We start from the raw sequence: 144,179 nt of genomic DNA, 5'->3' as shown, positions 1-144,179 counted from the left end.
CAGACACGATCTCCATCCAGGAGAGTGGGGACTTCATCAAGAAGTTTTTGCAGAGATAACAAGTCTTTGGGGACTTCCTCAAATAGACATCATGGCGTCACGCCTCAACAAGAAGCTTCAGAGGTATTGTGCCAGGTCAAGGGACCCTCAGGCAGTAGCAATAGATGCCCTAGTGACACCGTGGGTGTTTCAGTCGGTCTATGTGTTCCCTCCTCTTCCACTCATATCAAAGATATTGAGAATCACAAGACGAAAAAGCGTGCAGGCAATACTCATTGTTCCAGATTGGCCTCGAAGGGCCTGGTATTCAGATCTTCAGGAAATGCTCACAGAAGATCCTTGGCCTCTTCCTCTCAGAGAAGACCTGTTGCAACAGGGGCCCTGCGTGTTCCAGGACTTACCGCGGTTACGTTTGACGGCATGGCGGTTGAACACCGTATCCTAGCCGGGAAAGGTATTCCGGAAGAAGTCATTCCGACTCTGATAAAGGCTAGGAAGGAGGTGACGGCGAAACATTATCACCGTATCTGGAGAAAGTATGTATCTTGGTGTGAAGCCAAGAATGCTCCTACTGAGGAATTCCATCTGGGCCGTTTTCTCCACTTTCTACAGATAGGAGTGGATATGGGCCTAAAATTAGGCTCCATTAAGGTACAGATTTCGGCCCTATCAATTTTCTTTCAAAAAGAATTGGCTTCTCTCCCAGAAGTCCAGACTTTTATAAAGGGAGTGCTGCACAGCCAGCCTCCTTTTGTGCCTCCAGTGGCACCATGGGACCTTAACGTGGTGTTACAGTTCCTAAAATGTCACTGGTTTGAACCTCTTCAAACGGTTGAATTAAAATTTCTCACTTGTAAGGTGGTCATGTTGTTGGCCTTGGCATCTGCAAGGCGGGTGTCCAAGTTGGCGGCTTTGTCGCACAAAAGCCCCTATCTAATTTTCCATGTGTATAGAGCGGAGTTGAGGACTCGTCCTCAATTTTTGCCTAAGGTGGTTTCATCGTTTCATATGAACCAGCCTATTGTGGTGCCTGTGGCTACGGGAGACTTGGAGGGTTCCAAGTCCCTGGATGTAGTCAGGGCCTTAAAAATGTATGTAGCCAGAACGGCTAGAGTTAGGAAAACAGAGGCCCTGTTTGTCCTGTATGCGGCCAACAAGGTTGGCGCTCCTGCTTCTAAGCAGACTATTGCTCGCTGGATCTGTAACACGATTCAGCAGGCTCATTCTACGGCTGGTTTGCCGTTACCAAATTCGGTAAAGGCCCATTCCACTAGGAAGGTGGGCTCTTCTTGGGCGGCTGCCCGAGGCGTCTCGGCTTTACAGCTTTGCCGAGCAGCGACTTGGTCGGGTCCAAACACTTTTGCGAAGTTCTACAAGTTTGACACCCTGGCTGATGAGGACCTCATGTTTGCTCAATCGGTGCTGCAGAGTCATCCGCACTCTCCCGCCCGGTCTAGAGCTTTGATATAATCCCCATGGTCCTTACGGAGTCCCCAGCATCCTCTAGGACGTAAGAGAAAATAAGATTTTAAACCTACCGGTAAATATTTTTCTCCTAGTCCGTAGAGGATGCTGGGCGCCCGTCCCAGTGCGGACATATTTCTGCAAGACTTGTATATAGTTGTTGCTTACATAAGGGTTATGTTACAGTTAAGATCAGTCGTTGGCTGATGCTGTTTTGTTCATACTGTTAACTGGTTGCGTATATCCCAGGTTATACGGTGTGGATGGTGTCAAAGTCGAAAAATATCGTGATCCACAATGCCTTGCACTAACCCCATACACATGCCCGCTGCGCGTGCACACGCTCTCCCGTGCGTGCGCATATTCGCAGTTGCGTAATGGAGCTTCTACGGCCGTGCGCATTGGCGCGTGGTATGCGCATTTATGGTAGAGTTTGTGAGCGTCCGGCGGGCGACTCGATCGCCACATAGTTAACCCAAATAGCGTGTTTTATAGGTAATATTCCCTTTTATAATATCTGTAAGTATGTTTAGTGTAACTGGTTCATGGACAAGGGAATTCCTCTTTTCATGATACGAAGGGTCAGACAGGGTCTGAGCGGTGGTGTTTAGTACCTAACCGAAGAGTATTTTATTAGAAACATTCCGGTGTTGGTTAGGAAGAGATCGGTCGCTCCAGCGTATAGTTATATGTAAAAGTAGATTATGGACTTTAAAAGTATTTGCTGTTTTATTACACATGTGGTGGGAGTCCTGAGGATTCCTCCCACTTGAGCAGTTTGAAATAGTCACAGCCCACCTGTTCAAATCCACCTATGACCTTTTGTTACAGTGCAGAGAGGCATTCCTGTGTCCAATGAACAATAAGATTGTAGGGCCCTTTGTAGTGTACTGTATGTTGTGTATATAAGGCAGCCAGCCTGGGCCAGCTCTCTCACTTCTCTCCACAAGGTTTTCATCATTGATTAACTGAGAGCTGGATTTCCAGATAGCGCAGGCGATTCATTCCCACGTGTGTAAGTTTCTCTGTGACCAATTTATTCTCTGTCTGTATTTGCCATACTCTCTCTCTCTCACTGTTATTGTTTAGGATTAAGACGCTATTGTATATTTATGTCTAGTATTCTGGTTAGGTGTTTTATGTTAGTGCTGTAGTGTATAAGCTGTTAACTGTATTTTTCCTTTTTACATAGCTAAATCTCGTTAGTAAAGGTGTTGGAACCTCAGCAAGGTGTCTGTGTTTCTCTAGCTAGTACAAAGGGTTTCTGAGTATCTCAATCACTCAAACAGCTTGCTTAAATATCCAGGTTAACCAGTGGTATATCATTACAGTATCTCAATACTAAGAATTACAGTATAATCATACTCTGTGTTTAAGGTTTAAAAGGTTATTATCTGTGTGTACGCTCGCTGTGTGTATTCCGTATACTCAGCGCAGCGTGTGTACGTAACTTGCGTACCACGTGCAAGGTCTTTGTATGCAAATAGCGTACGGAGTGCGTAGCACGTGCACGTGGTTTAGCGGCCATTACGGCTTGAAGGTATTAGTAAATAGCTTGTGTTAAAAGGTAGAAAACTGACTCTACAATGGTGTGGGCTGGTATGAATCTTGCCCTTGGATTAACAAAATCCTTTCCTCGTACTGTCCATCTCCTCTGGGCACAGTTTCTCTAACTGAGGTCTGGAGGAGGGGCATAGAGGGAGGAGCCAGTGCACACCCATTCTAAAGTTCTTTATAGTGCCCATGTCTCCTGCGGAGGCCATCTATACCCCATGGTCCTTACGGAGTCCCCAGCATCCTCTACGGACTAGGAGAAAAAGATTAACCGGTAGGTTTAAAATCTTATTTTCTCTAACGTCCTAGTGGATACTGGGGAACTGTACTTTAGTACCGTGGGGAAGTCCCAGAGCTCCCAAAACGGGTGGAGAGTGCTGAGACCCCTGTAAAACCGCTTGACCAAACTGAAGGTCATCCTTGGCCAAGGTGTCAAACCTATAGAACTTCACAAAAGTGTTCGAACCAGACCAAGTAGCAACTCGGCACAGCTGCAAGGCCGAGACACCCCGGGCAGCCGCCGAGGAAGAACCCACCGATCTTGTCAAGTGGGCCTGAATAGATGTCGGCAAAGGCAGAGCCGCCGTAGTATAGGCCTGTTGAATAGTCAACCTGAGCCAGCGAGCAATAGACTGCTTAGAAGCCGGCCGACCAATCTTGGTGGCATCATAAAGGACAAACAGCGAGTCAGATTTCCGATGACGAGCCGTCCTCTTGACATAAATCCTCAGAGCCCTCACCACATCCAAGAACTCTGGGCCCACAGAAGCGTCAGCCAACACCGGAACCACAATAGACTGATTCACGTGAAAAGTCGACACCACCTTAGGCAAAAATTGAGGTCGGGTTCTGAGTTCAGCCCTATCCTCATGAAAAATCAAGTACGGGATAAGGCCCCCAATTCAGAGACACGCCTGGCAGATGCCAATGCCAGCAACATGACAGTCTTCCAAGTGAGAAACTTCAATTCCACCTTTTGTAAAGGTTCAAACCAGTCCGAAAGGACAAAACCACATTGAGATCCCACGGAGCTGTGGGAGGGACGAAAGGTGGTTGCATATGAAGAACCCCCTTCAGGAAAGTTTTCACCTCCGGCAACAACGCAAGTTGTGTCTGAAAGAAAATCAAGAGCGCCGAAATCTGCACTTTGATGGAGCCCAATCTTAGGCCCATATCCACACCTGCTTGCAGGAAAAGCAAAAAACAACCAATTCGAAATTCCATGGGAGAAACCTTTCTACTGTCACACCAAGAAACGTATTTCTTCTAGATACTGTGGTAATGTTTTGACGTAACCGCTTTCGGGCCTGGACCTAGTGGAAATGACCTTGGAGGGAAGGCCCTTTCTGGGTAGAATTTCACTCTCAACTTCCAAGCCGTCAAACGTAGCCGCTGTAAGTCTGGATAGACGAACGGCCCTTGCTGAAGAAGATCTTTTTGAAGCGGCAGAGGCCAGGGTTCCTCCAGAGACATGGTCAGGACGTCTGAGTACCAGGCCTATCGAGGCCAATCCGGGGCAATTAGAATTGCCTGAACGCTTTCCCTTTTGAGTCTTTTTAGAACCCTTGGAATGAGTGGGATTGGAGGAAACAGGTAAACCAACTGGTAATTCCAAGGAGACGTCAGTGTGTCCACTGCTACTGCCTGCGGATCCCTCGTTCTGGAACAGTAACGCCGTAGCTTTTTGTTTAGGTGAGAAGCCATCAAGTCTATCTGTGGACACCCCCACCGGTAAACCAAGTTTTGAAACACCTGAGGATGGATGCCCCATTCCCCCGGATGAAGGTCGTGCCTGCGGAGGAAGTCTGCCTCCCAGTTGTCCACTCCTGGAATGAATATGGCTGAGATGGTCCTTGCATTGGCCTCCATCCAGAGGAGTATCTTTGACACTTCTCGCATTGCTGCTCTGCTTCTTGTTCGTCCCTGCGGTTTATGTACGCCACCGCCGTGGCGTTGTCCGATTGAACTTAGATTGCTTGATCCTGCAGAAGGTAGGAAGCTTGAAGGGCATTGTATATCGCCCTGAGTTCCAGGACATTGATTGGTAGTGCCGATTCCTGACATGACCACCTGCCATGGAACTGGGCCCCTTGAGTCACAGCCCCCCAACCCCGGAGGCTTGCATCCGTCGTCAGTAAAGTCCACGAGTGGGTACTGAAACTCCACCCTTCCACCAGGTGGGGAACTTGTAGCCACCATAACAGAGAAATCCACGCCTTCTGAGATAAGGTCACAATCTGATGCATGTGCAGATGAGACCCTGACCATTTGTCCTGTAAATCCAGTTGAAAAGGCCGGGCATAATGGACTGCTTCGTATGAGGCCACCATCTTGCCCAGCAAGCGTATGCAAAGATGTAATGAGACCTTGCGGGGTTGGAGTACTGAGCGCACCATAGCTTGGAGAGCTAATGCCTTGTCCAAAGGAAGGAACACTTTCTGAGACACCGCATCCAGTATCATTCCAAGGAACTGCAGACGTTGGGATGGTTCCAAGTGAGATTTCCGAAAATTCAGAACCCATCCATGATTCGTCAGCAGGCGAGTTGTCAGGTTGATGCTTTGCAGTAGATGGTCTCTGGACTTTGCTTTTATCAGATCGTCCAAGTAAGGGACAATTTTGACACCCATTTTAAGCAATTGCAGCATCATCTCCGCCATGACCTTCGTGAAGACCCGTGGTGCTGTTCATTTGTAGAAGCTCAGGCTTCAGTGTTTTTTCGGCCTGCTAGGCCTCACTCCACATCAGAGCCTAACCTGGAGTACTGACGTGACAAAGTCTGATCACCTGACCTGGAGCTAGCCAATCCTGTGCCAGCCTGAGACTCTCTGAATCACCTGACTCTGTTCACCAAGGATCAGGAAGTAAAGAGACTTGTGTTACAGAAACTGGCAGTTCCTTGTGTCACACAGCTCTGTGTGAGCTTAGTAGCTGAGCTCCCTAAGAGGTAACACTTTTACATTGGTTCCAGTAAAATTCTGCTCTTTTGCTACCCAGTCTGAATTACAGTTGTGTTACCAGTTATATCCAGTATCGGTCTTGTCTTAAAGACACAGCCGCAGTATTCTTCAGCCTCGTCTTAAAGACAGAGCCACAGTATTCTTCAGTCTCATCTTAAAGACACAGCCGCAGTATTCTTCAGTCTCGTCTTGGAGACACAGCCGCAGTATTCTTCAGTCTCGTCTTAAAGACACAAAGCGCAGTATTCTTCAGTCTCGTCTTAAAGACACAGTTGCAGTATTCTTCAGTCTCGTCTTAAAGACAGCCTCAGTATTCTTCAGCCTCATCTTAAAGTCACAGTTACAGTCTTCAGTTCTTCTTCAGCCTTGTCTTCAAGTCACAGCCACAGTCATTGTTCTACATACAGTTGCGTTTCCAGCTATATCCGGTACCAGCCCGGATTACAGTCGCGTTCCAGTTATACCGGTACCCAGCCCGGTTCACAGCGTGGTTCTCAGTCTCACCAGTAACCAGCCCAGTTCTCAGTCTCACCGGTAACCAGTCCGGTTCAACGTCTTCAGCTCTCCTCCCAGTTCTGCACAACTCCAGAGAACCTATTTCATAGTAACCTTGAGTACACAAACACCTACTCTTGTGACAGTATATTCACTTCATTCTCACCAATACATTCACCACCCTGCTATCAACACCAAGTCCCTGGTGATCCAGTGGTCAGGATACGGCTCTATCTGCCAAGGCCCGGGTTCGACCCCCAGTCAGGGATTGTTCCTTACTACTTCATCTCACTGATTCCCACAGACCAGCCAAATATACACATAGTCCTCCAGTTACCAGCACGGACTTCACATGCACGCCGGGTTCACAAAAACCACAGTCCTGACAGTAGGAACTGGCCACATGGACTCAGCCGAAAGTGTTTGTCTGATGTGAGACCTCCTAAGCAATATTGCAGGACGCTTGGAGGGTTTGAAGTTGACTCACCATCAATTGGCACAGTGTCTGCAGCGCAACTCCTCCAGAGATTCTCGGACTCTCTGTACTCAGACTCCTAACCAACTGCGGATTCTCTACCAGATGTTAATACAGTTACAAGAACTTTTGACTAGTATTCTTTCTGTGATGCCTGAACTCCTCAGGAATACCACCAACACTGTTGATCCTGTTTTGTCCCATCCAGTTACTAAAGTTTCTTCCTCTGTGCAAGGAAAAGTTGTTCATCAGAGCTATCCACGGCCCAAGCTCTCTGAGTCTGAACGTCAGTGGCATAGGGAGCTACACCTTTGTCTTTACTGTGGAAATTCCGGTCATTTTGTTAAGGATTGCATTCTGCGCAAATCTGGAAATGGTGACAAATCTCAATATCATAGCGCTCATGTCTACAAGTCATCCACAGTAGCCGATCCTGCTACTGCTGACTTGGGTGTCATGAAGACTCCTCAAAAAGAGACTCAGATTTATGACTGGGGTCCTGTGATTAAAGGACCCTATCCCAAGTTGGGTGTCCAGGAAAGAATGTTCAAGCCATTTAAAGTCACAGAGGCGTCTGTCTCCGCAGCCCAAGGAGGGGTATCTGTCTCCGCAGTCCAAGGAGGGGTGCCTGTCTCAGCAGCCCAAGGAGGGGCACCTGTCTCCGCAGCCCAAGGAGGGGCGCCTGTCTCCGCAGCCCAAGGAGGGGCGCCTGTCTCCGCAGCCCAGTGAGGGGCGCCTGTCTCTGCAGCCCAAGGAGGGGCGCCTGTCTCTGCAGCCCAAGGAGGGGCACCTGTCTGCAGCCCAAGGAGGGGCGTCTGTCTCTGCAGCCCAAGGAGGGGTATCCAATGTTCAAGCTCTAGTAGGGGCATATGAGTCTTCTTCTCAAAAAGGAGTTTCTGATCTGACAACCACAGGAGGGGTGCTGGAAATAACCCTGAGAGAGGTGTCTGATTCGTCAACCCCAGGAGGGGTCACCACCGTTTCAGCCCCAAGGGAAGTATCCAGAGCAAAGTTCCCAAATGGAAATCTTTGTGCTACAGATGCAGTTATGAACTCCAGTTTGCCATCTTCAGAGAGCACCACCATGTTGGCATCCAGCATGGTTAAGGTCCAGGATGGGTCATCTGAACACTTGGATTCTACTCACTCCGGTTGCAGCTGGAATCTGTTTCCTCCAGTTCCAGCCAGTTCAAGTTCGTCCGGACTCAATCTGGTCTATATGTCCGGTTCAGTCTCTCCCGGTTCCAGCCTGTCCAGCAATACTCCAGGCCCAGCCTGGTCAGTCTATCCCGGTTCCATCCGGTCCAGCAATACTCCAGGTCCAGCCTGGTTCGTCCATCCCGGTTCCAGCCGGTCCAACTATACTCCAGGACCAGCCTGTTCAGTTTCCTTTGGTTGCAGTCAATTCAAGTATCCCCAGATCCAATCCAGTCCTACTCGTCCATCCAAAGACTTCTCCAGTTTCAGCCACTCCAAGTAAAATTATTCACTCAGTAACTGTTGAGGACTTTAGAGCTTCAGAGCTGGACACCAATTTGAGTACAGCTTTCTCGGCTTTGTCCCTAAGCTTTTCTGAGAAACCTATTGTTCCATCTGTTGATTTGGATAAAGGACTTCAGGCTAATGTTGCTGAGAGGGATACTAATGTTGCTTCCTCAATCCAGTCACCAGAGTCGTTTTCCTCAGTCGCAGACGTGAGTGTAGCAGCTTCAGGGAGAATTACTAGCGTCTCTATCCAGAAGGACATTTCAAGTGATTGCTCAGTTGAGGATTTCAGCCAACTTCAGAAAGGATATTTTTTCATCAGTCTGATGCTCAAACTAACTCCAATCCAGCTTCTGAGGGTGCGTCATCAGTTTCAGCCTCTAAGCTTTCGTCCGATGCTTTAGCACCAATTTACTTTGATGGAAATTTATTGCAGTATACCGCTCTAGTTGACGATTTCTCTCTCTGATGGAGTCAGATCCTTCGGGCGCAGTTACTCCTTCCAACGTTACTCGATCACTGTTCCTGGCATTCAGAGGAAGAGCTTTGAAGTGGGCTAACATGCTTTTTGAGAGTAATGATCCTGTGCTCCATGATTTACAGACTTTTAGTAATGCAGTGTTTAAAGAATTTAGTCCTAAACCCTCGGAATCTGACTCAGTTAAAAAAATCATGCTCCAAAAAGAATTCCAGTTCGTCTTCATTGAAACTACAACAATCTGATACAAAAGGAAGTTTGTGCTGTCCTTCCAAGGGTAATCCAAGTATCTCATCCCGTAAGAATCTGGTCATTAAAACTGGTCATCTAGCAGTCACTTCTAGCCCGATACTAAATTCTCAGACAAAGAATTTAAAACTCCAGTGCACTTCTCTGTCATCTCCAAACCGTGTATTTAAGGGAGATTCGTATCTTCCATTAGACTTGGACTCTGAATTTGACACAGTTTATGATGGTACTCCTTTCCTGGGAGGTCCTGTGTTTTCGGAGGAAATTTTTTCTTTACAGGAAATTCCACGTTCCCTGGTTAAATCCAGATGTTCCCGTAAGAAGAAGAGGCATCGACAAAGGTCCTAAGTTCTTCTGTATGATTTTTTTTTAAGTTTCTCTAAGATTCAAGATGGGTGTCCGGAGTCCACCCTTGAAGAGGGGGGTACTGTCACAATCCTGACTGTAGTTCTCATATTTGGTGACTTACCTCTGCCATCTGTCCTGGATCCTGCATCTTTTCTGCTCACTGGGATAAACAGCTTGCCAGTACCATGAGTTTCCTGAGTGCTGAATTCTCTGCCTGGAAGGTGAGAGTTAACAAGCTGTTGATTAACCTTCTGTGTGAATCTGAATTCAGCAGGTCTCTCTATGCTGTGCCTACACAGCAGTCATTGTTGTCATTATACTATATGCCTCTCTGACTCCAGTGGTCACCAGATACATTCTCCACTGTGCTCAGCAATCTGGAGTTTAGGCCTGAAAGTCAGCATCCTCTGTTCATTCGTAGAAGTTCAGGCTTCAGTGTTTTTTTCGGCCTGCTAGGCCTCACTCCACATGAGAGCCTACCCTGGAGTACTGACATGACAGGGTCTGATCACCTGACCTGGTGCTATCCAATCCTGTGCCAGCCTGAGACTCTCTGAATCACCTGACTCTGTTCAACAATCAAAGAAATTGAGACTGCACTTCTGACTTAAATAATATATTTTTATATTAACACATTTAAAACAAACTACAGTACATAGATACTGGCCAGTACCACACAATACATAAAACAAATACAATATATGTAGTATACCCTCGCTACAGCAATATAATACTTTATATGGGTATTCCACACTAAAAATCCTAATTAGGAAAATGAATTTAATATCAGTCCCAATGAAGTAGCAATTGAGAATAAAACTGAGATCCACGTTAGAAATCAAAGTGAGCACTGTTAGTAAACTACAAGGCTTTTTCCATAGTGTTGGCACTTCCACAATAATTAGTAATAGAAGCTTAGAGTTCATGCAATATGCAATGTTAGTACTTCCACAGTGGTTAGTAATAAAAGCTCAAAGTTCATGCAATATGCACATGCATAAATTCAGCAGTGAGATATATATAACCAGCAGATAGAGAGCACCATGCGATGCAATCAATATCGATACCTCTCCCAGTAATTGATTTAAACAGGCAGCTTTTCTCCTGATATTATGCGCTGGTGGGTAAACGCTGGTTCCTTCCTCTATGCACTAGGGTCTGCTGATAGTGCCGTGGCCAGCCGGCTCCAGGAACTTTTACACAGGCAGATAAATGCTGCAGTGTCTGTGATAGTGTCCTCTCCTCCCCAAACGCGTTTCTCTGCCTACAAATAGGTGTCGGCAGCTTCCTCAGTGGTTGAAGTGTGTCTGTAGGCATTCAGGCATTTAAATACCGTTTTACCCGGTCTGCACATGCGCACTTCCGTCTGCGGGTCAAGCCTCGTTTCTAATAACACTATATGTGCTCACACAGCCGGGAAATCAATGATCCAAGCCTCACTTTCAATCCCATTCATTAAAAACGGCTCCCTGGACTTCATATTCATATAAATCAGCCCACATTAACACTTATATGAATAAAATTAATATATAAATATATAAATAATTAATTATAACTACATAGACTTTTTAACATCCTCCTTATGCACACTGGTGTTAATAACCAACATCTCATTGCTATCCCGATGCCCTCTAGTGGCACTACATGTTTCATAACCATAAAGCATATTATATTTATCTATTATCTACTATTATTTTTATTATCATTATTATTATTACTACTTCATACTCCGTGATCATTACCTACCAGGTAACTAGAAACTATTATATGCATTTAAACCAATTTCTATTAAGTCCACATACATTATATACAATTATTATAATAAATATTCTCCATATTATATTATAATAGGGGGCAGACCCAATAAATACATACATAGCCCCTATATTCTATTATCCAACATTATTTCTCGTAACTCCTTTAGACACAGACAACATAATCATATTATTATATTATATTAGTCCGCATTTCTTATAATCAATTTCATATTATATAGAAGAATAATCAACGGTAAGGCCTCATAATTCATCTCCATAAGGAGTTTTAAATACCAACAATACCAATAACAATAAAAACAGAAACAAAAACAATTCCCACCATATACCCATTCATGATCCATATCAGAAACAAAAACACTTCCCACCATATACCCATTCATGGTCTATAACCCGCCTCATGGTATGGTATAATATACCATAGACAACCCAGTTATATTCTAAACTCCATTAAGTTCTACCATATCATTTAGGCCACCCGGCACTAACGTGTCCAGCCTATAAATCCAATATGCTTCTCGTCTACATAGTATGCTGAAACGATCTCCTCCACGTATTGTATTTTTAATATGTTCCACAGCAATCATCTTGCAATTCTCCATATTGGCTTTTTGGCACTGTATAATGTGGCTGGATAGTGGGTGTCTTGCACCCTTTAGTACATTCCTTCGATGTTCCATATATCTAATATGCATAGTGCGGGTGGTCCTACCTACGTATTGTTTCCCACACAAGCAGGTAATAACATAAATAACAAATGTTGAGCAACAATTCAGGAACTCTTTTATCTGTAATTCCTCTCCAGTATTTGATGATCTATACACCACGCTTTTTCTTGGCAGATTCTTACACGATAGACAATTTACCTTTCCACACCTATGGAAACCCAATGGTTTCTCGGGCAACCAAGTATGTATATTACTTATTTTATTTTCCCTTCGAAAGTGACTAGGTACTAATTTTGAGCGTAGATTTTCTGCTTTCCGGAATATTGTACAGCCTCTTGGGTCAAGTTGGGGCTTCAAAACCTCATCTAACATAAGGAGAGATGTATTTTTCTTAATCACCTTTTGTATTTGGTGAGCACAACTATTAAATTGTGTGATAAATGACATGTTTCTATTGTCTTCCCCATTTCCCTTCTTATATTTTTTATTTTTTGGCTCTAGTAGTAGTGCTCTATCTAATTGTTCTACTTCTACCAGTGCTGATGTAGAGTTCCTAATTAGGAAAATTAATTTAATATCAGTCCTAATGAAGTAGCAAATGAGAATAAAACTGAGATCCACGTTAGAAATCCAAGTGAGCACAGTTGGTAAACTACAATTTTGGACTTAAATTTACTTGTAAATATAGTACCACTAGCATTAGTTTCCTGAATATAGAGCTGTCAGTTGAAGATAATGAGTTGATAACAAAAACTTTTATAAAAACTGTAGATCAGAACAATTATCTGCAATATACCAGTTCACATAAGAAAAGTTGGAAAGAAAATATCTCTAGGGGTCAATTTGTTCGTATTCGAAGAAACTGTACATCAGTGTCCACTTATCAAATCCAGGCTAGGTCACTTATGCACTCATTCTTGGAACAAGGTTACCCACAATCATTATTGGAAAAAGCACTGGTAGAAGTAGAACAATTTAATAGTTGTGCTCACCAAATACAAAAGGTGATTAAGAAAAATACATCTCTCCTAATGTTAGATGAGGTTTTGAAGCCCCAACTTGACCCAAGAGGCTGTACAATATTCCGGAAAGCAGAAAATCTACGCTCAAAATTAGTACCTAGTCACTTTCGAAGGGAAAATAAAATAAGTAATATACATACTTGGTTGCCCGAGAAACCATTGGGCTTCCATAGGTGTGGAAAGGTAAATTGTCTATCGTGTAAGAATCTGCCAAGAAAAAGCGCGGTGTATAGATCATCAAATACTGGAGAGGAATTACAGATAAAAGAGTTCCTGAATTGTTGCTCAACATTTGTTATTTATGTTATTACCTGCTTATGTGGGAAACAATACGTAGGTAGGACCACCCCAGTGGTGTAACTACTGCCCCCGTAGCCCTCGCGGTGGCTTGGAGGCGGGGGGTGCCCGTCCGCATGTCAATCTGCTGTCTCCCTCCTTCCCTCCTCTGGCGCCCTAGCCGCTGCTGTGAAGGAGGGACACGGAGGGCACAGCGCGCGCCTCTCCTGTGTCCCTCCTGCGTCTCCGGCGTGTCTGTTAAATGAAGTGCCCGTTCGTGAGCTCTGATTGGCTCACAAACCGGCACTTCATTTAACAGACACGCCGGAGACGCAGGAGGAACACAGGAGAGGTGCCCTCCGTGTCCCTCCTTTACAAAACAGCGGGGGAGCGGGGGGGAGTTGTAACTGGCACTGGGTGAGGGGGACAATATTTGGCACTTGGGGGGGGGGGGCATATGTGGCACTGAGGGGGCATATGTGGCACTGGGGGATGTATGTGTACCTGGCACTTGGGGGGGGGGCATATTTGGCATTGGGGGCAGGTGTGTACCTGGCACTGTGGGGGAATATCTGGCACTGGGGGCATATGTGGCACTGGGAGCACAGCCCTAGCAACAAGCATTACCCCCTAGCAACGAGCATGACACCCAGTGCATGAAACCCCTGGCAACGAGCATGACACCCAGTGCATGAAACCCCTGGCAACGAGCATGACACCCTGAGCATGAAAACCCCTGGCACCGTGCATGGGACCAAGAGCATGAAACCCCTGGCAACGAGCAGGTAATTTAAAAGTAATTAGAAGCCTTACTGTAGGACTTAATGTGTAATGGGCATTGCTGTGTGTGGCATAATGTATCACGGACATTGCGGTGTGTGTCATAATGTGTCACAGGCATTACGGTGTGTGGCATACTATATCACGGGCATTGTGGTATGTGGTATAATGTCTCAGGGACATTGCAGTGTGGCATAATGTATAACGGGCATTGCGGTGTGTGGCATAGGGTATAACGGGCATTGCGGTATGTGTCACAGGCATTACGGTGTGTGGTATACTATATCACGGGCATTGTGGTATGTGGTATAATGTCTCAGGATCATTGCGGTGTGTGTCATAATGTGTCACAGGCATTGTATGTGCTATAATGTATCAGGGGCATTGCAGTGTGTAGCATAATGTATAACGGGCATTGCGATTCCTGTCATAATGTGTCACAGGCATTACAGTGTGTGGCATAATGTGTCGGGGGCATTATGGTGTGTGCATATTGTGTCATGTGCATTATTGTGTGTGGCATAATGTCTAAGGGCCATTGCAGTATGTGGCATAATGTATACTGGGCATTACTATAAGGAGGAAAAATGACAAATAATGTAAGGGGCATGAATCAGAATTATTTTTCTTTCCTGTAGTGGCTAACGTCTGGGCGTGCAGGTTGCAAAACTGGGGTATAAGGTAGTCTTTTCCTGCAATGCCACTTCCCCTTTATGCGAAGCCATGCCCATTTCAACAAAGCCACGCCCCTTTTTACGACAAGCGCGCAGATTCATCGCTTTGCTAGTGCCAATTATGGGGGGGCGCCAGAGAATTTTTTTGGGGAGAAACATTTCTAGTTACGCCACTGGACCACTCGCACTATGCATATTAGATATATGGAACATCGAAGGAATGTACTAAAGGGTGCAAGACACCCACTATCCAGCCACATTATACAGTGCCAAAAAGCCAGTATGGAGAATTGCAAGATGATTGCTGTGGAACATATTAAAAATACAATACGTGGAGGAGATCGTTTCAGCATACTATGTAGGCGAGAAGCATATTGGATTTATAGGCTGGACACGTTAGTGCCGGGTGGCCTAAATGATATGGTAGAACTTAATGGAGTTTAAGATGTGATATTTAGAATATAACTGGATTGCCTATAGTATATTATACCATGAGGCGGGTTTATGGACCATGAATGGGTATATGGTGGGAATTGTTTTTGTTTCTGATATGGATCATGAATGGGTATATGGTGGGAATTGTTTTTGTTTCTGTTTTTATTGTTATTGGTATTGTTGGTATTTAAAACTCCTTATGGAGATGAATTATGAGGCCTTACCGTTGATTCTTCTTCTTCTATATAATATGAAATTGATTATAAGAAATGCGGACTAATATAATATAATAATATGATTGTTGTCTGTGTCTAAAGGAGTTACGAGATATAATGTTGGATAATAGAATATAGGGGCTATGTATGTATTTATTGGGTCTGCCCCCTTTTATAATATAATATGGAGAATATGTATTACAATAATTGTATATATAATGTATGTGGACTTAATAGAAATTGGTTTAAATGCATATAAAAGTTTCTAGTTACCTGGTAGGTAATGATCACGGAGTATGAAGTAGTAATAATAATAATGATAATAAAAATAATAGTAGATAATAGATAATAAATATAATATGCTTTATGGTTACGAAACATGTAGTGCCACTAGAGGGCATCGGGATAGCAATGTTATGTTGGTTATTAACACCAGTGTGTATAAGGAAAATGTTAAATAGTCTATGTAATTATAATTAATTATTTATATATTTATATATTAATTTTTATCATATAAGTGTTAATGTGGGCTGATTTATATGAATATGAAGTCCAGGGAGCCGTTTTTAATGAATGGGATTGAAAGTGAGGCTTGGATCATTGATTTCCCGGCTGTGTGAGCACATATAGTGTTGTTAGAAATGAGGCTTGACCCGCAGACGGAGTGCGCATGCGCAGACCAGGTAAAACGGTATTTAAATGCCTGAATGCCTACAGACACACTTCAACCACTGAGGAAGCTGCCGACACCTATTTGTAGGCAGAGAAACGCGTTTGGGAGAGGAGAGGGCACTATCACAGACACTGCAGCATTGATCTGCCTGTGTAAAAGTTCCTGGAGCCGGCCCGGCTACAGCACTATCAGCAGACCCTAGTGCATAGGGGAAGGAACCAGCGTTTACCCACCAGCACATAACATCAGGAGAAAAGCTGCCTGTTTAAATCAATTACTGAGAGAGGTATCGTTATTGATTGCATTGCATGGTGCTCTCTATCTGCTGGTTTTATATATCTCACCGCTGAATTTATGCATGTGCATATTGCATGAACTTTGAGCTTTTATTACCAACCACTGTGGAAGTACTAACATTGCATATTGCATGAACTCTAAGCTTCTATTACTAATTATTGTGGAAGTGCCAACACTATGGAAAAAGCCTTGTAGTTTACTAACTGTGCTCACTTGGATTTCTAACGTGGATCTCAGTTTTATTCCCAATTGCTACTTCATTGGGACTGATATTAAATTCATTTTCCTAATTAGGATTTTTAGTGTGGAATACCCATAAAAAGAATTGGTATTATATTGCTATAGCGGGGGTATACTACATATATTGTATTTGTTTTTATGTATTGTGTGGTACTGGCCGGTATCTATGTACTGTAGTTTGTTTTAAATGTGTTAATATAAAAATATATTATTTAAGTCAGAAGCGCAGTCTCAATTTCTGTGTTTATTTCCTTTATTATTGGGGATATAGGGTTCATCTCCCCGAGATTAGCTGCTCTGACTTAATCAGTGATGGCGCCAGGTGTATATATCTATATATTTCTGTGTGTTCAACAATCACCAAGGACCAGGAAGTATAAGTAAAGAGACTTGTGTTACAGAAACTGGCAGTTCCTTGTGTCACACAGCTCTGTGTGAGCTTAGTAGCTGAGCTCCCTAAGAGGTAACAATTTTACTTTGGTTCCGGTAAAACTCTGCTCTTTTGCTACCCAGTCTGGATTACAGTTGTGTTACCAGTTATATCCAGTATCAGTCTTGTCTTAAAGACACAGCCGCAGTATTCTTCAGTCTCGTATTAAAGACACAAAGCGCAGTATTCTTCAGTCTCGTCTTAAAGACACGGCCGCAGTATTCTTCAGTCTTGTCTTAAAGACACAGCCACAGTATTCTTCAGCCTCGTCTTAAAGTCACAGCTACAGTCTTCAGTTCTTCTTCAGCCTTGTCTTAAAGTCACAGCCACAGTCATTGTTCTACATATAGTTGCGTTTCCAGTAATATCCGATACCAGCCCGGATTACAGTCATGTTCCAGTTATACCGGTACCCAGCCCGGTTCACAGTGTGATTCTCAGTCTCACCGGTAACCAGCCCGGTTCTCAGTCTCACCGGTAACCAGTCCGGTACAACGTCTTCAGCTCTCCTCCCAGTTCTGCGCAACTCCAGAGAACCTATTTCATAGTAACCTTGAGTACACAAACACCTACTCCTGTGACAGTATATCCAGTTCATTCTCACCAATACATTCACCATCCTGCTATCAACACCAAGTCCCTGGTGATCCAGTGGTCAGGATACGACTCCCTCTGCTGAGGCCCGGGTTTGACCCCCGGTCAGGGATTGCTCCTTACTACTTCATCTCACGGATTCCCACAGACCAGCCAAATATACACATAGTCCTCCAGTTACCCGCACGGACTTCACATACACATCGGGTTCACAAAAACCACAGTCATGACAAGCTTGACCTGAAAAATCTGTGAGGAGGAAGTGTTTGAAATTCCAGCTGGTATCTGCGAGAAATGAGGTCCCTCACCCAAGGATCCTGGCAGGATTTTGCCCACACGTGGGCGAAGTGTCGAAGGCGAGCACCTATTGGAAAGTCGCCCTGTTGTTGGGGCCAACCGTCGCGCGGAAGGCTTTGTGGTAGAGGTTCCGGGGCTTTGGTCCAAGGAAGCTGCACCCACGACATCCTCTAGCACTGGAGGCTCCTTGGCCTCTGCCTCTGAACCTTGCCACACGAAAGGACTGCAAGGATGGTCCTGAGTAAGAGTGTCTAGCAGGAGGTGGAGCTGACGGCAGATAGGTGGACTTACCCACCGTTGGCTGAAAAATCCATTTATTCAACTCATCTCCAAACAAAGCATCACCTGTAAAGGGAAGATTTTCTACCCCTTTTTTTAGACCACTGACGCAACCACAGAGCCCTGCGGGACGAAACTGCCATAGCAGTAGTACGGCCATTTATCTCTTTTACAGCTTCGCTCATAAAGTTTGCAGTGTCCTGTATATGTTGCAGCACCATAATCATATCATCCTGGGGCAGTGAGTCAAAACCATTAGTAATATTATCAGACCATTTGACCATTGCCCTTGAAATCCAACCACTATCGTGGGATGTTGTGCTACGCCCGCTGCCGTATATATTGCCTTGAGAGTGGTTTCAATTTTACGGTCAGCTGGGTCTTTCAGGGATATCGCCCCCGGCACCGGCAGTACCAGTTTACGTGACAGTCTGCACACAGAGGTATCTACTGACAAGGGTTTTTCCCATACCTTCCTGTCCTCAGCGGGGAGGGGAAAGGAAGATAATCTCTGAGGAGTTTTGAATTTCTTGTCAGGGTTCACCCATGCCTCCCTGGCCAGGGAGTTTAATTCCTTAGACACAGGAAATGTGGCTGGGGATTTTGGCTTTATATTAAAGTACAGTTCCTCATCAGGTTCTGCTTCCTGATTGGGTATGTTAAGAACTTCCCTCACAGCATAAATGAGGGCCTCCACCCCCGGGGACAGAGAGCTGTCCTCATCCATATCTGTTCCCTCATGCAAATCAGAATCAGACGGGAGCACCTGTGGAAGTGAACGTTTATGAGAGCCCAACAGAGGGGGCTGAGAAGCCTTTGTTACCTGCAGCTTTAGCAATACAATCCACAGATTGTCTCAACACCTGTCTTTCTCTCCTAGCTGCAGCCAGTTCTGAATTTACATTATGAATCAAGCTCTTAAAAGTATCCAACCAGTCAGGTGCTTGGGAGTTTCCCCTTGGGGATAATGAACACTGTTCACACATGAGGGACCCCTCAGAAGAAGGGGGAGAATTACAAGCAGTACACATCAGTTTGTCAGCAGACATTATGCACACAATAACAATGCAGTGAACACCCCCTGAAAACACCTCCCCACAGACCCCAGAGAGCCCCTGGAGTGATATAGAGAACAAGGAGACAGCACACAAACACAGCAGCGCAGTGTATAGCTGAGTATGTGGATCACACTATCTTATGCAGTGGCGCTACCGCTGACGTGCTCCCCCCTTGCTATGACCCCCTGGTACCAGTACAGTCAGTAACAGCCTGGCTCCTTGGAGGAGCAGCGGGCATGCAGCCTTGTGATCCGCAGCAGCAGGAAATGGCGCCTTTCCCGCCACTGGTCCTGCTCTCCGGGAAGCTCCGCCCCCGTAATGGTGCACTGCCCCTCTTAGATTATACTGGCTGAAACATGTATATACATCAAACATATTGTATACTGACAGATGCTGAGCACCCTGTAGAGCATAGCTTTCTCCTGAGCCAGTGTGATCCGCAGCGGGCACCGCAGATCGTGGCCTGTGACCAACGCGTGACATGCCGCCAAACTGCACCAAGAACCCGTTAACCGGGACCCCGGTATTAACACCGCACCTGCGACTTTTCGCCATCTGTTAGAGGGTGGCGGCTTGCTGCTGGTGTGGGCATACACAGTAATGGTGTGTGAAACAGCACCTCAGGAGCTCAGTGTCCTGTCAGCTGGGATTACGAACCATTAACCCTCAGGAGGTTGGCTCGGTCCCCCCTCTAAGTCCAACGAAGCAGGTAGACTGGTTGGCAACCAGGACTACCTGAAAATAACAAACTAAAATAAAAAAATAAGATTTTACTCACCGGTAAATCTATTTCTCGTAGTCCGTAGTGGATGCTGGGACTCCGTAAGGACCATGGGGAATAGCGGCTCCGCAGGAGACTGGGCACAACTAAAGAAAGCTTTAGGACTACCTGGTGTGCACTGGCTCCTCCCACTATGACCCTCCTCCAGACCTCAGTTAGGATACTGTGCCCGGAAGAGCTGACACAATAAGGAAGGATTTTGAATCCCGGGTAAGACTCATACCAGCCACACCAATCACACCGTATAACTCGTGATACTATACCCAGTTAACAGTATGAAATACAACTGAGCCTCTCAACAGATGGCTCAACAATAACCCTTTAGTTAGTCAATAACTATATACAAGTATTGCAGACAATCCGCACTTGGGATGGGCGCCCAGCATCCACTACGGACTACGAGAAATAGATTTACCGGTGAGTAAAATCTTATTTTCTCTGACGTCCTAAGTGGATGCTGGGACTCCGTAAGGACCATGGGGATTATACCAAAGCTCCCAAACGGGCGGGAGAGTGCGGATGACTCTGCAGCACCGAATGAGCAAACTCTAGGTCCTCCTCAGCCAGGGTATCAAACTTGTAGACTCTTGCAAAAGTGTTTGAACCCGACCAAGTAACAGCTCGGCAAATTTGTAAAGCCGAGACCCCTCGGGCAGCCGCCCAAGTAGAGCCCACTTTCCTCGTGGAATGGGCTTTTACAGATTTAGGGTGCGGCAGTCCAGCCGCAGAACGTGCAAGCTGAATCGTGCTACAGATCCAGCGAGCAATAGTCTGCTTAGAAGCAGGAGCACCCAGCTTGTTGGGTGCATACAGGATAAATAGCGAGTCAGTTTTCCTGACTCCAGCCGTCCTGGAAACATATATTTTTCAGGGCCCTGACTACGTCCAGTAACTTGGAATCCTCCAAGTCCCCAGTAGCCGCAGGCACCACAATAGGTTGGTTCACATGAAAAGCTGATACCACCTTAGGAAGGAATTGGGAACGAGTCCTCAATTCCACCCTATCCATATAAAAAAATCAGATAAGGGCTTTTGCATGATAAAGCCGCTAATTCTGATACACGCCTGGCCGACGCCAAGGCCAACAGCATGACCACTTTCCACATGAGGTATTTTAGCTCCACGGATTTAAGTGGCTCAACCCAATGCGAATTCAGGAAATCCAACACCACGTTGAGATCCCACGGTGCCACTGGAGGCACAAACAGGGGCTGACTATGCAGCACTCCCTTAACAAAAGTCTGAACTTCAGGCAGTGAAGTCAATTCTATTTTGGAAGAAAATCGATAGAGCTGAAATCTGGACCTTAATGGAACCCAATTTTAGGCCCATAGTCACCCCTGACTGTAGGAAGTGCAGAAATCGACCTAGCTGAAATTCCTCCGTTGGGGCCTTCCTGGCCTCACAGCACGCAACATATTTCCGCCATATGCGGTGATAATGGCTTGCGTTCACTTCTTTACTAGCTTTAATTAGCGTAGGAATAACTTCCTCCGGAATGCCCTTTTCCTTCAGGATCCGGCGTTCAACCGCCATGCCGCCAAACGCAGCCGCGGTACGTCTTGGAACAGACAGGCCCCCTGCTGCAGCAGGTCCTGTCTGAGCGGCAGAGGCCATGGGTCCTCTGAGATCATTTCTTGGAGTTCTGGGTACCAAGCTCTTCTTGGCCAATCCGGAACAAAGAGTATAGTTCTTACTCCTCTTCTTCTTATTATTCTCATTACCCTGGGTATGAGAGGCAGAGAAGGGAACACATACACCGACTGGTACACCCACGGTGTTACCAGAGCGTCCACAGCTATCGCCTGAGGGTCCCTTGACCTGGCGCAATATCTTTTTAGCTTTTTGTTGAGGCGGGACGCCATCATGTCCACCTGTGGCCTTTCCCAACGGTGTACCATCATTTGGAAGACTTCTGGATGAAGTCCCCACTCTCCCGGGTGGAGGTCGTGTCTGCTGAGAGTCTGCTTCCCAGTTATCCACTCCGGGAATGAACACTGCTGACAGTGCTAACACATGATTTTCCACCCATCGGAGAATCCTTGTGGCTTCTGCCATCGCCATCCTGCTTCTTGTGCCGCCCTGTCGTTTACATGAGCGACCGCCGTGATGTTGTCTGACTGGATCAGCACCGGCCGGTGTTGAAGCAGGGGTCTAGCCTGACTTAGGGCATTGTAAATGGCCCTTAGTTCCAGAATATTTTTGTGTAGGGAAGTCTCCTGACTTGTCCATAGTCCTTGGAAGTTTCTTCCCTGTGTGACTGCCCCCCAGCCTCCAAGGCCGGCATCCGTGGTCACCAGGACCCAGTCCTGTATGCCGAATCTGTGGCCCTCTAGAAGATGAGCACTCTGCAGCCACCACAACAGCGACACCCTGTCCCTTGTAGACAGGGTTATCCGCCGATGCATCTGAAGATGCGACCCGGACCACTTGTCCAACAGATCCCACTGGAAGATCCTTGCATGGGACCTGGCGAATGGAATTTCTTCGTAAGAAGCTACCATCTTTCCCAGGGCTCGCGTGCATTGATGCACCGACACCTATATTTGTATTAGGAGGTCTCTGTCTAGAGACGACAACTCCTTGGACTTCTCCTCCGGGAGAAACCCTTTTTTCTTGTTCTGTGTCCAGAACCATACCCAGGGACAGTAGACGCGTCGTAGGAACCAGCTGCGACTTTGGAATATTCAGAATCCAGCCGTGCTGTTGTAGCACAACCCGAGATAGTGCTACTCCGACGAACAACTGCTCCCTGGACCTCGCCTTTATAAGGAGATCGTCCAAGTACGGGATAATTATTTCGGCCATTACCATGGTAAATACCCTCGGTGCCGGGGATAGACCAACGGCAACGTCTGGAATTGGTAATGACAATCCTGGTGAGGAGGGTAAATAGGGACATGCAGGTAAGCATCCTTGATGTCCAGTGATACCATGAACTTCTCCAGGCTTGCACTAATCGCCCTGAGCGATTCCTTTTTGAACTTGAACCTTCGTATATAAGTGTTCAAGGATTTAAATTTTAGAATGGGTCTCACCGAACCGTCTGGTTTCGGTACCACAAACATTTTGGAATAGTAACCCCGGCCTTGTTGAAGGAGGGGTACCTTGATTTCACCTGCTGGAAGTACAGCTTGTGAATTGCCGCCAGTACTACCTCCCTTTCTCCGAGGGCAGCAGGCAAGGCTGATGTGATGTAACGGCGAGGGGGAGTCGCCTCGAACTCCAGCTTGTATCCCTGTGATACTACTTGCAGAACCTAGGGATCCACCTGTGGGCAAGCCCACTGGTCCCTGAAGTTCCCGAGACGCGCCCCCACCGCACCTGTCTCCACCTGTGGAGCCCCAGCGTCATGCGGTGGACTCAGAGGAAGCGGGGGAAGATTTTTGATCCTGGGAACTGGCTGTCTGGTGCAGCTTTTTCCTTCTTCCCTTGTCTCTGTGCAGAAAGGAAGCGCCTTTGACCCGCTTGCTTTTCTGAAGCCGAAAGGACTGTACCTGAAAATACGGTGCTTTCTTAGGCTGTGAGGAAACCTGAGGTAAATTTTTTATTTCTTCCCAGCTGTTGCTGTGGATACGAGGTCCCAGAGACCATCCCCAAACAATTCCTCACCCTTATAAGGCAGAATCTCCATGTGCCTTTTAAAGTCAGCATCACCTGTCCACTGCCGGGTCTCTAATACCCTCCTGGCAGAATGGACATTGCATTAATTCTGGATGCCAGCCGGCAAATATCCCTCTGTGCATCCCTTATATATAAGACGACGTCTTTAAAATGCTCTATGTTAGCAAAATATTATCCTTGTCTAGGGTATTAATATTATCTGACAGGGTATCAGACCACGCTGTAGCAGCACTATTCATGCTGAGGCAATTGCAGGTCTCAGTATAGTACCTGAGTGTGTATATACAGACTTCAGGATAGCCTCCTGCTTTTTATCAGCAGGCTCCTTCAAAGTGGCCGTATCCTAAGACGGCAGTGCCACCTTTTTTGATAAACGTGTGAGCGCCTTATCCACCCTAGGGGATTTCTCCCAACGTGACCTATCCTCTGGCGGGAAAGGGTACGCCAGCAGTAACTTTTTAGAAATTACCAGTTTCTTATCGGGGGAACCCACGGTTCTTTACACACTTCATTCACTCATCTGATGGGGGAACAAAACACTGGCTGCTTTTTCTCCCCAAACATAAAACCCCTTTTATGTGGTACTTGGGTTAATGTCATAAATGTGTAACACATTTTTCATTGCCGAGATCATGCAACGGATGTTCCTAGTGGATTGTGTATATGTCTCAACCTCGTCGACACTGGAGCCAGACTCCGTGTCGACATCTGTGTCTGCCATCTGAGGTAACGGGCGTTTTTTTGAGCCCCTGATGGCCTTTGAGACTCCTGGGCAGGCGCGGGCTGAGAAGCCGGCTGTCCCACAGCTGTTACGTCATCCAGCCTTTATGTAAGGAGTTGACATTGTCGGTTAATACCTTCCACCTATCCATCCACTCTGGTGTCGGCCCCACAGGGGGCGACATCCCATTTATCGGCCTCTGCTCCGCCTCCACGTAACCTTCCTCATCCAACATGTCGACACAGCCGTACCGACACACCGCACACACACAGGGAATGCTCTGACTGAGGACAGGACCCCACAAAGTCCTTTGGGGAGACAGAGAGAGAGTATGCCAGCACACACCAGAGCGCTATATAATGGAGGGATTAACACTATAACTGAGTGATTTTTCCCCCAATAGCTGCTTGTATACACATATTGCGCCTAAATTTGGTGCCCCCCCCTCTCTTTTTAACCCTTTGAGCCTGAAAACTACAGGGGAGAGCCTGGGGAGCTGTCTTCCAGCTGCACTGTGAAGAAAAAATGGCGCCAGTGTGCTGAGGGAGATAGCCCCGCCCCTTTTTCGGTTGACTTTTCTCCCGCTTTTTTCATGGATTCTGGCAGGGGTAATTTATCACATATATAGCCCTGGGACTATATATTGTGATGATTTGCCAGCCAAGGTGTTTATATTGCCCTCAGGGCGCCCCCCCCCCCCAGTGCCCTGCACCCATCAGTGACCGGAGTGTGAGGTGTGCATGAGGAGCAATGGCGCACAGCTGCAGTGCTGTGCGCTACCTTGTTGAAGACAGAAGTCTTCTGCCGCCGATTTTCCGGAACACTTCTTGCTTCTGGCTCTGTAAGGGGGCCGGCGGCGCGGCTCCGGGAACGAACACCAAGGTCGGGTCCTGCGGTCGATCCCTCTGGAGCTAATGGTGTCCAGTAGCCTAAGAAGCCCAAACTACCACCAGTTAGGTAGGTTCGCTACTTCTCCCCTTAGTCCCTCGCTGCAGTGAGTCTGTTGCCAGCAGATCTCACTGTAAAATAAAAAACCTAAAATATACGTTCTTTCTGGGAGCTCAGGAGAGCCCCTAGTGTGCATCCAGCTCAGCCGGGCACAAGATTCTAATTGAGGTCTGGAGGAGGGTCATAGTGGGAGGAGCCAGTGCACACCAGGTAGTCCTAAAGCTTTCTTTAGTTGTGCCCCGTCTCCTGCGGAGCCGCTATTCCCCATGGTCCTTACGGAGTCCCAGCATCCACTTAGGACGTCAGAGAAATCAAGGAAACTCTCTGGAGCTCCAGAGAAATGCACCCAGCTCCTTGGGCACATTTTTCTAAATGGAGTCTGATAGGAGGGGCATAGAGGGGAGGAGCCATCACACACACACACTAAAGGTTTTTAAAGTGCCAGGCTCCAGTGGACCCGATCTATACCCCAGGGTACTAAAGTACAAGACCCTAGTATCCACTAGGACGTTAGAGAAAAATCATTAGATGGAGAGTGAGTTGCGAACGGATTTGCAGCTTATCAGCGATCACCAAGATATTCGCAAGCCGTACGCAGACTTGCACTGGGCGGGTTTTCATTCTTTGTAGGCGGACTATGCGATCGCAGACCTCTGCAAATTTGCAGAGGAGCGATCAGGTCTGAATAACCCCCTAAGTTGGAAGAAAGGCAAAAACAGACCAGTAACTGTGCACCTGGACACACTACGCTGCCCTGCAAGGGGGGCAAATGCATTCACTTTTTTGCATGCAGGGTAAATACTGGCTGCATTCGCCTGTAGTCCACAGCTACAGGCAGCGTTATTGTTACACAGCAATATAGATCTGAGCTAGGACACGGGTGAGCTGAAAGTGGCAGATGTAACACTATGACTGTAGCACGTGCCAGTATGGGCTGTTATACTAGGAGAGAAAACGAGATTATCTCTTTCTGCGAGGTACACTGGGCTCCACAAGGATTAACATCGGGGATGTCCTAAAGCAGTTCCTTATGGGAGGGGACGCACTGTAGCGGGCACAAGAACTCTGTGTCCAAAGGAAGCATCCTGGGAGGCGGAAGTTTCGAAGGCATAGAACCTTATGAACGTGTTCACTGAGGACCACGTAGCTGCCTTGCACAATTGTTCAAGGGTCGCACCACAGCGGGCAGCCCAGGAAGGTCCGACAGACCGAGTAGAATGGGCTTTAATGGTAGCAGGAGCTGGAAGGCCAGCCTGTACATAAGCATGTGCAATCACCATTCTAATCCATCTGGCCAAGGTCTGATTGTTAGCAGGCCAGCCACGTTTGTGAAAACCCAACAGTACAAAAAGAGAATCAGATTTCCGAATGGAGGAGGTTCTCTTCACATAGATACTCTCCGTACCACATCCAAAGACCGCTCTTTAGATGACACCTCAGGAGAATTAAAGGCCGGAACAACAATCTCCTGATTAAGGTGTAAGGAAGACAACACCTTGGGTAAATAACCCGGACGCGTTCGAAGAACCGCCCGGTCATGGTGAAAAATCAGATAGGGGGACTTACAGGATAAGACACCCAAGTCGAGACCCTTCTAGCTGAAGCGATAGCCAGCAGAAACAATACCTTAAGAGACAGCCACTTAAGGTCTACAGACGCAAAAGGTTCAAACGGAGACTCTTGCAAGGCCTCCAGAACCACAGACAGATCCCAAGGGGCCACAGGTGGCACAAAAGGAGGCTGAATCCGCAACACGCCCTAAGTGAAGGTATGAGCATCAGGTAGGGCAGCAATCTTTCTCTGAAAGCAAACCGTCAAGGCAGAAATGTGAACCTTGAGGGAGGCCAGACGAAGGCCTAAGTCCAGGCCCTGTTGTAGGAAGGCCAACAGTTTGGCCGTACTAAACTTGAAAACGTCATGATTATGAGACGCGCACCAAGTAAAGTAAGCATATTCCAGACCCTATGGTAAATCCGAGCAGAAGCCGGCTTAAGGGCCTTCAACATAGTTTGAACATCCGCCTCAGAAAAACCCTTGGCCCTCAAGACGGAAGCTTCAAGAGCCACGCCGTCAAAGCCAGACGGGCCTGGTAAACACAAGGGCCCTGAACGAGGAAGTCTGGTCATTGTGGAAGTAGAAGGGGACGTCCTAGCGAGAGGCCCTGTAGATTGGAGAACCAGTGCCGTCTGGGCCACGCTGGAGCGATCAGAAGTAGGTTTCCTCCTTCTGGCTTGAACTTCCGTATTTCTCTGGGCAGGAGTGACACCGGAGGGAACACGTACGGCAGCCGAAAGTTCCATGGAATAGCCAGAGCGTCCACGAACGCTGCTTGAGGACCCCTTGTCCTTGCTCCGAAGACTGGAACCTTGTGATTGTGTCGAGGCGCCATCAGGTCCACATCTGGAAGGCCCCACTTGTCCACGAGAAGTTGAAACACCTCTGGATGGAGGCTCCATTCTTCACCGTGTACGTCCTGACGACTGAGAAAGTCCGCTTCCCAGTTTAGGACCCCCGGAATGAACACTGCGGATATGGCCGGCAGATGGCGTTCTGCCCACTGAAGAATCCGTGACATTTCCCTCATTGCCATGCGGCTCCGAGTGCCACCTTGATGATTGATGTATGCCACCGTGGTGGCGTTGTCCGATTGTACTTGACCAGGTCTGTTCTGTATCAAATGCTGGGCCAGGTTCAGTGCATAGAACACGGCCCGCAGTTCCAGAATGTTTATCGGGAGTAGAGACTCCTCGGTCCACCGACCCTGAAGGGAGTGTTGTTCCAACACCGTGCCCCAACCTCTCAGACTGGCATCCGTCGTCAGCAGGACCCAGTTGGATATCCAGAAGGGACGGCCCCTGCTCAATCGATGGTCCTGAAGCCACCAGCTCAGTGACAGGCGGACCTCCGGAGACAAGGAGATCATGCGAGATCTGATCCGGTGAGGCAGGCCGCCCCACTTGGTCAGAATGAACTTCTGCAGAGGGTGAGAATGGAATTGAGCATACTCCACCATGTCGAAAGCCGACACCATGAGACCTAGCACTTGCATTGCCGAATGTATCGACACTTGCGGACAAGATAGGAGGCATCGAATCCTGTCCTGAAGCTTCAGGACTTTCTCCTGAGACAGGAACAACCGCTGGTTGTGAGTTTCCAATATCGCTCCCAGGTGCATCATGCTCTGAGCAGGAACCAGGGAAGATTTCTTCCAGTTGAGTAGCCACCCGTGGGCTTTCATGAACTGGACAGTCAGATCTAGATGACACAGGAGAAGTTCTGGGGAATTTGCCAGCATCAACAAATTGTCCAGGTACGGTAGGATCCTGACCCCTTGAAGGCGGAGTACAGCCGTCATTACCGCCATTACTTTGGTGAAAACTCGCGGAGCCGTTGTCAAACCAAAAGGTAACGCCCGAAATTGGTAATGAAGGTTGCCCACCGCAAACCTCAGGTACTGCTGATGAGACACTGCAATAGGAATATGCAGGTAGGCATCCTGTATGTCCAGGGAGACCATATAGTCCCCAAGGCCAGAACAATAGAGCATAGCGTAGAGTTTCCATACAAAACTTGGAGACCCTCACATACTTATTCAAGGACTTGAGATTGAGAATGGGCCGCGAGGACCCGTTCGGTTTCGGGACTAGAAACAGCGGTGAATAGTACCCCTTGCCTTTCTGAGCCAAAGGCACCTGTACTACCACTCCTGTGGTCAGGAGGGAATGTACCACCGAATGAAGAGTGTTTGCCTTCACTGGGTCCAAAGGGATGTCTGTCAGGCAAAATCAATGAAGGGGACGGTTCTTGAAGGGTACGGCGTAACCTCGAGCGACGACTTCCCTTACCCAGGTATCGGAAGTAGTCTTCAGCCATTCCTGGGCAAAACCTAGAAGTTGGTCCCCCACCCTGGGATCCCCCAGGGTGGAGGCCCGCCCCGTCATGCGGTAGGCTTGTCAGTTTTGGAAGCAGGCTGATCCACCGACCAGGATCTCAACCAAAGGATACGTTAAGCCAAGATGGACGTAGTGGCCGCCAGCACCCTGGCATCGGAAGCCGCCTCCTTAAGGTACAGAGAAGCCGTGGCAATATATGAGAGACATTGTCTAGCATGATCAGAAGTGTTGGAAGGCAGCTACTCCTCCAGCTCTTGAGCCCTTGCCTCAACAGCTTCAGCAGCCCATGTTGCTGCAATGGTTGGTTTATGCACAGCCCCCGTTAGGGTGTAAACCGATTTCAAACAACCCTCCACACGTCTATCCATCGGTTCCTTCAGAGAGGTAACGGTAGTTACTGGCAGAGCTGAGGAAACTACCATGCGTGCCTACAGGCGGAGGAGTTTCCCAATTTTTACATAGCTCCGCAGAGAGAGGATAGCGAGCCAACAGTCTCTTATGCGGTGTGAATTTCGTTCCGGGATTTTCCCAGGATTCCTGACGTATGTCAGCTAGGTGTTGAGAATGAGGTAAAACTTGTTTAACCACCTTCTTTTAAATTTGTACGAATTTTTGGAGACAGCCGCAGGCTCAGGTTCATCAGAAACCTGAAGAATGAGCCTGATAGCCTCAATCAAATCAGGGACATCCATCAGTGACTAGCCTTCCCCATCAGAAGCATCAGAGTCAGTGTCTGTGGGGTCAGTATATGCACCACCCTCCTCAGAGGATGTGTCTGGGACAGCGGTGGATTGTGAGGATGTAGCGGCCCGTTTAGAAGACTCCTTAGTCTTAGGTGGGCGAGAGTGAGACTTATTTTTAGTCAGTGATCGGTTCAAGTGCTGTAACTGTGTTGAGATTTGATCCGCCCATGGCGGATTGACTGTAGGGACCATAAATTGCTGTACTGGCATAGGAGGTCCCACAGGTTTTTTTTTACCAGCGTATTTAACAACATGGAGAAGGTAGCCCAAGGTGGGTCATTAGTTGCCCCCGGTGCTACAGACCCACTGGGGGGGTAAGGGACCCCCTGAACCTGAACTCTCTGCTGCCATGTTTTCCTCAGAAGTGACTGCAGCATCACCATCACGCAATGTGTGAGAAGCCCCGGCTCCGTTGCCTCGTGTAGCTGACATAATGATAAGCACAATATCAGGCAACCTAGTACAATCTTAGCAGCGATATACCTAGCAAGAACTTCCAGTGTAGTGTGACCTTCCTGTCAGCACAAACCGGGAATCCAAGAGATATATGGTAACTATAAATCACAAAGAAAAATACACAGCAAGCATATCTTGTGAAATACCTATATCAGTTAATAAACTTGACACACTTAGCCCCCTTAGGTTACAGAATATAGGAGTAGCAAGCTGAGTGAAATACACGAGATGGCAGCCAGGCAGCAGCTACACGCACACACACACATATATATAGTCACAAGTGTACCATGCAGAAATTATACTAAACCATAAAACTGCACTGGACTAGCAATACAAAGTAATACTCAGTATAGCTATATATGTAAATAGCAGATATAACAAAACACAGTAGATACTGGATGTATATCACAGGGTGTTTGTACCACACAACCCTGAATGTATGCACTCTTTCTTAAATATTCTACCAGTCAAGGGACAGTGTTAGTTAAGTGTCCTGTAAAATGCACAGCGCTGGCGAGCAGGCGGCTTTACAGAGGAGGATTTGCCCCAGCAGTCCCAGGAACAGCGCAGCTCCATGTAATGGCGGCTGACAGGGAGTGAGGGAGAGATATACAGCTCCAGGGCGGGAACATTTACCCAAATGGAGCCCTGGGGCTGGGGCTACAGGTTAGGCCTTATCCCCCTGCTGGCATCCCCACCGGACACTGCGTCCCGATGGCTAGTGGAGCGGCTGCCCTCAGCACGCGGGGCCCGCCTCCCACGGCCGCACCGGATTGCTTTAACAGTGGGCCAAAGAGACCCCTTACCTCCCCTTGTCCCTGCGGCCACGCGATCCCGGAGGGCAGCGGCGAGTGTGTGTGACTGACCAAGAAAGACACCGGAGCCTCCGCTGTAGTTACCCGGCAACCAGGGCGCGAGAGTATACAGCGCCGCTGGGGGAGTGATGGAGCTGCAGCAGAGGATTTCTATCTGACATACATGAAAGCTGCAGCCCTTGAAGTCTTCAGATTTCTTCTTTCTTCTGAAATTAGCTTATACTATGGGCTGCAATAGCAGCCCACCTGTTGATTGCCTGCTTACTGAATGGCACCAACTTACAAACTGAGCTCCTGTGCACAGAGGCGGGGATATAGAGGAGGCGGCGCTGTGCATCTTGGGAACAGTCAAAGCTTTGAGCCTGTTGGTGCCTCGGATCAAGACCCTACTCTACACCCCGATGTTAATCCTTGTGGAGCCCAGTGTACCCCGCAGCAGAAAGGAACATTTTTATTTATTAACTCACTGTTACAATATTAGTGATTGCTGAAAGCTGTATACACAACGAGCGGACAGCACCCAGGTGAGGATGGAATCAATACATAAATTACATTTTCACTTTAATACGAGGACGTGCGGATTCTGCAAAAGGGCGTGTGGCCGCAGAGAGCAAATACAAGTTACTTATGTGCACATGGTCATTAGAGAACAGCATAAAGCCTTAATGGTTTCTCACACCAATAACTTTCTGTATAGAAGCTGGTTTATGTAATGATGCATGATCACCGTGGGGGAGGGGACGTAGTCAAATGATCGGCAACGGCCATGATAGTTTATGTCGATACTGTTAAAATGTCGACAGGCAATGAGTTGGCAGTCTCAGAATGTGCACATGTGAAGCGTTAACGATGTCAGAATGCCGACATTAAGTGCAACTAAACTATATCAACACAAACTAACGTGATTTAAAAAGTACAGAGGAAAAATAAAATATGTATGTGGCGCTGTAATCTGATTGACTATAGAAATGGGAAACGCTTTGTGCCATATAAAAAATAAGATTTTAAACCTACCGGTAAATCTTTTTCTCCTAGTCCGTAGAGGATGCTGGGGACTCCGTAAAGACCATGGGGTATAGACAGGCTCCGCAGGAGACATGGGCACTTATAAAGAACTTTCAGTATGGGTGTGCACTGGCTCCTCCCTCTATGCCCCTCCTCCAGACCTCAGTTAGAGAAACTGTGCCCAGAGGAGATGGACAATATGAGGAAAGGATTTTGTTAATCTAAGGGCAAGATTCATACCAGCCCACACCAATCATACCATATAACCTGGAATATACGCAACCAGTTAACAGTATGAACAAAAAACAGTATCATTCAAAGACCGATCTCAACTGTAACATAACCCTTATGTAAGCAACAACTATATACAAGTCTTGCAGAATGTTTCCGCACTGGGACGGGCGCCCAGCATCCACTACGGACTAGGAGAAAAAGATTTACCGGTAGGTTTAAAATCTTATTTTCTCTTACGTCCTAGAGGATACTGGGGACTCCGTAAGGACCATGGGGTTTATACCAAAGCTCCAAACCGGTCAGGAGAGTGCGGATGACTCTGCAGCACCGATTGAGCAAACGCGAGGTCCTCATCAGCCAGGGTATCAAACTTGTAGAATTTTGCAAAAGTGTTTGAACCCGACCAAGTAGCTGCTCGGCAAAGCTGTAATGCCGAGACGCCTCGGGCAGCCGCCCAAGAAGAGCCCACCTTCCTAGTGGAATGGGCCTTTACCGAATTTGGTAACGGCAATCCAGAAGTAGAATGAGCCTGCTGAATCGTGTTACAGATCCAGCGAGCAATAGTCTGCTTAGAAGCAGGAGCGCCAACCTTGTTGGCCGCATACAGGACAAACAGTGCCTCTGTTTTCCTAACCCTAGCCGTTCTGGCTACATAAATTTTTAAGGCCCTGACTACATCCAAGGACTTGGCGTCCTCCAAGTCACCCGTAGCCACAGGCACCACAATAGGTTGGTTCATATGAAATGAAGAAACCACCTTAGGCAAAAATTGAGGACGAGTCCTCAACTCTGCTCTATCCACATGGAAAATCAAATAGGGGCTCTTGTGAGACAAGGCCGCCAACTCTGACACCCGCCTTGTAGATGCCAAGGCCAATAACATGACCACCTTCCAAGTGAGAAATTTTAATTCAACCATTTGAAGAAGTTCAAACCAGTGAGATTTTAGGAACCTTAACACCATGTTAAGGTCCCATGGTGCCACAAAAGGGGGCTGGATGTGCAGCACTCCCTTCACAAAAGTCTGGACTTCTGAGAGAGAAGCCAATTCCTTCTGAAAGAATATAGATAGGGCCGAAATCTGTACCTTAATGGAGCCTAACTTCAGGCCCATATCCACTCCTGTCTGTAGGAAGTGGAGAAAATGGCCCAGATGGAAATCTTCCGTAGGAGCATTCTTGGCTTCACACCAAGATACATACTTCCTCCAGATACGGTGATAAAGTCTAGGAAGGAGGTGACGGCGAAGCATTATCAGAGTAGGGATGACTTCCTCCGGAATACCTTTCCCAGCTAGGATTCGGTGTTCAACCGCCATGCCGTCAAACGTAACCGCGGTAAGTCTTGGAACACGCAGGGCCCCTGCTGCAACAGGTCCTCCCTGAGAGGAAGAGGCCAAGGATCTTCTGTGAGCATTTCCTGAAGATCTGAATACCAGGCCCTTCGAGGCCAATCTGGAACAACGAGTATTGTCTGTACTCTTCTTCGTCTTATGATTCTCAATACTTTTGAGATGAGAGGCAGAGGAGGGAACACATAGACCGACTGAAACACCCATGGTGTAACTAGGGCGTCTACCGCTACTGCCTGAGGGTCCCTTGACCTGGCACAATACCTCCGAAGCTTTTTGTTGAGGCGTGACGCCATCATGTCTATTTGGGGAGGTCCCCAATTACTTGTTATATCTGCAAAGACTTCTTGATGAAGTCCCCACTCTCCTGGATGGAGATCGTGTCTGCTGAGGAAGTCTGCTTCCCAGTTGTCCACTCCCGGTATGAAGACTGCTGACAGAACGCTTACGTGATTTTCCACCCAGCGCAGAATCCTGGTGGCTTCCGCCATTGCCACTCTGCTCCTTGTCCCACCTTGGCGGTTTACAAGAGACATGGCTGTGAAGTTGTCTGATTGAATCAGAACCGGTAGGTTGCGAAGAAGATTCTCCACTTGTCGTAGGCCGTTGTATATGGCCCTCAATTCCAGCACGTTGATGTGTAGACAAGCCTCCTGGCTTGACCATAGTTCCTGAAAATTTCTTCCTTGTGTGACTGCTCCCCATCCTCGGAGGCTCGCATCCGTGGCCACCAGAACCCAGTCTTGAATGCCGAACCTGCGACCCTCTAGAAGGTGAGCACTTTGCAGCCACCACAGGAGAGACACCCTGGCCCTGGGGGACAGGCTTATCTTTTGATGTATTTGCAGATGGGACCCTGACCACTTGTCCAGAAGGTCCCACTGAAATGTCCTCGCATGGAACCTGCCGAAGGGGATGGCCTCGTAGGCTGCCTCCATTTTCCCCAGAACTCGAGTGCATTGATGAACCGACACTCTTTTTGGGTTTAGCAGGTCTCTGACCATGTTCTGGAGGTCCTGGGCTTTTTCCATTGGGAGAAAAACCCTCTTCTGTTCCGTGTCCAGAATCATGCCCAGGAATGATAGTCGAGTCGTTGGAATCAATTGTGACTTTGGCAGATTGAGAATCCAACCGTGCTGTTGTAGCACTCTCAGGGAGAGCGACACGATCTTCAGCAATTGATCTCCTGATCTCGCCTTTATCAGGAGATCGTCCAAGTACGGGATAATCGTGACTCCCTGCCTGCGCAGGAGCACCATCATCTCCGCCATCACTTTGGTGAAAATCCTCGGTGCCGTGAAAAGCCCAAATGGCAACGTCTGAAACTGGTAATGACAGTCCTGTACAGCGAATCTCAGGTACTCCTGATGAGGAGGATATATGGGGACATGAAGGTAGGCATCCTTCACGTCCAGTGACACCATAAAATCCCCCCCCCCCCCCCTCCAGACTGGATATCACAGCCCGGAGTGATTCCATTTTGAATTTGAACTTTTTCAAGTACAGGTTTAGGGATTTTAGATTTAAAATGGGTCTGACCGAACCATCCGGCTTCGGGACCACAAACAGGGTTGAATAGTACCCTTTTCCCTGTTGGACCAGGGGAACCTTGACAATCACTTGCTGCTGACACAGCTTTTGAATTGCAGCTAATACTACTTCCCTCTCCGGGGAGAAGCTGGGAAGGCCAACTTGAAAAATCGGCGAGGGGGCACCTCTTCGAACTCCAGTTTGTAACCTTGGGATACAATTTCCATCGCCCAAGGATCCACGTCTGAAAGAACCCAGACCTGGCTGAAGAGTCGAAGACGTGCTCCCACCGGTGCGGACTCCCTCCGTGGAGCCCCAGCGTCATGTGGTGGATTTAGCAGAAGCCGGGGAGGACTTCTGCTCTTGGGAACTAGCCGTAGCAGGTGTTCTCTTTCCTCTATGCAGAAAAATAGTTTTTACCAACAGGTAAAGGATCGGGCGCTAAAGTTGCTGCACCTCTAATGCTGCTGCTAACTTAATGGGGTAGTCACACCCAATGAAATAACAAAACACAAACAAACAGTAGCAGCGCTAATTAAATTAGTAACACTTGAAGGATTGAGTGTCCTTCAAGTGTTACTAATTTAATTAGCGCTGCTACTGTTTGTTTGTGTTCTCTTTCCTCTACCCTTACCTCTGGCGAGAAAAGAGGAGCCCCGACCTCTTCTGGACTTATGCGACCGAAAGGACTGCATCTGATATTGTGGAGTTTTCTTTTGCTGTGGGGGAACAAAAGGTAAAAACGTAGATTTACCCGCGGTAGCTGTGGAAACCAGGTACGCGAGACCATCCCGAAACAAAACTTCACCCTTGTAAGGTAAAACCTCCATATGCTTCTTTGAGTCGGCATCACCCGTCCCTTGGCGGGTCCACAGAGTTCGTCTCGCAGAAATTGCCATGGCGTTGGCTCTGGAACCAAGCAGCCCAACGTCTCTTTGAGCGTCTCTCATATATAAGACTGCGTCTTTAATGTGACATAAGGGCAGTAAAATGGTATCCCTGTCCAGGGTATCAATGTTAGCTGATAAGGTATCAGTCCACGCTGCAACTGCGCTACAAACCCATGCCGATGCTATTGCCGGCCTGAGCAAAGCACCCGTATGCGTATAAATAGATTTTAAGGTAGTTTCCTGTCTGCGATCAGCAGGATCCTTGAGGGCTGCCGTGTCTGGAGACGGTAACGCCACCTTCTTGGACAGACGCGTTAAAGCCTTGTCCACCCTGGGCGAGGATTCCCACCGTACCCTGTCCTGCGCAGGGAAAGGATACGCCATAAGAATCCTCTTGGGAATCTGCAGTTTTTTGTCTGGAGTTTCCCAAGCTTTTTCAAATAATTAGTTGAGTTCATGAGATGGAGGAAAAGTTACCTCAGGTTTATTTTCCTTATACATGCGCACCCTCGTGTCAAGGACAGAGGGGTCATCTGTGATATGCAAAACACCTTTTATTGCCATAATCATATAATGAATACGTTTGGCCACCTTTGGGTGTAACCTTGCCTCATCATAGTTGACACTGGAGTCAGAATCCGTGTCGGTATCAGTGTCTGCTATTTGAGATAAGGGACGTTTTTGAGACCCTGAAGGGCCCTGTGACCCAGTCAAATCCGTGGATTGACTCCCTGCTTTTTCCCTGGACTCAGCTTTGTCCATTCTCTTATGTAATAAGGTCACATTTGCATTTAAAATATTCCACATGTCCACCCAATCATGAGTCGGCGTTGCCGACGGAGACACCACAATCATCTGCTCCACCTCCTCCTTGGACGAGCCTTCCGCTTCAGACATGCCGACACACGCGTACCGACCCCCCCCCCCAGGACGGCGCGGCTCTGGGACGAACGGCGGGGAGAGACCTGCGTTCCGAATCCCTCTGGAGCTAATGGTGTCCAGTAGCCTAAGAAGCAGAGCCGATCACTTAAGTAGGTCTGCTTCTCTCTCCTCAGTCCCACGATGCAGGGAGCCTGTTGCCAGCAGTGCTCCCTGAAAATAAAAAAACCTAACAAAATTCTTTTTCAGAGAAACTCAGGAGAGCTCCTTGTAATGCACCCATTCTCCTCTGGGCACAGAATCTAACTGAGGTCTGGAGGAGGGGCATAGAGGGAGGAGCCAGTGCACACCCATACTAAAAGTTCTTTATAGTGCCCATGTCTCCTGCGGAGCCCGTCTATACCCCATGGCCCTTACGGAGTCCCCAGCATCCTCTAGGACGTAAGAGAAAGACACGGCGTCACCAGTAAGCTGGTCAAATGGAACATAAATCACACATTACAGATGGCAAACCTGGAGACTGGTATCTGCAAATCTCTCGTTAGGTACAACACAGATTGGCAGATACTCCTAAATGATGGGGCGGACACTCTGCAGTGACACAAACGGCAGCATCACCTTTATATTATATTCATGGCTTCTGTATTCTGTGCAGATCTAGACCTCTGTATTATGTAGTGTCTGTAATGTGCCTCCAGCCCTATCCGAGAGAAGTGCTAGGGCAGTACGGATGGTGTAATGGTTAGCATTACTGCCTCACAGCACTCAGGTCATGGGTTAAATTCTCACCATGGCCCTAACTGTGTGGAGTTTGTATATTCTCCCCGTACCTGCGTGGGTTTCCTCCGGGTACTCCGGTTTCCTCCCACAACCCCCAAAAATATACTGGTAGGGTAATTGTCTCCCAACAAAAATTAACCCTAGCATGAATGTGTGTGAGTGTACATGTGATAGGGAATCTAGATTGTAAGCTCCACTGGGGCAGGGACTGATGTGAATGGGCAAATATTCTCTGTAAAGCGCTGCGGAATATGTGTGCGCTATATAAATAACTGGTAATAAATAATAATAATAATAGATAAATAAAAATATTATTATTCTGAAGGTGCAAAAGCAAAGTACGGTGCTAGCAGAACGGAACAGAGATGGCCCACGCTACCAACCTGTCATACAGCCACTGTAACAAAGACATCACATAAAAATATGGCTGGTAATATAACACACTACACTGCTACGCAGCTTATTTGATGGGACAGAATCAGAAGCAATGAGAATCAATACATCTGCATTCTCAGCACGGACAGCAGAGGGCAGCAGCCTCCAGGCCCGGGAATGCAGTGTTTTGGGGGTGGTTTTAGATCATAAAAAAGAAAAAGTGATTTCAAGTAAAAAAAAAAAAAAAAAAAAGAGAGGTAATAAAATATCCCTCAGTATTACGCAATGTATTGTTAACCCCTGAGTCGCTAAAATGTGTGTGTGTAGTGGGATTTGTCTATGGGAATAAATCATTCAAAACAAATGACAAAACTATTGTCAAACATGTAAAACTCCGCACAGCCCACAGATGGTGGGTGTTCCGTGTCACTTATTCGTAGAGCTCCTCAAACCTTCCCAGGACGTAGAACTCTGCTAAAAAATCTTCTGGAAAAGCCACAAAATTATATATTCTTAGAAGCTGATCTGAACTAATAGCTACATTGCACAATGGTCACCTAGTACTTACCTGTAAATAAAACCTACATGTATGATATGCGTTTCTGACTACTATAAAACTGCATCGGGGAACTGCTCGAGGTGATCGAATCTCAATATACCAGATGTGTACGGAGTCCGGTCACCTAACAAAGGGGTTTGTGTAATGATTTTATATTTACAGCAAACACCGGGAAATCTAGTCGCACATTAATATAGTTTCCTCCCCCAATTACCACCCTTCGCTAATAAGAGGCACCTGTGCAGCACCTACATCATTCTGTAGATACCTTACTTTCAGATCCCTTTTATGAAAGCAGCAAGGCAGACAGACATGCCCCGCTGATGTCCGAAATCAGCACATGGAGCAGACAAAAAAAAAAAGGTTAGAACCGGTGGTTAACCCCATTCACTCCTATGGGATGTTCACAAACTGAGCTTAGGAGTTGATGAAACTGGGGTGGGGGATTGTCAAAGTTTATCGTTTAGACTGCAGTTCGGCTTATATCAAGATATTTCATCTGAGTTTGAGCCCTACGGCAACACTCCATATACGCTTCAGACTCCCAATCCCCCACGTTCTGGGTGTATCTCTATGTCGCCTCAGAATGTGCCCCTTCTCCATACGTTCTGTTCTACGCAATTTCTGATTAGTTATTTTTCCTACATCAGTTTTGCGTATTGGTCCCGGGATTATACGATCCTACCGTTTGTTACCACGCGTTACTCAATGCGTTATTCAATCGTCTTGTACTTGTTCATATACCGCCGTCAGTGTTTTTAGGTTTCATTTTGGTTGTTGTTTAAATAAAAAAATAAAATAAGAAAAACTTTTTTCATAAAAATACTCAAAAGAAAGTTATTTCACTCTGCCCCATTTGCCTTCTCCAGAAAGCGCACACACAGATCATAAAATGAACAGTTTATTAATATTAAGCCAGAAGTCTTTGAGCCTTGAACCGAACCATAATTCCATAGCCCCACCAATCAGAAATGGAGAAGAAAAACAAAGATGACAATTACACCACAGAATAAATAATGTTACAAATTAAAAAATAATATTTAAAAAACAAAACAAAAAAAACAAAAAAAAACAAGTAACAATGAAATTCATGACTATTTCCTTTTCCCTACCAACGGGTAGCTGCCTCTTTAAAACAAAACACAGCTCAGTATCGCACAATGGTCACTGATTGGTCCACGTGTCCCATGTGACGGTGACGGGCGGCTGCAGGGCATCACAGTGCAGAGAATGGCGCAGTACGTAGATAAATGCTCTTTAACGCTCAGCGACAGTCAGGCGTATTAAGAGCCTTCGTTCCAGTACCCTCAGCTACATAACTTAAAATCCTTCCCTTTTCGACAGGGGTCAAATAAAAAAAAATTGAAAGAAATTCCCAGATGGCTCTGCCAACGTGTCGCTGTGGTTGTGAGAAATCCTAAGCCCGTAGAATTTCCTCCCTGTACATCAGTCCTCAGTCACTTGTTCCGTATTCCGAAGCCGTCTCATTCAGCGGATTCCTGAGTATTGGTTTACTTCCCAACGGTCAGCAGCAGGGGGCGCCATCCTCATAGTTTCCCCGACTTCATATAGGATGGGATGGAGCCGCGCTGCGTCAGACCCTCGAAGCGTTTGTAGGTGTAGTTTAGGAAGACCCAGTCTTTGGATTTATAGTCTGGCTCCGTTGTGTTTGGCACTACTGGAAACAAAAAAAAAAAAAAAGAGAGAGGTCATTAATTACCGCTGACACTGAGAGAAACCTGAAATCATATAAAGAACGGTGATGAATCACAGAAAACATGTGAGGAGCCGTGTCCTAGGACACGCTTAGTGGCCACATTATTAGGTATCCCCAAACACTTCCGGGACAGCCTGCATTCTTCGTGGCAGGGATTCAACAAGTTGCTTGAAAACATTCCTAAGAGTGCCTGTGAGGGACACTAAACTCACGGTCATGTTCATGGAGCCAGCTGGAGAGGACGTGTGCTTTGTGACGTGATGCGTTACCCTGCTGGTTGTAGCCACTAGAGGATGGGGAGACTGTGGACATAAAGGGAGGCACAAGGTCAGCAGCAATACTCAGGCAGGCCGTGGCTTTTATACAATGCTCAATTGGTATTTATGGGGCCTAATGTGTGCCGAGAAATCGTCCCCCGCGCCGTTATATACCAGCATCCGCCGGAACCATTCACACAAGGCAGGATGGATCCATGGAGTCATGTGGGTTACACCAAATTCTGATCTGACTCTGCATGTCGCAGCAGAAGTAGAGATTCGTCACACCAGGCAAACATTTCTCTCATCTGCCCCATGTTGGTGATCCTGTGCCCACCGTAGCGTCAGTGTCCTGTCCTTAGCTGGCAGGAGAGAAGCCAGAGGTGTGACCTTCTGCTGCTGCAGCACCTCGATGTGCTGTCTGTTCAGAGATGGTCTTCTGCATACACCTCGTGTGCATGGTTATTTCAGAGAACGTCAACCTCCTGGAAATTCCCCACGGACCTCTCAGACTCAGCGGGTACAAATAAGGTGTTTTGCCCAGGAAACTGGCGCTGACTAGATGGTTCCTTGTTGGTTCTCTGTAAACGCTACAGATTGCTGCACATTAAAATCGCCTGGCACCAGCAGTTATTCCATGGTCAAAGCAGCCTAGGTTACAGTTCTTCCTCATTCTGGTGCTTGGTCTGAACAACAACTGAGCCTCTTGACCATGTCTGTATGCTTTTATGTATTCAGTTGCTGCCACATAATTGGCTGTTTAGATATCGGCATTGGAAAGCAGGTGTACCCAATACGGAGGCCGCTGAGTGTTATTATTAGGAGCAGTGCTGCACATTCATGATACAAATGACAAACAGTGACCTGAAGCATAGGGCGATGAGCTTACAATCTATGAGGGGAACAGCTGGTTACATAAGGCAGCAGAGGAATAATGGCAGCTGGCGGTGTGGGAACTGGATGCGGTTGCTCTGCGGCATGCGGATGGTTGGATACGTGGAAATTAATGGTTTTCAAACTCGGTCCTTAGGACCACAAACAGTCCAGGGTTTGTTGCAGGTCGCCTAGCAGGTGCACAGGTGTCCTGACACATTTTAAAAGATCCAGGATAACTGGAAAACATGAACTGCTTGGTGAGCAAGTTTGAGAACCTATGGCAGAGGTTCTCAAGCCCGGTCCTCAAGGCACCCAAACGGTCCAGGTTTCAATTTTATCCATGCTTGGCCACAGGTGACTTAATAGCACCTCATCTGTGCTGAGTGATGAATATACCCAAAACCTGGACCGTTGGGTGCCTTGAGGACCGCGTCTGAGAACCTCTGACCTATGGTGTGAAGCACAGGTTCTCAAACTCGGTCCTCAGGACCCCACACAGGGCATGTTTTGCAGGTCTCCTCACAGATCACAAGTGAAATAATTAGCTCCACCTGTGGATCTTTTAAAATGTGTCAGTGAGTAAGTAATACACCTGTGCACCCGCTGGGTTACCTGCAAAACATGCACCGTGTGGGGTCCGGAGTACCGAGTTTGAGAATTACTGGTGTAAAGGATAGAGCCACTATAGGTAGGGGTTGTCCTGAGTCACAGAAAAGTAATATTAGGGACGTGTCTGCTACGTACCTGGCTGTAATATATCAGACTCCGGGAACTCGTCAAAGTTGGAAGTGTCATCAATGCTTTTTATCTCAATGGTAATTGCTGCAGGTCTCTCCCTGAATGAATGCAAATCACAGAATGAACATCACTACAGAGAGTCAGCGGTCAGCAATCTCAGTCTACGTGTCAGGTCAGAGGATTGCCAGAGACTGAGAGGCTTCTAGAACAAAGTGGTATACCATAACATGTTTAACACTAACCAAAAACTGAATGCAATCATCTGATAACATAGGTAACGTATGGTAGCTGCTGTGCTGGTTCCCGGCATAGGCAGCTTGTGATCACCGAGTCACCCATCAATGTAACAAAGAAAATTAAGAGGTCTGGGGTGTGACGCATAATTATCTCACAAGTGTGATAACAATCTTATTCAAATGATCTGTGCTGCTGGGGACCCTGCTCCTCCCACTATATAACTCTCAGTCTGTGGCTTCCTGCTGCCTCCATTCCTCTCCTCACATCATGTCACTGCCCCTGTCACATGCAGCCCTGTCCCCACTGACACATCACTCATCTCCTGATATACTCTGTGCTGCTGGTGACCCTGCTCCTCCCCCTATATAACTCTCAGTCTGTGGCTTCCTGCTGCCTCCATTCCTCTCCTCACATCATGTCACTGCCCCTGTCACATGCAGCCCTGTCCCCACTGACACATCACTCATCTCCTGATATACTCTGTGCTGCTGGGGACCCTGCTCCTCCCACTATATAACTCTCAGTCTGTGGCTTCCTGCTGCCTCCATTCCCCTCCTCACATCATGTCACTGCCCCTGTCACATGCAGCCCTGTCCTCACTGACACATCACTCATCTCCTGATATACTCTGTGCTGCTGGGGACCCTGCTCCTCCCACCATATAACTCTCAGTCTGTGGCTTCCTGCTGCCTTCATTCCCCTCCTCACATCATGTCACTGCCCCTGTCACATGCAGCCCTGTCCCCACTGACACATCACTCATCTCCTGATATACTCTGTGCTGCTGGTGACCTTGCTCCTCCCCCTATATAACTCTCAGTCTGTGGCTTCCTGCTGCCTCCATTCCCCTCCTCACATCATGTCACTGCCCCTGTCACATGCAGCCCTGTCCTCACTGACACATCACTCATCTCCTGATATACTCTGTGCTGCTGGGGACCCTGCTCCTCCCACCATATAACTCTCAGTCTGTGGCTTCCTGCTGCCTTCATTCCCCTCCTCACATCATGTCACTGCCCCTGTCACATGCAGCCCTGTCCCCACTGACACATCACTCATCTCCTGATATACTCTGTGCTGCTGGTGACCTTGCTCCTCCCCCTATATAACTCTCAGTCTGTGGCTTCCTGCTGCCTCCATTCCTCTCCTCACATCATGTCACTGCCCCTGTCACATGCAGCCCTGTCCTCACTGACACATCACTCATCTCCTGATATACTCTGTACTGCTGGGGACCCTGCTCCTTCCACTATATAACTCTCTGTCTGTTGCTTCCTGCTGCCTCCATTCCTCTCCTCACATCATGTCACTGCCCCTGTCACATGCAGCCCTGTCCTCACTGACACATCACTCATCTCCTGATATACTCTGTGCTGCTGGGGACCCGGCTCCTCCCACTATATAACTCTCAGTCTGTGGCTTTTTGCTGCCTACATTCACTAGATCCCAAAAAGTAACAAGTAGTATGGAAATGACTGGACCAAGTCCTAATCCACCTTAATTTATGTAAGTGTGAAGAGGGGAACGTGAAGCAGTCTACGCACTGCACACATGCGCGGTCAGATTACTACTATTATTAGGAAATAATTCCGGCAGATGGGGGAAGCACTGGTACAGAATCTATGGGGCTTTCCTACTAAGAAAACCGCACTGTGTTGATTTTTGGTAAATTAATACAGTGCAAAACGTCTCATTTGGTAATTTAGGTGATATATAGGATGCTGCACTATATGAAAATCACCCCAATATTTATATTGTCATCTTTTATTGCTATCTACACCCTCTCAGGCGGTCTGCTGTCAGATATTCCGTACCGGATGTGACCCCAGTCCACGGCCTCAAAGAAAGGATGACTTTTAATCTCTTCAACGCTATTCGATCCAATCCTGTTTTCTGCATCGTTGCAAAACCTGTTATATACACAAGGAACGTGGTAACACGGGATTATAGACAACTAAAGTCTACATTGATGCTATATAAAAAGGAATCTTCTATCACTTTTCATTATCTTGCGATTGGATGAGTCTGTGACGGGGGCAGTCTGTTGTGCAGAAGCCAATCAGCTCTCTAGGAATACGTGACATCACACCGACACTAGCAAATGGCTAGCCTGCATCGCCAAGCACCCCCAGACTGGCTGTCTGCACACGTGATAATCTGTATACATACACATCCCACCCTGCTGACCCCACACGGACCTGAGAATTAAGTCCTTGGCCTTCTCGGATATTGGCACCTCGGGAGGAAACACGAGAGTCTCTTTCCAAGTCATGACTTTCCGATAGGTTTCTTGTGGCGTTTCGGAGCAGAAGGGAGGATATCCTGTGTGACGTAGAACAAAGCCGCATTGTTATCTCGCGTTAGTAAATTATTGGGATGTCAGACACAACCGACTGGGAAAATTCCTCTGCAGTCACCGAAGCCCCAATCACAGTCTGGATGAAAACGTTTCACTGATTTGATTACTGCTCACCCTTTGTGTTAGCTGGGGAAGCGTTATTATCTACAGTACGGAATATCCACCCTGGAGATCAGATACAATAATAAACTGGACACAGTTGCTGCTGACGACAGCCGTACCTATTAACATCTCGTACATAATGACCCCCAACGACCACCAGTCGCACAGTTTGTTGTATCCCGTCTGCATAAACACCTCCGGAGCGATGTAGTCGGGGGTCCCGACGGTGGAATAGGCCTGAAAGATACAAATGAATGGATGAGCCCGATTGCTGCTCCAATACGGGATGGATATACAAGTCACATCTGGCTCTGGACACAGAATACATGTAACGCGCAGCCTATCCGGGGCCTAAGACGGCTGGTCATTCCGAATGCCATCTGATTGGTAATATGGAGCAGTCAATCACGGGTGGCAAAGGTGATTGGGTGCTGATGGCTGTCTCACCGTATGTACCTTAGTCATCCAATTGCAACAGAGCTACACCCCGGGAGATCCAGCCGTGTCCACATGCGTGGCCAAACTGTAGACAGACCTGGACACCTGGAGCTGGGATCTATCGGTATAAGGGGACCTTACGCTGAATCTCTCTGTTATTAACCACGATAGGTTCAGATTGTAGCTTAGGGGTAGGCAACCGGTGACTCCTCTCCAGCTGCATAGGGACTACACATCCCAGCATGCCCTGCCACAATTTTGCTGTTACGGCATGCTAAAACTGGGAAAGGGCATGCTGGCATGTGTAGTTCCACAGCTGCTGGAGAGATACAAGGTTGCTTAACTGTCATAGCTTTTATCCTGACAGATTCAGATCTGACAAGTTCCTGAAACGCTCATGTGAGACGGTTACTAGCAGCGCTGGTATATTATACTTCTAAGACGATGGGTAGAAGACGGCACCATGAAACCATTTCATATTGGAATAGCTGTAACACACAGCGGGCACGCAGATGCCTCTATACGTAGCTCATTCACACCGCATGTATATGGTCCCACCCTGGGTAACACGGACGCCGCCATGCTTACACCAGACGCACAGATTAGTAGAAGATACCGCAACCTTCTAACGATACACCTTGTGCTAAACGTTCCACTCACCAGCTGCCTCCGGTTCTTCTTCCAGGTCTCCGCCTTCCTCTTCGAGTTCATGTTCTGAAACGCTGGTTATAAAAGAAAATGTGTGTGACAATAATGAACAGGAGTCCAATGAGTATATTTTATACAATAGCTTCTCCCCAATGAGATTTGTCTCCATAGTAACAAGGTTACACCCATATATACAGAACGGGTCACCCGGTATATTCTCTACAGAGTACGGCAATAAAATGTATTACATTTCGTCACCATCCTGACTGCGACGCTGCTACAGGCCGGTATATTAGGCTGGCGCTATACAGAGGAAGCGCTGTTCTAGAATATATACACATCATACCTCTGATAATATAATCCTACTGTAACATACAGAGATTAGTGACGTTCACAGTGATGTACAGTAGGGGGCGTTATTCCTCAGAGCTTCCAATTTTCCCAATTTCCAGGAACAGTCCGAGGTTTTAAAGATTTGTCCTTGAAACTGTCCCTAATCCATTCACAATAATATTCCAACATTACTAGTAATAGTTACCATCTACGCATATTCTCTACACTCGAGAAGGAACAATTAGTGTAGTGTTACACAACAGAAAAGTGCACTTCTGCCACAGGCAGTAGCCATGGGAGTTGTAGTACACCAAGGTACACAGAGACAGTACGGAGTGCAAACAGCATAGAAACACTGGTACCAAGAGATGTTATATGTCCCTATAGTACACACTCTTCATGAACACTGAGGTTATAACATCAGATCTGTCTACACAGAGTGTTATTAGTCTAGTGTGTGTGTGTGTGTGTGTGGGGGGGGGGGGGGGGGGGGTGTTTAATTAGCAGGGCTATCCCATTAACCCCGTAAGCGGCCGCCAGCAGCACTTATTGGGGATTTTTTTTTACAGTGCCTCAGCAGGCTCCAAAAAAAAAAAAAAATCCCGACAATTAGGCAGTTTTCACGTATCGGGCAGTGAAAACACCTAGGTCTGTGGACTCGTCACGGATTCCATGTGTTTTCGCCTAAAAACAGATAATTTTTCGGGTGCATAAAACGGGCTCTAACGGAATAGCTCTAAGCAAACAAAAAATAAATAAGAAACAGAAAAGTCTACTTTATTGCACTCAAACAATTATCAGGGATAACTGAATTCCCCCTATGCATGGATTGACCCGGCGTGTGGATTATAATGTGGAAGTAATATACAACATGTCGAAGTCAAAAATATTACATAGAGAGAACATACAGACTACACACAATAGAGAACAAATTTTTGTGTAACCAGATCAAGTGCGCTCAACAGCAGCCCAATGGACAAGCAGGTGAAGTGGGTTCTACCCAAACCACTAAACAATACACAAACAAACAATATCACCACTTTATCCTTCTGCGCTTTTAGATCGGATGAATGACAGTTTCTAAACTCTGCCTCCTCAGGTGTTTCTCCAAAGCGGACAAATTCTCACAGCTTCTATATGCTCAAGAGATAAAGAAGAGGAAATCTCATCGTGTATCACCCCTTCAATAATTTTCACACACAGGGTTAGTAATATAGCCTCATACCGGATTTGGTGGTCTACTGACTAAGCCCTGAGGACTGTTTTGGTGAAGCTCTCCAGAGGTCAGATGGTACAGTGGGTATTCGGGGACGCCTGTGACACTGTTTAATAATACGCTTATGTCTACTTTTTACATGGTAGACCATATGACCGGGTGAGAGTCCATCCATAATTTGCTATTTGCACTGTGTTCTTTTTTTGGGATTTTATTAAATTTATTACACTATTGGAAGCTTTTCTTTTATTCCATATGCAATGGAGGAGTATTGAAAGAATATTAAAGGAAGGAGGGGATTCATAACAGGCTATAGCCGCTCCAGTAAAAGTGTTATTGTCTACTTAGTCAGTAGACCACCAAATCCGGTAGGAGGCTATATTACTAACCCTGTGTGTGAAAATTATTGAAGGGGTGATACACTATGAGATTTCCTCTTCTTTATCTCTTGAGCATATAGAAGCTGTGAGAATTTGTCCGCTTTGGAGAAACACCTGAGGAGGCAGAGTTTAGAAACTGTCATTCATTCGATCTAAAAGCGCCAAAGGATAAAGTGGTGACATTGTTTGTTTGAGACTCCACACATTATGAGTCGCTATACTTGCAAATACGCGCAGCGAGCACAGAAAATATGGTAACATATGCATTTACACAGACATGCCAGAGATAGATTCAATACTTATTTCATACAGCACATAAATTTGAACATACCAAGCACCAGACATCGTAAGGTTTTAAATTATATAATGGAGTAACGTCATGTATGTGTATTATTGGAACGGAGCAAGATGGACATGTCGTGCTTGGTATCAAAGTAACCAGATTAATGTGTGTATCAATGTGATGCCTGTTATTAAGTTGTAGCTCATTGCAACAAGTAGATATGATTAAATGTATGAAAGCTAAAGTCACTCTTATTAGAACAATGGATTTCATGGAAGACAGCATGCCTGACCAGTGGCTATCTCCTGTAATTACACCATCAAGGCTGGGCGTTGCTTGCATATGAACTGACCAGTGACTCATCATTAATGAGAAAATTCCCTCCCCTAGACTAGATAACAAGAGGTCTGTGCACGCCCCCAGGAGACTCAGTGTATAGGTGATCACACACAGAGCCGGCTGCCCTTTTCTTTGTCCCAGATGATGGTGGAAATGCTGACTGTCCAGTGGCTGCATGATTTTACTGAGAGAGAAAGAGTGATATGGAGCGTAGTGAGCATTTGAACAAAATATGGTAATTGTATTGCTGGCTTGTAACTGTATGGATTCCTGCTTCCTGTGTAAATTGTAACCATGTAACTATATATCTATATATATATATATATATATATATATCTATATATATATATATATATATATATATATATATATACACACATATACACATACACACACTGTACATTGTGATATATTGTACACATATCCTTTTTATAACAAATATATACATCAATGAGCTTTGGAACTCAGATAATGTGTGGGTGTATTGTTTTCTCTTTTGGGATGCAGTGTTTGCGATGTATAGCGCACATTCATAGCACATGGTAATAAGATGCGCAGGCGTCCACAGTATATAATAGAGCAGACTTTTACAAACATCTATACAGAAAGCCGCGGTACTCACTGAAATCACTGGGCGGGTTGTGGGTGAGATTCCTGTAAAACTCTGTTCTGTGCGCTTTCTTCAGGCCGGTGCAGAGCCCGAAATCAGACAGCTTGACGTGACCCTGCAATAGAGAGAGGGGACATCACTAATGGCTCACACACTGCCGGTCTAGACCGTCAGGAGGTCCAGGTTACCATTGTATAATGTATGAAAACGCAATAAAAAATATTCCTGAGGAGGAGCAGGGTCCCCAGCAGCTCAGTGTATATCAGGAGATGAGGGATGTGTCAGTGAGGACAGGGCTGCATGTGACAGGGGCAGTGACATGATGTAAGGAGGCAGCAGGACGCCATAGACTGAGTTATATAGTAGGAGGAGCATGGTCGCCAGCAGCACAGAGTATATCAGGAGATGAGTGATGTGTCAGTGAGGACAGGGCTGCATGTGACAGGGGCAGTGACATGATGTGAGGAGGGGAATGGAGGCAGCAGGAAGACACAGTCAGGGGCAGTGACATGATGTGAGGAGGGGAATGGAGGCAGCAGGAAGTCACAGACAGTTATATAGTAGAAGAAGCAGGGTCCCCCAGCAGCACAGAGTGTATCAGGAGATGAGTGATGTGTTATAGAGGATACAGGCCTGTACATCTAGAGGTGAGTAAGATAGAACAATCCTCCTGCAAGTTGTACACTACTAGTGTTAACTCTAGGCTGTTTTAGCAGGGCGCCACGCCCTGCCCGATTTTTTAAGGGCAAAACCCGCCCTGCCCTTTCTGCGGCGCCCTGCTAAAACAGCCGGCCGCTTTCTGCCCCTCTCAGCGTGTAAAGATGCCACGCGCATGCGCGCGGCATCCATTCACGCTGTCAGAGAGCTTGGGGGAAGCCCAGTACCTCCGCCCACGCCCCCGTCTGAGTACTGACCCGCCCACTTGCATTACGTGCAAGTGGGCACGCCCCCTATTTCCACTGCCACGGCGCCTTTTGCCGCGCTTGTGCCCCTAACGGACGCGCGCCAAGCTCGTCCGCTGGAGTGAACACTACGGCACATTTCATGGTATTACTATAGTGTCCCTCACTTGATAGATATAGATAGATAGATAGATAGATAGATAGATAGATAGATAGATAGATATAAATTTATTTGTCACAGGAAACTTGATTCAAACACAAATAACATCCTGCCTAGAACCTGACCCATGGAACGCACCTTCGCATCCAGCAAAAGATTATCTGGTTTAATATCCCGGTGGATAAATCCCAGTTGGTGAATGGCATCGATGGCCAATATGGTTTCTGCAATATAAAACTGTGTCTCCTCCTCTGTCAGCGTGTCTTTCTTCATGAGCAATGTCATCATGTCACCTACAGAAAGATTAGCAAGAGACAAGAGTAAGGGAAATGTCCACTTAAAAGTAAAGATTAATATATATAATATAGTTTCAGTATTTAACATGGTTTGTTTGAGACTTGCTATAGATCTCCACCTTCTATGGACCACACTGGTCAAATTAAGGAGCACTCCTACTCTTTGCTATTAGGGTGTCTCTGAAAACTCCAAGTGTCCCACGACGGAAGGAGGCTGTCTCTGCTATGTGTATCAATACAGTGTTTCATATATTGGGCAACAATCTCTGCAAGAAGGTGACAAAAGCAAGTCTAACTACATGATAATAAATGCCGCAAGATTACAACTTCCCGGGTGGTTTAGCGCATAAGATTAAAGAAGCCTATAAGAGAGATCTGATTAATAACAGAGATTTGGTCGGCTGTGGTCACCTGCTAGGACGGCTAATAACCACATGCAGCCAATCACAAGCTGGAGAAAGCAGCGGCTCACCAAGAGCCACTACCGGCTTCCTGTAAGAGGGAGCGATTATTATCCATTACATAAGGAGATTTAGAACGCTAACAATTATGCTGTTACAGTACCTCCAGGTAAAAACTCCATGATAAGATACAGGTTCCTCTTGTCCTGGAAGCTATAAAACATTTTCACCACCCAGGCGCCGTCTGCTTCCACCAATATATCGCGCTCAGCGCGGATATGGGCCACCTACAGAGAGGAGAAACATAAAACGTCAACAGAACACAGGAATCTCCTAAGAGGATTATATCAAACACAGAACACACATAAGGGACCAGGACTCGTCTCTCTCACTACACAATGGGGGTCATTCAGAGTTGATCGCTCGCTAGCAGTTTTTAGCAGCCGTGCAAACGCTATGCCGCCGCCCACTGGAAGTGTATTTTAGCTTAGCAGAAGTGCGAACGTTTTTATCGCAGAGCGCCTGCAAAAAATTTTTGTGTAGTTTCAGAGTAGCTCGATACCTACTCAGCACTTGCGATCACTTCAGACTATTCAGTTCCGGACTTGACGTCACACACCCGCCCAGCGTTCATCCAGCCACGCCTGCGTTTTCCCTGGCACGCCTGCGTTTTTCAGAACACTCCCTGAAAACGGTCAGTTGCCACCCAGAATCGACCACTTCATGTCAATCACTCTGCGGCAACCAGAGACTGAAATGCATCGCTAGACCCTGTGCAAAACTACATCGTTCGTTGTGCCCGTACGTCGCGCGTGCGCATTGGGCCGCATGCGCAGAAGTGCCGTTTTTTAGCCTGATCGCTGCGCTGCGAACAAATGCAGCTAGCGATCAACTCGGAATGACCACCAATTAATTCTTATCTGCTCGTCTAAAGTCTTTGGGAACCGGTCGCACTCGTTACAGACAATCACGTTACAGGAATTCATGTGAGAGACTCTGGGATATATGTAATAGGGTGCAAGTTCTGGGAACCAGTGCAATCCTGGTGATAAAGTTAAAGTAAAATAATTTAAAAGGCAAAGCAAAATTGGTTTTGCCTTTTACATTTTTGGCGCTTTAAATCTACAGCAAAACGCACGCCATATTGCATATACCCTTCCATATAACTTTAACTTTGTATTTCTTCTGATAACCAGTAAATCAACTGGGGATTAGATATTCTACACAATTAAAAATATTTAAACATTAAACCTAATTACATTATGTGCAGTAGTCATTATGAATGGGGAATTCTGTCCTGGTGAAACAGAACATCCGGGGACCATTTGCTATTGTTAGATATAAAGTGACACAGACGGCCTATCAGACAAGGTGCAGAACGCAGCGCGGCCCTTAGAGGAGAGAGGAAGCCGTCCTGCCATGTCGCAGAACGAACGCGCCTCTAAGTGACAGTTGGAGTCTGCCTCACCTGTTCCTTCTCCAGCATGTCAGCTTTCCGGAGGATCTTCATTGCATAGATGTGTCCCGTGTCTTTCTTCTGAACAAGGCGCACCTATAGGAAATGCGCAGAACGATGTATGAGCCTTTCTGTAGGTCATTTAGATTAGACATAGCCCCTATTGTGACATTTGATGAAGGAGATGCATAGGATCACTTTATCCATGACAACAGTTCCACCATCTTGGGATGAACCAAAAATAAAAATGTTGTGCAAACCTCTCCAAAGGCCCCCCTGCCGATGACCTTCAGCGACTCAAAATCATCCAAGCCCAGCCTGGTCCTCTTCAGGCGCAAGAACTCCGTTTCCTTCCTAGCGTGCTGGGAGCGTCGGTGTCTCTTCTGTGAGGAGAAAACAGAAGTTAAAATGGCCGCCTTAGACCTCATCCAGGCTGAAAGTTATATAAAGTAAAAGGGGAGACAACATTACTGTAAACAGTGAAATAGATCTAAAATATAAAAAGAGGAGGAGAAAATCATATAACCTATCACAGAGGGAGGAAGAATGGAGAACTAGTAGGTTTGTCCCATCACAAAACGGAATACAATATGGTGTGCAGTTCTCTGTTCTATCACTAGAGGGCAGGTAAGGCGCACGGCTACATTTGTGTTAATAAACATTAATTCTGCTCCTGATTTGGATGTAGTTGGAGTACAGTAGCCATCACTAACATGGAAGCAGCAGCGGTAGCACTAATATGGTAATGCAGCAGGTGTAATAGGACGCAGCATCGGAATATGCACTACGCCATTGAATGGCTGTGTGACCCACGGGGTCGCTCAAGCTGGCACGTCGCAGATCTAATAAAGAGGCCAGGAAATCTCCATTTTCCAACGGATATCCTGGCCTCGTCACTCCTCCACAACGGCGACGCGCCTCCATTTTGGGAAACGGAGGCCATCGCTGCCCCCAAAACGGCAGCAGACTATCGGTCACTGACAGTCTGCTGACGATCTGCTGCAGACCCGTACTGCTCTGGCGCATCCGCAAAGTACCGAACATCAGTACCTTGCGGCACGCGCCACACCTCCAACCACATGTGAGTTAGGCCCTTTGAGCCAGTGAGCCACGCACTGCAGCAACACGTCACCAGCACTGCAAGCTTAAATACATGACATTATAACGGAACAACTCGCCTCATCATCTCCCAAACCCTCCTCTTCCATGGCGATCTCCAGCTTCTTCTGCCTGTTGGGGAGGGAAGAGCGCACACGTCACATTAATACGACATCCAGGTGTCTTCCAGCACAGTGACTACAGGGCGAATGGATCCGCAGGACACGGCATGATTATATTAGCACCGAGGCCCGTGCTAAACGGAAGCAATTTCCCTGCACATCATGCGTCTTGGTGAGGGGTGTCCTGCACTCGTGGGGACACTTAGGGGTCACTACCACTAGGAGGGGGTCCTGGTGGTCATGACACCTGTCTTAAAAATAAAGTCTGTTCCTGCGCCCAAACACAGAAAATGTTATTCATTAACAGAAAGACGCCTGGGCAGTTGGCAGACATTACGACGCCAAGCATTACATGAACAGGTGACTTAGGAAAACGTTTCCATCGCCTAAGTAGCGAGGGAAGTAAGAGGCCGGCGTGGGACGGTACCTGGTCTCCCGCTCTTCATGCTGTAGGATGAGGTTGCTGTAAAAGGTTTCTAGCGTAAGTTTGGCCACAGTCACTCTCTCCCGGGTGTGGTTACTCATGGGACAGGATGTGGCGTTCCCAGCCGTCATCGCCATAGTAACAAGCACTGGAAAAAAAAGAAGAAAAAAAAACACACATTAAAGACGGTTAATAAAAAGTATATATATAAAAAAAAAAAAAAAGTTCCCACATTCTGCCAAAAGTACAAACACACTTAATAAAAACTAGCCATCTGCTCGTATCAAGGCAGACAGCACACACCCAAACACTGGAAGTAACTTTCCATTTTCACCAAGAAGCGGGCGCTGTTTGCTGAACAGGACCCACGGGGGAAGGGGGGGGGTAATTAATCAATTTCACTAGACTGACTGCAACCACAACTACATCATTCAACATGAATGTACAATGAGGATAGGTTTTACATCTATAAAATTAAAACTCAGCTTTGTATTAGTTATTATGCTTTTATTTAGAATTTTTTGTGTTTATTAAAAATGTGGCCACTAGGTGGCAGCTTCCCAGAAGCTTCAATGTATAATATTTTGCCAAGATTCACTCATCGGACAAATAAACATCTGGTCTAGGCGCAAAATTTACTGTGCAGGGATTTCCAAAGCCGCCGCATCTTCAGCAACTATATAAACGCCACTTTAAATGCAGTGTCCGAAACCGGCCAGGCGGCTTTGAAGCGCGCTGCGTAGTAAATTCAGTCCCCGGGTGTCTTCATCAAGGATTCATACAATGAAAGGAACAGTAAAATGGATTTGGAAATCCTCAGTGCCTCCAAATGTAAATGTAATGCTATCCTCCCATTGTACAGATGTATGTAGTAAGTAAGACGTGTGTTTGAGAAATGACAGGATCTGATTGGTTGGTACTTTATCTCTCTCCAATCTTTTGGTAAATCTCCCCCTTAATCTCTAAAACATCTGGATCTCTGTTTTTTAGCTGCAATGTAGAAAACGGATACCAGAACGGATTACTTATATTGCTATTATTCCTTTTTGACTGCATTGGTGAGAAGTAAGAGTTATGGTTGGCCTATCACAGTGGCCAAAGTACACTAAACATCACAAGCAGACGGGTGTACTGTAACTCGGCCGAGGAGGGGTTAAATACGGAGAATGCTCCTAAACCAGTCACGGCCCGGCCGCCGCACATAAAATGTTTGGGGATGGGCTCTCCGGCTGCAGTTGCAGTGTGTTTATGTGTGTATGTAAACTGAATACACCCAGTGCAGCCCTGCCATCAGTAAATACTTCCAGTATACAAGAATCGTTGTGCATCATGGGAGTATATAAATTCCTGTTTAGGAGGACAGACTATTTTGACGGAAAAAAAGACCGCAAAACATATTACTGTGAGTACAAAGCAAGACTGAAATGTGCAAAAACATAAAAAACCAGACTGCACCAGACCAGCTCCCCACAGGCACCAAAAGCCTATGTATTAATAATCTCGCCACTGTATGGCGACAGATATTTTCACTGAAAGCAAACGCTACGTACTTAAGTAACTCGCAGGGAAAGTGGTAGCAATAACCGCTGAAGCTGCACCCCCGGCATATATCGGAGGAGTTTCTAACATCTGTGAAAGACTCCTCAGGGGGAATCTTACACAGAGCGTGAGATTCCGGAGCCAGCAGGAGAGGGATCTCAAGATCCCTCTCCTGTGAGAATGCCTCCATAGGCTTAACATGAGGATAACATAAACCTACAGGACCAAAAACTCCTAAAATTGTACGCTATGGGGTGTATTCAATACTTGTCGGAAACTGCCGTCTTGTCGGAAAGACGGCAGTTTCCGATAGGTTTAGGTCGGAAGGGGTTCCGACCTATTCAATGGTGGCTGTTTCCGAGAAGTCGGGAATTCCAGACTTGTAGGAAACCACGTGGATAGTCAGAACCCACATTTGCTGTCGGAAGCGCGGCCAAACCCGACAGGTTTTAGCCCCGTTTCCGACAATGTCAATCCAACGTTAAAATAAGTCGTATTGCCATTGTCGGGAACGGACCAAACCTGTCGGGTTTGGCCCGGCATTGAATGCTGACCTGTTGGATCCTTGCTGTCGGAAAGGATTCAACAGGTATTGAATACACCTCCATATGTGTGGAGTTTGTGTGTTCTCTCCACTGCTTGCGTGGGATTCCTCCAGATGCTATGGCTTCCTCCCCAAAAAACATACTGGAAGGTTAACTGGCTTGTGACAATGTGCGTGTTCATGTAATAGGGAATACAGATTGTGAGCTCGTATAGGACTGATTACTGACTGAAATACTCTCTGTAAAGCTGCGTAATATGTGCGCTATATAAATAACGGTTAATAAAGAAATAATTATGATGAAACAATAAATTTCCGCTACCTAAAAGGCTTTGTTAGTGTATCTGTAAAGAACAAATAGATCCACAGTAGACAGTAATGCATCTCTATTACCAGAAAAACCAAAGTAAAAACCAGTCTATCTTGTTATGTGTCCCATCCCTTTATATAAAGCAAATATCTTCGGAAAAATAAGATTTTACTTACCGATAAATCTATTTCTCGGAGTCCGTAGTGGATGCTGGGGTTCCTGAAAGGACCATGGGGAATAGCGGCTCCGCAGGAGACAGGGCACAAAAAGTAAAGCTTTTCCAGATCAGGTGGTGTGCACTGGCTCCTCCCCCTATGACCCTCCTCCAGACTCCAGTTAGGTACTGTGCCCGGACGAGCGTACACAATAAGGGAGGATTTTGAATCCCGGGTAAGACTCATACCAGCCACACCAATCACACCGTACAACTTGTGATCTAAACCCAGTTAACAGTATGATAACAGCGGAGCCTCTGAAAGATGGCTTCCTTCAATAATAACCCGAATTAGTTAACAATAACTATGTACAATTATTGCAGATAATCCGCACTTGGGATGGGCGCCCAGCATCCACTACGGACTCCGAGAAATAGATTTATCGGTAAGTAAAATCTTATTTTCTCTATCGTCCTAGTGGATGCTGGGGTTCCTGAAAGGACCATGGGGATTATACCAAAGCTCCCAAACGGGCGGGAGAGTGCGGATGACTCTGCAGCACCGAATGAGAGAACTCCAGGTCCTCCTTAGCCAGAGTATCAAATTTGTAAAATTTTACAAACGTGTTCTCCCCTGACCACGTAGCTGCTCGGCAAAATTGTAATGCCGAGACCCCTCGGGCAGCCGCCCAAGATGAGCCCACCTTCCTTGTGGAGTGGGCCTTTACAGATTTAGGCTGTGGCAGGCCTGCCACAGAATGTGCAAGTTGGATTGTGCTACAGATCCAACGAGCAATCGTCTGCTTAGACGCAGGAGCACCCATCTTGTTGGGTGCATACAATATAAACAACGAGTCAGATTTTCTGACTCCAGCTGTCCTTGCAATATATATTTTTAATGCTCTGACAACGTCCAGTAACTTGGAGTCCTCCAAGTCACTTGTAGCCGCAGGCACTACAATAGGCTGGTTCAGATGAAATGCTGACACCACCTTAGGGAGAAAATGCGGACGAGTCCGCAGTTCTGCCCTGTCCGAATGGAAAATCAGATATGGGCTTTTGTAAGAAAAAGCTGCCAGTTCTGACACTCTCCTGGCCGAAGCCAGGGCTAGAAGCATGGTCACTTTCCATGTGAGATATTTCAAATCCACCTTCTTTAGTGGTTCAAACCAATGAGATTTTAGAAAGTCCAAAACCACATTGAGATCCCACGGTGCCACTGGAGGCACCACAGGAGGCTGTATATGTAGCACTCCCTTAACAAAGGTCTGGACTTCAGGGACTGAAGCCAATTCTTTTTGAAAGAAAATCGACAGGGCCGAAATTTGAACCTTAATAGATCCCAATTTGAGACCCATAGACAATCCTGATTGCAGGAAATGTAGGAATCGACCCAGTTGAAATTCCTCCGTCGGAGCACTCCGATCTTCGCACCACGCAACATATTTTCGCCAAATTCGGTGATAATGTTGCACGGTTACTTCCTTCCTTGCTTTAATCAAAGTAGGAATGACTTCTTCCGGCATGCCTTTTTCCTTTAGGATCCGGCGTTCAACCGCCATGCCGTCAAACGCAGCCGCGGTAAGTCTTGAAACAGACAGGGACCCTGCTGAAGCAAGTCCCTCCTTAGAGGTAGAGGCCACGGATCTTCCGTGATCATCTCTTGAAGTTCCGGGTACCAAGTCCTTCTTGGCCAATCCGGAACCACTAGTATCGTCCTTACGCCTCTTTGCCGTATAATTCTCAATACTTTTGGTATGAGAGGCAGAGGAGGAAACACATACACCGACTGGTACACCCAAGGCGTTACCAGCGCGTCCACAGCTATTGCCTGCGGATCTCTTGACCTGGCGCAATACCTGTCCAGTTTTTTGTTGAGGCGAGACGCCATCATGTCCACCATTGGTCTTTCCCAACGGGTTACCAGCAAGTGGAAGACTTCTGGATGAAGTCCCCACTCTCCCGGGTGAAGATCGTGTCTGCTGAGGAAGTCTGCTTCCCAGTTGTCCACTCCCGGGATGAACACTGCTGACAGTGCTATCACATGATTCTCTGCCCAGCGAAGAATCCTTGCAGCTTCTGCCATTGCACTCCTGCTTCTTGTGCCGCCCTGTCTGTTCACATGGGCGACTGCCGTGATGTTGTCCGACTGGATCAACACCGGTTTTCCCTGAAGCAGAGGTTCTGCCTGGCTTAGAGCATTGTATATTGCTCTTAGTTCCAGAATGTTTATGTGAAGAGACGTTTCCAGGCTCGTCCATACTCCCTGGAAGTTTCTTCCTTGTGTGACTGCTCCCCAGCCTCTCAGGCTGGCGTCCGTGGTCACCAGGATCCAATCCTGTATGCCGAATCTGCGGCCCTCCAATAGATGAGCACTCTGCAACCACCACAGAAGAGACACCCTTGTCCGTGGAGACAGGGTTATCCGCAGGTGCATCTGAAGATGCGACCCTGACCATTTGTCCAACAGATCCCTTTGGAAAATTCTTGCGTGGAATTCTGCCGAATGGAATTGCTTCGTAAGAAGCCACCATTTTTCCCAGGACTCTTGTGCATTGATGTACAGACACCTTTCCTGGTGTTAGGAGGTTCCTGACAAGCTCGGATAACTCCTTGGCTTTTTCCTCCGGGAGAAAAACCTTTTTCTGAACCGTGTCCAGAATCATCCCTAGGAACAGCAGACGAGTTGTCGGCATTAACTGGGATTTTGGAATATTCAGAATCCACCCGTGCTGTTTTAGCACTTCTTGCGACAGTGCTAATCCCATCTCTAGCTGTTCTCTGGACCTTGCCCTTATTAGGAGATCGTCCAAGTATGGGATAATTAATATGCCTTTTCTTCGAAGAAGAATCATCATCTCGGCCATTACCTTTGTAAAGACCCGAGGTGCCGTGGACAATCCGAACGGCAGCGTCTGAAACTGATAGTGACAGTTTTGTACAACGAACCTGAGGTACCCCTGGTGTGAGGGGTAAATTGGAACGTGGAGATACGCATCCTTGATGTCCAAGGATACCATAAAGTCCCCCTCTTCCAGGTTCGCTATCACTGCTCTGAGTGACTCCATCTTGAACTTGAACTTCTTTATGTACAGGTTCAAGGACTTCAGATTTAGAATAGGCCTTACCGAGCCATCCGGCTTCGGTACCACAAAAAGAGTGGAATAATACCCCTTCCCTTGTTGTAGAAGAGGTACCTTGACTATCACCTGCTGAGAGTACAGCTTGTGAATGGCTTCCAAAACCGTCTCCCTTTCGGAGGGGGACGTTGGTAAAGCAGACTTCAGGAAACGGCGAGGTGGATCTGTCTCTAATTCCAACCTGTACCCCTGAGATATTATCTGCAGGATCCAGGGATCTACCTGCGAGTGAGCCCACTGCGCGCTGTAATTTTTGAGACGACCACCCACCGTCCCCGAGTCCGCTTGAGAAGCCCCAGCGTCATGCTGAGGCTTTTGTAGAAGCCGGGGAAGGCTTCTGTTCCTGGGAAGGAGCTGCCTGTTGCTGTCTCTTCCCTCGACCTCTGCCTCGTGGCAGATATGAATAGCCCTTTGCTCTCTTATTTTTAAAGGAACGAAAGGGCTGCGGTTGAAAAGTCGGTGCCTTTTTCTGTTGGGGAGTGACTTGAGGTAGAAAGGTGGATTTCCCGGCTGTAGCCGTGGCCACCAAATCTGATAGACCGACTCCAAATAACTCCTCCCCTTTATACGGCAAAACTTCCATATGTCGTTTTGAATCCGCATCGCCTGTCCACTGTCGCGTCCATAAAGCTCTTCTGGCCGAAATGGACATAGCACTTACCCGTGATGCCAGTGTGCAGATATCCCTCTGTGCATCACGCATATAAAGAAATGCATCCTTTATTTGTTCTAACGACAGTAAAATATTGTCCCTGTCCAGGGTATCAATATTTTCAATCAGGGACTCTGACCAAGCTACCCCAGCACTGCACATCCAGGCTGTCGCTATAGCTGGTCGTAGTATAACACCTGTATGTGTGTATATACTTTTTTGGATATTTTCCATCCTCCTATCTGATGGATCTTTAAGTGCGGCCGTCTCAAGAGAGGGTAACGCCACTTGTTTAGATAAGCGTGTTAGCGCCTTGTCCACCCTAGGAGGTGTTTCCCAGCGCTCCCTAACCTCTGGCGGGAAAGGGTATAATGCCAATAATTTCTTTGAAATTATCAGCTTTTTATCAGGGGCAACCCACGCTTCATTACACACGTCATTTAATTCTTCTGATTCAGGAAAAACTATAGGTAGTTTTTTCACACCCCACATAATACCCTGTTTAGTGGTACCTGTAGTATCAGCTAAATGTAACGCCTCCTTCATTGCCAAAATCATATAACGTGTGGCCCTACTGGAAAATACGGTTGATTCGTCACCGTCACCACTGGAGTCAGTGCCTGTGTCTGGGTCTGTGTCGACCGACTGAGGCAAAGGGCGTTTCACAGCCCCTGACGGTGTTTGAGTCGCCTGGACAGGCACTAATTGATTGTCCGGCCGTCTCATGTCGTCAAACGACTGCTTTAGCGTGTTGACACTATCCCGTAGTTCCATAAATAAAGGCATCCATTCTGGTGTCGACTCCCTAGGGGGTGACATCCTCATATTTGGCAATTGCTCCGCCTCCACACCAATATCGTCCTCATACATGTCGACACACACGTACCGACACACAGCAGACACACAGGGAATGCTCCTAACGAAGACAGGACCCACTAGCCCTTTGGGGAGACAGAGGGAGAGTTTGCCAGCACACACCAAAAGCGCTATATATAACAGGGATAGCCTTATAATAAGTGCTCCCTTATAGCTGCTTTATATATATCAAAATATCGCCATAAATTTGCCCCCCCTCTCTGTTTTACCCTGTTTCTGTAGTGCAGTGCAGGGGAGAGACCTGGGAGCCGTCCTGACCAGCGGAGCTGTGAGAGGAAATGGCGCCGTGTGCTGAGGAGATAGGCCCCGCCCCTTTTCCGGCGGGCTCGTCTCCCGCTATTTAGTGAATCCAGGCAGGGGTTAAATATCTCCATATAGCCTCTGGGGGCTATATGTGAGGTATTTTTAGCCTTTATATAGGTTACATTTGCCTCCCAGGGCGCCCCCCCCCAGCGCCCTGCACCCTCAGTGACTGCGTGTGAAGTGTGCTGAGAGGAAAATGGCGCACAGCTGCAGTGCTGTGCGCTACCTTTAGAAGACTGCAGGAGTCTTCAGCCGCCGATTCTGGACCTCTTCAGACTTCAGCATCTGCAAGGGGGCCGGCGGCGCGGCTCCGGTGACCATCCAGGCTGTACCTGTGATCGTCCCTCTGGAGCTGATGTCCAGTAGCCAAGAAGCCAATCCATCCTGCACGCAGGTGAGTTCACTTCTTCTCCCCTCAGTCACTCGTTGCAGTGATCCTGTTGCCAGCAGGACTCACTGTAAAATAAAAAACCTAAGCTAAACTTTTTCTAAGCAGCTCTTTAGGAGAGCCACCTAGATTGCACCCTTCTCGGCCGGGCACAAAAATCTAACTGGAGTCTGGAGGAGGGTCATAGGGGGAGGAGCCAGTGCACACCACCTGATCTGGAAAAGCTTTACTTTTTGTGCCCTGTCTCCTGCGGAGCCGCTATTCCCCATGGTCCTTTCAGGAACCCCAGCATCCACTAGGACGATAGAGAAACACCGTTTATTTATCCTACAACAACATGGAGCAGTGCAAAAGCCAGCACAAGAGTATAGTATATACGAATCGGCGCAATCACACACCTGGGAGGTATATTTACTGAAGGTCACCAGTAAATTGGCAAAAATATCATCCTCTAGTAAATATACCCCCAGGACAGGATCGGTGGTAAACATACAGTAGCTTGCTTTGCTCAGTCATTAGACCTTTTTGTCCTCTACAATTGCAAGAGTTGTGGAATGTGGCAACAGCTGTTGGTGAAGAAGTGAAAGGGAAGGGGGGGGGGGGGGGTAATTTTTGCTTCTAAATACAGCTGTGATGGGAAGTCAAGGTAAGACCCACATTTTACATTTATGTTCTATATAGTTACCCTTTGGTTTGTGCATGTATTCATCTAATTTCTAACTCCCTACTGTGCTTTTCAGCAATGCCTTAACATTAGCAAGTACTGTAGGTAGATTTATATTGGCGCAGGTCTTAGAAATGACACAGATCAGATCCATGGCACTGAGCAAAGCACAGCCATGTCATACCTCTGAGTGACATGCAAAACACAGCTCTTCCATATGATATATAGACATGGATGAAGAGCACAGAAGAAAGCCAATAAGATAAACCAATGTATTCAGGAAAAAGTGCCAGGATGCATGTGTTTACCAGTAAATACATGTATCTAAGGGCCAGGCTCTATGCTGCAGGTCTGGTGAAATACGCCATGAGGAGTGAAATGCAGTTGGGTGCAGGAAGGAAGCATCTGTCACAGGCGGAACAATGACTAGATCTCAGTGTAAGGCGCTCACACCCCATCTCACTGCCATTTGGGAAGCACAGACCCTCAGAGAATGAACTGCGGTGTCTGACAGCCATAGAGGAAAGGGGGGAAACCAGCCGCAGAGATACACTGGCCGTTGCGTAACTGCATCGCCAACACTAAATCCTAAATCCGAGGGTCCGGATGTTAGGAGCCCTGTGATACGGGCATCGGCCTTATAGCATTCTGATATGTAATAACAGAGGAAATGAGACTAGTGGGACTGACCCAATAACTGGTAGGGTGGTGAGAAGAGTAAACGGACTAGGAATAAATAGGTGCATGTTGCCATATTTCTCTGAAAGTCCATCCCACATCACTGACTTAAAGAAAAAAAGAGTTATCAGTAACTGAATACAATATACAGAAGTTTTATTGGGGGGTTATATATTTTTTTTAAAAATAGGCCTACAGTGAGATACTCATTATGGTTCTAACATGTACAGAAAACAAAAGAACATGTAAGTCACCGCAGAGCTCAGCAGCCACGGCAGACTTAATGTCAGGTGGTCCCGCTCCCTGGAACACCCGGCGTGATCAGAGGATTAATCGGAGAGACCGGGGAGCTTCCCACTATGGGATCACAAGCGTTTCCCCCAGAATCCCAAGTCTGCATTTTTGTCTGTCTGGTGCCATTTATAGGCCTGATGACAGAAGGGTCCTGTGCGTTTATGCTGGGCTTCAATGCACAAACATTCTATAAATGTAAGTCTTAAAAAGGAAATCTGCAGACAGGATCCCTGGAGTAATTACGCTGTAGGATAACGAGCGCCTCACAAACCATCAGTAATGTAATGGGAGCGACCAGCGCTCTAATAACTCTACACTCTTAGGAAACACCAAACAAGTGTACTAACAATGTGCAAATAATTCCCCGGCTTATACTGTATTACTAACAGTTACTTATATAGCGCGCACGTATCACGCGGCACCTTACAGAGAATATGCGTCAGCCCTGCCCCCCCCATATTCCCGACCACATGGGCAAGCACACAAGTTACTCCTCCGCCAGAAGCCAATTCACCTACCACTATGTTTGTTTAGGGTGGTAGGTCTCCGGAGCACCCAGAGGAAACCCACACGGATATGGGTCAGTAGGTCGACCACTATTGGTCGACATGAGTTTTTTTACTTTTTTGTTGTCGTTTTTTTTTTTTTCCGTAATGTGACCGGGAACCCCAATTACTGCACCGTGTCCCCTTGCTTCGCTCGCCATGCTTCGGGCAAGGTGCCTCGCTCCACTACCGCTACGCTCGGCACAGGTTACTAATCCAAATCATATAGTCAACGTGGATCCTAGAGCATAAAAAAAAAGTTTTAAAAAAATGGAGAGAAAAAATTTTGTGAAAAACGCATATCGACCTTTTTCCATGTTGACATAGTAAATGTCGACCAGTGACCATGTCGACCAATAGTGGTCAACCTGATGACTGTCGACCTAATGACCGTATCCCACCCACACAAATACAGGGAGAACATGCAAACTCCGATCATAGTTGATCTTGGTCAGGAATTGAACTTGTGACCCCAGTGTTGTGAGGCAGTAATGCCAAACGCTATGCCAACCCCGCTGCCCAATATACAAACCCACTTGGGTGAAGAGGGAACAGCGAGCGCATAAAGCAAAGGTTCCCGTACAGGCATGGCGGAGGCATTAATTCAGCAAAGACCATCTCATGTACATAAACAATGCATGTGCCCATAGCGTTAGCCTGGAGGCCACTTTAGTGTCTCTGAAAGACAGGCAACTGTTGGGGCACATGCAAAGGGCCAGGCAGGCAACTGCAGATGAACAGACTTCAAGCTTATGTTGCAAGCAGGCCGTTTCCAGTCTGATGAGAAATCAGCAGAGCAGGACAGCATAGCTGGGTAGCAGAGCGTTAACTGCTCTCATGGCACCTGGCAGAGTCTCTGTGAGCGCAGTGGTTATGGTCTCCCTAGCCGTGGAGGAAGTGGATATAGCCAGTGCACACAAGAGGTGCAACATAAAGGACACTATAGCCTGGAGTGAGGGATTCTCATGGCCCTGTAAGTGCTGAGTGCAATTTTCTAGCAAGGTTTGGGTGCAGTCATACACGTAAGAGACAAGGTCATTGCCAAATGCCACTCAATGGTAATGATTAGACATCCTCCCCCTATGTGACAGAGATTTATTCCCAATGGGAAGTGGAGTCATCCAGGACGGACGTCCACAGAGCACATATGGTTCACCAATGGTTTGACAAGCACAAGATTGAAGTTATACATATGTAATGACCTTCTCTGCCCCTCAATCTCAACACAACCAGGCATTTATCAAATATTCAGGAATAATGCCGAGCAGAGAGTAATCCACCGCCATCATCCAGGCAGCCTAGAGGGAGAGTATTCCACCGCCATCATCCAGGCAGCCTAGAGGGAGAGTATTCCACCGCCATCATCCAGGCAGCCTAGAGGGAGAGTATTCCAGCGCCATCATCCAGGCAGCCTAGAGGGAGAGTATTCCAGCACCATCATCCAGGCAGCCTAGAGGGGAGTATTCCACCGCCATCATCCAGGCAGCCTAGAGGGAGAGTATTCCACCGCCATCATCCAGGCAGCCTAGAAGGGAGTATTCCAGCGCCATCATCCAGGCAGCCTAGAAGGAGAGTATTCCAGCGCCATCATCCAGGCAGCCTAGAGGGAGAGTAATTCACCGCCATCATCCAGGCAGCCTAGAGGGAGAGTATTCCAGCACCATCATCCAGGCAGCCTAGAGGGAGAGTAATCCACCGCCATCATCCAGGCAGCCTAGAGGGGGAGTATTCCACCGCCATCATCCAGGCAGCCTAGAAGAGAGTATTCCACCGCCATCATCCAGGCAGCCTAGAGGGGGAGTATTCCACCGCCATAATCCAGGCAGCCTAGAAGGGAGTATTCCACCGCCATCATCCAGGCAGCCTAGAGGAGGAGTATTCCACCGCCATCATCCAGGCAGCCTAGAAGGGAGTATTCCAGCGCCATCATCCAGGCAGCCTAGAAGGAGAGTATTCCATGGCCATCATCCAGGCAGCCTAGAGGGAGAGTATTCCACCGCCATCATCCAGGCAGCCTAGAGGGGAGTATTCCACCGCCATCATCCAGGCAGCCTAGAAGAGAGTATTCCACCGCCATCATCCAGGCAGCCTAGAAGGGAGTATTCCACCGCCATCATCCAGGCAGCCTAGAGGAGGAGTATTCCACCGCCATCATCCAGGCAGCCTAGAAGGGAGTATTCCAGCACCATCATCTAGGCAGCCTAGAAGGGAGTATTCCACCGCCATCATCCAGGCAGCCTAGAGGGGAGTATTCCACCGCCATCATCTAGGCAGCCTAGAAGGGAGTATTCCAGCACCATCATCCAGGCAGCCTAGAAGGGAGTATTCCAGCACCATCATCCAGGCAGCCTAGAAGGGAGTATTCCAGCACCATCATCCAGGCAGCCTAGAAGGGAGTATTCCAGCACCATCATCCAGGCAGCCTAGAAGGGAGTATTCCAGCACCATCATCCAGGCAGCCTAGAAGGGAGTATTCCAGCACCATCATCCAGGCAGCCTAGAGGGGAGTATTCCAGCACCATCATCCAGGCAGCCTAGAAGGGAGTATTCCAGCACCATCATCCAGGCAGCCTAGAAGGGAGTATTCCAGCACCATCATCCAGGCAGCCTAGAAGGGAGTATTCCAGCACCATCATCCAGGCAGCCTAGAAGGGAGTATTCCAGCACCATCATCCAGGCAGCCTAGAAGGGAGTATTCCAGCACCATCATCCAGGCAGCCTAGAAGGGAGTATTCCAGCACCATCATCCAGGCAGCCTAGAAGGGAGTATTCCAGCACCATCATCCAGGCAGCCTAGAAGGGAGTATTCCAGCACCATCGATGCCTCCGCTCATGCCCAAGTAAGTGACTTTATATTGGCGCTTCCATTTTCTTGTCAGCTACTTGTATAAGAGACATGAACGTGTCACTAATGACTGAGTGTAATTAATTTCAGACCAGTCCTCCCAGGAAAAACCCCTGCTAGCTCAGACATGAATAATTTACCTGCACTGAAGGCCAAAACACAAGGTAAAATTAATAGAAACTCAAACTATGACACATACAAATACATGATTTATTACACTTCAATATATACCAGCCTTGGGCAAACTACGCCAATTCCTACATCCCAGCAGAGGCTGGCTGTGCCATAACAACATTCCCGGGTTGTACAGCGCTGCAGAATGTCGGTGCCATAGAAGTGAAGGATTTTAAAGAGAACAATACTTCATCCGACAAGCCCAACAGTGCCACTGTCACACCGAGACAGATCTACTGCCCCCTGCCTGGACTTGGAGTAATTACAAGCAGAAAACATCATGGCAATATCTGTTCTTAGAAACACAGCCGTGCCCTGTTCTCCAGTGGGAGTACAGACACCGTATCTGCAAGGACAGGTGACTTGCATCATCCTCATTTTCTTCCTAGCACACGGGGAAAACGTATCTGACGGATAAACAGGAAACCTGGAGAGTGTGTCCGGGTATTACAGACACGACGCCCGCAGTGGCATCATCATTCTACATTTAATATCATAATGAATAGTGAGGGCCAGGCCGCATTTTCCTGCAGCAGACCCCACAGTGAGGGTAAAGGGGAGTCACTTCTATATCCATCAAACACTGGAGAAAATAAAGCCTGGGATTATAAAGTCCTTGCAATTCTTTCCATCGCGTAACCGGCTTTATTATCCGTTACCTAATAGGAAACAGACCAATCCTGCAAAATACCTGCGGCTGCAAACAGCGGGGTCTATCAAAAAATCATCGTGGTGGGTTTACTGTCCCTTATGGTATGTATGGAAGCACGTTTCCTGACATCACAGTGTGCGGCTGGGGATGACACCCCTGCAACACGTGAGCCTGTCTGTGCTATAGTAAGGCGGGGGCTGTATGGGACCAGCTGTGTGTGTTTGTGACTGTACGAGTGTCTGTCTGTCTGTTACACATTCTGTAACTTTCTATAACATTCTGTTACTTGTCTGTCTGTTACACATTCCGGAACGAAGGTAACACAGCGTCTATGGGAAACATTCCGTTATGTTAGGCAAAACACGCGGTGTCACCTATTGGACACCAGGCCTCGTGACTTTTTACCGCAGATTACAGCGGCAACGTTTTGCTTTTTCATTACAAAATGATTATTTTATTTTTTTACGCAAAAAGAAAATATTTACAGGGCACAGTGCAGTAACCCCTGGACAACCTCCCAATGAATAATAATACGTTTAGATGATTTAAAATAGTAAATAATAATAATGTGACCCAGGACTCTGCACTACGGAACTCATGTTCCCTTTTGCATTTGTGCGATGCGTATTCCATCGGTACAAGCAGCATGTCCCATGAAGACAGCGCTGAATAAATGGACACAACGACCGTCCTATCGGTGGTCTGGACATAAAGAAGCAGATGGCTGCTGTGAGACGCATCGTTAATCATTTGTAGTAAAGGGTAAGAAATATTCCCAATATTTTTACTTTTTAAACTGCACTGAGAAATCGTGGGAAGGCTGAACCATGCATTTTACTTTTAGTTCATCAGAAGATGGAAACAAGATGGCGCCCGTCCAACTCTCTCAGGAGCGACCCTGAGGCAGTTGAAAAGGAAGTTGGGCAATTCTACCAGGATGCGCAATCAGAGTAAGAAACGGTTACTGAGGGTGACGAGGTCAGACACGGACTTCATGGAGCAATGACGCAACGAGAGGGGGTTTGTCAACAGGAGCCCGCGCATCCACTAGTGAAGAGGGACAGAGAGGCCGCCCTCAAACCGCTGAACAGGAACTGGGATCACCACATAACTAGTCTGGCCTTCATTAACCCCTTAGTGACCTGCGCAATCTCCTTTTGATATTTTGGGGATCTAAGTAGGCCATTATCAGTATTTACCATGCAAAGTGTGAACATCCAGTTTGCTGTGAACCTGATGAAAGAGAAATACATCACTGAAACGTTGTCAACTCCCCAGTGGTATTCTAAGTGATTTGTTTAAATCGGACAGCCGCCGACCATTATCACTATTGCTATGCAGCATACTGCAAAATTCATTGGTCCGTTTGCTCGTCTGTCCAGTTATGCACTGGACACCCCCCTGCACCGATTGGGATGAAACCAGTGTGAGGTGGTCCAGTTGGAACCTGGCCAAGTGTTAGGGTCCCAGACGGACCTCACATTGGTGTACGCCGTGCAGAACTTCGACCTAGTGAGCCTGTTCTGGATGGATTTGGACAAAACCTTCAGAGAGAGTGTTAACACTGGATCCCAGAAGACATACTAGAGGGTTGGGGTCCCGGTACGACCTCCCGTTGGTGTACACCGGGCAGAACTTTGACTCAGGCAGCCTCCACTGGGCCTTCAACTGGATGGATTTGGATGAAAGCTTTAATGAACTGTAATAACGGACAGAAATGAAGGTGGGAAGGCAAAAAAATGTTGTAATAGCAACACCGATAACAGAAGGAAAACGTTAAACCCATCTCACATGTAAAAGTAATTATAAAACTTAACAGAATGGAAAGCTGGGGATCAGGGCTACTGACGACACCCCAAAAACCACACTGGGTGTGTTAGAAGAGCTGCTAAGAAGCTGATTATTTTTAACATGTTACATCCAACTCACTGATAACTTTACAATTTACACTTGGGCAATGCCCGGCACTTCAGCTAGTATATTATACGATTCTGAAAGAATTAAAAAAAAATGTAAAAGAGAGGCACAAGACCATCAGTGGTGTTCCTCAATTCCTGCGTCGGCGGCTGAACTTGCCGCTTTTGTTTCAAAAGTAATATTTTGACGACAAGATGAGTAGGAGATAATAGTGTCGGCTTCTGTAGGATCAGAGAGGATGGAGAGGATATGGGAATGAATCTCATCAGATCATTATGCCGGAGAGTCTTCCTTCAGCACGCAGACGACATCGTGCAGAAGCCAGAGAAGATAGCAGAGGCAGAGAACACAGGACTAGGAGGTAAAGAGGGGAGAGGGCTCGTCCCAGGAGTCCTCCACTTACCCTTTGGGATGAGGAGAATGCACAACCACCAAGACTGAACGTCCCAGTAGGTCCTCCCAGCCAGGTATCAGGCTTCATCCGGGTCAGAGTGAGCGACAGAGTGACACAGTGTCTCAGCTGCCCTGCAACCACGTATTCCATCATCCCTCCCAAGCAGAGTGGCTACAGATTAACACCAGCTGCCCTTTGTGCCAAGGCCCGTGCTTCCCACCACGCAAATGGCTGGGCTACCTAGTGTCTTAAATCCCATTGTGTTTTTCCCACCATGCACTGCGTCAAAATACTGACATGAGTTTTTCTGGATTTTTTTTTGTGTCAGTGTCGACATGGACACAGTCTAAGTGTTCCGCGTCCCTTCGCATGGCTCGCATTCGGGCAAAGTATTATATTCCCCCTCCAAGTCCACTGGAATGTTAAAGCAAGTTTGTTTTGGGGCAAAAATTCCTTTAAAACGCATGTCGGTATTCTGTGTCAGCATTTTGAACATGTCGGCATAATGAATGTCGGTATTTTGACTGTGGGTCAATGGGTGTAGGGATTATGACAGTCGGTAAATCAACTGCTACCCATTTCATGTATTACACACACACACAGAGTCACACAGCACAGCCTCCAGTACTGGATGAATGGCAGCACTGACAGGTAACACTGTGTGAGCCGTGGCCAGCTGCTGGAAAAGTGGTCCTAAAAGCAACATTTCCTGCTTAAACCTGAGAGCCACGGATTAGTCCTCGTACCTCTAGCCTCGATACGCCCTGCAGCCCCAGACGGGAGGGACAGCTACCAGGATGACTCTATACCATGCACACGAGGTCACCGATTGGTTAGATAAGTAAAACATGGATGTTACTATCTATATAAAACATGGCCATTTTGGCACTGCCATTTCAGCTTGTACCCCCCCCCCCCCGAGGGTTAAATCACCTGCTGAGTACTTAATCATACAAGACAGAAATGAAGGTGAATATTTAATTTAACTCTAGTCTTCACGCTAGGCTGTTTTAGCAGGGCGCCATTAATCACTGTACAAGGCATGTGTGATGAGGTCTGATGTGTGGACATTGGAGTTATGGGGTAAATGTGACATTTTGGGAAAGTTTTCAGTCAGAAATGTCAGTCACAGTGAGGCAGTGATATGCTGCTGCCCTGTGACCAGTGTCTGTGTGAGAGCTGGTACTGTTACACTGGTGGAGGGATACAGCTGTGGCTGTGTGAGAGCTGGTACTGTTACACTGGTGGAGGGATACAGCTGTGGCTGTGTGAGAGCTGGTACTGTTACACTGGTGGAGGGATACAGCTGTGGCTGTGAGAGCTGGTACTGTTACACTGGTGGAGGCATACAGCTGTGGCTGTGTGAGAGCTGGTACTGTTACACTGGTGGAGGGATACAGCTGTGTCTGTGAGAGAGCTGGTACTGTTACACTGGTGGAGGGATACAGCTGTGTCTGTGAGAGAGCTGGTACTGTTACACTGGTGGAGGGATACAGCTGTGTCTGTGTGAGAGCTGGTACTGTTACACTGGTGGAGGGATACAGCTGTGTCTGTGTGAGAGCTGGTACTGTTACACTGGTGGAGGGATACAGCTGTGGCTGTGAGAGCTGGTACTGTTACACTGGTGGAGGGATACAGCTGTGTCTGTGTGAGAGCTGGTACTGTTACACTGGTGGAGGGATACAGCTGTGTCTGTGTGAGAGCTGGTACTGTTACACTGGTGGAGGGATACAGCTGTGTCTGTGTGAGAGCTGGTACTGTTACACTGGTGGAGGGATACAGCTGTGTCTGTGTGAGAGCTGGTACTGTTACACTGGTGGAGGGATACAGCTGTGTCTGTGTGAGAGCTGGTACTGTTACACTGGTGGAGGGATACAGCTGTGACTGTGTGAGAGCTGGTACTGTTACACTGGTGGAGGCATACAGCTGTGGCTGTGTGAGAGCTGGTACTGTTACACTGGTGGAGGGATACAGCTGTGTCTGTGAGAGAGCTGGTACTGTTACACTGGTGGAGGGATACAGCTGTGGCTGTGTGAGAGCTGGTACTGTTACACTGGTGGAGGGATACAGCTGTGTCTGTGTGAGAGCTGGTACTGTTACACTGGTGGAGGGATACAGCTGTGGCTGTGTGAGAGCTGGTACTGTTACACTGGTGGAGGGATACAGCTGTGACTGTGTGAGAGCTGGTACTGTTACACTGGTGGAGGGATACAGCTGTGTCTGTGTGAGAGCTGGTACTGTTACACTGGTGGAGGGATACAGCTGTGTCTGTGTGAGAGCTGGTACTGTCACACTGGTGGAGGGATACAGCTGTGGTTGTGTGAGAGCTGGTACTGTTACACTGGTGGAGGGATACAGCTGTGTCTGTGTGAGCTGGTACTGTTACACTGGTGGAGGGATACAGCTGTGACTGTGTGAGAGCTGGTACTGTTACACTGGTGGAGGGATACAGCTGTGTCTGTGTGAGAGCTGGTACTGTTACACTGGTGGAGGGATACAGCTGTGTCTGTGTGAGAGCTGGTACTGTTACACTGGTAGAGGGATACAGCTGTGTCTGTGTGAGAGCTGGTACTGTTACACTGGTGGAGGGATACAGCTGTGGTTGTGTGAGAGCTGGTACTGTTACACTGGTGGAGGGATACAGCTGTGTCTGTGTGAGAGCTGGTACTGTTACACTGGTGGAGGGATACAGCTGTGGTTGTGTGAGAGCTGGTACTGTTACACTGGTGGAGGGATACAGCTGTGACTGTGTGAGAGCTGGTACTGTTACACTGGTGGAGGGATACAGCTGTGTCTGTGTGAGAGCTGGTACTGTCACACTGGTGGAGGGATACAGCTGTGGCTGTGTGAGAGCTGGTACTGTTACACATGTAGAGGGATACAGCTGTGGCTGTGTGAGAGCTGGTACTGTTACACTGGTGGAGGGATACAGCTGTGGCTGTGTGAGAGCTGGTACTGTTACACTGGTGGAGGGATACAGCTGTGGCTGTGTGAGAGCTGGTACTGTTACACTGGTGGAGGGATACAGCTGTGTCTGTGTGAGAGCTGGTACTGTCACACTGGTGGAGGGATACAGCTGTGGCTGTGTGAGAGCTGGTACTGTTACACATGTAGAGGGATACAGCTGTGGCTGTGTGAGAGCTGGTACTGTTACACTGGTGGAGGGATACAGCTGTGGCTGTGTGAGAGCTGGTACTGTCACACTGGTGGAGGGATACAGCTGTGGTTGTGTGAGAGCTGGTACTGTTACACTGGTGGAGGGATACAGCTGTGGCTGTGTGAGAGCTGGTACTGTTACACTGGTGGAGGGATACAGCTGTGTCTGTGTGAGAGCTGGTACTGTTACACTGGTGGAGGGATACAGCTGTGGCTGTGTGAGAGCTGGTACTGTTACACTGGTGGAGGGATACAGCTGTGGCTGTGTGAGAGCTGGTACTGTTACACATGTGGAGGGATACAGCTGTGGCTGTGTGAGAGCTGGTACTGTTACACTGGTAGAGGGATACAGCTGTGTGTGTGAGAGCTGGTACTGTTACACTGGTGGAGGGATACAGCTGTGAGAGCTGGTACTGTTACACTGGTGGAGGGATACAGCTGTGGCTGTGTGAGAGCTGGTACTGTTACACTGGTGGAGGGATACAGCTGTGGCTGTGTGAGAGCTGGTACTGTCACACTGGTGGAGGGATACAGCTGTGGCTGTGAGAGCTGGTACTGTTACACTGGTGGAGGGATACAGCTGTGGCTGTGTGAGAGCTGGTACTGTCACACTGGTGGAGGGATACAGCTGTGGTTGTGTGAGAGCTGGTACTGTTACACTGGTGGAGGGATACAGCTGTGGCTGTGAGAGCTGGTACTGTTACACTGGTGGAGGGATACAGCTGTGGCTGTGTGAGAGCTGGTACTGTTACACTGGTGGAGGGATACAGCTGTAGCTGTGAGAGCTGGTACTGTTACACTGGTGGAGGGATACAGCTGTGTCTGTGTGAGAGCTGGTACTGTTACACTGGTGGAGGGAAACAGCTGTGTCTGTGTGAGAGCTGGTACTGATACATTGGTGGAGGGATACAGCTGTGGTTGTGTGATGAGGTTCAAATTACAGTTGGAAGTAGATCAGGCCTGAGGTGTGCGGTCGTTAGGAAATAATGCACGGTCATGTGATCTAATGTGTCCAATCGTGTTGGTGAAATCTGTCTCAATATACCTCACGCTGCTTATCGGGTAGCTGGTGGGGCTTTATTATAAAGATGGTGGAAGTAATGTGTACACTGATCAGAAGCAATAGCCAGCCCCATTCATGGGAATACAGATACTCTGCAGCTGGTTTCCTCCATCTTGGCTGCAGTGATGTCACTATGGTCCGGTGCAGGTCACCAGAGCACAGGACCATCAGTGGCATTTCCTCAGTTCCTGCGTCGGCGGCTGAACTTGCCGCTGTTATTTCAATAGTAGTATTTTGACAACATGATGAGTAGGAGAGAATTGCATTGGATTCTGGAGGATCAGAGAGGATATGGGAACAAATCTCATCAGATCATTATGCCGGAGAGTCTTCATTCAGCACGCAGATGACATAGTGCGGCAGCAAGAGAAGATAATGGCCAGGGAGAAGGGCCTCAGAGGCAGAGAACACAGGACTCCCAGAGGAGGGAACGAGGGGAGAGGGCTCGTCCCAGGAGTCCTCCATTTGCCCTCTGGAATAAGGAGAATGCACAACCACCAAGACTGAATGTCCCAGTAGGTCCTCCCCGCCAGGTATCAGGCTTCATCCGGGTCAGAGTGAGCGACAGACTTCTGTGTCGCGATTACAAGCACCTTGCCAGAACCAGCCGACTCTTGTCCCATCTGTAACACGGCCTACAATAATGGTGATACAGTGTCTCAGCTGCCCTGCAACCTTGCGGGCTCTCCACGGGTTCTATTCCCACTCTGTGGGTATCGTGGACGAGTGGGAATAGTCCCTGTTGGTTGGTATGCCGACCCTTGAGAGAGTGTGACAGGGTGGGATGTAGGGGGAGGTATTGTGACCCCTGGAAGCCCCCCAGTACTGCAACCCAGGTACCAGAGAGTGCTGTCGCTGTGAAAGGACAGGGGTGGTCCCATGCATGCAATTGCACACGCGTTCCAAATGGCCACTAATGTGCCGGTTTCGACAAGTACACTTTTTAGGGAGGTCCATGCACTTGGATATTATTGGTGAGCAGCTGCTCAAAAACCTCTAATCACAAAGAACGACGCAGCCCGGCGCTTACGATGGTGTAAAGTGCGCAAACACTGGAACAATGGCGGCGGGTGTTATGGAGTGACGGATCACGGGTTACACTTCTCAGATCAGATGGACATGTTTGGGTTGGTGATTTCCAGGAGAACGTCTGATGCCAGAGTGTACCGGCAGTAAAGCGTGGAGGTGGCGGCGTTATGCTGTGGGGTTGTTTCAGCTGGTTTGGCATGGGCCCACTAGCTGTAATGCCCGGTCACAGTAACTCTTAGAAGTATAGAGATGTTCCCGATAACTCTGTGATCCCTACATTGTGGCAGTTCTACGGAAACGACAAATGTTTTTATCAGGGCAACAATGCAACCTGCCATGTTTCCAGAGTGACGCTGGTCTGGTATACAGAAGATTCGGTAACCTGGATGGACTGGCCAGCTCAGAGTCCAGATCTTAACACCATTGAGAGCCTCTGGGATGAAGTGGAGCGACTACTGCATTCTAGACAGACTCGACCTTCTTCAGTGTCACAGTTGGTCACTGTACGTAAAGGTGGAACGGCAAAACATACCGCCTGCAACTGTCCAGGAACTTGTGGACAGTTTGCCAAGAAGGGTGTCTGCAGTAATGACTGCACGGGGTGGACCTACACTGACGTCAATCACATCAAACTATTTCCTGTCCGTATCCAATAACTTTTGTCAACATGGTATATATATATATGTTAATGACATATGGGGCAATTCAATTGTGTGTATCACGGTGCTAATTAGTGGGCACCAGACGGACCAATTTAATTGACGCTCCGTTTGGGCGTGAATGGCGCACGTGGACACATATCTGCTTGCTCCCTCCTTAGGTGGTGAGCAGACATGTGCGAAAAGTCGGTAGTTTGGGCGCCCTAACCAGGACTTTACATGGGTTTAGCCGCTTTATGCGCACTCGCGTCCATCGACCAAGCAATTGAATAGCTCCGTCGGCACTCTCATAGGTATGCAAAACTATTGCATTCCCCGTCATGCAACCTATGTACACAGCAGCAACTAATCAACAAAAATACACTGCAATATTGATCGCCTGTGAGGCCACGTTCAGCAGTTCTCATAACCTGCAGCTACTGTAGACCGTCCTAGGCTTAGGATGTATTCTGACCCAGCTCACGTCTCCGATAACCAATAAGCTTCTTACTCGTAGATTTATCTGAGGGAAACAGTGTCCACATACAGTACATACCAACTGTAACTGGGGACATTTATCAATACTGGTGCAAAGGTAACTGGCAAACAGGTGCTGCAACTCACAGCAGCCAATCAGACGCTGGCATTTCTGTAGCGCAGGTTCCGAAAAGGAAAGCAAACGTCTGATTGGCTGGTTATCCTCATAGATAACTTTGATCATAGATAACTTTGATCCGACCTCATAATTTATCCATATCTGTACTACCCTAATCTTTCCCTCATTATACTCTAGCTGTGAGACACAGCGGCACGTTTCCACTCCAGTAATGTGTACAAAGGCCATGTAACACACCTACAGCCAATACCTTTGGTTCCACTAGAAGCCTATAGATGTTACATTACAAATCTATGGCCATCATGTCTCAGACATGGCGCAGTGGGCCTAATTCAGACCCGAAATCACACATCGGTCGATTATCGAATGATTGCGCATGCGTACGGAACGCAATGCACAAGCGCAAAGACACACTGCAAAAAAACAGACAGAGGGGGGTGGGGGTTGCAAATCCCACCCCTACATTTCCCTTCAGCACACTAAAAATTACCTGTAACCATACCTGAACCTATCTGGTAATAGAAATTCAGAGAACTAGTTTAAACATGTTTGCAAACACATGTTTAAGCTGCTGAGCCACTTCAAGGCTTCTCCGATGTCAGCAGTCCTAACACTACATAATAGCAGTGCCCACATAGGGCCATGTAATTTGTCGGGTGTGGTTCATCAAATCGACAGTATCTAGGTCGACAGTCACTAGGTCAACATGGATGGAAGGTCGACAGGTCTAAAGGTCGACATGAGGATTTTTTTTGTTTTTTGGTGTCGTTTTCTTCGTAGAGTGACCGGGATCCCAAATTAGTGCACCGCGTTCGCTCGCCATGCTTCGGGCATGGTGCCTTCGCTTCGCTCGGCACAGATTACCGTTCCAATCGTAGTCCACGTGGATCGTTAAGTATGAAAAAATTCAAAAAAAGAAAAAAAATGTGAAAAACTCATGTCGACCTTTAGACCTGTCGACCTAGAAACCCTGTCGACCTTCCATCCATGTCGACCTAGTGACTGTCGACCTATAGTGGTCGACCTAAACATTGTCGATCTTCAGACCGGATCCCAATTTGTCACAGTAGGCCTCATGATAAAGGCTATTACTAAAACACATCCAGACAGAGAGCTAACTTACCCGGGAGCCACCCCCAGGATCTCCCATTGGCACTACAAGGAATAGCATGCCTTCCAAATACTGCTCCCATTCAATGCCTCTCGCACACAAGCAGATAAACAATGGTAGTTGCTCGGTCATTCCTGGAGATAATTATGTATCAGGTGCTGGAAAGGGGGAGGGCTCACAGACAAACAGACAGGGAGGGGGGGGTTGTGCAATTTTTTTATCGCTAGGCGCAAGCAGGCTGATTGACAGGAAGCGGGCGTGTGGGGGTGGTGTCTGGCCGTTTTCAGGGAGTGTCAGGGACAACGCGGGCGTTCCCAAGCGTTTTCAGGGCGGGTGTGTGACCTCAGCTCCGGCCCCCGATCAGCCTGTTCTCATCGCGCTGGAGGAGTAAGTCCTGGGCTGCGCACAGACTGGAAAAATCATTTGATGGTGAGTGAGTTGCGAATGGATTTGCAGATGTCCGCTGTCTGGGGAAGTTTACGCACGGCGCACGCATGCATTCGCACACTTACACGGGGAGAGGGTTTTCACTCTCTATGGGCAGCGGCTATCTGATCGCAGACCTCTGCAAATTAGCAGCACAGCGATCAGGTCTGAATTAGGCCCTAGGTTAGCTTAGCTCAGTGAAGTTGTGAAGACGGAGCCGTGGGCTCAGTAGAGAGCTGCAGACGCAGAGATCCGCTTGATTTCAGAGTGATCTATTGCCCCAGGTATGAACCACATACGAGGCTGGTGCGAGTGCACAGGGATAATGATGAAAGCTACAGGAGCGAGCCAATGAGTACGGGTGGTGGGGCCGCATCGACGCCTGCAACACGGTATAAATGATGGCAAATGTTTGAAACAAGCAGCAAAAATAAATAAAAAGATCTAAAACGTGGTGGCGGAGCCGGGGGGAGACGGAGGGCGGCATACGAGGGTGGGAGCAATATGGGCTATTAGTAGGTTTACCATACTATCCCTATTAACCGGGACACTCATGAATTACACAGGTTCTGTGGATGATTAATACCAGGTGATATGCAGGCTTGAAAACCGCCAGCCACAGAACCTGTATAATTCATGCGTGTCCCGGTTTATAGGGATAGCATGGTAAGCCTAGCTATTACATAATCCCTACAGTCGCTCTACTGAAGGGAGTGTATCAGTGCACAGATATTGGGTAGAGGCTGGGCATTATAGTTTATTTTGCACATTACCCGGTTAGAGAGGGAGATTCAATTGTTTTCTATGGGCACTCCTAGTAATGGGCACCCGACAAAGCTATTCAATTGCTGGACGAAGCTTCAATTCAATTGGTTGGCCGAAGCTTCCCCCTGGGGATCGAAACAGCCTCTGGCCCTCCCCAAAAGGAGAGCGCCTTGGCAACTAGGGGAGAGGGTGGCCCATAAGGGTCTCACCTAAACCCCAACAAAAAAACGTGACGTGACTTACAGAAAACATAAATAAGTGCAGTGTAGTGCAAAATAGTGCAAAGCACACGAATAAATAAATAAATAAGCCCCAGTCAGACGGCCGGGTGGGGGGGGGCTAAAAGACCTTAACATGTATAGTTTGGAGGAGAGAGGGAAAGGGGGGACATGATAGAAACTTTCAAATATATCAAGGGTCTTAAAGTTCAGGAGGGAAACATTCTTCAAAGGAAGAGAAGTATTAGAACTCGAGGACAAACACAGACTTGAGGGGGAAGGTTCAGGGGAAATTTAAGGAAAAATTACTTCACAGAAAGGGTAGTGGATAAGTGGACTAGCCTCCCATCAGAGGTGGTAGAGGCTAAGACTGCAGAGCAATTTAAACATGCTTGGGATAGGCACATGAATAACCTTAAAAAGAATTAAGGTTCAAAAAGGGTTGAGATTACCGGTACCTAAAGGATAAAAAAAAGGGGCAGACTAGATGGGCCAAGTGGTTCTTATCTGCAGTCACATTCTATGTTTCTAATTGTTGCACCCTCATGAGATGGTGAGCGGAAATCAGCTAAAAAGTCTCTACTGGCCTCAAAAGTTTAGACGGACTTAGCCGTGGCAAACGCGATAAGTAATGGACCTCTCAGCAGTCACACCCAATCAGAGCAACAATTGAATAGCTTTGTCGAATGCCCATTACTTTGTGCGCCCCCCCCAAAAAAAAACAACAAAAAAAAAAACTGAATCTCCCCTTTAATTTATTTATTTTTTTTCACTTGAAGCCCGAGGTGCGTGACTTCATCACCCAGTGTCTGAGCCAAACATGCTGGGGGCGTAGGTTCTTGGACCCTCTCCAAAAGGAGAAGGGCCCCGTTACTCCCCAACCCCTCAGAGCCAAAAGGCCTACTGAGGGGAAAAAGGGACTGTGGGTTCCCCCCTTGCGAAAGCGCAGAGGGACCCTTGGGTATCCCCAAGGTTGGCCGAAGCTTCCCCCTGGGGATCGAAACAGCCTCTGGCCCTCCCCAAAAGGAGAGGGCCTCGGCAACTAGGGGTGAGGGTGGCCCATAAAGGTCTCACCTGAACCCCAACAAAAAAAAAAGTGACGCGACTTACAGAAAACAAATAAGTGCAGTGTAGTGCAAAACACGTGAATAAATAAATAAATAAGCCCCAGCCAGAAGGCCGGGGGGTGGATAAAAATGATCCCTGCCCTAGCCGAAAGGTCAGGGCAAAGGAGAAAAGTGCAGCGAAGTTGGGGAAGTCAAAGCGCAACGTGCCATACTAATGCAAAGGTGGGCAGACATCACCAGTGCACATTCGGGCACCCCTGGCTCTTCCTGCACCAAGGGCACGTCACCTCAGGCTTCAGGCTGCTCCCGACCTCCAACCAGACCAAGCTTCATATCTACTCTGTGCCAGAGTCAACCCCCAGTACGAGAGATGATACTAGACCAGACCATTCTCCACTCCACGCAAGGGGTCCTATTTCAACCCCTTAGAAGGACGGTGGATATAGAGCCCAGTTTTTCTCCACTCTCGACCAGAGGCATTGCCACACCCCGGCATGGTACTCCACAAGGTGTTTCTCCATTCCACACTAGGAACCTCTCACACTTAAAGACTACGTAAAAGCCACTAAAGGTGGATTTGAGCTTAAAAAGGTACAAACCCTTATATAGTGACAACATCTCCCTGATTACACAGAGAAGCGGGGTAACACATCACAAACAAACATTAGCATTACCACTAACGGTACTGACGGTGTGAGGTCGGCGCTCGCCAATATAAATCGGGGGGCTTATGAAACAGGCTGGGGTTTCCAGAGCCACAGAGGAACGACCCACTAGGACAGAGTACCCCGAATTCTGCAATCTGCAGAGCAGGAAACACTACAGTTACCATGACATACGTAGAGCTCGGGGATAATTATACAGCCATACCCAGGATTCTACACTTGTATCCCTGCGCTGGGTCCTGCGCCCATATCACAGTAACCCAGCACGGAGCTGGATGATATATGGCACGCAGACATCAGTAAGAGGATGTATACCCAGCCTGACATGAAAGAGAAATTATCAGCAGGAAACAGAGATAACGTTATGCAAAGCACCTTAATCTGTAACCAAACATCACATACACAACGCACATACAGCGCTACACGGGTCTAAGGTACATGGACAACACAGCAAAGTGCAACTTCAGGCCAGCAGCGCACTAGCTCTCCGTCAGCTCCGTAGCACAGACATGCAGTCAGAATGCCGACACAAGAATGCCGACAATGGCATAATATTGACGTTGTGAGTGTGACAGCCCCGAGTTTATGGTTAGGCTGCGATTAGAGTTACAAGCAAAGTGAATTTAAAATCACGTTGACGACGGGAGGACTGTTGATATTTACAATGTCGACGTTCTGTTAATGTCACATTATACACCACACCCCTCAGCACAAGTAGCAGCTGTAGAAGTCGGAGAACTCAGCAGCTTCCTTACAGAAACTCAAGAGTAAGACAATCAGCAGCGTCAGCCTTTATATGTTCCATAGAAAACACAAACACTTCTATATAAATCGGAAATAAAAAGAATAAAAAAATAAAAAAGAGAAAGACGTGACGGCGACACAAAGCGCAAACATCTTCTTTGTATCCATGGTCCAAATGTATTAAGATTTAACAATAGAAAGTGGAGACGGATAAGGGGAGATGAAGTACCAGCCAATCAGCTCCCAAATGTCATGTCACAGGCTGTGTTTGAAAAATGACAGATGGGAGCTGATTGGCTGGTACTTTCTCTCTCCTTATCTGTCTCCCCTTTATCTCTTGTTAAAGCTGAATACATCTTGGCCCATGTCTGCTAAGCACTCTCTAGGCTCCGACTGTCCCTGTAGACTGCTGTCCCCATATCCTAGGTGCAGCATGCGGATAGTCACATACAAAAGGAGCGTCATGCTAGGGCTAATTCATTCTGCAGCTACACGGAGGACACACGGGGCGTGGAGGCTCGTGTCTGTAATTACCATCTGCAATCATACTGGACGGCAATGTAAACACACATCGTACATCGCACGTGTGTCTGTGTGGTGTCATCACTGCGTAACGCCGACACAAATAACAATACTGCTTATAGTAAATCATAGAGAGGAATCAGAGACCAGAGAGGACCAATAACTCTAAGAAGTAATGAAACCAGCGGCTACCTTTACGGGAGAACTAATGGGTGATGATGTTTCTATAAACATCGGATATATAAAAGGAAAACGAGGCTAAAATACAAGCTGGCAGCTGCTGGTAACACGCGCACACCTAAAGGCACCACACACAGGTGTATCAAACGTGGCAGAAATAGGACATCACAATGAGTAAACTTCTTAAATATCTGCGTGCCACAATGGGGTCGATTCAATTCACTGACAGTTGAATAGCGCCGGGAATTAGCTCCCGGCGCTATTCAATACAGCGACAAGTGACCCTCAATTGTCGGGAATTCTTCTCTCACCCCCGGGGGATGAGAGAAGAAATCCGACAAAAGTGCTGCCGCGAAGCTGATTCTGTCGGGAATCAGCATCGCGGCGGGGAGTTAAGTCCGAGAATGCCCGTTCTCCCGACAATTCAACCTGTTATGTCCGTGAGAACGGGCCTTCGCCGACTTAACTTGAGCTGAATTGAATAGCGACGGGAGCTAATTTCCGGCGCTATTCAACTGTCAGTGAATTGAATCGACCCCAATGTGAAAATTTGAAGTGCTCAACTAAACATCATCAACCCAATGTACCTCTGGGAGAATGATATAAACATAACACAATGGGGTCGATTTAATTCGGCAATTTATGAATAGCGCCGGGAATTAGCTCCCGACGCTATTCAATTCAGCTCCAGTTAAGTCGGCGATGGCCCGTTCTCGCCGACTTAACAGGTAGTTTTGTCGGGAGAACGGGCATTCTCCGACTTAACTACACGCGGCGATGCGGATTCCCGACAGAATCAGCCTCGCGCCGGCCGCGCGGCTACACTTTTGTCGGTTTTCTTCTCTCACCCCCCGGGGATGAGAGAAGAATTCCCGACAATTGCGGGTAACTAGCAACTGAATTGAATAGTGTCAGGAGCTAATTCCCGGCGCTAATCATAAGTTGCCGAATTGAATCGACCCCAATGTGCTATTCAATAGTTTAAAAAAAAAAAAAATGAAGAATTATTTTGAACTCAAACAAGTAATAAAATGTCCGTACATAAAAACAGAATATCTAATAATTGTAGAGGAACTCTTGGCCACTGAACAACCAACCGTTATATCATAAGTCCACAGTTCGAAATAAGGGTAGCAATTGTCAGAAACAGGACTAACGCGCTTCGCCCAATTAGGGGTAACGAACTTACTACACATATATATGAGTATACACACACACACAAACCTGTAAGCGCCATTTCTATTTTATATTTTACCAGCATCTATTAACACCAATTCATAGCAGATTGTCCACTAAAAGCTGTACATAATAACGGAGACTGGACTTTGACATTTACTCAGACACTCACAGTGGAATAAATTACAGGATTCACAGATTAATATTTTTGGCTATATAAAAAAGAATGATGTCCTTTGAAACATAAAATACGGTTCCTGTCCCTTTAAATATCAGTTATGACCACAGTCTCTCCACACAGCAGCAGATAAAATGTTCCGCCATGACGCCGTCCTGCTGGGCATCTATAGGAATGGGTGTCTATCAGAGCTATTCAATTATTGCTCCGATCAGGCGCCCATTAGCCACGGCAGTCATACTGTTTCTCGCAGCCTCTGGAAGTGCCAGTTAAAAAAAAAATATGTGTTAAAAAGTCTGTAGTTTGTGCGCCCAATCAAGCTCTTTAGATGGAGCAGTCCGGTGAATTAACTACTAATGGGCATCTTATCAGAGCAACAATTGAATAGCTCTGATAAACGCCCATCAGTATAGACACTCAGCAGGGGGCGCTTGCTACAACTGAATCGGCCCCTAAATGTCCAGTGACATCATGCTGTAAGCTTGCGTAAGTCACTAACTACTGGCTCATATGTGTGACATCATGCTGTAAGCTTGCGTAAGTCACTAACTACTGGCTCATATGTGTGACATCATGCTGTAAGCTTGCGTAAGTCACTAACTACTGGCTCATATGTGTGACATCATGCTGTAAGCTTGTGCAAGTCACTTGTATGTCTCAATAACTACTGCCGCATAGGAAAACTATTTAATCCTTTGCCTATAATTACATGTATTATACACACACTCTCCAGTACTGGATGAGTGGAAGCACTGACAGGTAGCACTGTATGAGCCGTGGGCAGCAGCTGGAGAACTGGTTCTGAAAGAAACATTTCCTGCTTAAACCTGAGAGCTACAGATTAGTCCTCGTACTCTAGTCTCAATACGCCCTGCAGCACCAGACGCCCGGCGCGGCTGAGACCCTCCAAGAGCTGTGATGTGCGGTGTGTCTCTTTAAATTCTGCATCTTATTCCTATTGGAAACGCAGCGAAACACCACTCACTGCGCACTATATACACAAATTCAGATGCAGTCGCGCACAGATGTACAAGTGTCGCACGTCAGATTGATCAGAGCAATCTAGAAAGTAGTGTGGTCACTACCGGATGTTTTATTTGCGTAAATAAGACACGTATTTTGAGCGAATAAGCCCCTCGGCACGGCCAAGTTGCTCGGGAAATGGAGTGTGTCGAAATGGGCTGTTTGGCGCGACTGAAGCCACACGGTGTATGAGGTCTTGTCTGTAATCCACAATTAGGAACACAACACAGAACACAAATGGTGACAACACTGCTTGGGAAATTCCTCTAACGAATAAATTGTTTGGTCATGTTAATGATAAACCTTATGTTAATGATATACTGTACCATATATAGAAAGGAAAAAACAAGCTGGTTAAATTGAGGACACCAAGTATACTGACAGCAGGGGCTCCCATACAGGTGAGGCTCGTGCGTCGCTAAGCAAACATTCAAGCATGGTCAGGGCGACGTATAGAAATACTGCCGTCGTCGCCTATAGTTACGGGGAACATGGGGATAGATGGGTTGTCTTTAACAAGAGCCTCAGAGACTAAGACGATGGGATAAATGTAATAGGCTGCTTGATGGAGAAATCGGAGAGTTTCTGGGAAGACGACCCGGGGCAAAAGTCCGAGCAGGACCCTCCTACCTCTTTACCTGCCCGTTATTACGGGTGGTCTTCATGATGCCGAATGTCGGGATCCCGGCGCACAGTATACCGGCACCGGGATCCCGACACCCGGCATACCGACAAATGTTCTCCCTCGTGGGGGTCCACGACTCCCCTGGAGGGAGAATAAATAGCGTGGCGCGCCCGCAGCGTGGCGAGCCCGCAAGGGGCTCATCTGCGCTCGCCACGCTGTCTGTATGCCGGCGGTCGGGCTCCCGGTGCCGGTATGCTGGTCGCCGGGAGCCCGGCCGCCGGCATACCATACTACGCCCCGTTATTACCCAGTATTGATTTATTACTGTTTGCTATCACCTGTCCAGCACAACGGAAAACGCAGGCGCTATATAAGTAACTGATAATAGTAATTTGCACGCCCTGGTTTCGGTGTGGTAATTTCCTTTAGAAGACAAGCTCAGGGGTAATTGGATAACTCAATAAGTAACAATCTGTCCCGTGTTGGTGCAGTTCATCCCTGGTGGGAGGGACAGCTACCAGGACGAGACTGTCCCATGCACACGTGGTCGTCCAATGGTTACACGAGTAGGACACGGATGGAAATATCCATATGGCGTGGCCACTTCTGACACCAGATCTCACACCCAATACAGTATTTATGGCATATCCTGAAACGATGCTGGAGACAGCATTTCCACCCACCACCAACCAAGCGTCCGTAGCGATACTGCATACCGCCGGCGCAGGTCCAGATACTGAGGAAGTGGTCGTGCTTGGTGGCCCAACGCCTCTATAAGTGACTGTAAACACTATTTACTAAACCTTGGATGGAGATAAAGTAGACGGACATAAAGCACCAACCAATCAGTTACTAACTGTCATTTTTCAAATCCAGCCTGAGAAATGGCCGATAGGAGCCGATTGGCTGGTACTTTATCTCCAGCCAAGGCTTAGTAAATAGAACCCTATATATTTATATCCTGATCAACAGGAGAACAAATGTCCACCCAACGTTTATCCACCGTCACAGGAATCAGATATTAGGTAACTATGATTGATTGTAGGTATGGCTGATGGATAACATCGATGGTCGGTGGCCACCCCTAGCTACCCCTATGCAACGAGCATTCCCCTATGCAACGAGCATGGATCCCAGAGCATAAAACCCCTGGGAAAAAGCATTACACAACATGTAAAACCTCTAGCAACGCGCATGAAACCCCTGGCAACGTGCAAGTAAAAAAAAAAAAACTGCCCTGGGAGGTGTGGCCAAATATCCAAAACCCGCCACTGAAAGGGTTTAAATGTATTGGACTAAGGCAGCTCAGTAATTAGTGAATATTACAGAATAGTGAATCACGTGTAATGCTGTATAATTACAGGGCAGTGTAATAATCTATAGTACATACAGGCAGCATGGAACGGTTTAGCACGGCACATACATGGAACAGCATGGTAGCATGTATATATACTGTCCAACAGATCAGCGCAGAGTATATTATACAGTATATAATCATACAGGACAGTAATGAAGGTGAACATTTAATATACACACTGCAGAGTACACAATGGAACCTGATAGTAGAGATATAATACCAATATATACAGTATATATATTATGTATATACTGTATTATCAGGAAACAGGTTATATATATATATATATATATATATATATATATATACACACACACACACACATAAAAAAGTAGTGATAAACACTGAAGTGCTAAAAGTCAAGGGATAGCAGTATGTACAGGTAATGGTAGGTGGTGCCACAGTACTGTGGCATCATGGATTTGGCCGGACCTGCATCAGTTGTAATCTGATATCTTGTGCGTCAGTCTGAACACCAGTGAGGCTGCGCATGGCGAGGCGACATGAATTAACGGAGTACAGACAGAGGACAAAAGTAGGTGCAGGACGGATGGGACATTCCAATTTCGAAGTTGTGCGGAAATTCAACATTCCTCAATCTACGGTGTCACGCGTGTACCAAGAATACCTTATGGAAGCCATTACCACTCACCGTGAACAGCACGGCGACCAAACACGTATGCTTAATGCAGGAGGTACCAGGCGTCTCTATCCAGCCGGTCAGTGCAGCGTTCTTTAGATTCCATAGGATATGGGAGCAGGAGACCCACCAGAGTACCCCTGTTAACACTAACACCAGACACAGCGTCTCACCTGGGCTTGTGACATTGCTAACTGGACCCTGGAGGACTGGCAACATGGTGGCATGGTGCGATGACTCATGGTCCAGTTGTTACGGGATGATGGTAGGGATCAGGTGGTGAAGAACCAATGAGGCCATGGACCCCAGTTGTCAAAAGGTACTGTGCACGTTGGTGGTGGTTCTGTAACTGTGTGGGGCAGAGGTTCCCAAACTCGATCCTCAAGAACAGTCCAAGGATTAAGGATAACAAAGCTTGGACACAGGTGACCTAAGTAGTACTTCAATCAATTTGATTTAACCATCTGTATTCAACCATGAATATCCTTAAAACGTGGACCATGAGGGTGCCCTGAGGACAGAGTTTGGAAACCTCTGGTGTGGGGGGTTTTTCACGAGGCATAGGTTGGGTCCGCCTGAACACGTCAATAACCTGTTACCGCTACGTTACAGCGCTTGGTGACCATTTGCAGCCTTTCATGTACTTTATGTATCCCCACAACGATGGAATATTCCAGCAGGATAATGCGCCGCGTCATCAGTCCCAAGTTGTCCAGAATTGGTTCGAGGAGCAATATGGACAGTTTCGATGAGTGATGTGGCCACCACGTTCGCCCAATAGAGCATTTATGGAACGTGGTGAGGTCCATTCACACCCAAGATCCTGCACCTACAAATATCAGGGTGCTGTGGAAACCTATCCAGACAACATGGTCAACATATCTCCGGAGGTCTTCTGTTCACTTGTGGAATCAATGCCACGCCGAGTTGCTGCACTTCTCCAGCCTAGACAGGGTCCTACACAATACTAGGCACCTATCCAATGATTTACCACTTCAGTATATAATAATACTATGTACATATAAGTGACAGGAGAGGACAGGGATGTATATTAGTATAGGTAGGATATTACAGGACAGTACAGCAATGTATATAGAGTACAGCAATGATATAGAACAATACTATACACATATAAGTGGCATGACAGCACAGTGATGTATCTAGAGTACAGTAGTGATATATAATAAGTGACAGGAGAGGACAGGGATGTATATTAGTATAGGTAGGATATAGCATAGGGCAGTACAGTGATGTATATAGAGTACACTAGTGATATGTAACAATACTATAAGTGACAGGACAGTATAGTGATATATAAGCAGAGGATAGGGATGTATATTAGTATAGATAGGATATAGCATAGGGCAGTACAGTGATGTATATACAGTAGTGATTTATAACAATACTATAAGTGACAGGACAGTACAGTGATACAGTAGTGATATATAAGGTGAGGACAGTGGTGTATATTAGTATAGGTAGGATATTACAGGACAGTACGGTGATATATAAGGAGAGGACAGGGGTGTATATTAGTATAGGTAGGATATAGCATAGGGCAGTACAGTGATGTATATAGAGTACACTAGTGATATATAACAATACTATAAGTGACAGGACAGTACAGTTATATAGAGTACAGTAGTGATATATAAGGAGAGGACAGGGATGTATATTAGTGTAGGTAGGATATTACAGTACAGTGATATATAAGGAGAGGACAGTGATGTATATAGAGTACACTAGTGATAATAAGATTTTACTCACCGGTAAATCTATTTCTCGTAGTCCGTAGTGGATGCTGGGGACTCCGTAAGGACCATGGGGAATAGACGGGCTCTGCAGGAGACTGGGCACTCTAAAGAAAGATTTAGGACTATCTGGTGTGCACTGGCTCCTCCCCCTATGACCCTCCTCCAAGCCTCAGTAAGGAACTGTGCCCGGAAGAGCTGACACAATAAGGAAGGATTTTGAATCCCGGGTAAGACTCATACCAGCCACACCAATCACACCATATAACACGTGATAGGAACCCCGGTTAACAGTATGATAACAATTGGAGCCTCTGAAGAGATGGCTCACAACAAAACCCGATTTTTGTAACAATAACTATGTACAAGTATTGCAGATAATCCGCACTTGGGATGGGCGCCCAGCATCCACTACGGACTACGAGAAATAGATTTACCGGTGAGTAAAATCTTATTTTCTCTGACGTCCTAGTGGATGCTGGGGACTCCGTAAGGACCATGGGGATTATACCAAAGCTCCCAAACGGGCGGGAGAGTGCGGATGACTCTGCAGCACCGAATGAGAGAACTCCAGGTCCTCCTCAGCCAGGGAATCAAATTTGTAGAGTTTAGCAAACGTGTTTGCCCCTGACCAAGTAGCTGCTCGGCAAAGTTGTAAAGCCGAGACCCCTCGGGCAGCCGCCCAAGATGAGCCCACCTTCCTTGTGGAATGGGCTTTTATTGATTTAGGCTGCGGTAATCCTACCGCAGAATGCGCCAGCTGAATAGTGCTACAAATCCAGCGCGCAATAGACTGCTTAGAAGCAGGAGCACCCAGCTTGTTGGGTGCATACAGGATAAACCGCGAGTCAGTTTTTCTGACTCCAGCCGTCCTGGAAACATAAATTTTCAGGGCCCTGACTACGTTCAGCAACTTGGAATCCTCCAAGTCCCTAGTAGCCGCAGGCACCACAATAGGTTGGTTCAAGTGAAAAGCTGAGACCACCTTCGGGAGAAACTGAGGACGAGTCCTCAATTCTGCCCTATCCATCTGGAAAATCAGATAAGGGCTTTTTCAAGACAAAGCCGCCAATTCTGAAACCCGCCTGGCCGAAGCCAGGGCCAACAGTACGACCACTTTCCACGTGAGATATTTTAATTCCACAGTCTTAAGTGGTTCGAACCAATGTGATTTCAGGAATGCCAAAACCACATTGAGATCCCAAGGTGCCACTGGGGGCACAAAAGGAGGCTGAATATGCAGAACTCCTTTGACAAAAGTCTGAACTTCAGGCAGTGAAGCCAGTTCTTTCTGGAAGAAAATCGACAGAGCCGAAATCTGGACCTTGATGGACCCCAATTTGAGGCCCAACGTCACCCCTGCTTGCAGGAAGTGTAGGAATCGACCCAGTTGAAATTCCTCCTTCGGGGCCTTCATGGCCTCACACCAAGCAACATATTTCCGCCAAATGCGGTAATAATGTCTTGCGGTGACATCCTTCCTGGCTTTGATCAGGGTAGGGATGACTTCCTCCGGAATACCCTTTTCCTTTAGGATCCGGTGTTCAACCGCCATGCCGTCAAACGCAGCCGCGGTAAGTCTTGGAACAGACAGGGTCCCAGCTGCAGCAGGTCTTGTCTGAGCGGCAGAGGCCAAGGGTCCTCTGCCAGCATCTCTTGAAGTTCCGGGTACCAAGCTCTTCTTGGCCAATCCGGAACCACGAGTATGGTTTTCACTCCTCGCATTCTTATTATTCTCAGCACCTTGGGTATGAGAGGTAGAGGAGGAAACACATAAACCGACTGGTACACCCACGGTGTCACTAGAGCGTCCACAGCGATCGCCTGAGGGTCCCTTGACCTGGCGCAATATCTTTTCAACTTTTTGTTGAGGCGGGACGCCATCATGTCCACCCGTGGTCATTCCCAACGGTTTACCCGCATTTGGAAAACCTCTGGAAGAATTCCCATTCTCCTGGGTGTAGGTCGCCCATCGGAGAATCCTTGTGGCTTCTGCCATCGCCATCCTGCTTCTTGTGCCGCCCTGTCTGTTTACATGGGCGACCGCCGTGATATTGTCTGATTGGATCAGTACCGGCTGGTTCTGAAGCAGGGGCCTTGCTTGGCATAGGGCATTGTAAATGGCCCTTAGCTCCAGAATATTTATGTGAAGCGAAATCTCCTTGGAAATTTCTTCCCAGTGTGACTGCACCCCAGCCCCGAAGGCTGGCCTCCGTGGTCACCAGGACCCAGTCCTGTATTCCGAATCTGCGGCCCTCTAGTAGATGAGCCCTCTGCAGCCACCACAGCAGCGACACCCTGTTTCTTGCCGACAGGGTTATCCGCTGTTGTATCTGTAGATGGGACCCGGACCATTTGTCCCACAGGTCCCACTGGAACGTCCTTACGTGGAACCTTCCGAATGGAATTATGCTTCGTACGAAGCTACCATTTTTTTTTTTTTTTTTTTTTCCCCAGGACTCGTGTGCTTCCACTGGAAGAAACACTCTTTTCTGGTCTGTGTCCAGAATCATTCCCAGGAACAGAAGACGTGTCGTCGGGACCAGCTGTGACTTTGGAATATTGATAATCCAGTCGTGCTGTTGTAGCACTTCCCGAGAGAGTGCTACCCCCACTACCAACTGTTCTTTGGACCTCGCCTTTATCAGGAGATCGTCCAAGTACGGGATAATAAAAACTTCCTTCTTGCGAAGGAGTATCATCATTTCGGCCATTACCTTGGTAAAGACCTTCGGTGCCGTGGACAACTCCAACGGCAGCGTCTGGAACTGATAGTGACAGTCCTGTACCACACATCTGAGGTACTCCTGGTGAGGAGGGTAAATGGGGACATGCAGGTACGCATCCTTGATGTCCAGGGAGACCCTGTAATCCCCCTCGTCCAGGCTCGTAATAACCGCCCTGAGCGATTCCATCTTGAACTTGAATCTTCTGATATAAAAGTTCAAGTATTTTAATTTTAAGATGGGTCTCATCGAACCGTTCTGTTTCGGTACCACAACCATTGTGGAATAGTAACCCCTTCCTTGCTGAAGGAGGGGCACCTTGACAATCACTTGTTGTGATTATAGTGTTGAATAGCCACCAACACCGCCTCCCTGGCAGAGGGAGGTGCCGGTAAGGCAGATTTTAGGAAACGGCGGGGGGAAGAACGTCTCGAACTCCAGCCTGTACCCCTGAGATACTACTTGAAGGACCCAGGGATCCATGTGAGAGAGCACACTGGGCGCTGAAATTTCTGAGACGGGCCCCCACCGTACCCGGGTCCGCCTGAGCAGCCCCAGCGTCATGCTGTGGACTTACCGGACGCAGGGAGGACTTCTGCTCTTGGGAACTAGCTGTGTGCTGCAGCTTATTCCTCTACCTTTGCCTCTCGGCAGAAAGGATGAGCCTCTAGCCCTCTTGCTTTTCTGGGGCCGAAAGGACTGTACTTGATGATACGGTGCTTTCTTTTGTTGTGGGGTAGCCTGTGGCAAAAAAGTCGATTTCCCAGCAGTAGCTGTGGAAACGAGGTCTGAAAGACCATCCCCAAACAGTTTTACCCCCTTATAGGGCAAAACTTCCATGTGCCGATTCGAGTCGTAATCGCCTCACCATTGCCGAGTCCATAACCCCCGTCTGGCGGCAATGGACCTAGCGCTTATTTTTGATGCCAGCCGGCAAATATCCCTCTGTGCATCACGCATGTATAAGACCACGTCTTTTATAAGCTCTATTGTCAGCAAAATATTGTCCCTCTCCATAGTAATTTTCCGACAGGGAATCTGACCACGCAGCGGGAGCACTGCACATCCATGCCGAAGCAATGGCTGGTCGCAATATAATGCCCGAGTGTGTGACTATATCTTTCAGGGTAACCCCCTGCTTTTTATCAGCAGGTTCCTTCAGGGCGGCCGTATCCGGAGACGGTAGTGCCACCTTTTCTGATAAGCGTGTAAGCGCTGTATCTACCCTATGGGGTGTTTCCCAACGTGACCTATCCTCTGGCGGGAAAGGGTACACTGCCAATTACCGTTTAGAAATTATCAATTTCTTACCGGGGGAAGACCACGCTTCCTCACACACCTCATTTAATTTCTCAGATGCAGGAAAAATTACTGGTAGTTTTCTCTCACCAAACATAATACCCTTTTATGTGGTACCTGGGGTATTATCATAAATGTGTAATACATTTTTCATTGCCTCAATCATGTAACGGGTGGACCTATTTGGAGGGTACACTAGTCTCATCGTCGTCGACACTGGAGTCGGTATCCGTGTCGACATCTGTTTCTGCCATCTGAGGTAGCGGGCGTTTTTAGAGCCCCCCATGACATTTGAGACGCTGGAACAGGCACAAGCTGAGTAGCCGGCTGTTCTGTGTCGTCCACCTTTTGTGTAAGGAGTTGACACTTTCACGTAATCCTTCCATAAGTCCAACCACACCGGTGTCGATCCCGCAGGGGGTGACATCACATTTACAGGCATTCGCTCCGCGTCCACATCATTATCCTCCTCATACATGTCGACACAGCCGTACCGACACACAGCACACACACAGGGAATGCTCTGACAGAGGACAGGACCCCACAAAGCCCTTTGGGGAGACAGAGGGAGAGTGTATGCCAGCACACACCAGGGCGCTATATATCACAGGGATATCACATATAAGAGTGTTTTCCCTTATAGCTGCCTATATATATTGTATACTGCGCCTAAATTGTGCCCCCCCTCTCTTTTTAACCCTTTCTGTAGTATTGACTGCAGGGGAGAGCCAGGGAGCTTCCCTCCAACGGAGCTGTGAGGGAAAAATGGCGCCAGTGTGCTGAAGGAGATAGCTCCGCCCCTTTTTTGCGGACTTTCGCATTTTTATGGATTCTGGCAGGGGTTAAAAAGCACCTATATAGCCTCTGGGGCTATATATGGTGCCAGTTTGCCAGCCAAGGTGTTGCTGCTCAGGGCGCCTCCCCCCAGCGCCCTGCACCCATCAGTGACCGAAGTGTGTGGTGTGCATGAGGAGCAATGGCGCACAGCTGCAGTGCTGTGCGCTACCTTGGAGAAGACAGAAGTCTTCAGCCGCCGATTTTCCGGACCACCTTCTTGCTTCTGGCTCTGTAAGGGGGCCGGCGGCGCGGCTCCGGGAACGGACGACGATGTCGGGTCCTGTGTTCGATCCCTCTGGAGCTAATGGTGTCCAGTAGCCTAAGAAGCCCAAGCTACCACCACTTAGGTAGGTTCGCTTCTTCTCCCCTTAGTCCCTCGATGCAGTGAGTCTGTTGCCAGCAGGTCTCACTGAAAATAAAAAACCTAACAAACACTTTCTTCCTAGGAGCTCAGGAGAGCCCCTAGTGTGCATCCAGCTCAGCCGGGCACAGAAATCTAACTGAGGCTTGGAGGAGGGTCATAGGGGGAGGAGCCAGTGCACACCAGATAGTCCTAAATCTTTCTTTAGAGTGCCCAGTCTCCTGCGGAGCCCATCTATTCCCCATGGTCCTTACGGAGTCCCCAGCATCCACTAGGACGTCAGAGAAATAAAACAATACTATAAGTGACAGGACAGTACAGTGATATAGAGTACAGTAGTGATATATAAGGAGAGGACAGTGATGTATATGTATATTAGTATAGGTAGGATATTACAGTACAGTGATATATAAGGAGAGGATAGGGATGTATATTAGTATAGGTAGGATATTACAGTACAGTGATATATAAGGAGAGGACAGGGATGTATATTAGTACAGGTAGGATATTACAGGACAGTACAGTGATGTATATAGAGTACAGTACAATGATATATAAGGAGAGGACAGGGTTGTATATTAGTATAGGTAGGATATAGCATAGGACAGTACAGTGATGTATATAGAGTACAGTACAATGATATATAAGGAGAGGACAGGGTTGTATATTAGTATAGGTAGGATATAGCATAGGACAGTACAGTGATGTATATAGAGTACAGTACAATGATATATAAGGAGAGGACAGGGATGTATATTAGTATAGGTAGGATAGTACAGTGATGTATATAGAGTACAGTAGTGATATATAAGGAGAGGACAGGGATGTATATTAGTACAGGTAGGATATAGCATAGGACAGTACAGTGATGTATATAGAGTACAGTAGTGATATATAAGGAGAGGACAGGGATGTATATTAGTATAGGTAGGATATTACAGTACAGTGATATATAAGGAGAGGACAGGGAAGTATATTAGTACAGGTAGGATATTACAGTACAGTACAGTGATGTATATAGATTACAGTACAATGATATATAAGGAGAGGACAGGGATGTATATTAGTATAGGTAGGATATAGCATAGGACAGTACAGTGATGTATATAGAGTACAGTACAATGATATATAAGGAGAGGACAGGGGTGTATATTAGTATAGGTAGGATAGTACAGGACAGTACAGTGATGTATATAGAGTACAGTAGTGATATATAAGGAGAGGACAGGGGTGTATATTAGTATAGGTAGGATATTACAGGACAGTGATATATAAGGAGAGGACAGGGATGTATATTAGTATAGGTAGGATATTACAGGACAGTACAGTGATGTATATAGAGCACAGTAGGGATATATAAGGAGAGGACAGGGATGTATATTAGTATGGGTAGGATATAGCATAGGACAGTACAGTGATGTATATAGAGTACAGTACAATGATATATAAGGAGAGGACAGGGATGTATATTAGTACAGGTAGGATATTACAGGACAGTACAGTGATGTATATAGAGTACAGTAGTGATATATAAGGAGAGGACAGGGATGTATATTAGTACAGGTAGGATATAGCATAGGACAGTACAGTGATGTATATAGAGTATACAGTAGTGATATATAAGGAGAGGACAGGGGTGTATATTAGTATAGGTAGGATACTACAGGACAGTGATATATAAGGAGAGGACAGGGATGTATATTAGTATAGGTAGGATATTACAGTACAGTGATATATAAGGAGAGGACAGGGATGTATATTAGTATAGGTAGGATATTACAGGACAGTACAATGATATATAGGGTGCACTGCACAGATGGTATGGTATATAGTGGTACAGACCAGTGCAGGGATATATGGCAGGTCAGGCACACATACACCCGCAATGTGAGCGGCTCACCTCTCCTCCTCCTCTCCCCGGGATGTGTCACCTCGCACCGGTCTCCAGAGCTCGAACTGAGCCGTCCAACACTGCTCCCACCTCGCAGGCAGATCCCCACGCCTCGCGAGATCTGCGGCTGCGCACCTGTCCCTGGAGCTCCGCCTTCTCTAATCCCCGCAGCCAGATTCCCATCATGGACACGCCCCCATTCACAAACATTACCTCACTGGCTCCTCCCGCCGCTAGAGGTCTCCACTGGTACCCAGAACTGTCTCCACAAAGCGGGGCTGCAATTCTAATGGGGCGGCCATGTTTAAGGCGACCAAAGTCATTGTAATGTTCCTTTCATCTTTACTGAGTGGCAGATCAATATGAGGACAGTCATTAACTCATTCTCTGGTGCCCTGATAGCACTCCAGCAGCCTCCTAGTTATAAATGCATTCTAATAACTGATAGATATTATAGCAAGCCTATATATGATTATTTAATTCAGGACCCCTGTTGTTTACACAGCTTCTGTGGCTGATAAAAGCTAGGTGGAATGCAGACTTGCATTTGGCCGGCCACAGAACCTGTGTGATTAATATGTGGCCCTTATTAATTCTTTTTTGTTTGATTTTTATCTTTTCACAGCGCCATTATTATCTATGTTTCAGTAACATCTTCCCAACAGCATTTAAGTTTGTATTTAACCAAATATACGTAAAGTGGTGCTTAGTATGGCTGCATTCAGGTTCGGGCACATCCTGACGCTGCTCCGAATGCCCGTCATCTGCTGGAGCGATGCCCCAGTCTTCCTCTCTGTCTGAGGCAAAATCCCAAATTTTGTCTATTCCTCCCATCTAACAACAACGTTCCTCCCAACATTGTGGGTTGTAAAATTGGGATCCTGTGCGCGCTGAAGGTGCTTGTGCCCAAAGATGGGGCGTGGCCCTGCGGGACGCACTCCTGAAAATGCTGGGGTGTCCACAGGTCCTCCCTGCACTGTGGGCCCAACTCATGTTTGTACGCAATGGCGATGTACACGCAACTGAGCGATTATACGCAGACTGCGAATGCGCAAGGTACTTTTGCGATGCCGGTCAAAGTGAGAATTTCAGCACAGAGTGATTGACAGGAAGGGACAGTTTGGAGCAGGTAACGGGGTAGCAGGAAAAGCTCAAATGTGTCACAGACGTTTTCGGGGCGTGTTTCTGCCTTCAGCTGCGATCATGTACGTAGAGAAACATGGCAGCCAGTCTGCGCGACCATAGACGCACTCAGAGAGTCAATATTCCTCATTACTGCGTTTTTTATGTGCTTTTCCCTCTCTTACTTAAACCATCTTCTACTACTCCATACTCCCTTCCACTGCACCAAATCACTCGGTTTTCTGCCACCCTGATACTTATTTCAGTGTCATCTGCTGATGTTTATACGGGTGGTCTTCTGTATGCCGAATGTCGGGATACCGGCGCACAGTATACCGGCGCCGGAATCCCGACACCCGGCATACCGACAACTATTCTCCCTCGTGGCGGTCCACGACCCCCCTGGAGGGAGAATAAAATAGTGTAGCGCGCCACCGTGCCCGCAGCGTGGCGAGTGCAGCGAGCCCGCAAGGGGCTCCTTTGCGCTCGCCACGCTGTCCGTATGCCGGCGGTCGGGCTCCCAGCGCCGGTATGCTGGTCGTCGGGAGCCCGAGCGCCGGCATACCGTACGACACCCGTTTATACAGTACTGTGCAAAAGATTTAGGGCCTTATTCAGCATGGAGCGCAGGTACGATTGCATTCACATGCTGAAGCCCTATGGAGTGTGCGCATGCGTAGCAGCCGCACTGTGCATACGCACTTGTGTGAACGCCTCTGCCTGTCAATCAATGCTCACAGCGAGGGTAAGGGCGCCAACTTGGCATTTAAAGGGGCGTCGCGGCAACGTTGGGGGTGTCTGAACCATTCGTGGGGCGGGCCGCGGCGGCTTCATGTCACTCGCAGCCAATGCAACCCGAAACATGGCAGGTAGGCGCATGCCAGCGCAGCAAGGATGCGTAGGCAGAGGGGAGCCCTAAACATGCTTTCGTCGATCCATGCCCATAGGCAGGTGTCTAAAAATTTCTGCAAAGTAGGAATGCTTTCAAAAATAGAATTGTTACTAGTTAACAAGAGACATCTAAATCAAATCAATACCTGTATTTGGTGTGCCCACCCTTTGTCTTCAGAACAGCATCAATTCTTCTAGGTACACTTGCACACAGTTTTTGATGGAACTTAGGAGGGAAGTTGTTCCAAACATCTTGGAGAACTAACCACAGATCTTCTGTGGATGTTGGCTTGCTCAGATCCTTCTGTCTCTTCATGTATTCTCAGACAGACTCAATGTTGAGATAAGGGCTCTGTGGGGGCCATATCATCACTTCCAGGACTCCTTGTTCTTCTTTATGCTGAAGATTAATGACATTGGCTGTATGTTTGTGGTCGTTGTCCGGTTGTAGAATAAATAAACCCTAACTTCCCCGCAGAGTAACCATAACCTCCCCCAGCAGCCTAACCCTAACCTCCTGCCGCAGCCTAATCCTAACCTCCTCCAGCAGCCTAGAGCTAACCTCTGCGTAGCCTAACCCTAACCTTCCCCTGCAGCCTAACCCTAACCTCCCGCCCACAGCCTACCCCTAACCTTCTCCTGCAGCCTAACCCTCCCCAGCAGCCTAACACTAACCTCCCGCCTACAGCCTAAGCCTAACCTCCCCCTGCAGCATCACCCTAACTTTCCGCCCACAGCCTAACCTCCTCCCACAGCCTAACCCTAGTCTCCCCCTGCAGCGTCACCCTAACCTCCCTGCAGCCTAACCCTAACCTCCCACCCACAGCCTAAGCCTAACCTCCCCCTGCAGCATCACCCTAACCTTCCGCCCACAGCCTAAGCCTAACCTCCCCCTGCAGCATCACCCTAACTTCCCGCCCACGCCTAACCTCCTCCCGCAGCCTAACCCTAACTCTCCCCTGCAGCGTCACCCTAACCTCCCTGCAGCCTAAACATAACCTCCTCCCACAGCCTAACCCTAGTCTCCCCCTGCAGCGTCACCCTAACCTCCCTGCAGCCTAACCCTAACCTCCCGCCCCCAGCCTAACCCTAGCCTCCCCCTGCAGCGTCACCCTAACCTCCCTGCAGCCTAACCATAACCTCCCGCCCACAGCCTAACCCTAACTCTCCCCTGCAGCGTCACCCTAACCTCCCTGCAGCCTAACCATAACCTCCCGCCCACAGCCTAACCCTAACTCTCCCCTGCAGCTCAACCCTAACCTCCACACAGCCTAACCCTAACTCTACTCCACAGCTCAACCCTAATCTGCCCTCTTACAGCCTAACCCTAACCTCCCCCCTGCAGCCTGACCCTTATGTCGACATTCTGGCAATGTCAACAATCAACATTTCACCTGTCAACATTGTGATTGATAATATCGACCTTTTGACTCCCAAATATAGTCCTTTTCACTGGCCCTCACTCATGCTTTATTTTGCAGGTGGTGACCAGGTTGGTGTGGGCCGAGAGCGCTGTCAGTGGCTTTCTCCTCAGGTAAGGTGGCATAAATAAAGGAAAATACTTGTTTCATATTCTCTCATTCCCAAAAATTAAAAGCCTATTTACTAATATAAGCTACCAAGCGAAAGCTCACAAACAGCCTCTGCATTCCAAGCCCACGCATGGCTCCGACACCTAACAGCGTGAAATACAGCAGCAGCGTGTACCCGTGCCAGGAGGCACTACAGCCAGGTGTCACATGTGTTTCCTTATGGGATTGAAGATGCTGACTGCCCGCTGCTTCCTCATTTGCAGAATGTATTGATTGCTTTCTGTACAGATAGTTTTATTACAATAATTAGTTAATAATCTCTCACACGATCTGCAGGACTGTATTCCACTCCTCTGTAAATACCCAGTGATGGGGGGCACTGCAAATGACTGAGGCTCCCCCCTTAGCTTGGTGCTGATCTCTCCCCTGGTACATCTCTTCCGGTGTGCTCCGATATATCAGGCAGGCATGTTGTTGGTGATGATGCTTACTCCATCTCCTCAGCTCTCCCATACTTATCACCTTTGGGAATGACAGTGGTCAGGACTCAGAGATAAACCCCATATCAAACATTTCTTAGGTGGGCCTGGCAATGCTGGACCTGCTTCTGGGCATGTGCTGTGGTTGGCACTGGGGTAGTGAAACCCTGTTTGGGCTTTCAACTCTTGTACTGTAAATTTAAAACAGACTTCACTGTGTATGGGCTGCTCTGGCTGTAATCAGTTGCCTGTCTGCCTCCCGCAGAAAACAGGGTACGGCAGTGACAGCCACAAAGGGCAGAATAAGGGCAACAACAGTTACAAAGGGCAGGGTAAGTGCAGCGACAGCCACAAAGGATAGGGTAAGGGCAGCAACAGTCACAAAGGGCAGGGTAACGGCAGTGACAGCCACAAAGGGCAGGTTAAGGGCAGTGGTGGGCACAAAGGAAAGGGTAAAGGTAGTGATGGTAACAAAGGACAGGGTAAGGAACGACAGTATAAAGGCAGTGACAGCTACAAAGGACAGAGTGAGAAAGGGCAGTGATTGCCACAAAGGACAGAGTAAGGGTAGTGACAGCTACAAAGTAAAGGGTAAGGGCAGTGATGGCCACAGAGAACATGGTAAGGAAAAACAGTGATGGCCACAAAGGACAGGGTAAGGCAGAACAGGGTAAGGGCAATGACGGTTGCAAAAGACAGGGTAAGGCAGTAACAGCCACAAAGGACAGGGTAAAGGCAGTGACGGTTACAAAGGACAGGTTAAGGGAAGTGATGGTTACAAAGGACAGGGCAAGGACATTGACGGCCACAAAGGGCAAGGAAAGGACAGTGACGATTACAAAGGACAGGGTAAGGACAGTGATTGACACAAAGGACTGGGTATGGGCAGTGGCAGCCACAAAGGACAGAGTAAGAAAGGGCAGTGATTGACACAAAGGACAGGGTGTGGGTAGTGACAGCTACAAAGTAAAGGGTAAGGGCAATGATGGCCGCAAAGGCCGGTGTAAGGAAGGACAGGGTAAGGGCAGTTACAGCCACAGAGGACACGGTAAGGAAGTACAGTGATGGTCACAAAGGACAGGGTAAGGCAGGACAGGGTAAAGGCAATGACAGTTACAAAGGACAGGGTAAGGGCAGTGACAGCCACAAAGGAAAGGGTAAAGGCAGTGACGATGACAAAGTACAGGTAAGGGAAGTGATGGTCACAAAGGACAGGGTAAGGCAGGACAGGGTAAAGGCAATGACGGTTACAAAGGACAGGGTAAGGGCAGTGACAGACACAAAGGACAGGGTAAAGGCAGTGACGATAACAAAGTACAGGTAAGGGAAGTGATGGTTACAAAGTACAGGGTAAGGGAATTGACGGCCACAAAGGACTAGGTATGGGCAGTGGCTAGCCCTTACTGGGTAAACACAAAATCTGGGGCAGTATAAAGTAAATGCAATATACATTTCTCTAACGTCCTAAGTGGATGCTGGGGACTCCGTCAGGACCATGGGGAATAGCGGCTCCGCAGGAGACAGGGCACAAAAATAAAGCTTTAGGATTAGGTGGTGTGTACTGGCTCCTCCCCCCATGACCCTCCTCCAAGCCTCAGTTAGGTTTTTGTGCCCGTCCGAGCAGGGTGCAATCTAGGTGGCTCTCCTAAAGAGCTGCTTAGAAAAAGTTTTTAGGTTTTTTATTTTCAGTGAGTCCTGCTGGCAACAGGCTCACTGCATCGAGGGACTTAGGGGAGAGAATTTCAACTCACTTGCGTGCAGGATGGATTGGATTCTTAGGCTACTGGACACCATTAGCTCCAGAGGGAGTCGGAACACAGGTCTCACCCTGGGGTTCGTCCCGGAGCCGCGCCGCTGACCCCCCTTACAGATGCTGAAGATTGAAGGTCCGGAAACAGGCGGCAGAAGGCTCTTCAGTCTTCATGAAGGTAGCGCACAGCACTGCAGCTGTGCGCCATTGTTGTCACACACTTCACACCAAGCGGTCACGGAGGGTGCAGGGCGCTGCTGGGGGCGCCCTGGGCAGCAATATTTAATACCTTTATGGCAAAAGAATACATCACATATAGCCATTGAGGCTATATGTATGTATTTAACCCATGCCAGATATCTAAAACTCCGGGAGAAAAGCCTGCCGAAATAGGGGGCGGGGCTTATTCTCCTCAGCACACAGCGCCATTTTCCTGCTCAGCTCCGCTGTGAGGAAGGCTCCCAGGACTCTCCCCTGCACTGCACTACAGAAACAGGGTAAAACAGAGAGGGGGGGCATTTTTTGGCGATATTTTGATATATTTAAGCTGCTATAAGGAACAACACTTATATAAGGTTGTTCCCATATATATTATAGCGCTTGGGTGTGTGCTGGCAAACTCTCCCTCTGTCTCCCCAAAGGGCTAGTGGGGTCCTGTCTTCGATAAGAGCATTCCCTGTGTGTCTGCTGTGTGTCGGTACGTGTGTGTCGACATGTATGAGGACGATGTTGGTGTGGAGGCAGAGCAATTGACGATAATGGTGATGTCACCCCCCAGGGAGTCGACACCGGAATGGATGGCTTTGTTTATGGAATTACGTGATAATGTCAGCACATTACAAAAATCAGTTGACGACATGAGACGGCCGGCAAACCAGTTAGTACCTGCCCAGGCGTCTCAGACACCGTCAGGGGCTGTAAAACGCCCTTTACCTCAGTCGGTCGACACAGACCCAGACACAGACACTGAATCTAGTGTCGACGGTGATGAAACAAACGTATTTTCAAGTAGGGCCACACGTTATATGATCACGGCAATGAAGGAGGCTTTGCATATCTCTGATACTGCAAGTACCACAAAAAGGGGTATTATGTGGGGGGTGAAAAAACTACCTGTAGTTTTTCCTGAATCAGAGGAATTAAATGATGTATGTGATGAAGCGTGGGTTAACCCAGATAGAAAAGTGCTAATTTCAAAAAAGTTATTAGCATTATACCCTTTCCCGCCAGAGGTTAGGGCGCGCTGGGAAACACCCCCTAGGGTGGATAAGGCGCTCACACGCTTATCAAAACAAGTGGCGTTACCGTCTCCTGATACGGCCGCCCTCAGGGATCCAGCTGATAGGAGACTGGAAACTACCCTAAAAAGTATATACACACATACTGGTGTTATACTGCGACCAGCCATCGCCTCAGCCTGGATGTGCAGTGCTGGGGTCGTCTGGTTGGATTCCCTGACTGAAAATATTGATACCCTGGATAGGGACAGTATTTTATTGACTATAGAGCAATTAAAGGATGCTTTCCTTTATATGCGAGATGCTCAGAGAGATATTTGCACTCTGGCATCGAGAGTAAATGCGATGTCCATATCTGCCAGAAGGAGTTTATGGACGCGACAGTGGTCAGGTGATGCGGATTCCAAACGACATATGGAAGTATTGCCGTATAAAGGGGAGGAATTATTTGGCGTCGGTCTATCGGATCTGGTGGCCACGGCAACTGCCGGAAAATCCACCTTTTTACCTCAGACCCCCTCCCAACAGAAAAAGACACCGTCTTTTCAGCCGCAGTCCTTTCGGTCCTATAAGAACAAGCGGACAAAAGGACAGTCATATCTGCCTCGGGGCAGAGGAAGGGGTAAGAGAGGGCAGCAAGCAGCCCCTGCCCAGGAACAGAAGCCCTCTCAGGGTTCTGCAAAGCCCTCAGCATGACGCTGGGGCCTTACAAGCGGACTCAGGAGCGGTGGGGGGTCGACTCAAGAATTTCAGCGCACAGTGGGCTTGCTCACAGGTGGACCCCTGGATCCTGCAGGTAGTATCTCAGGGTTACAGGTTGGAATTCGAGAAGTCTCCCCCTCGCAGGTTCCTAAAGTCTGCTTTGCCAACGTCTCCCTCAGACAGGGCGACGGTATTGGAAGCCATTCACAAGCTGTTTTCTCAGCAGGTGATAGTCAAGGTACCCCTCCTACAACAGGGAAAGGGGTATTACTCCACGCTATTTGTGGTACCGAAGCCGGACGGCTCGGTAAGACCTATTCTAAATCTGAAATCTTTGAACCTGTACATACAAAAATTCAAGTTCAAGATGGAGTCACTCAGAGCAGTGATAGCGAATCTGGAAGAAGGGGACTTTATGGTGTCCCTGGACATAAAGGATGCTTACCTGCATGTCCCAATTTGCCCTTCACATCAAGGGTACCTCAGGTTCGTGGTGCAAAACTGTCATTATCAGTTTCAGACGCTGCCGTTTGGATTGTCCACGGCACCTCGGGTCTTTACCAAGGTAATGGCCGAAATGATGATTCTTCTGCGAAGAAGAGGCGTATTAATTATCCCTTACTTGGACGATCTCCTGATAAGGGCAAGGTCCAGAGAACAGCTGGAGGACGGAGTAGCACTAACCCAACTAGTGCTGCAACAACACGGGTGGATTCTGAATTTTCCAAAATCTCAGTTGACCCCGACGACACGTCTGCTGTTCCTGGGAATGATTCTGGACACGGTTCAGAAAAAGGTGTTTCTTCCGGAGGAGAAAGCCAGGGAGTTATCCGAACTTGTCAGGAACCTCCTAAAACCAGGGAAAGTGTCTGTGCATCAATGCACAAGAGTCCTGGGAAAGATGGTGGCTTCTTACGAAGCGATTCCATTCGGCAGATTCCACGCACGAACTTTTCAGTGGGATCTGCTGGACAAATGGTCCGAATCACATCTGCAGATGCATCAGCGGATAACCTTATCGCCACGGACAAGGGTGTCTCTTCTGTGGTGGTTGCAGAGTGCTCATCTGTTAGAGGGCCGCAGATTCGGCATACAGGACTGGGTCCTGGTGACCACGGATGCCAGTCTGAGAGGCTGGGGAGCGGTCACACAGGGAAGAAACTTCCAGGGAGTATGGTCAAGCCTGGAGATGTCTCTTCACATAAATATACTGGAGCTAAGAGCGATTTACAATGCTCTAAGTCTGGCAAAACCCCTGCTTCAGGGTCAGCCGGTGTTGATCCAGTCGGACAACATCACGGCAGTCGCCCACGTAAACAGACAGGGCGGCACAAGAAGCAGGACAGCAATGGCAGAAGCTGCAAGGATTCTTCGCTGGGCGGAAGATCATGTGATAGCACTGTCAGCAGTATTCATTCCGGGAGTGGACAACTGGGAAGCAGACTTCCTCAGCAGACACGATCTACACCCAGGAGAGTGGGGACTTCATCCAGAAGTCTTCCACATGATTGTGAACCGTTGGGAAAAACCAATGGTGGATATGATGGCGTCCCGCCTCAACAAAAAACTGGACAGGTATTGCGCCAGGTCAAGGGACCCTCAGGCAATAGCTGTGGACGCTCTGGTAACACCGTGGGTGTTCCAGTCAGTGTATGTGTTCCCTCCTCTGCCTCTCATACCAAAAGTACTGAGAATTATACGGCAAAAGGGAGTAAGAACGATACTAGTGGCTCCGGATTGGCCAAGAAGAACTTGGTACCCGGAACTTCAAGAGATGCTCACGGAGGATCCGTGGCCTCTACCTCTAAGACGGGACCTGCTTCAGCAGGGACCGTGTCTATTCCAAGACTTACCGCGGCCGCGTTTGACGGCATGGCGGTTGAACGCCGAATTCTAAGGGAAAAAGGCATTCCGGAAGAGGTCATTCCTACACTGGTAAAAGCCAGGAAGGAGGTGACTGCACAACATTATCACCGCATTTGGAGAAAATATGTTGCGTGGTGTGAGGCCAGGAAGGCCCCCACGGAGGAATTTCAACTGGGTCGATTCCTACATTTCCTGCAAACAGGATTGTCTATGGGCCTCAAATTGGGGTCCATTAAGGTTCAAATTTCGGCCCTGTCGATTTTCTTCCAGAAAGAATTGGCTTCAGTTCCTGAAGTCCAGACTTTTGTAAAAGGAGTACTACATATACAGCCCCCGGTTGTGCCCCCAGTGGCACCGTGGGATCTTAATGTAGTCTTGGATTTTCTCAAATCCCATTGGTTTGAGCCGCTCAAATCGGTGGAGTTGAAGTATCTTACATGGAAAGTAACCATGCTACTTGCCCTGGCTTCAGCCAGGAGAGTATCAGAATTGGCGGCTTTATCATATAAGAGCCCATATCTGATTTTCCATACGGACAGGGCAGAACTGCGGACGCGTCCTCATTTTCTGCCTAAGGTGGTGTCAGCGTTTCACCTGAACCAGCCTATTGTGGTGCCTGCGGCTACTAACGATTTGGAGGATTCCAAGTTGTTGGACGTGGTCCGGGCATTGAAAATATATATTTCAAGAACGGCGGGAGTCAGAAAGTCTGACTCACTGTTTATATTGTATGCACCCAACAAGATGGGTGCTCCTGCGTCTAAGCAGACGATTGCTCGTTGGATTTGTAGCACAATTCAACTTGCACATTCTGTGGCAGGCTTGCCACAACCTAAATCTGTCAAGGCCCATTCCACAAGGAAAGTGGGCTCATCCTGGGCGGCTGCCCGGGGGGTCTCGGCATTACAACTCTGCCGAGCTGCTACTTGGTCAGGGGCAAACACGTTTGCAAAATTCTACAAATTTGATACCCTGGCTGAGGAGGACCTTGAGTTCTCTCATTCGGTGCTGCAGAGTCATCCGCACTCTCCCGCCCGTTTGGGAGCTTTGGTATAATCCCCATGGTCCTGACGGAGTCCCCAGCATCCACTTAGGACGTTAGAGAAAATAAGAATTTACTTACCGATAATTCTATTTCTCGTAGTCCGTAGTGGATGCTGGGCGCCCATCCCAAGTGCGGATTGTCTGCAATACTTGTACATAGTTATTGTTACAAACAAATTCGGGTTGTTATTGTTGTGAGCCGTCTGTTCAGAGGCTCCTACGTTTGTCATACTGTTAACTGGGTTCAGATCACAAGTTATACGGTGTGATTGGTGTGGCTGGTATGAGTCTTACCCGGGATTCAATATCCTTCCTTATTGTGTACGCTCGTCCGGGCACAGTATCCTAACTGAGGCTTGGAGGAGGGTCATGGGGGGAGGAGCCAGTACACACCACCTAATCCTAAAGCTTTATTTTTGTGCCCTGTCTCCTGCGGAGCCGCTATTCCCCATGGTCCTGACGGAGTCCCCAGCATCCACTACGGACTACGAGAAATAGAATTATCGGTAAGTAAATTCTTATTTTTTCACACATATTACAAGTAGAATGTAACACAGCAAACAGGACACCAGTGTTTAACACCTGTGAGAACAGCAGATGGTCAATAAGCGAGAAGAAATGTGGAGAGTATTGTTAAACAACCGCCCAGCTGGGATGTCTGGCCGCAAACACTCTGTAGGGTGATAACTGCCCTACTGTTTGCTATGGGTGTAACAAACTGACAGCTTAAAGTTCAAAGGATTAAAACAATTTCTCCCTGAAGGTATTAAATAGCCAAACCAGTTTTGAAAATGTTTGTGGTCTGTTTCGTTTCTACTTCCAACACTTATGGAGTGAATATATTATAAATTCCGATACTATTTTCGTACTGCGAGAAGCCAAGAACTGGGTACTTTCTGAGTAAGGAGGATAAATGCTACAATACCTGCTCTGTGCTGTTTTCTGTAATTAATGATCCTTTCTGCTAATAACATGAATACTCTCCAGGGTGCAGCTAATAAAAAGTGATTACGTCAGCAGTGCGGAGAAAACAGCTTTATAAAATACTGACGCAGAACGAGTGTTTGCGTAACACATACTTACCTTCTCTTCTGGTGCGAATCATGGGTTGGGGGCTAATTACAAGAGGAGCCTACCTACCCCCCCCCCCACCACCACCACCACCACCCACCCACACACCTCCTCCTCCCAGTGCTCTGGAGGTCTTCTGGAGAGGAGAAACAAAAAGTTTGCAAGTATAGCGCAAGGTATTTTATGCGATTTCTCTTACGTCCTAGAGGATGCTGGGGTCCAGTTTAGTACCATGGGTATAGACGGGTCCTTTGGGAGCCACTGGCACTTTAAGAGTTTAATAGTGTGGGCTGGCCCCTCCCTCTATGTCCCTCCTACCAGACTCAGTTTAGAAAATGTGCCCGGAGGAGCCGGTCACAGCTAGGGGAGCTCCTAGGAATTTTCTTAGTTTTATTGTTTTCTGAGGTAGTTAGGTACAGGATGGCTGCTGGCAACAGCCTCCCTGCTTCGTGGGACTTAGCGGGGGAGTAGGAACCAACTTCCTGAAGAGTTAATGGTTCTCTACTGCGCTGACAGGACACAGAGTTCCTGAGGGTGATGATCGCAAGCCCACGAGGCGACCGTTCACTCCCGCAGCACGGCCGCCACCCCCTTACAGATCCAGAAGAAAGAAGAGTGGTGAGTACAGCACCGTCGTCCCAGTTAGCGGGTCGCCGGCGGGTATGGCGCCACAAGGGTGGAAGCGCAGCACTGACAGGCTGCGTGTCACAACTGAGGGCTGGAGCTGACGAGAGGAAGCCTCAGTTGTAGGGGCTGAGATGTACTTAAACTTTGAAGGTTGGATCAGACCCTTAGACATGCAGGTGGAATGCAGTACAAATGCCCGAAGACGTGACCACGACAAGTGAGATAAAAGTCTATGGATTTTATTAAGCACAGTTCTTATAAAACAGCAGAGGTACTTTTCAAGAATGCAATAAACATGAAAGCAGCAACAGTTCCTTGGAGAGCTGCGGAATAGCAGATGCCACAGGGTACTGGTAATATCAGGTACAGTTCTTATAGACCAGGAGTTGGAATGTCCTTAACCAGAAACCCGTCTGCAGAGTACTAAAATAAAGATTAGGAACTGGCCAGCAGGTGTTCCCTGGAAGCTGGCAATACTGTGTAATGTGGTAAACTGCTGAGTGTGCCGGATGGAACCGGCCAGATGATGAAGTGTAGAATACTGTGCTTGAATGATGCTAGAGTGCGATGAATATGGAGATCGATGGTGAGTAGATAACCAGTGGCGGAGCACCGGTAATGCTTAGAAATAAAACACCACTGGAAGCTTGGCGCTGGAAGCTGGTGTAATGATAGCCAGGAGTAGGACAATGGCAGAGCACTGCGGAGTCAGGCTGCACCGCAAGGTGGTAGGCTGGTGCGGGTCTGTAGTTGAGGTTGGAAGCAGGAGCTGGAAACCTAAAGCAGAAACGTCCACAGAAAGGAGAGACTTGATAACACAAGGTTTGACAACCAAAGCACTGACAATTTCCTGGTTCAGGCACAGGATATTTATACCTGCAGGGAGGCAGGCATTGGCCAAGCAATTAAGCAGATTCCAGTGGAGCAGGGGATTGGTGTAACTAAGACATGTGACTGAAACCAACATGGCTGCGCCCATGTAGCACTTGGAGGGAAAAAGTTAGTTTGAGAAAACCATGTGGAAATTCAATAGTAATGGCGGCGGATGCCGCAGAGGACAGGAGACGCCACACAGACAACCTGCACACTGGCAACACATGAATGACATCAGAAGCCGCAGCAGGCAGGAGACGTTACTCTGACGAATCTGTGAAGTGAAAACATAGGAGCAGCGGCGGAGGCCGCGGCGGGCCGGAGACGCCAATCTGAAGTTCACATGAGGCCGCTGACAGCGCTGCGGGATGACAGGAGGGAGATGTAGAGTGTGGATCTCAGCAACCCCGCTGAGATCCGGCCCCGGAACGCTGAGCCAACCTCAGGAGACATCTGGATGGTAAGTAATGGCGTCCAGTTACCCGGACCGTGACACTGCGCTCCAGGAAGGCTCAGCAACACTCTGTGTAGGCGCCGTGAGGGGCGTCCTGAGCCAGCGTGGATCACCCTACACTGGTCACGCTGCTAACAGGGGCTAATCCTGCTGTTAGCTTCAGGAAATCTCAGGCCATATAGGGGAACATTTACTAAGCAGTGATAAGAGTGGAGAAGTGAGCCAGTGGAGAAATTTCCCCATCAACCAATCAGCGGCTCTGTATCATTTTATAGTATGCAAATTATAGATGTTACTTCACTGCTGATTGGTTGCCATGGGCAACTTCTCCACTGGCTCACTTCCCCGCTCTTATCACTGCTTAGTAAATGTACCCCTTAGTGCTGGAAGCCACGTGCCATGTCGGGGGGGGGGGGGGGGGCCTTCCTCTCGAAGCGGATCCAGCACTCACCAGTGCCATTTTCACCCTGCAAGGACGCTGACAGGGAGCGCTGCCCTCCACATAACTTCATTGCCTCACGGTACCAGGGTGTTATAGACAGGAGGGGGGAGGGGGGGGGGGGGAGTGTGATATCAATACTAACTACTCTATTAAGGATAGTTAGTCAGCGCTGGGCTTTTATCATAATAAATGCCTACTGGGGCGCTGTGTGGCTGGTTCCTTATACTCTGTGTCTCTCTGAAGGTACTCTGGGGGAAACTGTGCCTGACATTTTCCTGTGTGTGTGTAAATGTGTATATCCCACATTACCACGTCTAAGGACTCTGGAGGTCATTCCGAGTTGATCGCTAGCTGCCGTTGTTCGCAGACCAGCGTTCAGGCTAAAAATTGGCATTTCTACGCATGTGTATGCACCGCAATGCGCACGCGCGACGTACAGGTACAAAGCCCGTTGTGGTTGTGCACAGGTTGTAGCAAAGTTTTCAGTCGCACTGACGGCCGCAAGAAGATTGACAGGAAGGGGGCGTTTCTGGGTGTCAACTGACCGTTTTCAGGGAGGGTTTGCAAAAAACGCAGGCGTGTCTGAAAAAACGCAGGAGTGGCTGGGCGTTTGCTGGGCGGGTGTATGACGTCAAATCCGGACACAAATTGGCTGAAGTGATCGTAAGCGCTGAGTAGGTTCAGAGCTACTCAGAAACTGCACAAACTGTTTTTGCAGAGCTCGGGTGCACAGGCGTTCGCACTTCTGCTAAGCTAAAATACACTCCCAGTGGGCGGCGGCATAGCGTTTACACAGCTGCCAAAACTAGCCAGCGAGCGATCAACTCGGAATGAGGGCCTCTCTGTCCTGTGCTGCAGAGTGTTTATCTTCTCCTGAGGAGTCTATTCCATGTACTCAAGACTGCAATATACTGTCTCAGCCTTCTGAATCCGAACCCCCATGGATGGATTCTTTAAGGGGAATGATATCCCAGATTTCTACTAGGATGTCCCATACTGAAAGGGAGGCGCAGGTTTTGAAAAAATCTGTGGAGGGCTTAAAGTATTCAGCCCCTACTACTATGGACCCACCTACATACCCTCAAAAACGTACACTTGCCCAGATAATGCAAGTTGACACTGATACCGACTCTGATACAGGGGACGGTGATGGGGATATGCAGGGGGGAGATGCATCCCTTGCTAAAGGGGTGCAACTGATGATTGAAGCAATTAGGGATGTGTTGCATATTTCTGAGAAAGTGCCTGAGCAAGAAGAAGAATCTTATTTAACAGTAAATAAGAAATCCTCGCTCACCTTCCCTGCTTTTGAGGAATTAAACTCCTTGTTTGAAAAGTCCTGGGAAAACCCAGAGAAAAAAAAATCCAGATTCCTAAAAAAAGAATTCTCATTGCTTTCCCTTTCCCTGAAGAGGATAGAAAGAAGTGGGAAAACCCACCTATAGTAGACGCTTCTGTATCTAGGTTGTTAAAAAGTTGGTTTTACCTGTCCCCAGTTCAACCGCCTTAAAGGAGCCAGCTGACCGCAAGATTGAGACTACACTCAAATCACTATACACGGCTACAGGTGTGGCATTAAGGCCCACTATTGCTTGTGGTGGATTTCTAAAACTATAGTACAGTGGTCAGGCACATTACTTGAGGACTTTGATACTATGGATAGGAGTGACATTGACTTGTTTTTACGTCACATACAGGATTCTGCAGGTTTCATGGTGGAGGCCATGAAGGACATTAGCCTGCTTAATGCAAGGGCTACTTCCATGGCAGTCTCGGCACGCAGAGGACTCTGGCTATGCCAATGTACTGCGGATGTGGAATCCAAGAAAAGTGTGGAGAACCTACCCTTCACAGGTCAGGCCCTGTTTGGGGAAGCTCTAGATGCGTGGATATCTACGTATACTGCGGGTAAGTCGGCCTTTTTTCCCTCCGCAGCTGCACCGGCTCGAAAATCTTATCCTACACCTGCACTGCAGTCCTTTCGGACCGCTAAATTTAAAAAATCCCCCCCAAAAAACTAGTGATGAGCGGGTTCGGTTCGTTGAGATCCGAACCCCCCCGAACTTCACCCATTTTACACGGTTCCGAGGCAGACTCGGATCTTCCCGCCTTGCTCGGTTAACCCGAGCGCGCCCGAACGTCATCATCCCGCTGTCGGATTCTCGCAAGATTCGTATTCTATATAAGAAGCCGTGCGTCGCCGCCATTTTCACTCGTGCTTTGGAGATGATAGCGAGAGGACGTGGCTGCGTTCTCTCAGTTTCTGTGTTCAGTGTGCTGCAAATATCTGTGCTCAGTGTGGTGCAAATATCTGTGCTCAGTGTGCTGAAAATATCTACGTTCTCTGCCTGAAAAACGCTCCATATCTGTGCTGCATTGTAGTATATAGTAGGAGGACAGTGCAGAATTTTGCTGACCACCAATATATATATAGCAGTACGGTACAGTAGTCCACTGCTCTACCTCTGTGTTGTCAAGTATACTATCCATCCATACCTGTGCTGCATTTTAGTTGTGCGCAGTATATAGTAGGAGGGGACAGTGCAGAATTTTGCTGACCACCAGTATATATATAGCAGTACGGTACAGTAGTCCACTGCTCTACCTCTGTGTCGTCAAGTATACTATCCATCCATACCTGTGCTGCATTTTAGTTGTGCGCAGTATATAGTAGGAGGACAGTGCAGAATTTTGCTGACCACCAGTATATATATAGCAGTACGGTACAGTAGTCCACTGCTCTACCTCTGTGTCGTCAAGTATACTATCCATCCACACCTGTGCTGCATTTTAGTTGTGCGCAGTATATAGTAGGAGGACAGTGCAGAATTTTGCTGACCACCAGTATATATATAGCAGTACGGTACAGTAGGCCATTGCTATTGATATATATTACTGGCATATAATTCCACACATTAAAAAATGGAGAACAAAAATGTGAAGGGTAAAATAGGGAAAGATCAAGATCCACTTCCACCTCGTGCTGAAGCTGCTGCCACTAGTCATGGCCGAGACAATGAAATGCCATCAACGTCGTCTGCCAAGGCCGATGCCCAATGTCATAGTAGAGAGCATGTAAAATTTAAAAAAAACAAAAGTTCAGTAAAATTACCCAAAAATCAAAATTAAAAGCGTCTGATGAGAAGCGTAAACTTGCCAATATGCCATTTACGACACGGAGTGGCAAGGAACGGCTGAGGCCCTGTCCTATGTTCATGGCTAGTGGTTCAGCTTCACATGAGGATGGAAGCACTCATCCTCCCGCTAGAAAAATGAAAAGACTTAAGCTGGCAAAAGCACAGCAAAGAACTGTACGTTCTTCTAAATCACAAATCCCCAAGGAGAGTCCAATTGTGTCGGTTGCGATGCCTGACCTTCCTAACACTGGACGGGAAGAGGTAGCGCCTTCCACCATTTGCACGCTCCCTGCAAGTGCTGGAAGGAGCACCCGCAGTCCAGTTCCTGATAGTCAAATTGAAGATGTCACTGTTGAAGTACACCAGGATTAGGATATGGGTGTTGTTGGCGCTGAGGAGGAAATTGACAAGGAGGATTCTGATGGTGAGGTGATTTGTTTAAGTCAGGCACCCGGGGAGACACCTGTTGTCCGTGGGACGAATATGGCCATTGACATGCCTGGTCAAATTACAAAAAAAATCACCTCTTCGGTGTGGAATTATTTTAACAGAAATGCGGACAACAGGTGTCAAGCCGTGTATTGCCTTTGTCAAGCTGTAATAAGTAGGGGTATGGACGTTAACCACCTAGGAACATCCTCCCTTATACGTCACCTGGAGCGCATTCATCAGAAGTCATTGACAAGTTCAAAAACTTTGGGTGACAGCGGAAGCAGTCCACTGACAACTAAATCCCTTCCTCTTGTAACCAAGCTCCTGCAAACCACACCACCAACTCCCTCAGTGTCAATTTCCTCCTTAGACAGGAAAGCCAATAGTCCTGCAGGCCATGTCACTGGCAAGTCTGACGAGTCCTCTCCTGCCTGGGATTCCTCCGATGCATCCTTGAGTGTAACGCCTACTGCTACTGTGTCCAGTATTCACCGTTAATTCACAGGGAATTAGACAATTTATTGAGTTAGTGTGTCCCCGGTACCAAATACCATCTAGGTTCCACTTCTCTAGGCAGGCGATACCAAGAATGTACACAGACCTCAGAAAAAGAGTCACCAGTGTCCTAAAAAATGCAGTTGTACCCAATGTCCACTTAACCACGGACATGTGGACAAGTGGAGCAGGGCAGACTCAGGACTATATGACTGTGACAGCCCACTGGGTAGATGTATTGCCTCCCGCAGCAAGAACAGCAGCGGCGGCACCAGTAGCAGCATCTCGCAAACGCCAACTCGTTCCTAGGCAGCCTACGCTTTGTATCACCGCTTTCCATAAGAGGCACACAGCTGACAACCTCTTACGGAAACTGAGGAACATCATCGCAGAATGGCTTACCCCAATTGGACTCTCCTGGGGATTTTTGACATCGGACAACGCCACCAATATTGTGTGTGCATTACATGTGGGCAAATTCCAGCATGTCCCATGTTTTGCACATACATTGAATTTGGTGGTGCAGAATTATTTAAGAAATTACAGGGGCGTGCAAGAGATGCTGTCGGTGGCCCGAAGAATTGTGGGCCACTTTCGGCATTCAGCCACCGCGTGCCGAAGACTGGAGCACCAGCAAACACTCCTGAACCTGCCCCGCCATCATCTGAAGCAAGAGGTGGTAACGAGGTGGAATTGAACCCTCTATATGCTTCAGAGGATGGAGGAGCAGCAAAAGGCCATTCAAGCCTATACAGCTACCTACGATATAGGCAAAGGAGGGGGAATGCACCTGACTCAAGCGCAGTGGAGAATTATTTCAACATTGTGCAAGGTTCTGCAACCCTTTGAACTTGCCACACGTGAAGTCAGTTCAGACACTGCCAGCCTGAGTCAGGTCATTCCCCTCATCAGGCTTTTGCAGAAGAAGCTGGAGAGATTGAAGGAGGAGCTAAAACAGAGCGATTCCGCTAGGCATGTGGGACTTGTGGATGGAGCCCTTAATTCGCTTAACCAGGATTCACGGGTGGTCAATCTGTTGAAATCAGAGCACTACATCTTGGCCACCGTGCTCGATCCTAGATTTAAAACCTACGTTGTATCTCTCTTTCCGGCAGACACAAGTCTGCAGAGGTTCAAAGACTTGCTGGTGAGAAAATTGTCAAGTCAAGCGGAACGTGACCCGTCAACAGCTCCTCCTTCACATTTTCCCGCAACTGGGGCTGCGAGTAAAAGGCTAAGAATTCCGAGCCCATCCGCTGGCGGTGATGCAGGGCAGTCTGGAGCGAGTGCTGACATCTGGTCCGGACTGAAGGACCTGCCAACGATTACTGACATGTCGTCTACTGTCACTGCATATGATTCTGTCACCATTGAAAGAATGGTGGATTATATGAGTGACCGCATCCAAGTAGGCACGTCAGACAGTCCGTACGTATAGTATACTGGCATGAAAAAGAGGCAATTTGGAGGCCCTTGCACAAACTGGCTTTATTTTACCTAAGTTGCCCCCCCTCCAGTGTGTACTCCGAAAGAGTGTTTAGTGCAGCCCCTCACCTTGTCAGCAATCGGCGTACGAGGTTACTTCCAGAAAATGTGGAGAAGATGATGTTCATCAAAATGAATTATAATCAATTCCTCCGTGGAGACATTCACCAGCAATTGCCTCCAGAAAGTACACAGGGACCAGGGATGGTGGATTCCAGTGGGGACGAATTAATAATCTGTGAGGAGGGGGATGTACACAGTGAAAGGGGTGAGGAATCGGACGATGAGGAGGAGGTGGACATCTTGCCTCTGTAGAGCCAGTTTGTGCAAGGAGAGATTGATTGCTTCTTTTTTGGTGGGGGCCCAAACTAACCAGTCATTTCAGTCACAGTCATGTGGCAGACCCTGTCGCTGAAATGATGGGTTTGTTAAAGTGTGCATGTCCTGTTTATACAACAAAAGGGTGGGTGGGAGGGCCCAAGGACAATTCCATCTTGCACCTCTTTTTTCTTTCATTTATCTTTGCATCATGTGCTGTTTGGGGACTATTTTTTGAAGTGCCATCCTGTCTGACACTGCAGTGCCACTCCTAGATGAGCCAGGTGTTTGTGTCGGCCACTTGGGTCGCTTAGCTTAGCCATCCAGCGACCTTGGTGCACCTCTTTTTTTCTTTGCATCATGTGCTGTTTGGGGACTATTTTTTAAATCTGCCATCCTGTCTGACACTGCAGTGACACTCCTAGATGGGCCAGGTGTTTGTGTCGGCCACTTGGGTCGCTTAGCTTAGTCATCCAGCGACCTCGGTGCAAATTTTAGGACTAAAAATAATATTGTGAGGTGTGAGGTGTGAGGAATAGACTGGAAATGAGTGGAAATGATGGTTATTGAGGTTAATAATACTATGGGATCAAAATGACACCCAAATTCTATGATTTAAGCTGTTTTTGAGGGTTTTTTGTAAAAAAAACACCCGAATCCAAAACACACCGGAATCTGACAAAAAATTTCAGGGAGGTTTTGCCAAAACGCGTCCGAATCCAAAACACGGCCGCGGAACCGAATCCAAAACCAAAACACAAAACCCGAAAAATTTCCGGTGCACATCACTAAAAAAAAAACACCTTCTTTAGAGGAGGTCGGGGAACAGGTTCCCAGGAGCATAAACCAAGTTCTGCTTCCACAAAATCTTCAGCATGACGGTGGACCTGCCAGCCTGGAGATTGGACAGGTGGGAGTGAGACTAAAATATTTCAGTCACGTCTGGGCGTCATCTTGCCTGGATCCCTGGGTGACAGATATTGTTGCCCAGGGGTACAGACTGGAGTTTCAGGAACTCCCACCTCACAGATTCTTCAAATCAGGCTTACCAGTTTCGCTGACAGAAAGTGCTATCCTACAGGAAGCCATTCAAAAATTGGTACGAACAAATGTCATTGTTCCAGTTCCACCTCACCTACAACACAAGGGTTATTACTCAAACCTGTTTGTGGTACCGAAACCGGACGGTTCGGTAAGGCCTATTTTGAACCTGAAGTCACTGAACCCTTACCTGAGGGTTTTCCAATTCAAGATGGAGTCTCTGACAGCGGTGATCTCAGGTCTGGAGGAGGGGGAATTCCTAGTATCCCTGGATATCAAGGATGCCTTCACATTCCGATCTGGCCGCCTCACCAGGCTTATCAGTGGCGGTTGATGCCCTGGTGACTCCGTGGGTGTTCCAGTCAGTGTATATGTTCCCTCCACTTCCACTCATCCCAAGGGTTCTCAAACTAATAAAAAGATCAGGAATTCCGGCGATCCTCATTGCTCCGGACTGGCCAAGAAGGGCTTGGTACGCGGATCTTCTGGCATTACTGCTGGAGGATCCGAGGCCTCTTCCTCTTCGCGAGGACCTTCTACAACAGGGGCCGTTCGCCTATCAAGACTTGCCGCGGCTACGTTTGACGGCATGGAGGTTGAACGCCAGATCTTAGCTCGGAAGAGCATTCTGAACAAGGTTATTCCTAATCTGATCCGAGCTAGGAAGGGTGTAACGTCTAAACCAGGCTTGCCTACCGGGAGGCTCCCGATATTTCAATGGGCCTCCCGCTGCCCCGCACACATTGCCAGCCCTCCCGGTTTTTAAGAGCTCCTACCTGAAAATCCGGACTGCGCATGCGCGAGTCCGGCAATGCAGGGTGGGGGTGGGCTGCAAGGGAAAGGTCATGCCCGGCCACCGCACGGCGGGTTTGTGGGTAGCGGTGACCGTCTTGTGCAGTATGGAGCCGAGCTGTCTGAGCGGCAGGAGCAGTGTCGAGAGCAGAGCAGCTTCCTGTTCACCAAAGCTCATACTGTAGCCCGGCAGCCAGGGCTCTGCATCACTGTGGCTGGCCCCGCCCATCACACTCACACACTGCATGTAACAGGCCAGCTTTCCTCTTCCTGGTTCCTGCATGTGCCTGCCCTGATCTACCTCCTCCCACATCACTGTCCAGGGGCCGGATCCCTGCTCTTCACAGGAGGCAGCAACAAAAGCCAGGTGGGTGCTGTCTGTACTGGGTGTAATATTGGGGGGAGGGGGCTGTGTATCGTGTAGAGTTTTACTGGGTGTAATATGGGGGGGAGGGGGCTGTGTATCGTGTAGAGTTTTACTGGGTGTAATATGGGGGGGAGGGGGCTGTGTATCGTGTAGAGTTTTACTGGGTGTAATATGGGGGGGAGGGGGCTATGTATCGTGTAGAGTTTTACTGGGTGTAATATGTGGGGGAGGGGGCTGTGTATCGTGTAGAGTTTTACTGGGTGTAATATGGGGGGGGGGGCTGTGTATTGTGTACAGTGCTACTGGGTGTAATATGGGGGGGAGGGGGCTGTGTAAAATGTAGTGTAATGTACTGCTGGGTGTAATATGGGGGGGGCTGTATAGTGCTACTGGGTGTAATATGGGGTGGGGGCTGTATAGTGCTACTGGGTGTAATATGGGGGGGAGGGGGCTGTGTAAAATATAGTGTAATGTGCTGCTGGGTGTAATATGGGGGGGGGGCTGTGTATTGTGTATAGTGCTACTGGGTGTAATATGGGGGGGAGGGGGCTGTGTAAAATGTAGTGTAATGTGCTGCTGGGTGTAATATGGGGGGGGGCTCTGTATAGTGCTACTGGGTGTAATATGGGGGGGAGGGGGCTGTGTAAAATATAGTGTAATGTGCTGCTGGGTGTAATATGGGGGGGGGCTGTGTATTGTGTATAGTGCTACTGGGTGTAATATGGGGGGAGGGGGCTGTGTAAAATATAGTGTAATGTGCTGCTGGGTGTAATATGGGGGGGCTGTGTATAGTGCTACTGGGTGTAATATGGGGGGAGGGGGCTGTGTAAAATGTAGTGTAATGTGCTGCTGGGTGTAATATGGGGGGGGCTCTGTATAGTGCTACTGGGTGTAATATGGGGGGGAGGGGGTTGTGTAAAATATAGTGTAATGTGCTGCTGGGTGTAATATGGGGGGGGGCTGTGTATTGTGTACAGTGCTACTGGGTGTAATATGGGGGGGAGGGGGCTGTGTAAAATGTAGTGTAATGTGCTGCTGGGTGTAATATGGGGGGGGCTGTATAGTGCTACTGGGTGTAATATAGGGGAGAGGGGGCTGTGTAAAATGTAGTGTAATGTGCTGCTGGGTGTAATATGGGGGGGGCTCTGTATAGTGCTACTGGGTGTAATATGGGGGTGAGGGGGCTGTGTAAAATATAGTGTAATGTGCTGCTGGGTGTAATATGGGGGGGGCTGTGTACAGTGCTACTGGGTGTAATATGGGGGGGAGGGGGCTGTGTAAAATATAGTGTAATGTGCTGCTGGGTGTAATATGGGGGGGGGGCTCTGTATAGTGCTACTGGGTGTAATATGGGGGGAGGGGGCTGTGTAAAATATAGTGTAATGTGCTGCTGGGTGTAATATGGGGGGGGGGACTGTGTACAGTGCTACTGGGTGTAATATGGGGGGGGAGGGGGCTGTGTAAAATATAGTGTAATGTGCTGCTGGGTGTAATATGGGGGGGGGCTCTGTATAGTGCTACTGGGTGTAATATGGGGGGGAGGGGGCTGTGTAAAATGTAGTGTAATGTGCTGCTGGGTGTAATATGGGGGGAGGGGGCTGTGTATAGTGCTACTGGGTGTAATATGGGGGGAGGGGGCTGTGTAAAATGTAGTGTAATGTGCTGCTGGGTGTAATATGGGGGGGGGGGCTGTGTATAGTGCTACTGGGTGTAATATGGGGGGGAGGGGGCTGTGTAAAATGTAGTGTAATGTGCTGCTGGGTGTAATATGGGGGGAGGGGGCTGTGTAAAATGTAGTGTAATGTGCTGCTGGGTGTAATATGGGGGGAGGGGGCTGTGTATAGTGCTACTGGGTGTAATATGAGGGGGAGAGGGCTGTGTAAAATGTAGTGTAATGTGCTGCTGGGTGTAATATGGGGGGGGCTGTGTATAGTGCTACTGGGTGTAATATGGGGGGGAGGGGGCTGTGTAAAATATAGTGTAATGTGCTGCTGGGTGTAATATGGGGGGGGGGGGGCTGTGTACAGTGCTACTGGGTGTAATATGGGGGGGGAGGGGGCTGTGTAAAATATAGTGTAATGTGCTGCTGGGTGTAATATGGGGGGGGCTCTGTATAGTGCTACTGGGTGTAATATGGGGGGAGGGGGCTGTGTAAAATATAGTGTAATGTGCTGCTGGGTGTAATATGGGGGGGGCTGTGTACAGTGCTACTGGGTGTAATATGGGGGGGAGGGGGCTGTGTAAAATATAGTGTAATGTGCTGCTGGGTGTAATATGGGGGGGGGGCTCTGTATAGTGCTACTGGGTGTAATATGGGGGGGAGGGGGCTGTGTAAAATGTAGTGTAATGTGCTGCTGGGTGTAATATGGGGGGGCTGTGTATAGTGCTACTGGGTGTAATATGTGGGGGAGGGGGCTGTGTAAAATGTAGTGTAATGTGCTGCTGGGTGTAATATGGGGGGAGGGGGCTGTGTATAGTGCTACTGGGTGTAATATGGGGGGGAGGGGGCTGTGTAAAATGTAGTGTAATGTGCTGCTGGGTGTAATATGGAGGGGGCTGTGTATAGTGCTACTGGGTGTAATATGGGGGGGAGGGGGCTGTGTAAAATGTAGTGTAATGTGCTGCTGGGTGTAATATGGGGGGGCTGTGTATAGTGCTACTGGGTGTAATATGGGGGGAGGGGGCTGTGTAAAATGTAGTGTAATGTGCTGCTGGGTGTAATATGGGGGGGGGGGGGGCTGTGTATAGTGCTACTGGGTGTAATATGGGGGGGAGGGGGCTGTGTAAAATGTAGTGTAATGTGCTGCTGGGTGTAATATGGGGGAGGGGGCTGTGTAAAATGTAGTGTAATGTGCTGCTGGATGTAATATGGGGGGAGGGGGCTGTGTATAGTGCTACTGGGTGTAATATGAGGGGGAGGGGGCTGTGTAAAATGTAGTGTAATGTGCTGCTGGGTGTAATATGGGGGGGGCTGTGTATAGTGCTACTGGGTGTAATATGGGGGGAGGGGGCTGTGTAAAATGTAGTGTAATGTGCTGCTGGGTGTAATATGGGGGGAGGGGGCTGTGTATAGTGCTACTGGGTGTAATATGGGGGGGAGGGGGCTGTGTAAAATGTAGTGTAATGTGCTGCTGGGTGTAATATGGGGGGAGGGGGCTGTGTATAGTGCTACTGGGTGTAATATGGGGGGAGGGGGCTGTGTAAAATGTAGTGTAATGTGCTGCTGGGTGTAATATGGAGGGGGCTGTGTATAGTGCTACTGGGTGTAATATGGGGGGGAGGGGGCTGTGTAAAATGTAGTGTAATGTGCTGCTGGGTGTAATATGGGGGGGGGGCTGTGTACAGTGCTACTGGGTGTAATATGGGGGGGAGGGGGCTGTGTAAAATGTAGTGTAATGTGCTGCTGGGTGTAATATGGAGGGGGCTGTGTATAGTGCTACTGGGTGTAATATGGGGGGGAGGGGGCTGTGTAAAATGTAGTGTAATGTGCTGCTGGGTGTAATATGGGGGGGCTGTGTATAGTGCTACTGGGTGTAATATGGGGGGGAGGGGGCTGTGTAAAATGTAGTGTAATGTGCTGCTGGGTGTAATATGGAGGGGGCTGTGTATAGTGCTACTGGGTGTAATATGGGGGGGAGGGGGCTGTGTAAAATGTAGTGTAATGTGCTGCTGGGTGTAATATGGGGGGGCTGTGTATAGTGCTACTGGGTGTAATATGGGGGGGAGGGGGCTGTGTAAAATGTAGTGTAATGTGCTGCTGGGTGTAAGATGGGGGGGCTGTGTATAGTGCTACTGGGTGTAATATGGGGGGAGGGGGCTGTGTATAGTGCTACTGGGTGTAATATGGGGGGAGGGGGCTGTGTAAAATGTAGTGTAATCTGTAATGTGCTGCTGGGTGTAAGATGGAGGGGCTGTGTATAGCGTAGAGTGCTGAGTAGCACTTACCTACCCTCCCGCATTCAGCGGGAGGCTTCCGGTTTTGACCTCAACCTCCCGCTGCCCAACAAATCTGCCCGGTTCTCCCGGTTTTTAAACTATTTTATTGAGACTATGCGGACTGCGCATGCGCCAGTTGAGAAGTACCGTGGGCCGGGCCTGGATAATGCTTTATTGCTGGCCACCGCTGGGTTATCGTGCGCAGCTGGCAGGGAGGCTGTGTGCGCGGCGGTAGCAGCAGCAGAGTCCCCAGCAGTGAAGGCAGCGGAGATCTCAGCAGCGGCGGCAGCAGAGACTCCATCAGTGGCGGTTGCTGAGACCTCATCACCAGTGGCGGCAGCAGCACAGAATGTAAGGTATCCAAAAAAGCCAGCCTGCGTCTTGGATGGGGTCCATGTGGCTGGGGTGGGGAGAGCAGGACAGGGCTGAAGAAAATTAACAAAGTGGGTGCTGAGTGATGGGTGCTGAGTGATTACATGTTATTACATGTAATCATGTTATTGCTGCCCAAGCTGACTATCACTCATCCTAGGGGGAGCGCTGACAGTATTATAGGAACAGGGATAGTGTCAGAGTTACAGGGATAGGGCCAGCGTTATAGTATAGGGTCAGCATTATAGGTTCAGAGTTATAGGGACTGGGTCAGTGTTATAGGGATAGGGTCAGCGTTATAGTATAGTATAGTGTCAGCGTTATAGGGATAGGGTCAGCGTTATAGTATAGTGTCAGCGTTATAGTATAGTATAGTGTCAGCGTTATAGGGATAGGGTCAGTGTTATAGTATAGTATAGTGTCAGCGTTATAGGGATAGGGTCAGCGTTATAGTATAGTATAGTGTCAGCGTTATAGTATAGTATAGTGTCAGCGTTATAGGGATAGGGTCAGTGTTATAGTATAGTATAGTGTCAGCGTTATAGGGATAGGGTCAGCGTTATAGTATAGTATAGTGTCAGCGTTATAGGGATAGGGTCAGCGTTATAGTATAGTATAGTGTCAGCGTTATAGTATAGTATAGGGTCAGCGTTATAGGGATAGGGTCAGTGTTATAGGGATAGGGTCAGCGTTATAGTATAGTATAGGGTCAGCGTTATAGGGATAGGGTCAGCGTTATAGGGATAGTATAGTGTCAGCGTTATAGTATAGTATAGTGTCAGCGTTATAAGGATAGGGTCAGCGTTATAGGGATAGGGTCAGCGTTATAGGGATAGTATAGTGTCAGCGTTATAGTATAGTATAGTGTCAGCGTTATAGGGATAGGGTCAGTTTTATAGGGATGGGGTCAGCGTTATAGTATAGTATAGTGTCAGTGTTATAGGGATAGGGTCAGCGTTATAGGGATAGGGTCAGCGTTATAGTATAGTATAGTGTCAGTGTTATAGGGATAGGATCAGCGTTATAGTATAGTATAGTGTCAGCGTTATAGGGATAGGATCAGCGTTATAGTATAGTATAGTGTCAGCGTTATAGGGATAGGGTCAGCGTTATAGGGATAGGGTCAGTGTTATAGGGATAGGGTCAGCGTTATTGGGATAGGGTCAGCGTTATAGTATAGTATAGTGTCAGTGTTATAGGGATAGGATCAGCGTTATAGTATAGTATAGTGTCAGTGTTATAGGGATAGGGTCAGAGTTACAGGGATAGGGTCAGCGTTATAGTATAGGGTCAGCGTTATAGGGATAGGGTCAGCGTTATAGGGATAGGGTCAGAGTTACAGGGATAGGGTCAGCGTTATAGTATAGGGTCAGCGTTATAGGTTCAGAGTTATAGGGACTGGGTCAGAGTTACAGGGGGAGTGTCAGTGTTATAGTATAGGGTCAGTGTTACAGGGATAGGGACAGTGTTATAGGGCCAGGGTCAGCGTTATAGTATAGTGTCAGTGTTATAGGGATAGGGTCAGTGTTATAGGGATAGGGTCAGCGTTATAGGGTCAGAGTTACAGGGATAGGGTCAGCGTTATAGTATAGTGTCAGTGTTATAGGGATAGGGTCAGCGTTATAGGGATAGGGTCAGTGTTATAGTATAGTGTCAGCGTTATTGGGATAGGGTCAGTGTTATAGGGATAGTGTCAGTGTTATAGGGATAGTGTCAGTGTTATTGGGATAGTGTCAGTGTTATTGGGATAGGGTCAGCGTTATAGTATAGTGTCAGTGTTATAGGGATAGGGTCAGTGTTATAGGGATAGGGTCAGCGTTATAGTTTAGTGTCAGCGTTATAGGGATAGGGTCAGCGTTATAGGGATAGGGTCAGCGTTATAGTATAGTATAGTATAGTGTCAGTGTTATTGGGATAGGGTCAGCGTTATAGTATAGTATAGTATAGTATAGTATAGTGTCAGTGTTATTGGGATAGGGACAGCGTTATAGTATAGTATAGTGTCAGTGTTATAGGGATAGGGTCAGCGTTATAGTATAGTATAGTGTCAGTGTTATTGGGATAGGGACAGCGTTATAGTATAGTATAGTGTCAGCGTTATAGGGATAGGGTCAGCGTTATAGGGATAGGGTCAGTGTTATAGGGATAGGGTCAGTGTTATTGGGATAGGGTCAGCGTTATAGTATAGTATAGTGTCAGCGTTATAGTATAGTATAGTGTCAGTGTTATATGGATAGGGTCAGCGTTATAGTATAGTATAGTGTCAGCGTTATAGGGATAGGGTCAGTGTTATAGGGATAGGGTCAGCAATATAGTATAGTGTCAGCGTTATAGGGATAGGGTCAGCGTTATAGGGATAGGGTCAGCGTTATAGTATAGTGTCAGTGTTATTGGGATAGGGACAGCGTTATAGTATAGTATAGTGTCAGCGTTATAGGGATAGGGTCAGCGTTATTGGGATAGGGTCAGCGTTATTGGGATAGGGTCAGCGTTATAGTATAGTATAGTGTCAGCGTTATAGTATAGTATAGTGTCAGTGTTATAGGGATAGGATCAGCGTTATAGTATAGTATAGTGTCAGTGTTATAGGGATAGGGTCAGCGTTATAGTATAGTATAGTGTCAGCGTTATAGGGATAGGGTCAGAGTTACAGGGATAGGGTCAGCGTTATAGTATAGGGTCAGCGTTATAGGTTCAGAGTTATAGGGACTGGGTCAGAGTTACAGGGGGAGTGTCAGTGTTATAGTATAGGGTCAGTGTTATAGGGATAGGGTCAGCGTTATAGGGATAGGGTCAGCATTATAGGGATGGGGTCAGCGTTATAGTATAGTATAGTGTCAGTGTTATTGGGATAGTATAGTGTCAGTGTTATAGTATAGTATAGTGTCAGTGTTATTGGGATAGGGTCAGTGTTATAGGGATAGGGTCAGCGTTATAGTATAGTGTCAGCGTTATAGGGATAGGATCAGTGTTATAGGGATAGGGTCAGCGTTATAGTATAGTGTCAGTGTTATAGGGATAGGGTCAGCGTTATAGTATAGTATAGTATAGTGTCAGTGTTATTGGGATAGGGACAGCGTTATAGTATAGTATAGTGTCAGTGTTATAGGGATAGGGTCAGCGTTATAGTATAGTGTCAGTGTTATAGGGATAGGGTCAGCGTTATAGTATAGTGTCAGTGTTATAGGGATAGGGTCAGCGTTATAGGGATAGGGTCAGCGTTATAGTATAGTATAGTGTCAGTGTTATTGGGATAGGGTCAGTGTTATAGGCATAGTGTCAGTGTTATAGGGATAGTGTCAGTGTTATAGGGATAGGGTCAGCTTTATAGTATAGTGTCAGTGTTATAGGGATAGGGTCAGTGTTATAGGGATAGGGTCAGCGTTATAGTATAGGGTTAGCGTTATAGGGCTAGGGTCAGCGTTATAGTATAGTATAGTGTCAGTGTTATTGGGATAGGGACAGCGTTATAGTATAGTATAGTGTCAGCGTTATAGGAATAGGGTCAGCGTTATTGGAATAGGGTCAGCGTTATTGGGATAGGGTCAGCGTTATAGTATATTATAGTGTCAGCGTTATAGTATAGTATAGTGTCAGTGTTATAGGGATAGGGTCAGCGTTATAGTATAGTATAGTGTCAGTGTTATTGGGATAGGGTCAGCGTTATAGTATAGTATAGTGTCAGTGTTATAGGGATAGGGTCAGCGTTATAGTATAGTATAGTGTCAGTGTTATAGGGATAGGGTCAGCGTTATAGTATAGTGTCAGTGTTATAGGGATAGAGTCAGCGTTATAGTATAGTATAGTATAGTGTCAGTGTTTTAGGGATAGGGTCAGCGTTATAGTATAGTATAGTGTCAGTGTTATAGGGATAGGGTCAGCGTTATAGTATAGTATAGTGTCAGGAGGGGCGGATTGGGAACAAAAAGCGGCCCTGGAAAAGTTTGTACTAGTGGCCCCACATGGGCAGCACCAGAGGTGTAAGGTCTAGCCATGGGCCATGGCAGCAGCACCATCCCCGCAAGACTTTCCAGATAGTGGGCATGTCCCGCGTCAAGGGGGAAGTTAAAAAGAAATAAAATTAAATATTATGAGCACATTGTATGATACACCTTCAGAATTTAGGAAACTATATAATTCTTTAGAAAGATATATTTTCTTGCTTATTACACCAACCGTATCCCAATCACTATTCACTCAATCTTATATGTCAGCCAAGCAGGCAGACAGAGCATGCACTAGATCATCTGCAATCACAGGATAAGTGGCAAAGTCATTTTCATATATGCAAATTATTTTGCATCTTATTCATTGGGGTATATTTACTAAGGTCCCGATTTTGACCGAGATGCCGTTTTTTCATCAAAGTGTCATCTCGGTAATTTACTAAGCAAAAATCACGGCAGTGATGAGGGCATTCGTAATATTTTGGAAGTCCTAGGAAAAAATCACGAATCAATACACCATCGGTCAAATACGCCTGCAATTTGCTAGAAATCGTGAATTTACTAAAAAGTGCAAAACACAAACACTGCCGACAATAGCCAAACACTGCCGTGATAAAATACAAATCGTGAAAAAGTGCTAAAAAAAAACAGACCTGCTTTTTTATCCCGTGTTTGTATAGGCATGCACGGATCCATGAGATCCGTGCATGTTTTTCAGTGGGAAGGGGGGTGAAATGTTCTAAATTTACAGAAAAAAAATTGCGTGGGGTCCCCCCTCCTAAGGCAAACCAGCCTCGGGCTCTTTGAGCTGATCCTGGTTGCAGAAATATGGGAAAAAAATGGACAGGGGTTCCCCCATATTTAAGCAACCAGCATCGGGCTCTGCGCCTGGTCCTGGTACCAAAAATACGGGGGACAAAAAGAGTAGGGGTCCCCCGTATTTTTGAAACCAGCACCGGGCTCCACTAGCTGGACAGATAATGCCACAGCCGGGGGTCACTTTTATACAGTGCCTTGCGGCCGTGGCATCAAATATCCAACTAGTCACCCCTGGCCGGGGTACCCTGGGGGAGTGGGGACCCCTTCAATCAAGGGGTCCCCCCCCCCAGCCACCCAAGGGCCAGGGGTGAAGCCCGAGGCTGTCCCCCCCATCCAATAGGCTGCGGATGGGGGGCCGATAGCCTTTGTTGAAAAGTGATTGATATTGTTTTTAGTAGCAGTACTACAAGGCCCAGCAAGCCTCCCCCGCAAGCTGGTACTTGGAGAACCACAAGTACCAGCATGCGGCGGAAAAATGGGCCCGCTGGTACCTGTAGTACTACTACTAAAAAAAATACCCCAAAAAAGACATTACACACACACCTTGAAAGTATAACTTTAACACATCCACCCACACCTCCATATACACATACTTACCTTATGTTCACACGCAGGTCGGTCCTCTTCTCCAGTAGAATCCATGGTGTACCTGTAGAAAAAATTATACTCACATAATCCAGTGTTTTCGGCTCCTCTGTAAATCCTTTTGTAATCCACGTACTTGAAAAAATAAAAAAAACGGGACACCCGACCACGAACTGAAAGGGGACCCATGTTTTCACATGGGCCCCCTTTCCCCGAATGCCAGAAACCCACTCTGACTGATGTCTAAGTGGGTTTCTTCAGCCAATCAGGGAGCGCCACGTTGTAGCACCCTCCTGATCGGCTGTGTGCTCCTGTACTGTATGACAGGCGGCACACGGCAGTGTTACAATGTAGCGCCTATGCGCTCCATTGTAACCAATGGTGGGAACTTTCAGGTCAGCGGTGATGTCACTTTCGGTCAACCGCTGACCTGAAAGTTCCCACCATTGGTTACAATTGAGCGCATAGGCGCTACATTGTAACACTGCCGTGTGCCGCCTGTCAGACAGTACAGGAGCACACAGCCGATCAGGAGGGTGCTACAACGTGGCGCTCCCTGATTGGCTGAAGAAACCCACTTAGACATCAGTCAGAGTGGGTTTCTGGCATTCGGGGAAAGGGGGCCCATGTGAAAACATGGGTCCCCTTTCAGTTCGTGGTCGGGTGTCCCGTTTTTTTATTTTTTCAAGTACGTGGATTACAAAAGGATTTACCGAGGAGCCGAAAACACTGGATTATGTGAGTATAATTTTTTCTACAGGTACACCATGGATTCTACTGGAGAAGAGGACCGACCCTCGTGTGAACATAAGGTAAGTATGTGTATATGGTGGTGTGTATGTATGTATTAAAGTTATACTTTCAAGGTGTGTGTGTGTTGTCTTTATTGGGGTATTTTTTTAGTAGTAGTACAGGTACCAGCGGGCCCGTTTTTCCGCCGCATGCTGGTACTTGTGGTTCTCCAAGTACCAGCTTGCGGGGGAGGCTTGCTGGGCCTTGTAGTACTGCTACTAAAAACAATATCAATCACTTTTCACAAAGGCTATCAGCCTCCCATCCGCAGCCTATTGGATGGGGGGGACAGCCTCGGGCTTCACCCCTGGCCCTTGGGTGGCTGGGGGGGGGGACCCCTTGATTGAAGGGGTCCCCACTCCCCCAGGGTACCCCGGCCAGGGGTGACTAGTTGGATATTTGATGCCACGGCCGCAAGGCACTGTATAAAAGTGACCCCCGGCTGTGGCATTATCTGTCCAGCTAGTGGAGCCCGGTGCTGGTTTCAAAAATACAGGGGACCCCTACTCTTTTTGTCCCCCGTATTTTTGGAACCAGGACCAGGCGCAGAGCCCGATGCTGGTTGCTTAAATATGGGGGAACCCCTGTCCATTTTCCCCCCATATTTCTGCAACCAGGATCGGCTCAAAGAGCCCGAGGCTGGTTTGCCTTAAGAGGGGGGACCCCACGCAATTTTTTTTTTACATTTAAAACTTTATTTTTTTTTTTAAACAAAGTGCACAATGAAGCCCAGCACGGATCTCTCAGATCCGGCCGAGATTCATTGTATTAAAGTCGGCAATGTTTTACAAGTCACTCACGTAAAACACTGCCTAAAAAAACGAATGACATCGACATCGGAAAACCCGAAAATGCAGAATACGGCAGCTTAGTAAATTAGTCGTAATAAATTCAAAAAGTTGCAGTTTTACACTTTCGATGTCATTCGTGATTATTCTCCCACCAAATCGGGAGAATTACGAATGTTAGTAAATATACCCCATTATGTCTATAAAAAGGACCACATGTCCTAAAACAAAACAGGCCCCACAGGTGCGTCGGCCCACCGGGAATCTTCCCTGTAAACCCTATGGCCAATCTGCCTCTGAGTGTCAGTGTTATAGGGATAGGGTCAGCGTTATAGTATAGTGTAGGGTCAGTGTTATAGGGATAGTGAATAAATTATGAAAGCGCTGTCCAATAACAAAGAGTATTTATTAAACAATTAAGATCAACCATAAAATCACATTTAAAACCACATATACTCATTATTTCTTTTACTTAACACTCTTTCAGAGATCATACAAGACAATAATAGCACTGCATGTAACAATTTCAGCTGTACGGGGGGGATACACTTGCAATATCAGCATACTATGTTGCAGTTATTTAAACTGAATGTATCCACACCAATACAATTCTCCACAACATGCGTTGGGATAATTCTGCGGTCTTCTGTGACTAATGAATATTACATTTTAAATGACAGTTCCAAACAATTCCAGAGGATAGCAATATTGATATGCCCCAATCTTTGGGATAATATTCTTGAAACTTGGATATGCTTACCGAATGAATAGCTCTCCTGCTTTGGAGAGGCAGGTCCAGTTCCAATTGATGGTACGGACGGCGTCCCCGTCGGAGGCTATCGGCTGGCGTGCCGGTCCAGTACTTTGTGCCCCCCCCCGGCTTCACTGCACTAGGGATGACTACAGGAGTAGCTGATTTGGCAATATGTAATTGGCGGCCGCGCCCTTGGCTGGGTGCTCGTCTCCGTCGCACAGATTCTCCGGTGGCTCTGGTGTGCAGGATTTTACAGAACACCTCCCAGTACTTATATCCACATAGGGACTGCAGGAGTAACTAGTTCAGCAATATGTTGAGGCGGCCTCCGTCGCACAGCGTCTATTAACTGGAGATAGGAGAGGGGGCATGCCAGCAGCTCACAGAGCGCTGGGCATGCCCCCTCAGTGACGAAAACGGGGTGTGGATCACATTCACGGGCCCTCCCGCAAAGACACGGCCCTTTTAATAGGCCACACCCCTTTTATGGGCACACGCATATATTTCACTCTTTCAGAGTGACAAAAGTTGGGAGATATGCGATATTGTCACTGGAGTGAGCGCCTAACAATGAAGGACACGCCCCATTGTGGCAATAGACACACCCATAGGTGGAGTTAGACGCACCCTTTGGGTCGAGCATGACACGAAGCATTCTGCTTACACCTACAATCTCCCTGAAACTAGTTTTCAAAAGTAGACAAGTATGGTCTAAACATTACCATCGAATCTGGAAAAAGTATGTCTCTTGGTGTGAATCCAAGAAGTTTCCTACGGTGGAGTTTCAACTGGGTCGTTTTCTCCTCTTTCTGCAAGCAGGTGTGGATGTGGGCCTACGCTTGGGCTCAATCAAAGTCCAGATTTCAGCCTTGTCCATTTTCTTTCAGAAACAATTGGCTGCTATCCCAGAGGTTCAGACTTTCTTGAAAGGAGTTCTGCACATCCAACCACCCTTTGTGCCTCCTATGGCGCCTTCGGATCTTAATGTGGTGCTGCAGTTCCTGCAATCGGATTGGTTCGAACCTTCACAGGAGGTGGACGTAAAGTTTCTTACTTGGTAGGCGGTCACTCTGTTGGCATTGGCATCTGCAAGACGTGTGTCGGAATTGGGGGCATTGTCGCAAAAGAGCCCCTACTTGATTTTCCATGAGGATAGAGCTGAGCTCAGAACGCGTCAGCAATTTCTTCCAAAGGTTGTGTCGGCTTTTCATATTGTGGTGCGAGTGGGTACTGACACCTCAATTAGCTCAAAGTCCTTGGATGTTGTGCGGGCTTTGAAGATATATGTGAAGAGAACTTCTCGTTGCAGGAAATCTGACGCTCTATTTGTCCTTTATGATCCCAACAAGATTGGGTGTCCTGCTTCTAAGCAGACGATTTCTTGCTGGATCAGGCTTACTATCCAGCATGCTTATTCGACGGCAGGATTGCCGATTCCAAATTCTGTTCAGGTCCACTCTAGTCGTAAGGTGGGTTCTACCTGGGCGGTTGCCCCGGGTGTCTCGGCTTTACAGCTTTGCCGAGCAGCTACTTGGTCAGGGTCGAACACGTTTGCTAAGTTCTACAAGTTCGATACTTTGGCCTCTGAGGACCTAAAGTTTCGTCAATCTGTTCTGCAGGACCCTCAGCACTCTCCCTCTCGTACTGGGAGCTTTGGTACATCCCCATGGTACTAAATTGGAACCCAGCATCCTCTAGGACATAAGAGAAAATAGGATTTCTCATACGTCCTAGAGAATACTGGGGTCCACTTCATGACCATGGGGTATAGACGGTTCCGCAGGAGCCATGGGCACTCTTAAGACTTTTCAATGGGTGTGAACTGGCTCTTCCCTCTATGCCCCTCCTTCAGACCTCAGTTTTAGAAATGTGCCCAGGCAGACTGGATGCACTCTGAGGAGCTCTACTGAGTTTCTCTTAAAAGACTTATGTTAGTTTTTGTATTTTCAGGGAGAACTGCTGGCAACAGACTCCCTGCTTCATGGGACTGAGGGGGCAGAAGTAGGAACCAACTTCCTGAAGAGTTTCATGGCTCTGCTTCTGGCTGACAGGACACCATTAGCTCCTGAAGGGAACTGAACGCTAGCCGTGCCTAGATGCTCACTCCCACAGCACGCCGTCATCCCCCTCACAGAGCCAGAAGTCAGAAGACAGGTGAGTAGAAGAAGACAGGTCTTCTATCAAGAAAAGTGACGGCTGAGGTACAGCGAGGCTGGCGGGAGCGCAGCGCGCCATTGCTGCCCACACACACAGGCACAGCAGGGTGCGGGGGGGATGGGTGCCCTGGGCAGCAAAAACACCTCTATAAACTGGCAAAAAGGGGGCATAAGATGCCCAGGCACAGCCCTACCCCCACCAGTATAAATATTATGAAAAGTTTCTGAGGTCAAAAGGGCGGAGCTTCTTCCTCAGGCAGCCAGCACACTGCTCAGTGCCATGTTCTCTCTCCTCAGGCTGCAGAGACATCGCTAGTCCTCCTTCACTTCTGACTACAAGGGGGGGGGGGGGGACAAGCGAATTTGGTGCTTTACAAGTGTATTTTACGGTGTAAAAAGTGCTGCATGTCAGTGGGCATTCTGTGTTCACAGGCATTAGATACTGGCGCTGGGGTTGTGAACTGGCTGCTCCTAAACTGTGTCCCTCTGACAGATTTTACTGTGGGTCTGTCCCCTATAAGTCCCAGTGTGTCTGTGTGTGTGATGTACACGTGTGTAAGACATGTCAGAGGCAGGGAATTCCTCCCTAGAGGAAACCATTTTAGGAACACAGAAGTGTAATGTGGTGGCGCTGCCGGCACACCTAGAGCCTGCATGGGTGAAAGAAATACGTGATAGTATGCATCATATCAATAGGAGATTAGATAAGTCTGAATCTCATGCTGAGTGCTGCAGAAAATCTGTGGAGGATGTGATTTTTCAGGGCTCTGTTCTTCCATCCGCAGGCAACCCCTCTGGGTCACATAAGAGACCATTTGCGAATATTGTGAATACTGATACCGACACGGACAATGATTCTTGTGTCGACGATAGTGACTCCAGAGAAATAGATCATAAATTGGCACAAAAAATAAGAATTTACTCACCGGTAATTCTATTTCTCGTAGTCCGTAGTGGATGCTGGGGACTCCGTAAGAACCATGGGGAATAGCGGCTCCGCAGGAGACTGGGCACAACTAAGAAAGATTTAGGACTACCTGGTGTGCACTGGCTCCTCCCTCTATGACCCTCCTCCAGACCTCAGTTAGGAAACTGTGCCCGGAAGAGCTGACACAATAAGGAAAGGATTTGGAATCCCGGTAAGACTCATACCAGCCACACCAATCACACCGTACAACTCGTGATACTATACCCAGTGAACAGTATGAATAACAACTGAGCCTCTCAAACAGATGGCTCCAACAATAACCCTTTAGTTAGGCAATAACTATATACAAGTATTGCAGACAATCCGCACTTGGGATGGGCGCCCAGCATCCACTACGGACTACGAGAAATAGAATTACCGGTGAGTAAATTCTTATTTTCTCTGACGTCCTAGTGGATGCTGGGGACTCCGTAAGGACCATGGGGATTATACCAAAGCTCCCAAACGGGCGGGAGAGTGCGGACGACTCTGCAGCACCGAATGAGCAAACTCAAGGTCCTCCTCAGCCAGGGTATCAAACTTGTAGAATTTAGCAAATGTGTTTGAACCCGACCAAGTAGCAGCTCGGCAAAGTTGTAAAGCCGAGAACCCTCGGGCAGAAGAGCCCACTTTCCTCGTGGAATGGGCTTTTACAGATTTAGGATGCGGCAGTCCAGCCGCAGAATGTGCAAGTTGAATCGTACTACAGATCCAGCGAGCAATAGACTGCTTTGAAGCAGGAGCACCCAGCTTGTTGGGCGCATACAGGATAAATAGCGAGTCAGTTTTCCTGACTCCAGCCGTCCTGGAAACATAGATTTTCAGGGCCCTGACTACGTCCAGCAACTTGGAATCCTCCAAGTCCTTAGTAGCCGCAGGCACCACAATAGGTTGGTTCAAATGAAAAGCTGATACCACCTTAGGAAGAAATTCGGGACGGGTCCTCAATTCCGCCCTATCCATATGGAAAATCAGATAAGGGCTTTTACATGACAAAGCCGCCAATTCTGACACACGCCTGGCCGAAGCCAAGGCCAACAGCATGACTACTTTCAACGTGAGATATTTTAGTTCCACGGTTTTAAGTGGCTCAAACCAATGTGACTTAAGGAAATCCAACACCACGTTGAGATCCCAAGGTGCCACTGGAGGCACAAAAGGGGGCTGAATATGCAGCACTCCTTTAACAAACGTCTGAACTTCAGGCAGTGAAGCCAGTTCTTTTTGGAAGAAAATCGACAGAGCCGAAATCTGGACCTTAATGGAACCTAATTTGAGGCCCATAGTCACCCCTGACTGTAGGAAGTGCAGAAATCGACCCAGCTGAAATTCCTCCGTTGGGGCCCTTCTGGCCTCACACCAAGCAACATATTTTCGCCATATGCGGTGATAATGGTTTGCGGTCACCTCCTTCCTAGCTTTAATCAGCGTAGGGATGACTTCCTCCGGAATGCCCTTTTCTTTTAGGATCCGGTGTTCAACCGCCATGCCGTCAAACGCAGCCGCGGTAAGTCTTGGAACAGACAGGGCCCCTGCTGCAGCAGGTCCTGTCTGAGCGGCAGAGGCCATGGGTCCTCTGAGATAATTTCTTGAAGTTCTGGGTACCAAGCTCTTCTTGGCCAATCCGGAACCACAAGTATAGTTCTTACTCCTCTCCTTCTTATTATTCTCAGTACCTTGGGTATGAGAGGCAGAGGAGGGAACACATAAACCGACTGGTACACCCACGGTGTCACTAGAGCGTCCACAGCTATCGCCTGAGGGTCCCTTGACCTGGCGCAATATCTTTTTAGCTTTTTGTTGAGGCGGGACGCCATCATGTCCACCTGTGGCTTTTCCCACCGGTGTACAACCATTTGGAAGACTTCTGGATGAAGTCCCCACTCTCCCGGGTGAAGGTCGTGTCTGCTGAGAAAGTCTGCTTCCCAGTTGTCCACTCCGGGAATGAACACTGCTGACAGTGCTAACACATGATTTTCCGCCCATCGGAGAATCCTTGTGGCTTCTGCCATCGCCATCCTGCTTCTTGTGCCGCCCTGTCGGTTTACATGGGCGACCGCCGTGATGTTGTCTGACTGGATCAGCACCGGCTGGTGTTGAAGCAGGGGTCTTGCCTGACTTAGGGCATTGTAAATGGCCCTTAGTTCCAGAATATTTATGTGCAGGGAAGTCTCCTGACTCGACCATTGTCCCTGGAAGTTTCTTCCCTGTGTGACTGCCCCCCAACCTCGAAGGCTGGCATCCGTGGTCACCAGGATCCAGTCCTGTATGCCGAATCTGCGGCCCTCTAGAAGATGAGCACTCTGCAGCCACCACAGCAGCGACACCCTGGCCCTTGGAGACAGGGTTATCAGCCGATGCATCTGAAGATGCGATCCGGACCACTTGTCCAACAAATCCCACTGAAAGATCCGTGCATGGAACCTTCCGAATGGAATTGCTTCGTAAGAAGCCACCATCTTTCCCAGGACTCGCGTGCAGTGGTGCACCGACACCTGAGTTGGTTTTAGGAGGTCCCTGACTAGAGATGACAACTCCTTGGCCTTCTCCTCCGGGAGAAACACCTTTTTCTGTTCTGTGTCCAGAACCATCCCCAGGAACAGCAGACGCGTTGTAGGAACCAGCTGCGACTTTGGAATATTCAGGATCCAGCCGTGCTGTTGTAGCACTTCCCGAGCTAGTGCTACTCCGATCAACAACTGTTCCCTGGACCTCGCCTTTATAAGGAGATCGTCCAAGTACGGGATAATTAAAACTCCCTTTTTCTGAAGGAGTATCATCATTTCGGCCATTACCTTGGTAAATACCCTCGGTGCCGTGGACAGACCAAACGGCAACGTCTGAAATTGGTAATGACAGTCCTGTACCACAAATCTGAGGTACTCCTGGTGAGGAGGGTAAATGGGGACATGCAGGTAAGCATCCTTGATGTCCAGTGATACCATGTAATCCCCCTCGTCCAGGCTTGCAATCACCGCCCTGAGCGATTCCATCTTGAACTTAAACCTTCTTATATAAGTGTTCAAGGATTTTAAATTTAAAATGGGTCTCACCGAACCGTCCGGTTTCGGTACCACAAACATTGTGGAATAGTAACCCCGTCCTTGTTGAAGGAGGGGTACCTTGATTATCACCTGCTGAGAATACAGCTTGTGAATCGCCTCCAGCACTGCCTCCCTGTCCGGGGGAGCTGTCGGCAAGGCAGATTTGAGGAAACGGCGAGGGGGAGACGTCTCGAATTCCAGCTTGTACCCCTGAGATACTACTTGTAGAATCCAGGGATCCACCCGTGAGCGAGCCCACTGGTCGCTGAAGTTCTTGAGACGAGCCCCCACCGTACCTGGGTCCGCCTGTGGAGCCCCAGCGTCATGCGGTGGACTTAGAGGAAGCGGGGGAGGACTTTTGTTCCTGGGAACTGGCTGTATGTTGCAGCTTTTTCCCTCTACCTCTGCCTCTGGGCAGAAAGGACGCGCCTCTAACCCGCTTGCCTTTCTGGGGCCGAAAGGACTGTACCTGATAATACGGTGCTTTCTTTGGCTGTGAGGGAACATGGGGTAAAAATGCTGACTTCCCAGCCGTCGCTGTGGAAACGAGGTCCGAGAGACCATCCCCAAACAACTCCTCACCCTTGTAAGGCAAAACTTCCATGTGCCTTTTAGAATCTGCATCTCCTGTCCACTGCCGAGTCCACAATCCTCTCCTGGCAGAAATGAACATTGCGTTTATTTTAGATGCCAGCCGGCAAATATCCCTCTGTGCATCTCTCATGTATAAGACAGCGTCTTTAATATGCTCTACGGTTAGCAATATAGTGTCCCTGTCTAGGGTATCAATGTTTTCCGACAGGGAATCTGACCACGCAGCTGCAGCACTGCACATCCATGCTGAAGCAATAGCCGGTCTCAGTATAATACCTGAGTGTGTATATACAGACTTCAGGATAGCCTCCTGCTTTCTATCTGCAGGCTCCTTTAGGGCGGCCGTGTCCGGAGACGGTAGTGCCACCTTTTTTGACAGACGTGTGAGCGCTTTATCCACCCTAGGGGATGTCTCCCAACGTGACCTGTCCTCTGGCGGGAAAGGGTACGCCATTAGTAACTTTTTAGAAATTACCAGTTTCTTATCGGGGGAAGCCCACGCTTCTTCACACACTTCATTTAATTCATCAGATGGGGGAAAAACCACTGGTAGTTTTTTCTCCCCAAACATAATACCCTTTTTTGTGGTACCTGGGGTAATATCAGAAATGTGCAACACATTTTTCATTGCCATAATCATATAACGAGTGGCTCTATTGGAATGTACACTAGTCTCATCGTCGTCGACACTGGAGTCAGTATCCGTGTCGACATCTGTGTCTGCCATCTGAGGTAGTGGGCGTTTTAGAGCCCCTGATGGCTTTTGAGACGCCTGGGCAGGCACGGGCAGAGAAGCCGGCTGTCCCACATCTGTTATGTCGTCAAACCTTTTATGTAAGGAGTTGACACTGTCGCGTAATTCCTTCCACATGTCCATCCATTCAGGTGTCGACCCCGCAGGGGGTGACATCACATTTATCGGCACCTGCTCCGCCTCCACATAAGCCTCCTCATCAAACATGTTGACACAGCCGTACCGACACACCGCACACACACAGGGATGCTCTGACTGAGGACAGGACCCCACAAAGTCCTTTGGGGAGACAGAGAGAGAGTATGCCAGCACACACCAGAGCGCTATATAATGCAGGGATACACACTACACACAGTGATTTTTCCCCTATAGCTGCTATAATACACAGTTTGCGCCTAAATTTAGTGCCCCCCCTCTCTTTTTTACCCTATTGAGCCTGGAAACTGCAGGGGAGAGCCTTGGGAGCGTCCTTCCAGCGGAGCTGTGAGAGGAAATGGCGCCAGTGTGCTGAGGGAGATAGCCCCGCCCCCTTCTCGGCGGACTTCTCCCGCTTTTTTTAGAATATTTTTGGCAGGGGATTTTACACATATATAGTCTTATTGACTATGGGGGTCATTCCGAGTTGTTCGCTCGTTATTTTTTTCTCGCAACGGAGCGATTAGTCGCTAATGCGCATGCGCAATGTCCGCAGTGCGACTGCGCCAAGTAAATTTGCTATGCAGTTAGGTATTTTACTCATGGCATTACGAGGTTTTTTCTTCGTTCTGGTGATCGGAGTGTGATTGACAGGAAGTGGGTGTTTCTGGGCGGAAACTGGCCGTTTTATGGGAGTGTGTGAAAAAACGCTACCGTTTCTGGGAAAAACGCGGGAGTGGCTGGAGAAACGAAGGAGTGTCTGGGCGAACACTGGGTGTGTTTGTGACGTCAAACCAGGAACGACAAGCACTGTACTGATCGCACTGGCAGAGTAAGTCTCGAGCTACTCAGAAACTGCACAGAGAAGTCTTTTCGCAATATTGCGAATCTTTCGTTCGCAATTTTGATAAGCTAAGATTCACTCCCAGTAGGCGGCGGCTTAGCGTGTGCAAAGCTGCTAAAAGCAGCTTGCGAGCGAACAACTCGGAATGACCACCTATATTATGTGTTCATTTGCCAAGCTAAGGTACTCTTATTGCAGCCCAGGGCGCCCCCCCCCAGCGCCCTGCACCCATCAGTGACCGGAGTGTGTGGTGTGCATGGGGAGCAATGGCGCACAGCTGCAGTGCTGTGCGCTACCTTAATGCAGACCGGAGTCTTCAGCCGCCGATTTCCTGGACGTTCTTCCTGCTTCTGGCTCTGCAAGGGGGATGGCGGCGCGGCTCCGGGACCGGACGACCGAGGCTGGGCCTGTGTTCGATCCCTCTGGAGCTAATGGTGTCCAGTAGCCTAAGAAGCCCAAGCTAGCTGCAAGCAGGTAGGTTCGCTTCTTCTCCCCACAGTCCCTCGTAGCAGTGAGTCTGTTGCCAGCAGATCTCACTGAAAATAAAAAACCTAAATATACTTTCTTTTCTAAGAGCTCAGGAGAGCCCCTAGTGTGCAACCAGCTCGGCCGGGCACAAAATTCTAACTGAGGTCTGGAGGAGGGTCATAGAGGGAGGAGCCAGTGCACACCAGGTAGTACTAAATCTTTCTTAGTTGTGCCCAGTCTCCTGCGGAGCCGCTATTCCCCATGGTCCTTACGGAGTCCCCAGCATCCACTAGGACGTCAGAGAAATATACAATATATGATTGTGGCAATAAGGGAAGTTCTGGAAGTCACGGAAGCCACTCCTGTACCTCAGGAGAAGACTTAGGGGGTAATTCCAAGTTGATCGCAGCAGGAAATTTTTTAGCAGTTGGGCAAAACCATGGGGGTCATTCCGAGTTGTTCGCTCTGTAAATTTCTTCGCATCGCAGCGATTTTCCGCTTAGTGCGCATGCGCAATGTTCGCACTGCGACTGCGCCAAGTAAATTTGCTATGCAGTTAGGAATTTTACTCACGGCTTTTTCTTCGTTCTGGTGATCGTAATGTGATTGACAGGAAGTGGGTGTTTCTGGGCGGAAACAGGCCGTTTTATGGGCGTGTGGGAAAAAACGCTACCGTTTCTGGGAAAAACGCGGGAGTGGCTGGAGAAACGGAGGAGTGTCTGGGCGAACGCTGGGTGTGTTTGTGACGTCAAATCAGGAACGACAAGCACTGAACTGATCGCACTGGCAGAGTAAGTCTCGAGCTACTCAGAAAATGCACAGAGATGTCTTTTCGCAATATTGCGAATCTTTCGTTCGCAATTTTGATAAGCTAAGATTCACTCCCAGTAGGCGGCGGCTTAGCGTGTGTAAAGCTGCTAAAAGCAGCTTGCGAGCGAACAACAATTCGGAATGAGGGCCCATGTGCACTGCAGGGGAGGCAGATATAACATGTGCAGAGAGAGATAGATTTGGGTGTGGTGAGTTCAATCTGCAATCTAAATTGCAGTGTAAAAATAAAGCAGCCAGTATTTACCCTGCACAGAAACAAAATATCCCACCCAAATCTAACTCTCTCTGCAAATGTTATATCTGCCCCCCCCTGCAGTGCACATGGGCCCTCATTCCGAGTTGTTCGCTCACTAGCTGCTTTTAGCAGCATTGCACACGCTAAGCCGCCGCCTACTGGGAGTGAATCTTAGCATAGTAGAATTGCGAACTAAAGATTCGCATAATTGCGAAAAGAAATTTCATTGCAGTTTCTGAGTAGCTCGAGACTTACTCTGCCACTGCGATCAGTTCAATCAGTTTCCCAGCGTTCGCCCAGACACTTCCCCGTTTCTTCAGACACTCCCGCGTTTTTCACAGAAACGGCAGCGTTTTTCGCACACACCCATAAAACGGCCAGTTTCCGCCCAGAAACACCCACTTCCTGTCAATCACACTCCGATCACCAATACGAAGAAATTTCTTCACCGCCCTGGTCACTGCTTCCCATGCACGAGTTCAGGATTTTGCACGTGCTGCACCCCTTCAGTGGAATGCACTCCCCCGCTCCATTAGACTCTCCCCAACCTTGCAAAGCTTCAAACGGGCTCTAAAAACCCACCTATTCATCAAAGCGTACCCTTCTAATGCATAACCCAGAGCTGAAGCCGCGCCTCCACCCCCTGCCTCATGCCGTGAACATCTCAGCTTTGCTTGCATACTGCCATCAGGCTACCTCCCGCTTGCCTGCACCTCTTGTCATCTGTCTGTCGCCCCTCCCCAATAGATTGTTAGCTCTTCAGAGCAGGGCCCTCTTTCCTCTTGTTATCTAAGCCCTAGTCTCAACACATTTCACTCACAGCTCTCCCCTACTCAACGACCATTTTTATCCTGCTAGTAAAGGCTCATCTCCATCTATGGCCACCAGCCTCTAGTAGTACTATGATCACTTCCTCAATACTTACATCTTAGCTGTACTATGTCCTGAGAATGTGTGGTGCTCTGTTACCTGTACTCTACTTCTGTTATTTATTTACTGTAATGCAATGTTTCGTCCCCTGTACTGTCCTTTGTACGGCGCTGCGAAACACATGTGGCGCCTTATAAATAAAATGTAATAATAAAATAATAATAATAATAAAGCCGTGAGTAAAATATCAAACTTATTAGAAAATTTACTTGGCGCAGACGCACTGCGAACATTGCGCATGCGCATTAGCGACTAATCGCTCCGTTGCGAAAAAAAATAACAAGTGAACAACTCGGAATGAGGGCCATGGTTTTGCCCAACTGCTAAAAAATTTCCTGCTGCGATCAACTTGGAATTACCCCCTTATTTCTATAAAGAAAAGAAATCTAAGGTCACTTTCCCTCCTTCACACGAGCTTAATACACTCTTTGAAGGGATGTGGGTGAATCCCGAAAATAAATTTCGTATTCCCAAGAGAATTCAGATAGCTTATCCTTTCCCGGTGGAGGACAGGAAAAAATGGGAGTCACCCCCTGTGTTAGACAGTGCACTGTCCAGGTTGACAAAGAAGGTAATTCTCCCTGTACCTGGCACGGCTTCACTAAAAGAGCCAGCAGACCGAAACGCTGCCGCATACATGCTAGAAGCGATGAAAGATATTGGACTCTTGAGTTCACAAGCCGCTACCATGGCAGTATCGGCTCGGCAGGCGTTGTGGATTCGCCAGTGGAACGCGGATGCAGATTCCAAAAGAAATATGGAGGCTCTCCCATATAAAGGTGAAGCCTTATTTGGCGATGGACTGGATGCGTTAGTCTCGGCGGCTACTGCAGGTAAGTCAACATTTTTGCCCTCTGCGCCTGCACCGCCAAAAAAGACATATCACCCGCACATGCAGTCCTTTCGGCCCAATAAATACAAAAAAGCGAGAGGTTCCCCCTTCTTTGCAGGTAGGGGAAAGGGAAAGAAGTCCACAGCAGCTTCAGGTTCCCAGGAGCAGAAGTCTACCCCTACTTCTGCCAAATCTTCAGCATGACGCTGGGGCTCCTTTGCGGGAGGCTGCTCGGGTAGGGGCACGTCTCAAACTGTTCAGCCAAGGTTGGATTCTGTCTGGCCTGGATCCCTGGGTGTTGCAAATAGTGTCCCAGGGATACAAGCTGGAGTTTCAAGACGTTCCCCCATGCCGATTTTTCAAATTGACCTTGCCAGCTTCTCTTCCAGAAAGGGAAGCTGTAACAGCGGCAATCCAAAAATTATGTCAGGATCAGGTCATAGTCCTGGTACCTTTGTCACAACAAGGGGAGGGGTTTTATTCAAGCCTTTTTGTAGTTCCGAAGCCGGATGGCTCGGTCAGACCGATCCTAAACCTGAAAAATCTGAATCTCTACTTGAAACGATTCAAGTTCAAAATGGAATCACTGAGGGCAGTGATTTCCAGTCTGGAGGAGGAGGACTACATCGTGTCTGTAGACATAAAAGATGCCTACCTGCATGTTCCCATTTATCCTCCTCACCAGGCTTATCTGAGATTCGCAGTTCAGGATTGCCATTACCAATTCCAGATGTTACCTTTCGGTCTTTCCATGGCGCCGAGGGTATTCACCAAGTTGATGACGGAGATGATGGTTCTCCTGCGTCAAAAAGGAGTCAATAAAATTCCTTATCTAGACGATCTCCTGATAAAGGTGAGATCCAGGGAGCAGTTGTTACAAAACATCACACTCTCCCTGTCAATACTCCAACAACACGGTTGGATCTTAAATTATTCAAAGTCACAGTTGGAACCGACGACAAGATTGTCTTTTCTCGGGATTATTCTGGACACAGAAGTTCAGAGAGTATTTCTTCCGCTGGAAAAGGCTCTGGAAATCCAGAAAATGGTAAAACAGATATTGAAACCATCGAGTGTTTCGATCCATCAGTGCATTCGGTTGTTGGGAAAGATGGTGGCGTCCTACGAGGCCATACAGTTTGGCAGGTTCCATGCCAGGGTATTCCAGTGGGACCTGTTGGACAAATGGTCGGGATCCCACCTACACATGCACCGGAAGATAATCCTGTCGTCAAAAGCCAGGATTTCGCTCCTGTGGTGGCTACACAGTTCTCACCTACTAGAGGGACGAAGGTTCGGGATTCAGGACTGGCTCCTGGTAACCACGGATGCAAGTCTCCGAGGCTGGGGAGCTGTCATTCAGGGAGAAAGCTTCCAGGGAAAATGGTAAAGTCAGGAAGCCTGCCTTCACATAAACGTGCTGGAATTGAGAGCCATTTACAACGGCCTTCAACAAGTCTTCTTCAAGATCATCCTGTGCAGATCCAGTCGGACAGTGTAACAGCAGTCGCGTACATAAACAGGCAGGGCGGAATAAAAAGCAGAGCGGCAATGGCAGAGGTGACGAAGATCCTCCTCTGGGCAGAAAGACATGTAAAGGCTCTGTCGGCAATTTTCATTCCGGGAGTAGATAACTGGGAAGCAGACTTCCTCAGCAGACACGATCTCCATCCAGGAGAGTGGGGCCTACACCAAGAAGTCTTTACAGAGGTGACAAGTCTTTGGGGAGTTCCTCAAGTAGACATGATAGCATCTCGTCTCAACAAGAAGCTTCAGAAATATTGTTCCAGGTCGAGAGACCCTCAAACAATAGCAGTGGATGCGCTGGTGGCCCAGTGGGTGTTCCGGTCGGTGTATGTCTTCCCTCCACTTGGAAAGTGGTGATGGTTTTGGCATTGGCATCCGCGC

General features: G+C 47.8%; 1 protein-coding gene across 3 annotated transcripts; it reads right to left on the bottom strand.

The window, feature by feature from the left end:
• Nucleotides 1-39,690: 39,690 nt before the first annotated feature.
• STK38L (serine/threonine kinase 38 like) lies at nucleotides 39,691-96,508 on the bottom strand. 3 transcript variants are annotated; one of them, XM_063929125.1, is made up of 15 exons: nucleotides 96,340-96,508; nucleotides 54,201-54,345; nucleotides 53,732-53,783; nucleotides 52,814-52,936; nucleotides 52,566-52,649; nucleotides 51,261-51,384; nucleotides 50,539-50,693; nucleotides 49,351-49,453; nucleotides 46,190-46,251; nucleotides 45,211-45,328; nucleotides 44,829-44,952; nucleotides 44,445-44,540; nucleotides 42,400-42,491; nucleotides 40,735-40,824; nucleotides 39,691-40,480 (listed from the first exon to the last, which is right to left on the bottom strand). In XM_063929125.1, the coding sequence occupies exons 2-15, from the start codon at nucleotides 54,332-54,334 to the stop codon at nucleotides 40,353-40,355; spliced, it is 1,485 nt and encodes a 494-aa protein (XP_063785195.1). In that variant the 5' UTR covers nucleotides 54,335-54,345; nucleotides 96,340-96,508; the 3' UTR covers nucleotides 39,691-40,352. The 3 variants fall into 3 exon arrangements, with proteins under 3 accessions (XP_063785195.1, XP_063785194.1, XP_063785196.1); XM_063929124.1 differs by having other exon boundaries at nucleotides 39,691-40,483; nucleotides 96,340-96,507; XM_063929126.1 differs by lacking the exon at nucleotides 40,735-40,824 and having other exon boundaries at nucleotides 39,691-40,483.
• Nucleotides 96,509-144,179: the final 47,671 nt, after the last annotated feature.

The sequence above is a fragment of the Pseudophryne corroboree genome, chromosome 6, assembly GCF_028390025.1.
Source record: "Pseudophryne corroboree isolate aPseCor3 chromosome 6, aPseCor3.hap2, whole genome shotgun sequence".
Classification (NCBI taxonomy): Eukaryota; Metazoa; Chordata; class Amphibia; order Anura; family Myobatrachidae; genus Pseudophryne; species Pseudophryne corroboree.
This window is presented reverse-complemented; position numbering and strand designations above follow the sequence as displayed.

Bases quoted from the DNA above. Each gene is read 5' to 3' on its own strand.
- STK38L (XM_063929124.1), bottom strand. From the start codon at position 54,334: ATGGCGATGACGGCTGGGAACGCCACATCCTGTCCCATGAGTAACCAC. The intron at 44,541-44,828 runs GTCCGTGTGGGG...TGTATATAACAG, and splicing joins GCCAAGGACTTAATTCTCAG to GTTTTGCAACGATGCAGAAA. The intron at 40,825-42,399 runs GTACGTAGCAGA...TTATGTCCACAG, and splicing joins GTCTGATATATTACAGCCAG to TCTCCCCATCCTCTAGTGGC.